Source organism: Tenrec ecaudatus, unplaced genomic scaffold, assembly GCF_050624435.1.
Source record: "Tenrec ecaudatus isolate mTenEca1 unplaced genomic scaffold, mTenEca1.hap1 Scaffold_60, whole genome shotgun sequence".
Classification (NCBI taxonomy): Eukaryota; Metazoa; Chordata; class Mammalia; order Afrosoricida; family Tenrecidae; genus Tenrec; species Tenrec ecaudatus.
In genome coordinates, this window is record NW_027459484.1 from 167,186 (window position 1) to 311,364 (window position 144,179).

The window sequence follows — 144,179 nt, forward strand, 5'->3', positions numbered from 1 at the left end:
TAGGGGAGCCCTAGCCTTAGCCTAGGGGAGCCCTAGCTTGAAGCCTAGGGGTGCCCTAGCCTGAAGGCTAGGGGAGCCCTAGCCTTAGCCTAGGGGAGCCCTAGCCTGAAGCCTAGGTATGCCCTAGCCTGAAGGCTAGGGGAGCCCTAGCCTTAGCCTAGGGGAGCCCTAGCCTGAAGCCAAGGGGTGTCCTAGCCTGAAGGCTAGGGGAGCCCTAGCCTTAGCCTAGGGGAGCCTAAAGCCTAGGGGTGCCCTAGCCTGAAGGCTAGGGAAGCCCTAGCCTTAGCCTAGGGGAGCCTAAAGCCTAGGGGTGCCCTAGCCTGAAGGCTAGGGGAGCCCTAGCCTTAGCCTAGGGGAGCCCTAGCCTAAAGCCTAGGGGTGCCCTAGCCTGAAGTCTAGGGGAGCCCTAGCCTTAGCCTAGGGGAGCCCTAGCCTAAAGCCTAGGGGTGACCTAGCCTGAAGGCTAGGGGAGCCCTAGCCTTAGCCTAGGGGAGCCTAAAGCCTAGGGGTGCCCTAGCCTGAAGGCGAGGGGAGCCCTAGCCTTAGCCTAGGGGAGCCTAAAGCCTAGGGGTGCCCTAGCCTGAAGGCTAGGGGAGCCCTAGCCTTAGCCTAGGGGTGCCTAAAGCCTAGGGGTGCCCTAGCCTGAAGGCTAGGGGAGCCCTAGCCTTAGCCTAGGGGAGCCTAAAGCCTAGGGGTGCCCTAGCCTGAAGGCTAGGGGAGCCCTAGCCTTAGCCGAGGGGAGCCCTAGCCTGAAGCCTAGGGGTGCCCTAGCCTGAAGACTAGGGGAGCCCTAGCCTTAGCCTAGGGGAGCCCTAGCCGGAAGCCTAGGGGTGCCCTAGCCTGAAGGCTAGGGGAGCCCTAGCCTTAGCCTAGGGGAGCCCTAGCCTGAAGCCTAGGGGTGCCCTAGCCTGAAGGCTAGGGTAGCCCTAGCCTTAGCCTAGGGGAGCCCTAGCCTGAAGCCTAGGGGTGCCCTAGCCTGAAGGCTAGGGGAGCCCTAGCCTTAGGCTAGGGGAGCCCTAGCCTGAAGCCTAGGTGTGCCCTAGCCTGAAGGCTAGGGGAGCCCTAGCCTTAGCCTAGGGGAGCCCTAGCCTGAAGCCTAGGGCTGCCCTAGCCTGAAGGCTAGGGGAGCCCTAGCCTTAGCCTAGGGGAGCCCTAGCCTGAAGCCTAGGGGTGCCCTAGCCTGAAGGCTAGGGCTGCCCTAGCCTTAGCCTAGGGGAGCCCTAGCCTGAAGCCTAGGGGTGCCCTAGCCTGAAGGCTAGGGGAGCCCTAGCCTTAGCCTAGGGGAGCCCTAGCCTGAAGCCTAGGGATGCCCTAGCCTGAAGGCTAGGGGAGCCCTAGCCTTAGCCTAGGGGAGCCCTAGCCTGAAGCCAAGGGGTGCCCTAGCCTGAAGGCTAGGGGAGCCCTAGCCTTAGCATAGGGGAGCCTGAAGCCTAGGGGTGCCCTAGCCTGAAGGCTAGGGGAGCCCTAGCCTTAGCCTAGGGGAGCCCTAGCCTGAAGCCTAGGGGTGCCCAAGCCTGAAGGCTAGGGGAGCCCTAGCCTTAGCCTAGGGGAGCCCTAGCCTGAAGCCTAGGGGTGCCCTAGCCTGAAGGCTAGGGGAGCCCTAGCCTTAGCCTAGGGGAGCCCTAGCCTGAAGCCTAGGGGTGCCCTAGCCTGAAGGCTAGGGGAGCCCTAGCCTTAGCCTAGGGGAGCCCTAGCCTGAAGCCTAGGGGTGCCCTAGCCTGAAGGCTAGGGGAGCCCTAGCCTTAGCCTAGGGGAGCCCTAGCCTGAAGCCTAGGGGTGTCCTAGCCTGAAGGCTAGGGGAGCCCTAGCCTTAGCCTAGGGGAGCCCTAGCCTGAAGCCTAGGGCTGCCCTAGCCTGAAAGCTAGGGGAGCCCTAGCCTTAGACTAGGGGAGCCCTAGCCTGAAGGCTAGGGGAGCCCTAGCCTTAGCCTAGGGGAGCCCTAGCCTAAAGCCTAGGGGTGCCCTAGCCTGAAGGCTAGGGGAGCCCTAGCCTTAGCCTAGGGGTGCCCTAGCCTAAAGCCTAGGGGTGCCCTAGCCTGAAGGCTAGGGGAGCCCTAGCCTTAGCCTAGGGTAGCCTAAAGCCTAGGGGTGCCCTAGCCTGAAGGCTAGGGGAGCCCTAGCCTTAACCTAGGGGAGCCTAAAGCCTAGGGGTGCCCTAGCCTGAAGGCTAGGGGAGCCCTAGCCTTAGCCTAGGGGAGCCTAAAGCCTAGGGGTACCCTAGCCTGAAGGCTAGGGGAGCCCTAGCCTTAGCCTAGGGGAGCCTAAAGCCTAGGGGTGCCCCAGCCTGAAGGCTAGGCATGCCCTAGCCTTAGCCTAGGGGAGCCTAAAGCCTAGGGGTGCCCTAGCCTGAAGGCTAGGGGAGCCCTAGCCTTAGCCTAGGGGAGCTCTAGCCTAAAGCCAAGGGGTGCCCTAGCCTGAAGGCTAGGGGAGCCCTAGCCTTAGCCTAGGGGAGCCTAAAGCCTAGGGGTGCCCTAGCCTGAAGGCTAGGGGAGCCCTAGCCTTAGCCTAGGGGAGCCCTAACCTAAAGCCTAGGGGTGCCCTAGCCTGAAGGCTAGGGGAGCCCTAGCCTTAGCCTAGGGGAGACTAAGCTTAGGGGTGCCCTAGCCTGAAGGCTAGGGGAGCCCTAGCCTTAGCCTAGGGGAGCCCTAGCCTAAAGCCTAGGGGTGCCCTAGCCTGAAGGCTAGGGGAGCCCTAGCCTTAGCCTAGGGGAGCCTAAAGCCTAGGGGTGCCCTAGCCTGAAGGCTAAGGGAGCCCTAACCTTAGCCTAGGGGAGCCCTAGCCTAAAGCCCAGGGGTGCCCTAGCCTGAATGCTAGGGGAGCCCTAGCCTTAGCCTAGGGGAGCCTAAAGCCTAGGGTTGCCCTAGCCTGAAGGCTAGGGGAGCCCTAGCCTTAGCCTAGGGGAGCCCTAGCCTAAAGCCTAGGGGTGCCCTAGCCTGAAGGCTAGGGGAGCCCTAGCCTTAGCCTAGGGGAGCCTAAAGCCTAGGGGTGCCCTAGCCTGAAGGCTAGGGGAGCTCTAGCCTTAGCCTAGGGGAGCCTAAAGCCTAGGGGTGCCCTAGCCTGAAGGCTAGGGGAGCCCTAGCCTTAGCCTAGGGGAGCCTAAAGCCTAGGGGTGCCCTAGCCTGAAGGCTCGGGGAGCCCTAGCCTTAGCCTAGGGGAGCCTAAAGCCTAGGGGTGCCCTAGCCTGAAGGCTAGGGGAGCCCTAGCCTTAGCCTAGGGGAGCCTAAAGCCTAGGGGTGCCCTAGCCTGAAGGCTAGGGGAGCCCTAGCCTTAGCCTAGGGGAGCCTAAAGCCTAGGGGTGCCCTAGCCTGAAGGGTAGGGGAGCCCTAGCCTTAGCCTAGGGGAGCCTAAAGCCTAGGGGTGCCCTAGCCTGAAGGCTAGGGGAGCCCTAGCCTTAGCCTAGGGGAGCCTAAAGCCTAGGGGTGCCCTAGCCTGAAGGCTAGGGGAGCCCTAGCCTTAGCCTAGGGGAGCCTAAAGCCTAGGGGTGCCCTAGCATGAAGGCTAGGGGAGCCCTAGCCTTAGCCTAGGGGAGCCTAAAGCCTAGGGGTGCCCTAGCCTGAAGGCTAGGGGAGCCCTAGCCTTAGCCTAGGGGAGCCTAAAGCCTAGGGGTGCCCTAGCCTGAAGGCTAGGGGAGCCCTAGCCTTAGCCTAGGGGAGCCTAAAGCCTAGGGGTGCCCTAGCCTGAAGGCTAGGGGAGCCCTAGCCTTAGCCTAGGGGAGCCTAAAGCCTAGGGGTGCCCTAGCCTGAAGGCTAGGGGAGCCCTAGCCTTAGCCTAGGGGAGCCTAAAGCCTAGGGGTGCCCTAGCCTGAAGGCTAGGGGAGCCCTAGCCTTAGCCTAGGGGAGCCTAAAGCCTAGGGGTGCCCTAGCCTGAAGGCTAGGGGAGCCCTAGCCTTAGCCTAGGGGAGCCTAAAGCCTAGGGGTGCCCTAGCCTGAAGGCTAGGGGAGCCCTAGCCTTAGCCTAGGGGAGCCTAAAGCCTAGGGGTGCCCTAGCCTGAAGGCTAGGGGAGCCCTAGCCTTAGCCTAGGGGAGCCCTAGCCTGAAGCCTAGGGGTGCCATAGCCTGAAGGCTAGGGGAGCCCTAGCCCTAGCCTAGGGGAGCCCTAGCCTGAAGCCTAGGGGTGCCCTAGCCCGAAGGCTAGGGGAGCCCTAGCCTTAGCCTAGGGGAGCCCTAGCCTGAAGCCTAGGGGTGCCCTAGCCCGAAGGCTAGGGGAGCCCTAGCCTTAGCCTAGGGGAGCCCTAGCCTGAAGCCTAGGGGTGCCCTAGCCTGAAGGCTAGGGGAGCCCTAGCCTTAGCCTAGGGGAGCCCTAGCCTGAAGCCTAGGGGTGCCCTAGCCTGAAGGCTAGGGGAGCCCTAACCTTAGCCTAGGGGAGCCCTAGCCTGAAGCCTAGGGGTGCCCTAGCCTGAAGGCTAGGGGAGCCCTAGCCTTAGCCTAGGGGAGCCCTAGCCTAAATCCTAGGGGTGCCCTAGCCTGAAGGCTAGGGGAGCCCTAGCCTTAGCCTAGGGGAGCCTAAAGCCTAGGGGTGCCCTAGCCTGAAGGCTAGGGGAGCCCTAGCCTTAGCCTAGGGGAGCCTAAAGCCTAGGGGTGCCCTAGCCTGTAGGCTAGGGGAGCCCTAGACTTAGCCTAGGGGAGCCTAAAGCCTAGGGGTGCCCTAGCCTGAAGGCTAGGGGAGCCCTAGCCTTAGCCTAGGGGAGCCTAAAGCCTAGGGGTGCCCTAGCCTGAAGGCTAGGTGAGCCCTAGCCTTAGCCTAGGGGAGCCCTAGCCTGAAGCCTAGGGGTGCCCTAGCCTGAAGGCTAGGGGAGCCCTAACCTTAGCCTAGGGGAGCCCTAGCCTGAAGCCTAGGGGTGCCCTAGCCTGAAGGCTAGGGGAGCCCTAGCCTTAGCCTAGGGGAGCCCTAGCCTAAATCCTAGGGGTGCCCTAGCCTGAAGGCTAGGGGAGCCCTAGCCTTAGCCTAGGGGAGCCTAAAGCCTAGGGGTGCCCTAGCCTGAAGGCTAGGGGAGCCCTAGCCTTAGCCTAGGGGAGCCTAAAGCCTAGGGGTGCCCTAGGCTGAGGGCTAGGGGAGCCCTAGCCTTAGCCTAGGGGTGCCTAAAGCCTAGGGGTGCCCTAGCCTGAAGGCTAGGGGAGCCCTAGCCTTAGCCTAGGGGATCCTAAAGCCTATGGGTGGCCTAGCCTGAAGGCTAGGGGAGCCCTAGCCTTAGCCTAGGGGAGCCTAAAGCCTAGGGGTGCCCTAGCCTGAAGGCTAGGGGAGCCCTAGACTTAGCCTAGGGGAGCCTAAAGCCTAGGGGTGCCCTAGCCTGAAGGCTAGGGGAGCCCTAGCCTTAGCCTAGGGGAGCCTAAAGCCTAGGGGTGCCCTAGCCTGAAGGCTAGGGGAGACCTAGCCTTAGCCTAGGGGAGCCTAAAGCCTAGGGGTGCCCTAGCCTGAAGGCTAGGGGAGCCCTAGCCTTAGCCTAGGGGAGCCTAAAGCCTAGGGTTGCCCTAGCCTGAAGGCTAGGGGAGCCCTAGCCTTAGCCTAGGGGAGCCTAAAGCCTAGGGGTGCCCTAGCCTGAAGGCTAGGGGAGCCCTAGCCATAGCCTAGGGGAGCCTAAAGCCTAGGGGTGCCCTAACCTGAAGGCTAGGGGAGCCCTAGCCTTAGCCTAGGGGAGCCTAAAGCCTAGGGGTGCCCTAGCCTGAAGGCTAGGGGAGCCCTAGCCTTAGCCTAGGGAGCCTAAAGCCTAGGGGTGCCCTAGCCTGAAGGCTAGGGGAGCCCTAGCCTTAGCCTAGGGGAGCCTAAAGCCTAGGGGTGCCCTAGCCTGAAGGCTAGGGGAGCCCTAGCCTTAGCCTAGGGGAGCCTAAAGCCTAGGGGTGCACTAGCCTGAAAGCTAGGGGAGCCCTAGCCTTAGCCTAGGGGAGCCTAAAGCCTAGGGGTGCCCTAGCCTGAAGGCTAGGGGAGCCCTAGCCTTAGCCTAGGGGAGCCTAAAGCCTAGGGGTGCCCTAGCCTGAAGGCTAGGGGAGCCCCAGCCTTAGCTTAGGGGAGCCCTAGCCTGAAGCCTAGGGGTGCCCTAGCCTGAAGTCTAGGGGAGCCCTAGCCTTAGCCTAGGGGTGCCCTAGCCTGAAGCCTAGGGGTGCCCTAGCCTGAAGGCTAGGGGAGCCCTAGCCTTAGCCTAGGGGAGCCCTAGCCTGAAGCCTAGGGGTGCCCTAGCCTGAAGGCTAGGGGAGCCCTAGCCCTAGCCTAGGGGAGCCCTAGCCTGAAGCCTAAGGGTGCCCTAGCCTGAAGGCTAGGGGAGACCTAGCCTTAGCCTAGGGGAGCCCTAGCCTGAAGCCTAGGGGTGCCCTAGCCTGAAGGCTAGGGGAGCCCTAGCCTTAGCCTAGGGGAGCCCTAGCCTGGAGAACTAGGGGTGCACTAGCCTGAAGGCTAGGGGAGCCCTAGCCTTAGCCTAGGGGAGCCTAATGCCTAGGAGTGCCCTAGCCTGAAGGCAAGGGGAGCCCTAGCCTTAGCCTAGGGGAGCCTAAAGCCTAGGGGTGCCCTATCCTGAAGGCTAGGGGAGCCCTAGCCTTAGCCTAGGGGAGCCCTAGCCTGAAGCCTAGGGGTGCCCTAGCCTGAAGGCTAGGGGAGCCCTAGCCTTAGCCTAGGGGAGCCCTAGCCTGAAGCCTAGGGGTGCCCTAGCCTGAAGGCTAGGGGAGCCCTAGCCTTAGCCTAGGGGAGCCCTAGCCTGAAGCCTAGGGGTGCCCTAGCCTGAAGGCTAGGGGAGCCCTAGCCTTAGCCTAGGGGAGCCCTAGCCTGAAGCCTAGGGGTGCCCTAGCCTGAAGTCTAGGGGAGCCCTAGCCTTAGCCTAGGGGAGCCCTAGCCTGGAGGCTAGGGGAGCCCTAGCCTTAGCCTAGGGGAGCCCTAGCCTAAAGCCTAGGGGTGCCCTAGCCTGGAGGCTAGGGGAGCCCTAGCCTTAGCCTAGGGGAGCCCTAGCCTAAAGCCTAGGGGTGCCCTAGCCTGGAGGCTAGGGGAGCCCTAGCCTTAGCCTAGGGGAGCCCTAGCCTAAAGCCTAGGGGTGCCCTAGCCTGGAGGCTAGGGGAGCCCTAGCCTTAGCCTAGGGGAGCCCTAGCCTAAAGCCTAGGGGTGCCCTAGCCTGGAGGCTAGGGGAGCCCTAGCCTTAGCCTAGGGGAGCCCTAGCCTAAAGCCTAGGGGTGCCCTAGCCTGGAGGCTAGGGGAGCCCTAGCCTTAGCCTAGGGGAGCCCTAGCCTAAAGCCTAGGGGTGCCCTCGCCTGGAGGCTAGGGGAGCCCTAGCCTTAGCCTAGGGGAGCCCTAGCCTAAAGCCTAGGGGTGCCCTAGCCTGGAGGCTAGGGGAGCCCTAGCCTTAGCCTAGTGGAGCCCTAGCCTAAAGCCTAGGGGTGCCCTAGCCTGGAGGCTAGGGGAGCCCTAGCCTTAGCCTAGGGGAGCCCTAGCCTAAAGCCTAGGGGTGCCCTAGCCTGGAGGCTAGGGGAGCCCTAGCCTTAGCCTAGGGGAGCCCTACCCTAAAGCCTAGGGGTGCCCTAGCCTGGAGGCTAGGGGAGCCCTAGCCTTAGCCTAGGGGAGCCCTACCCTAAAGCCTAGGGGTGCCCTAGCCTGGAGGCTAGGGGAGCCCTAGCCTTAGCCTAGGGGAGCCCTAGCCTAAAGCCTAGGGGTGCCCTAGCCTGGAGGCTAGAGGAGCCCTAGCCTTAGCCTAGGGGAGCCCTAGCCTAAAGCCTAGGGGTGCCCTAGCCTGGAGGCTAGGGGAGCCCTAGCCTTAGCCTAGGGGAGCCCTAGCCTAAAGCCTAGGGGTGCCCTAGCCTGGAGGCTAGGGGAGCCCTAGCCTTAGCCTAGGGGAGCCCTAGCCTAAAGCCTAGGGGTGCCCTAGCCTGGAGACTAGGGGAGCCCTAGCCTTAGCCTAGGGGAGCCCTAGCCTAAAGCCTAGGGGTGCCCTAGCCTGGAGGCTAGGGGAGCCCTAGCCTTAGCCTAGGGGAGCCCTAGCCTAAAGCCTAGGGGTGCCCTAGCCTGGAGGCTAGGGGAGCCCTAGCCTTAGCCTAGGGGAGCCCTAGCCTAAAGCCTAGGGGTGCCCTAGCCTGGAGGCTAGGGGAGCCCTAGCCTTAGCCTAGGGGAGCTCTAGCCTAAAGCCTAGGGGTGCCCTAGCCTGGAGGCTAGGGGAGCCCTAGCCTTAGCCTAGGGAAGCTCTAGCCTAAAGCCTAGGGGTGCCCTAGCCTGGAGGCTAGGGGAGCCCTAGCCTTAGCCTAGGGGAGCCCTAGCCTAAAGCCTAGGGGTGCCCTAGCCTGGAGGCTAGGGGAGCCCTAGCCTTAGCCTAGGGGAGCCCTAGCCTAAAGCCTAGCGGTGCCCTAGCCTGGAGGCTAGGGGAGCCCTAACCTTAGCCTAGGGGAGCCCTAGCCTAAAGCCTAGGGGTGCCCTAGCCTGGAGGCTAGGGGAGCCCTAGCCTTAGCCTAGGGAGCCCTAGCCTAAAGCCTAGGGGTGCCCTAGCCTGGAGGCTAGGGGAGCCCTAGCCTTAGCCTAGGGTAGCCCTAGCCTAAAGCCTAGGGGTGCCCTAGCCTGGAGGCTAGGGGAGCCCTAGCCTTAGCCTAGGGGAGCCCTAGCCTAAAGCCTAGGGGTGCCCTAGCCTGGAGGCTAGGGGAGCCCTAGCCTTAGCCTAGGGGAGCCCTAGCCTAAAGCCTAGGGGTGCCCTAGCCTGGAGGCTAGGGGAGCCCTAGCCTTAGCCTAGGGGAGCCCTAGCCTAAAGCCTAGGGGTGCCCTAGCCTGGAGGCTAGGGGAGCCCTAGCCTTAGCCTAGGGGAGCCCTAGCCTAAAGCCAAGGGTGCCCTAGCCTGAAGGCTAGGGGAGCCCTAGCCTTAGCCTAGGGGAGCCCTAGCCTAAAGCCTAGGGGTGCCCTAGCCTAAAGCCTAGGGGAGCCCTAGCCTAAAGCCTAGGGGTGCCCTAGCCTGGAGGCTAGGGGAGCCCTAGACTTAGCCTACGGGAGCCTAAAGCCTAGGGGTGCCCTAGCCTGGAGGCTAGGGGAGCCCTAGCCTTAGCCTACGGGAGCCTAAAGCCTAGGAGTGCCCTAGCCTGGAGGCTAGGGGAGCCCTAGCCTTAGCCTATGGGAGCCTAAAGCCTAGGGGTGCCCTAGCCTGGCGGCTAGGGGAGCCCTAGCCTTAGCCTAGGGGAGCCTAAAGCCTAGGGGTGCCCTAGCCTGGAGGCTAGGGGAGCCCTAGCCTTAGCCTAGGGGAGCCCAAAGCCTAGGGGTGCCCTAGCCTGGAGGCTAGGGGAGCCCTAGCCGTAGCCTAGGGGAGCCCAAAGCCTAGGGGTGCCCTAGCCTGGAGGCTAGGGGAGCACTAGCCGTAGCCTAGGGGAGCCCAAAGCCTAGGGGTGCCCTAGCCTGGAGGCTCGGGCAGCCCTATCCGTAGCCTAGGGGAGCCCAAAGCCTAGGGGTGCCCTAGCCTGGAGGCTCGGGCAGCCCTAGCCGTAGCCTAGGGGAGCCCAAAGCCTAGGGGTGCCCTAGCCTGGAGGCTCGGGCAGCCCTAGCCTTAGCCTAGGGGAGCCCAAAGCCTAGGGGTGCCCTAGCCTGGAGGCTCGGGCAGCCCTAGCCTTATCCTAGGGGAGCCCAAAGCCTAGGGGTGCCCTAGCCTGGAGGCTCGGGCAGCCCTAGCCTTATCCTAGGGGAGCCCAAAGCCTAGGGGTGCCCTAGCCTGGAGGCTCGGGCAGCCCTAGCCTTAGCCTAGGGGAGCCCAAAGCCTAGGGGTGCCCTAGCCTGGAGGCTAGGGCAGCCCTAGCCTTAGCCTAGGGGAGCCCAAAGCCTAGGGGTGCCCTAGCCTGGAGGCTAGGGCAGCCCTAGCCTTAGCCTAGGGGAGCCCAAAGCCTAGGGGTGCCCTAGCCTGGAGGCTAGGGCAGCCCTAGCCTTAGCCTAGGGGAGCCCAAAGCCTAGGGGTGCCCTAGCCTGGAGGCTAGGCCAGCCCTAGCCTTAGCCTAGGGGAGCCCAAAGCCTAGGGGTGCCCTAGCCTGGAGGCTAGGGGAGCCCTAGCCTTAGCCTAGGGGAGCCCAAAGCCTAGGGGTGCCCTAGCCTGGAGGCTAGGGGAGCCCTAGCCTTAGCCTAGGGGAGCCCAAAGCCTAGGGGTGCCCTAGCCTGGAGGCTAGGGGGGCCCTAGCCTTAGCCTAGGGGAGCCCAAAGCCTAGGGGTGCCCTAGCCTGGAGGCTAGGGGAGCCCTAGCCTTAGCCTAGGGGAGCCCAAAGCCTAGGGGTGCCCTAGCCTGGAGGCTAGGGGAGCCCTAGCCTTAGCCTAGGGGAGCCCAAAGCCTAGGGGTGCCCTAGCCTGGAGGCTAGGGGAGCCCTAGCCTTTGCCTAGGGGAGCCCAAAGCCTAGGGGTGCCCTAGCCTGGAGGCTAGGGGAGCCCTAGCCTTAGCCTAGGGGAGCCCAAAGCCTAGGGGTGCCCTAGCCTGGAGGCTAGGGGAGCCCTAGCCTTAGCCTAGGGGAGCCCAAAGCCTAGGGGTGCCCTAGACTGGAGGCTAGGGGAGCCCTAGCCTTAGCCTAGGGGAGCCCAAAGCCTAGGGGTGCCCTAGCCTGGAGGCTAGGGGAGCCCTAGCGTTAGCCTAGGGGAGCCCAAAGCCTAGGGGTGCCCTAGCCTGGAGGCTAGGGGAGCCCTAGCCTTAGCCTAGGGGAGCCCAAAGCCTAGGGGTGCCCTAGCCTGGAGGCTAGGGGAGCCCTAGCCTTAGCCTAGGGGAGCCCAAAGCCTAGGGGTGCCCTAGCCTGGAGGCTAGGGGAGCCCTAGCCTTAGCCTAGGGGAGCCCAAAGCCTAGGGGTGCCCTAGCCTGGAGGCTAGGGGAGCCCTAGCCTTTGCCTAGGGGAGCCCAAAGCCTAGGGGTGCCCTAGCCTGGAGGCTAGGGGAGCCCTAGCCTTAGCCTAGGGGAGCCCAAAGCCTAGGGGTGCCCTAGCCTGGAGGCTAGGGGAGCCCTAGCCTTAGCCTAGGGGAGCCCAAAGCCTAGGGGTGCCCTAGCCTGGAGGCTAGGGGAGCCCTAGCCTTAGCCTAGGGGAGCCCAAAGCCTAGGGGTGCCCTAGCCTGGAGGCTAGGGGAGCCCTAGCCTTAGCCTAGCGGAGCCCAAAGCCTAGGGGTGCCCTAGCCTGGAGGCTAGGGGAGCCCTAGCCTTAGCCTAGGGGAGCCCAAAGCCTAGGGGTGCCCTAGCCTGGAGGCTAGGGGAGCCCTAGCCTTAGCCTGGATCAAAGTAAGAAACCTGACTTGAAACTCCCTCTCCAAATGCTCCAGAGTCAGAATGCTTCCTTCTTTTCAGGCCCTTACAGCACCCTACAATACACAGCTCCCTCCCTGCATGGGCGGTTCATATCTGTACTCACACTGACTTCCCTCCGTGTGTCTTACCCACCGTAATACATGGAATTGTGATTGACTTTTAGACTGTCCATTCGCTGATACAGTGTGTTCTTGGCAATGTTTCTAGAGATGGTACACCAGCCTTCACGGAATCTACATAATATGCGATAGCAACAGTACTAATATGTGAAACCCACTGTAGGCCTGGAGCATGACTGATACAGGTCACAGCAGTGCTACTGAAAGTGAATCCAGAGATTGCACAAAAGAATCTCAAAGACATCTTAAGCTCCCTCAAGTCTCCTTCAGACCCAGCCGGTTGCACATTAGTGTTGACACTTGCAAACACAGAATATGCTGGTCATGAAAACCATGACATATTTCCAGTCTCCTGCTCCACACACTAGCTCTCAATAAAATGACTTGTTAAAATACCTGAGTGAGACAAGTCTGTGTTCATACAAACTACTGAATGGGCTTACCTGGGGACTCTGGTACTGAGGATCTTTTCCCAGAGCTGTATGGTTGGGAATGGTGTGGATTTTATTAGCAGAAGGGGCGGGGGGCGGTATTTGCATATCTTCCTAATATACAGTGGCAACTATGGCTGAATATTTTCAAAATGCTCACTGTTCCACCTTAAACGTAAATGAGTCTCCCAGAAGGATTCATTGGGATTATTACTTGGAAATGGTTCCTTATTATGTGATTGCGATACACAGAATACAGTCCTGTTCATATTGTTTCATACACAATAAGCGATTTATATATAGCTGATTTAAGACAGTATGTATGCTCATTTGCTTAACATATTTCACTCAATTTATTTCATTTATGTGGCAATAGACCCATAAGTTTATATCTAGTCAGCATGAATTGATTTTAATGCTTAACATCTTAGAGAAGGAACAAGCATATACTACAATTTATCTCTTTTTAGACATTTAGGTTATTTCTCATTTCTGGTTTTATAATGAAAGTTACTATTTGGGTTGAAATAAAAGAGAAGAGAAAAAAGCATTCACATTAATATTACAAGAAATCACAGTAACAGACATGGCCTTACAGTAAACTTTTCTTCAACACAATTGTAATATTAACAATAAATATCATATTTTTAGTGAGAGCGTTCCCATTAGGACAGAAACACACCAAAGTCTTAACTTTGCTAGAGAAGATGTCTTAGATGACATTGGAACTGCATAAAGATTTTTCTAAAATATTTAATAGTTTAAAGCCTCTTGTGTCAAAGTCAATAGGATCTCCCAGAAGCACAGACTTACGACAATACTTGTTTTATTGCAGAACATATCTTAAGATGTAGATAACAAATGTGGCGAAGAAAGCTGATGTTGCCTGGCTATCGAAAGAGATAGTGTCTGGGGTCTTAAAGGCTTGAAGGTGAACAAGCGGTCATGTAGCTCAGAAGCAACAAAGCCCACATGGAAGAAGCACACCAGCCTGGGCGATCACGAGATGCCAAAGGGACCAGGTATAAGGCATCATGCAAAAAAAAAATGTGTATATATATGTGTATGTGTATATATATACATACCAAAGTGAATAAAGGGGGAAGTGCAGAGTGGAGACCCAAGGCCCATTTACCGGCCACTGGAGATCCCCTCACAGAGGGGTTTAGGAGAGGAGATGGGTCAGTCAGGGTGTGATGTAGTACTGATGAAGAACACAGCTTTCCCCAGATCCAGCATGCTTCCTCCCCCAACTACCATGATCCGAATTCTACCTTGCAGGACTGGATTGGGCAGAGGTTGTACACTGGTGCATATGGGAGCTGGAGGCACAGGGAATCCAGGGTGGATGATACCTTCAGGAGCAGGGGTGTGAGAGGTGATACTAGGAGAGTAGAGGGTGAGTGGGTTGGAAAGGGGGAACTGATTATAATGATCCACATGTGACCTCCTCCCTGGGAGCTGGATGGCAGAGAAGGGGGGGTAGGGATACTCCAGATAGGACAAGATATGACAAAATAACAATCTATAAAATATCAAGAGCTCATGAGGGAGGGGAGAGCAGGGAGGGAGGGGAAAAAAAGAGAACCCGTTGCAAAGGGCTTAAGTGGAGAGCAAATGCTTTGAAAATGATTAGGGCAAAGAATGTACGGATGTGCTTTATACAATTGATGTTTGTATATGTATGTACTGTGATAAGAGTTGTATGAGCCCCTAATAAAATATAAAAAAAAAAGAGGTAAGTAACAAACAAAATTGATTTCCTTCTAATCGCTTGATGGTGGCTAGGGTAGCAGGAGAGTAATCACTGACAAAATGCAACCAAACTTACCTCTCCTGAAACTCAACAGAATAAAATCACTGAAAGGCTAGGTGTACATTCATAAAAATCTATATCTGACACAGATAAGAACAAATCTGAAATTATGTCCAGAAGTTACTCTTCAGTTTGTTTGTGTATGAAGTCTTCCATTTCAAGAGGAACATAGACATTTGTAGCTGAAAATATTTTTCAACAAGGGAAAAAGGAAAGGGCAGGCACAGCTTCTCGACCTTTGCAGGAGGAAAGAAACAACGAGAAAGTCGTATCTCAGATGCAGGTTCTAAAAGGAAAGAAATGGGCTTACTTCAGGCAATGGTAGTTACCTGGACTTGAGGTGGGTGATCTTCAGTGGGGCCTTATACCCTGGGTACCATCAATCCTCCAAGGCCAAGCCAAGCAGCTCTTCTACTGAGGCATCTTGAGCAGGTTGCTCCGGAGGTGTAGTGGAATAAACTGTACCACACACTTTGTGTTCAGTGGGGCAGTCATTTCCCCAGCAACCTTTCTGTTCATACTATGGACATTACTTTCTTGGAGGTAACAAATTAGGACATACATTTGCCCATGGCCCCGAGTGGGAGCATCTGAAGCAGGGTGCTCATGGTTCACTCGTGGGCGGCCCAATAACTAGTTTAGATACACCCACTCGGTCCTGGAGGGCACTTGCTAACATTTGAAATTTAACCTTAAGTCTTGATAGCTTATATAACTTTTCCTGATCCTCGCTACTGTTGAAAACTTTGAATGCTGCACTGCGATCTTGCTGTGAAGTCTGGGGTCCACAGTCTAACTTTTTAAGGTTTCTTTTAATGTCTGGAGCTGATTGTGAGATGAAATTTGAGTGACGTACAATGATCCCTTTTGGTGTAGTAGGGTCTACTTTCATATATTTAAACCTTCTGGAAGATGATGTGACAGAAATTTGGCAGAATTTTCATTTGGTTCCTAAATGATTTCCCTAATTTTGTCATAATTGGCTGCTTTATTTGAGGCTTTTGGCAAGCCCTCAATGAGATGAAAATCATATCATTTTGAAGAATTGGGTGCTCATGATCATCTGATAATTCTAATTAGGGTTGTGCTTGGGAACTGCCTTGAAGTCCACGGGCTTAACCCAGTCTGGGCATACCCTTCATCAGCTCTCTTTGTGCAGCTATCCAGATTCTCTCCCGATCTTCAGGGGTCAAGATAGTTGTTAAAATCATATGGATGTCATGACAGGTAAAATCATATGACTGAGTGACATATTTAAATTATTTTATTGTTTATCTTTTATTTCATAATCATAAACTTAACTCTGCTTTCCAGCTGGACACAGGAGAAATAAGGAAAGTAGGAAACCTGAGTAACTGGAGGGAGAGCACAAGATTAAACGATACTGCAAGCACATTGGGAACAGAAGGGTGATTTCTCAAGCTACAAAAGGAATGGTCTGGTGCTTAAGATAAAACATGAAAATTCAGATCAAATTTAATTAGAGTTGTCCACAGTCAGCAATGGTGATCTTCTTGCTGGTTTTGCCATTCGTGGAACCAAAACGCTCCATGGCTTCCACAATATTCATGCCTTCTTTCACCAGACCGAAGACCACGTGCTTGCCATCCAACCACTCAGTCTTTGCAGGACAGATAACTGACTGGGAACCGTTCGTAGTGGGCCCAGTATTTGCATAGACAGGGTGCCAGGACTTGTGTGCTTCAGGATGAAGTTCTCATCTTCAAATTTCTCTCTATAGATGGACTTGCACCAGTGCCATTATGGCATGTGAAATCACCACCCTGGCAAATGAACTCTGGAATGCGCCTGTGAAAGAAGGAGCCTTTATAACCAAAGCCTTTCCCCTCAGTACTCAGAGTGCGGAAGTTTTCTGCTGTCTTTGAAACTTGTCTGCAAACAGCTTGAAAGAGATGCAGCCGAGGGGCTCACCATTGACAGCTATGTCGAAAAACACAGTAGGGGTGACCGTGGCTGGACCAGAAACCCTAAAAATTCAAGCAGCAGCATCTGCAAAGCCGATATTTAAATTCTTTAATGTAAGTGTCTGGGTCCAATGTATAGCATCTAAGATGTTTTCCTAAGCCTGAAAAATAATTTAACAAAAAAGGGATCTGAAATTTTACTAGCCTCTCTGCTCCTGCAACATCACAGAGGGTACTGAGGGGGGATAGGATTGAGCATGGATGCTTTGGATTTGAAGGAGCTGTCTTTGTGCTGGAGAGGGCTGGACATAAAAGAATGAGAGGTGGAGATGGTGCTGGCAGTAGGGGACAGGTGTCAGATGTCTTATAACATGGCAAGGGTGGGAGGGGAACTGGTGACAGAGAGGTGGGAGGACTGGACAATCATGGTATGGACAAGGGAGGAGTTTGGGTAGAAAGTGTATGAGGTAACAGGGTAGGGGATACTGGATTACAGAGTGTGGGCTCAGAGGTGGTGGGAGGGTGTTGAAACAAGGCAGGAGTGGGAGGAGGTGGTGAGGAGGAAGGCTGAAGAAGAATGAGACACTATAGCAAGAGATATAGGGTTACAGTCTGGCAACTGGGAGAATGTAGCAGCATCCTGTGGGTTGGAGAAACCTGAAGGAGGTTGTAAAGGGGAGGGGAGAAAGAAGGCACAGCTGCAGTTTGGTCAGAGACAATAGGCACTGAAATTGGCGGCATATCATGAACAGAAGGATCACAGACTGATTCTTAGTCTGAGAGAGGAACATTTTCCTGAACCAGTAGGACTTGCATAGTGGAACAATTCTGAAATAAATGAGGTTGAGCACAAAGGAGAAAACTTGGATATACGGAATATCAGAATATATTTTGTAGATTAAAAAGAAATTATTGAGATCTTGAAAAAATTTAAAATCAAGTATACCACCTGGTGACCATCTTGAATTGTTGTCCAATTTGTACTGCAGTCATGCATTATTACATGAGAAAATCAATTTTCCCCTATGAATAACTGATTTAAGACCGAGTGAATTGAAGTTTGCCAGTACACAAACTAGAAGTATTTTATGCCATTGCTTAGTGTGGTAGTTATATAAACATTTGACAATTTGATGATTAAGACTGAAGGGGTGGAGTCCAGCCTGCCAATCAAAATATAACCAATGGCCCCTGTGTGGGTACGGCCTTCTCCTGACAATTTTGGAATTCCGGAATTTCCTTCTTGGAGGCAGGAGACAGTCTCTCTCTCTCTCTCTCTCTCTCTCTCTCTCTCTCTCTCTCTCTCTCTCTCTCTCTCTCTCTTTCTCGGCTCACTCTCTTAGAGACGCTCTACTGACCAGACACATGATACTATGCTGATAGACCCCATGCCCTGGGAACTAGAGAAGCCACATGGAGACCCCTGCCAATGCTGAGATGCTTACACCACCACTGAATCCAGACTTTCTACCCACTGGCCTGTGATTATCCTGCATTCAGCATCATTGCATGTGTTTCTTACGTCTGAAGGGGACTTCATGGATTGGTATCGGACATATGGGCTAATATCAGACTTATGGGCTTGAACTGGACTGGGTGGGAATGCTTTGTTAATGTACAATTTCTCTTTATATAAACCTCTTATACACACGACTTTCTATGAATTTCTCTAGCCTACCTGGACTAACACACTGAGCATTCTTACAACCCATTTTAAAATGCTGAGTGAAAATGTGAGCTCTGTTATATGAGGTAGTAAAACAGGAGAGCATCCTTACACTGGGTAATTACCACCTAAGCCCCCAGGGCTGGGAAGACAATCTGACTGAGCAAAGCTTTCTGGTACGTGGACATTTTCAGAAAGGCCAAGAGAAAATGAGCAGATGACCTTGAAGTAGGGAGCTTTGGATTTAACACTCACCAATGTGTTGTCAGAGGGTCTTTAGCTGAAGATGTGGAGATCCCTCTGTTAGGCTCACTGGCTTGAAGGGGGTCCAGGAAGGCTGCTAGGAACTTTAGAGGCTAGGGAAAGGAAAGTGCCACTCCAGTCCTAGCCTCGACAGCCCCCCACCTTCCCCGTGCAGGCCACCATATCTCAGGTTTTACAGAGATAAGAGACAGAGTGAGACCTTTAATTTATAGATTTATTGAGGGAGGTGTGGTTTGTAGGGAACAGGAAATCATAGGGGTTTAGAATAGTTAGGTAAGAAAGGTTAGAGCTGGCCCTTCGTCTAAAGCCAGAGGATTAGCTAAATTAAAATGTGTAAAATCCATGAGACCCACTATTACATAAGAGAACATGAACAAACTACAGTAGAATTGGTGAGGAAGGGGTTAAACAGCTCTAATGTCTGCTGCAGAACGAATCTAAGTGGGAGGGAGAGCCAGCCTTACAGGTAGAGAGAAGAGGTGAGAGCAAAAGAGGCCAGAGCAGCAGGAGGGTAGAAGGAGCCCAATCCAATCCAGGCTCAATTTGAGTGTGTAAGTCTTTGGGATATCTGTACTCTTTTTGATAGGAGGGTTCCCCCACATCTTTGTGGGTGGTCTGGATAACTCCAATGGACTGGCTGCCAGCTTCCACAGACTGACAACACAGCTGGGTGGCAAGATATATGGAGGAAGCTTTGTAAACATAAGAAACCTATGCTTTCCTTAGTAAAGGCTTCCAACGAACCCTAGAAGGGTTCTGGCCCTTCTAGAGACCTATAAGCTTTTCCCCAAAATACTGGGTCTCCCTTTGACTGAGTTCCAGGTCACTGAACCCAATCTTTCTAGGGCAGGGTGTGTCTCTTCTTCTCCTGCCAGCTGCCAAGGTGTTCACTAAGAGCCACCGAACTGGGCCATCTCCTTGAGGCCCCAGTCCTGGAAGGGCTTAGCCCAGCAACCTGGGAATGCCAATCAGTTTCAGTGCATGGTGGCTGCACTGGAATACCACTTCTACACCCACAAGGCTGAGGCTCCCTGCGGCCACACAACAGCTGGCACTAAGAGCCAGGGAGTTTCTAGAACTGGACCTTGGGTTCTCCCCCGGCCCTGCTTCAGAAGAAGGTACCGCACAGGTGACAAGTCTTAGCAAACCTCCGGAGGAAGCCCTAATGTTTTGCGCACCAGCTGCAGCCACTAGCTTCTGGAGACGCGTGCTCTTCTTCGTAGCGAGAGAAACAACAGACCCCAGGGCTCACCGTTGAGCTGATGAGGTGCAAGGAGTCTCTGGGAGAAGGTATCGATGTATGGAAACAATGAAAAGGGGGGTGAGCAGAAACCCACAAGGCAACGAACCTGGGAACCTCGAAGACAATACCCCCAGCCTGGGATTACCTTTCTCCAACAGGGATTTCCACCAAGAACCCCAACCAATCCAAAAGTTGGGGGATGGGACACCAGCTCACCTCTCACCAGGAGAGGAGCGTCCCCTGGGGAAGGTGAGAAGAGAAAGGTCGCTTACACCCCAGCAGGACTTCTGTGTGCACCAGGGTACCCCAAACTGGCTGCTGCCCACACGCACATGCTTGGGAAAGAGCGCCCCTCACCTGGGAGCGCTGGCTACTACGCAGAGCTAAGGTACCAGGAGGTTCTCTCGCACCACATGCAGCGCACAGTAAGTAGGACGCTAGGACGCGCCCAATAAGCCACACTTCCGGCTGGGACATCGCCACTTCCACCCCATCTCTGAGCACCCGGGTTAGGAGGAGCCGGCGGGGTTGGTCTCTGCCTTCACTTCACCTTTGAGGCGGTTCTGGACCGGACCATTGGCTTGGATGCACACACCCAGGTGTCTGGGGAAGGGAAGAACCAGAGTGCTGTTTAGGCTGGGGGCGGGGCCAGAGGCGGGGCCTGGGGCGGCGCAGGGAGGAGCCAGTGATAGTCCTCCCGCAACAATGGGCCCTCAGACTTTGATAATGATGGCCAAGTCACCTGAGGGCAGAAACGGTACTTTCTCCCAGCACCGAGAGTGTGCATGGGAGACATAAAACGATGTACAACGTACGTGGACTGTGTAAGCTTGTGATCAGATTCCCCAGATGGGGCATCCTCCTCACTAACATGAACCATCCAGCCATTCAACCCTGCCACGGTGTTAATGGTGCTGACGCAAGAACCGAAACTAATGACCTTTGAGGTGAAGGGCCATTCTGCTCCCCAAAGCATTGTCATGTATGAAGACTGCCTTTAGGAAAAAAGAAGTAGCTGGCATCAAATGCTCTAGGTAAATTTTATGTCAGAGTAACAAAATTTAAATATAAAACAAGCGGGAGCACTAAAACGTGATGGGAGAAGGGGGAGGGGAGTTGTTAAACTTGACTGTCCTTAGAGTTGGAGTTTGTGCTTTTATCTTGTTTTATTTTGCTTGAATGCTATTGGGGCAGTTAAACATGACAGTTCGATTCAATTATGCATATCATGATTTCCCCACTCTGCTAATTTAATTTATCACTCACCAGAGGTTCTATCAATCCAATGGTTTCAAGTGCATGGGCAGAATATTTGTAGAGACTCTTCCAAATTGCGAGGTCTGGAATTTAAATTTAATTCCTCCAAGTAACTCTTGTCTGTTGGGTCTCTCACAACAAGTGCTTATGGGACAGATCAAAGTGAAGCATGTCCCTATTAATTTGCATCCATAAAGACTATGCTTCTTTTATGGCTGTTATACTAGATAATTTCATTATGAAAGTTCTAGTCAGATTCCAAAGTTGCTGGCTGAAAATGGAGATACAAGAATTTCAATATTGTTACATTTCCCAATTTGGTGAGATCATTCCACAGACGATGGAAAACTGTCGCCTAACTTTATAAGGAATCAAAAAAAAAGTCACTTATCAGCAAATATTTATTGAATTAAACCGATTTATGTTGCCAGTTCTGATGGACTCGCCATATCCTTAAATCTTGGGAAACAGAGACTAGATTTTGCAAAGAAAAGGGGACTTCTCTTGAAATACCTGCCCTGTTCGACTGGGTAGGCTAGAGAAACAAATCCAGGGACACTCATAATGTATACGAAAGAGCTTTATATCAAAGTGTAATTGGATATCAAGAAAACATCTCAGCCCAGTCCAGACCAAGTCCATAAGTCTGATATTAGCCCATTACTCCAATACTAGTCCATATATTCCTCTTCAGACTCATGCACCACATGCAATGATGCTGAATGCAGAAGGATCACAGGTCGGTGGCTGAAAATTCTTGTGTATCCAATGGCGGTAGACTTTCTTAATGCTGGCTCAGGTCTCTATGTGGCTCTTTTGGCTCTCTGAACAGTGTGAAGGTGAAGCAGAGAGAAAGAAGTTGGCCAACTTCCAGGGAGAAAGAGTGGAAGTTCCCAGAATTCTCATGAGAAGGTCAAGCCCACCAGGAAGCATCATGGAGCTGTGACATGAATGACAGGCTAACCTTCACCCCTAGACTAATTTATCAGGTGAATATGAAATTATGTAACTACTACACCTGCTTTCATGTGAGGTTTTCTGCCCCCATGGATAAATCATGAATTGTCAAAAAAATAAAACAAGCAAACAAAAAAATCAATCACTGCGATCGAGTCAATATGGACTCAGAGGGATGCTTATAGGACAGGGTAGAACTGCCCTTGTGAGTTTCCAATTCAGCGTCCAAATTAAGTTCCCATGGTTCAGATGTTTACATATTTTTGCAGTAGTTGATTTCACAGTACATGATTTTACATTTACCCTGTAATTATAATTCATGAAGTGTTGTTTTACTTCCAGTATTGCTGCTTCCAACCCAGTAGCTGCTTTTAACAGACTAGATACTTTCAACACAGCAGCTGCTCTCTACAAAGTAGCTGCTCTCTACACATGTGTTACTGGTAAGCAAAAGCACATTATGGCACTAACCCTGTCACACACACTTGCATTTGTACGGGGTGTATGTGATTGGGTTGGAGTTATGATATCATTACGCCAGTTACTCATATGTGGGTGTTTTTTGCATGTGGGAGGATCTGCCTGGAGACAGATAGAGGATTGGTGTCTTGGTTCCTAAGACCATCAGAAATATGTGTTTTCTGATGGTCTTAGGCGATCCCTGCAAAACGGTGTTTGTCTGGGTATTTTAGAGAAACAAATCCAAAGAAACTCGTGTATCAGAGAGAGTTTTATATAAAGGTTAAGTACACATCGAGAAAATATACCAACCCAGTGGTACCCAAGCCCACAAGTCCAAGATTAACCCTCATGTCTGACACCAATCCATTAAGTCCTCCTCCACCTCACAAAATACACACAATGACTGGAGGAAAGCCAAATCAGAGAACATGTAAACATCTCAGTGCTGGAAGGGGTCTGCCACGGCTGCTCCAGGGCTGTATTGGGGTAGGTCCATGCGACTTCTCCTTGGGGATGTCTTGCAGGAAGTGAACCTTGTCAGCTTAAGCAGAGAACTGGCCAAGGCCGCTGCACCCTGGTCCGACCATCACAACGCAAGAGACCTGGGAACTAGAAAGGCAAGGCTCACCGAGTCATTTATCCCTCGGCCCTTCAAACAATCCCACATGTGTTTATCGGCCAGGTAGGCACAATAAACTAATTACCTTGAGTAGTTCGACCTTCAAAGGGGTATCGACCCTCCAAGTTGAGAACCAGTGCTCTATAGGGTTTATATCAGTCTTAAGTGACTGGACAGATGTGAATTGTATGTTTGGGGTCCAGCCTCTAGCGTTGCACCTGAGATAGACCCAAGGTAACAAGGACAATCACAGTTAGCCATGTGTTCAAGAGGAGCATCTCCCCACTCTCATGTCTGAATTCCTAAGGTACTCTCCTCTGGAAACAGCTCCCAGAATGGACTCACTTGATTTGATTTTTCTAAATATAAATCAACCAGTTTTTAGGGAAGAGGCTGAAAAGAATTTATTTCTACATAAGTCCAATGGTCACAAATCATAATATGCTTCATAAAGGAAAGGCAGATGAACGACTCAAGAGAGATTTGAAAACAGTTTCCCCTTGCAAATTAATGGATTGAAACCTGAGGACACAGGCTTGAATGACCCAGCAAACTATAGTGAAGAGCAGTCATTGTGAACTCCAATGAGGCTAACCCTACTCTCTACCCCTGGTTTTTCCAGCTTTCCACCTGACCACTTTTTAGCACTTATTTCATGGAATATATTTGTTTTCCCTTTCCACAACGTTTTACCTTATGCTACTATTTCCTTTCTAAAGCTTTACAGCAATCCCTTTCTCGTTGTTGTTCTACTAATTCTACTACTTCTGCTTCATCTTCGTTTTCTTTTACATTAAGAGAAAATAGAATGGTTCCTACTGGAATTCCTACTAAATCTGTTGCTAAAATCCAAATTTTGTTTGAACAAAATAAACTAAAAACCACAGCAGACCATCCTATTTGTGCTCTCACTTGCACCTACTCCTGGATCCTGGGCCTGTGCTTTTTGGGCCTGAGCACACCCATTACCCTGAATTCCCTTCAGTTCAACCCCAACCCTGTGCTGCAGGGTGGTTTATATGGGAACTCACATTAACTTTCCCTCACTGTGTCTTCTTGCACAGTCATACGCAGCCGGGTCCTCCACGGCCACAGTGCTCAGGTGCAGGGAGAACTGGTTCTTGGATGTGTCTGGGTTGATGAATAGATGATCTCTGAAGGATGGTGTTTATTCGCTAAACCACTCTTACCTGTAGAAGCTCCTTCCTATCCACCCAGGGCCTCTCCCAGGGCTGCCTGATCTGCTCCCAAATAGCGCTGGTTCTGGAGCCTGAGTCCCCAGTGATGGTGCAAGTGTGCGTGAGGGTCTGTGATGCCCTCACCACCTCATGGTCTGACTCCTGCAGCTTCACTTTGGACGGGACACAAGGAGACTTACAAAACAAGTATTAAATATCCCACCTGTCATTAAAACTGCTGTGACCTACTGTATCTCCCTGCCACTGACACGATGGGAGACACAGTACCATCAAAATGAGAAAAAGAATGCAAGCAGACCTTTCTGTATCAGAGTCTCCCTGGTACAGCAGGCTCTGGAATTCTGCTGGTTCCAGAGGGGAATCTTGAGGGTGGGGTGGGTGTTCATATCATTTAAATAATAAACCACACCAGGCTTTTGCTTATGAGTGTTACTGGCTGTTATCAGGGGGTCAGAGGATGACTATTAAGAGTGTGCTAATTGACAGGGCTCACAGCTCCACATGGAAGCTTCTCCAGAGCTGGTTCTTGAAGCACGTTGTATGGCAGTGATATGTAAGCAATGAGAGTGGGGTGGCCCACAGGCATACACTGAATTTATACCCTCCCAGATCCTAATATTTGCAATCATAAAATTATCCGAGTTCCAGTGTACCTTGTATTGTTTGATTTGAAAAAATGCATCCACTAGTGTGTGCATTAATTTATTCATTTGAGTTCTGAGAGCTATGAACACGCCAGACATTCTTCTGCACTGAGGGAAAATCAGTAAACCACGCAACTGAGCTAGGAAATGAATGATCTCTTCCTCAAAAACTAAACCCACTGCGAGTGCACCTGTCCTGATTCATGGGAACCTTATAAGATTGATTAAAGCTGCTCATAGAAATTCTCTGACTGTAAATAATAACAGGAAAAGACAACCTCATCTTACTTAGGAGGAATGGTTGGCTGGTTTGTGGTGAGCAACCCAATACTTATCCCATTACATCACCACATCTCTGTATATCTTTATACTAAGAAGCCCATATTAAGGGCTTTTTAAATGTCACTTTGAGAAGCCAAGTGGTGATACTTTCAATATTATTATATGAATATGAGCCCTGGACTATGAATAAGGGGGTCCATAACCAAATTTATGGCCATTCACTTACCTTTTGGAAAAGAATGTTGAAAGTACCATGGACTGGGCTATCAATATAACAAGCAGATCTCTTGTGAGGGAAACATAGCCTGGGAGTTCCTTAGAATGAAGGATGGTGAGACTTAGTTCCATGTACTTGAACATGTTATCATGACACCAGTCCATTGAGAAAGACATCATCAATGATAAAGGGGATCAGTAAAGAAGAAGGTGATGGACTGACACAGTGGCTGTAACAATGGGCTCAAACATATTTATTGTGATAATGGTGCTGAACTAGGCATTATTCAGTTCTGTTTTGCGTTGAATCACTGAGATTTGAAATTGATTCTGTGGCACTTAACATCATCAAAATTAAATGAAAAGACACAATATTCTTCCAAAGTTGAATGACAGTGCTGGGGAAAGGATATATGTTTTATTTTCCATAGCAAAAGGAAATATGTAACAGACTACACTCTTTATAATTGTTCTTATGTGGAATTTCATTTTGCCTTGGTTAAATATTGGTTGCAAAAGTCTTGTCTTCGTATTTATAGAACATTAAGCATCCAAGGTTGTTTGGGTGCAGGAACATAAAGACTCTTAGTGACCCTACATGAAAGAGAACTCTCTGAAAGGATTTTCTTTTCTGTAATAATGATGGGATAACCTTATCAGGTCTTTAACCAACTGAGTCACCATGTGGTTTTGAACTGCCAACCTTTTGGCTAGAAGTTGAGCATTTAATCATGCCCACATAGTTTTGTGGTCCAGGTTCTACTACATATAATTTACATGTATCTACTTTTACTTCCTACAGGTGAATATTTATGTGTATGTTGACTGGTCTTAAGACATTATGTAGAGTTCTTCTAGGTCAATACTATTACTATTATTTGTTCCTTGAGTGTTTAATATGGGATTCTGTCCAATGCATTGTGTGATTTTAGTAGTAACCCTGGGCACCGTCTTCAGTGCCAGAAACACCTCCCAGAATTGTGAAAACTAAGAGTGACTCCTGTAATGGCCAAATACCCCATAAGACATATCAAGGAATTGATGCATTTGGGTTATGTTGTGGCAGTTTCATCATCTCTTGTCAACTTGGGAAGGGATGGAGTCTAGCCTGTCAATGAGATCTCAGCTTGATGACTTCATTTGTAGGTGCAAAGGAGATGAATATCTCCCTGGAAGCCAGACCCAGATAGCATCTCTTCTTGTTGAGACATTCCTGTTTACAAAGCCACATGGAGCTACACTGATGCAGCTAGAGCCCTGGAACTGGAGGGGCCATGTGCAGACCCATGACAGTGCTGAGATGCTTCCATCACCATAAGAACCACAAGACTTTCCACCCACCGGCCTGTGATCTACATCATTGCATGTGTTTCATGAATCTGAAGAAGAATTTATAGACTGATATCAGACATAGGGGCTAATATTGGACTTATGGACTTGATCTAAGCTGGGATGTTTTCTTAATATACAAATACTCTTTGATATAAAACTCTTTCTTACACACATGTGAGTTTCTCCCTGGATTTGTTTCTCTAGTATACCCAGAATAGCACATGGTGTTACAGAATAATATTAAATCTGTCATGGGCTGCCTGAAGGACAAGCAGGTCTGTCTTGGAGTAAACACATCTTGTTTAATTCTTGTAATCATTCAAATAAGATTGTAACTCACTTATTTGGGCATGACATTAAGGAGAACCAGAACCCAGAGAATGATCTTGTACTTGATAAAGTAGAATGTCAATGAAAATGTGAGAGACTTTCAATGGGACTGATTGTCCTAAGGCTGCAATGATGAGTCCAAAGAGAGGGATGATTGTAAGGATGGCGCACTTTCGGGCAGTATTTCATCCTGTTTGTATTAGTCTGGGTACTTTAGAGAAACAAATCCAACGAAACTCATATGTATAAGAGAGTTTTATATAAAGGCAAGTGCACATCAAGAAAACATCCCCAACCGGTGCTGCCCAGGCCCACAAGTCCAACATTAGCCCATACGTTCAACACCAATCCACAAAGTCCATTTCCATCTCAAAAATACATGTATTGACACCGACTGCAGGAGGAAAGCTGAGTCAATTAATGTGTAAGCATCTCAGCTCTGGCAGAGGTCTCAACATGGCTGCTCCAGTATCTAGGGTGCATTGGGGTGGGTTCATGTGGCTTCTTCTCAGGGATGTCTTGCAGGAAGTAACCCTTGCCAGCTGAAGCAGGGAACTGGCTAAGGCAGCTGCACCTTGGTCCAACCATCAGAAAACAAGAGACCCGAGAACTAGAAAGATGAGGCTCACCGAGCCATTTAGCACTCTGCCCTTCAATTAACACCACGTGTTTATCCGCTACATTGCACAATAAACTAACCACCTCACTGTTGTTCATGTGATCACTGTGAACTTAAGCCAACTTAAAGATCCCTAACAAAATATTATGCAGGTTATTGTAAGTTAAAATTATTACATAAACATATATTTGTGAGTATTCACTGGAAGGAAAATATTGGACATGCAGCTGATGGATTGGAGAAAATTTGAGGCTCACATAAGAATTTTATACTGCATTAATATTTTTATAAGGAGTTTTGGTGGCATAGTGGTTATGCATTGTGCTAAGATTTGCATTCACCAGTTTGCAACTACTAGCCACTCCATGGAAGAAAGACAGGGGATTCTACATCAGTAAAAATCAGAAACTCACTATAAATTGGCATTGAAATAATGGCAGTGGGTTTGGGTTTGGTTTTCTTTTAATATTTTTAACTTGACAACAAATGGCACTAGTTAGTGTCCTGAATTGTAAACTGAGATCTGAGTACATATTGTTGTGAAGTCTGCCTTTGGGTAGATGGTAAATAAAGGCCATCCCTATAAAAAGAAGTATGGTCAGATGCCTGGAGATTCCCTAGAATCACACTCTGCACAATGGTCCCTAGAGAGGTGCTGACAAGGCGAGGGAACCACAGCGTCTGAGAGGAAAGCATCACTGACCTAAGTCTCTTGCATCTGCTTAAACCATGACCTGATGTACTAAGGTTTGTGTCTGGGCTCACACTGACTTCCCATCACTGTGTCTCTAGCACAGTAATACACGGCTGTGTCCTCAGGATTCACAGAGCTCAGTTTTAAATAAACTTGGCTCTTGGAGGTGCCCAGGTGATGCTGACTTGGGCCTGGAGAGCTGGATTATAGTCTGTGCTCCCATCACCCCGTATATCACCAACTCACTCCAGTCCTTTTCCTGGGGCCTGGCAGATCCAGTACACACCATAGCTGGTTAAAGAGAATCCAGAGACAGTACAGGTGAGAGACAGGGTCTGTGAGGGCTTCACCAGTCCAAGACCTGACTCATAATTGCACCTTGGCCAGGATACCTGGGTATAAAGACAAACACAGTGAGTCGTGTGCTCAAATGCTGTAATCTCAGACTTCATGTACGAATCTCTGAAGCACTCACCTCCCAGAGTTGCCACCAGAAACAAGAAAAGCCATACACAATTCATGTTCATGTGGCTGAGATTCATGATAAAGGAATGCTCTCCAGGGTGAGAAGGCATATGACTTTAAGTACATGTATGCTGTGGTTTCATCTGAATGCATATTAGTTATTTGCATGTGGGAGGTGCGGTTGTATGTAAAAAGGTGGAAAGGGCAGAATGGTGGTGTCCAAGTGTGTAATCTAAAAAGACTTTTCCCCAGCTTTGTCTTCCCTAAAAATATGCCAAACATTAGAGGCTATTTGTCAGCGTATTGTGGGAGGTAATTGTTTCCATGGAGAGCCAGAGAAGTGGTCAAACCTGCTCAGTGACATCCAAAGTTAGGCTGCCATCCTGAATCTGAGATCCGTCCATCTTGGCACAGGTATACCCCAATCCCTCCCCTTCCTATTGCCTGTATACCCCTAGATTTTCATCCTCTCATTACTGTATTACCTATAGTATGACCCCTCCCTGTGATGTGTGTCTTTACCTGAAATTAGGGGGCTTGCACACCCTCAAAGGTATATAAATCTTGGTTAGAAATAAAGAATCTCTCTCCCGTGGTGCTCTCCTCTGCGGTCCTCGCTTCCGTGTCCCCTCTCCCCTTGTTCTCCTTCCCCTCACTCTCCTGCCCTCAGGTCTCCCATCTCTATGGGAATCACCGAGCGGGGCTACGGTGAGCATGCTAACATGAAATTTGTCTGATTCCATCATTTTACTCTTTCTTCTATCGCCTGTAATTCTCTATGAGTTTACTATAATCTTTAATTATTATCACTGTACAATTGTGCCTACCAGACCTGGGATGATTTGTGAGGCGCTGGCTACCCTGACAGCCATGGGAGAATACAGTCTTCTCCCTGAGGTCTTCACTCTAGCAATCATACAAACATCTGTGCAGATTTCATGTTTAATGTAGCTTTATGTCATTTCCATCAAAATACCCAGATGTTCTATTGAAATTAAAGACAATCTCTATCCTCACGATATTTAGGTAACAAGACCAGGCCTACCTGAATCTTTCCATACATCTGAACACATAGGGAAACTAGAGTATGTCATCCATAAAGCTCCTTGGCCCTATGATATTTCAGAATATTTAGAAAGGAGTAAAAATACTTTAACCCTATCTTCTAGATTTAGAGTTGGAATAAAAGGTTTCCTAACAATATGGTTATTGTGTGGTTAAAAGAAACCACAGAAATAAGAAAAAGTGCATTTATCCTCTCATGAGTTATTACCGAGGGTGGGCATTGGGCTCAGTGTATTTTGAGAGGCGCCTGCTAACAGCGAGAGGCGTTTCCTGGACTTACACTGTCTTCCACAACTGTGGGTACCTCAGCAACATTCTTTTCTGGTACTGAGCTTTCAGACTCTTGGTCAGGAGTATTACCTGGAGTTGTCTCTGCAGGTTTCCTGCCATGGGCAGTAGAGCTACCATAGTGGTCAGCACAGCAGTTCTAGCTGACCAGGCACTGCAGTCCTTACCCAGACTCCTGTCTTCACTTCTATCTTCTCTTGGTCCAGAGCTGGTGGATCCTTAGCATCCATGCAAGTCTGCTTTCTCCCTGAGACTGGTTTTCTGTCTGGACTCACACTGACTCTCACTCACCGTGAAAAGCTTGGGCCATAGAGAATGATACAAGTTGCGAACACTCTGAATTGGTTGCAGTGAAATGAAGTGAGATCGATTCATGTAGATATTTATATAGATATTGTTATGAGATATATGCCACAATAAAATATCAATCAAGAAAGACATTTGCCTGAAAGACAATCAAAGTATTAAACAGAGGTTAGGGTTCATTCTGTCCACAGAAATAGGAACCATACTTAAAGCAGATTTCTATTCAAAGTAATTCAAGCAAGAGAGTTATAGAGTTATTTATTCCATGTTAAGGAAGAAATTGTCAAGTGAGAATTCTTTTTATGGGTTTCTGTGATGCGTTTGGGAGGGAATTTTGCAGCTGTTGGTAATTGTTGAACACAATAATAATCTAATGCCATTTGTGTTAGTCTGGGTACATTAGATAAATGATCCACAGAAACTCATATGTATAAGAGAGTTTTATATAAAGGTTAAGTGCACATCAAGAAAACATCCTAACTCAGTGGTACCCAAGCCCACAACTCCAACATTAGCCCATATGCCCAACACCAATCCACAAAGTCTTCTTCCATCTCACAAAACATGCACAATGAGGCCGATGGCAGGAAGAAAGCCAAGTAAGAGAATGTGTAAGCATCTCAGCACAGGCATGGTCACCCCTCAGCTGTTCTAGCACTCAGGGCTTCATGGGGGTAGGTCCATGCAGCTTCTCTTAAGGGATGTTCTTGCAGGAAGTGAGCCTTGCCAGCTGCACCCTTGTCTGACCATCAGAAAACAAGTGACCCTAGAACTAGAAAGGCGAGGCTCACCAAGCCATTTATCCCTCGGCCCTTCAATTGACCCCATAAGAGTTTATCGGCCAGGTTGGCACAATAAACTATGTACCTCTCCATTGAATTATGTATGAGAAGAATGTTGAAAATATTATTTTGTAGCACATATATGATAAAAATAACTTAGAATATGACATAGTTTTCATTTTTTACTCACAATTAGAAACTGATGGAGAGTGTTGCTGGTACAACATTTCAAAAGACTAGCTAAAATATTCAATCAGAAAAGAGATTATGATATAAGCCAGAAATTTGAATTTATAAAAAGTGTTAGCAATGGAATAAATATTCTTTATTTAATATTTTATTTATTGTCTCACTTTTCCTCCAAAACTGTTTTATTGGGAGCAAATGCAGTTGTCATATCCATCCGTAGTTCAAGTGCATCAAGCAGTATTATACAACTGCTACCCCAATTAGCTTGAAAACATCATCTTCCTTTCTCAACTAGTGGCACCATCTCCCTTTATTCCACCACCACCACCACTCCACTGTAGTCCCAGAAACCCTTATTCTACTTGCTGTCTCTTTATGTTAATCAATTCTGGCTTTCATCTACCATCAAAAAGAAAAACATATCGCTGAAATTCAAGAATGCTATCCCCCAATGACAAAATACATGAGATAAACTCCAATAAGAATTTAAATTGAGGAAGCAGGCAGTCCAAGTGCAGTCAGCAGCCCTTCCTCGGAATCCATAACAGACCTAGGTGTGCTTCGGATGTGTCAGTCTGGCTACTGGAATGTGAGGATCTTGTCAGTTGACTGCCTTTCTCAGGATATTCTGGATCCAAAAGCACTCTTTAGTAGCTGGTGTCCTGCAACACGCCCTGTGGCTCATGCTGAACACGCAAACTGCTTGTCATATGCATGATATTGAATACAGCAAGAAACAACAAAAAACACCTACTCCCTGCCTTCAAGGAGATTTCAGCTCACAGCACAGCCTTATTTCTCTATGTTTGCTGTTCTTCAACTGCAGCACAAAGGAGGGATGCTTGCAAACCTCCCTCCCTGCACTGGCCACAGAGTGAAACCACTGGCTGTGAGGACTGCTGCCTACTCTGATGGTGAGCCGGCTCTGTCTCTTCTCTGTGAGCAAACTACTGTTGCACACAGAGCCTGTGTGTGAGCTGAGCTTTTGTCAGTGACTTCCGACACTGGTTTAACAGAAATCAACAGTTATATGTGTGCAGTACACAAGAAGGGGAGTAATTCAACTTGAAGGGAGAATAAGGTTATTTTTATAAAAGAACCTTGTAAATTGAAGCACAATCAGGAAAAATATATTTAAAAGGAAAACCATTAACATGTTAAGAAAGATTTTTAAAATAATATAAAAGATGTCACAGAAAAGGATGATATAATTAAAATGAGAATATGATATATGAAGTTTTGTGGAGACCAGGATGATGGAAAAAATAGAACAATTTTTAAAAATAGAACAATTCCTGATAATAATATGAAGTATGATTAAACACAATGCAGAATACACAGAAAACAAATTAATGGACATAAATAAACAAAACAAGATGCAAATTCAGAAATTCGATAACTATAAGCCATTGGCACCGTTGAATCCCGAATCACAGTGATTCTAGGACAGAGTAGAACTGCTCCGTAGGGTGTCAGACACTGTTAATCTTTTGGAGGAGCAAACAGCCTCATCTTTCTCGCTTGGAGGAGCTGGTGATTTCAAACTACTGACATTGAACTTTGCATCCCAATGTAAAATAGATAAAAAGATGGCAAAATGAAAACCTGTGCCAGGGGAGGCTAAGAGTTAAGTGAGAAAGCCCTAATTCCAACAGGAAATCCTCCCTGTCATCCATCTGTGCCTGTCTAAGGCTGGGTTCTCTGCGCCCCCTGCTGCCCAGTGTCTTCCCTGCAGGGGAGGTTTGTGTCTGGGCTCACACTGACTTCCCCTCACTGTGCTCCTTGCACAGTAATACGTAGCCGTGTCCTCAGCGGTCACGGAGCTCAGCTGCCGGGAGAACTGATTCTTCGATGTGTCTCTGGTGATGGAGAGTCGGCTTTGGAAGGACGGGTTATAACCTGTATTACCACCATAATCTATGCACCCCATCCACTGCAGCCCCTTCCCTGAGGTCTGGCGGATCCAGCTCCAACAGTAAACACTGCTTGTTATGGAGAAACCAGAGACAATGCAGGTGAGGGACAGCTTCTGGGAGGGCTTCACCAGTCCTGGACCCGACTCCTGAAGCTGCACCTGGGACAGGACGCCTGCAAATTAAAAAAAGAAAATTCCATGTCAGTCACAACTATCTCCATAGACCCAGGTCGGATATCTGAATCTCTCACCTTGGGGAACTGTCACAGGCACAGCAGAACACACAGCAATAGCATCTTTAGACCACAGCTCTGTTTCCCAAGAGACCCACAGCCCTGTCTGTAGAGAACTGATAGTTTTCCCACCCCAAGGGTGAAATTGTACCCTAGTGCCTGAAAGATAATTTGCATATGAGGGAGTCCTGTCCTTATAAACAGAAAGTGATAGAGGCCAGGCCCCCCTTTATCTTCTGAGCCCATGGTACGGTAACTGTTTGAACTCATATGTTAAGCAGGGACCCTCAGTTCTTGCTTCAGCCCCATTAACACTTTGGCAGAGTTGGGGGGTTGGGTGTTTCCAGTTTGTTAGGAGGATACACATCCACACCCAACGTACATGGTTCTATCTCAACCATGTCACCCATGCACTCCCTCTGCAAACGGCCAAATTACTGGTGCCTCAGCCATTGTTATCTGAGTCTTTGCCGCTGGAGTTTCAGCCACAGGTGTGGACCCTTTGGCGTGGACCGCCTCTCTCCTCTCTGGCTCCTCCCCGAGCCCCGCCCCAAGCCGGCCAGGCCCCGCCCACCCCCTCACCAGGCGCCTGTGCTGGCATCTCAGCAGAAATGGGCGGGGAAAGAGCTGCCTTGAGAGGAAGTGAAGGCAGACCCCTACCCCTCTCTGACCCCGCCAGCTCCTCCCACCCCGGGTCACGCCCAGACAGGGCCTGAAGTGGCGGTGTCTTATTCTGAACTGCAACTCACTGCAAGGATTCCACTGTCGGTGCTCTGCTTGCGGTGCCAGAGAAGCGTCCACAGCCTGAGCACCCTGTTGCTGGCGCTCCCAGGTGGGAGGCTCTGGGCTCCGGGACATGTATGTGGGCGGAGGCTGTTTTATTCCAGCTGACTAGGGTGCAAGCGCCCTTTCTCTCCCCCAGGAACCCTGCCAGCGCTTCTCTTGGTGAGAGGTGGGCGGGTGTCCCCAAGGCCGGTCCTATTTCCCTGCTTTCAGATTGGTTGTGGTTCATGGTGGGAGTCCCTGTTGGAGAAAGGGGATCCCGGCTGGGGTTTGGGGCTTCGGGGTTCCCTGATTCTCTCTTTGCGGGTCTCCTAACCCCCCTCCCTTGTTTCCTTCCGCACAGCGATGCCTCCTCCCGAGACTCCTTGCGCCTCCTCAGCTCAAAGGTGAGCCCGGGATCTTGTTCTGCTGACCTCTCTCTGGACCCGACCAGAGTCTGTTCTAGGCGCAAGATCTCTTGCTGGTCCGTGACAGAAACGTCTTCCCTGGCTTTAAAATATTGGTGGCCGCCCTTTCTTCTTACTCTTTGTTTTTATTTCTATCTATATATTACTAAGGTTTTTAAAATCATTCCCATTTCATTTCCTTTCTATTCTTTATTGTTTCTGTTGGGTTCAGTTTGTGAAGCACAAAAGGAGTGGATGCCTAGAGATGAAATAACATGCGAGTGTCTGTAAGGATGCCTGGGTGGGGTCGGGGTGGGTCGCTGGCGGAGTTGGGGAGGGTGAGGGGACTTGGGGAGTAAGAATGAAGGATTGAGGGGACTGAACACTACAACTGAAGGTGACTAATAAGTCTGCTTAAAGGCGATTTAATCATAGTGGGAAAATAGACGATGTGAAATCGATTGTGGTAATGATTGTGGAATGCTTAAGATGGCTGAATTGTGGGATTATGTGGGATATGTGGATTAAGTGCCCCAAAACATGTTAAAAAGAAAGAAAGATGCTCTCCATCACAAAAGTAATCTAACTAAACTATGCACAGAAGAATCAAAAACCAAACTGAAACAAAGGAACCAAAAACAAGGTAATGTTAAGGTGTTCAACCTCTATTTGGGGGATGAAACTGGAAGTGACCCTGAAATGGGCCCTTGGCGTTTGAACGTTGTGAGGCTGAAGGACAATTTATTTGGGGCTGGTGTAGTGGGCGTTGGCCCTGGGGCCCTTGGCCAAGGCGCCTCTGCCAGCTGTCCAGGCAGCAGCAGGCTCATGGTCACCAGGATGTCGCAGGCTGTGATGGTGGAGTAGTTTGGAATGTGCCAGTTGAGATGCCTGGTCGGCGATGTGCCCAAAGGTGTCTTTGATCAACGAGTGCACAACGCTCATGGCCCTGAACGAGATACTGGAGTCTGAGTGGACCTACTGGAGCATCTTGTGCACATAACACACAGTAGGTCTCCTTGCCGCTGCATTGGCATTTCTTGCTGTGCTCCCTTTGAGCCTTAGCTGCAGCCTCCTTGGGACTCCTCCCTGGAGCAGGCAGGGACTTAGCAGGGTCAGGTGGGTTGTTTGACTGGGACGGTACACCTGGTAAAGGTAATGTAGGTGTCCTAAGGCGAGCTGAGGGAGGACAGAAACCTCCCCTGGAGCAGAAATTGTTGAAGCTCACTGGATCTTGATTTTTAGTAGGAATTTAGACCATGAAAGAAGGACCTCTAGATCCCTCTGACCTGTTGGGGTTTCAGCAGGAAGTGTTGGAAAAGTTACCACAGGGATAACTGGCTTGTGGTGGCCAAGTGTTCATAGTGATGTCACTTTTTAATCCTTCAATGTCGGATGATTTGATCTAATCTTCCTTGTAAGATGGGGGTGGAGGGGTGAGGGGCAGGAGTAGAGGAGGGAGGACAGGAGAGAGGAAGGAGGTGAGAGGGAATGATTGGAGCTGCCTCCACACTCCCTGATCGCCCCTAGCCTTGAACCCCGGGCAGCCACATGCTGGAAAAGGTGTGTAGGCCAGCCACTGAGTGGGGACTTGTTTTTCTCGACACTACCTAGGTGGTCAATGAGGAGGTCCTGTTAGGAAAATGGGTTGGAGATGCTCACATTGTGCACTTGTGTGTCAGCATGCCGTTTGGATCCCTGGCCCGCTGTCGGCACTCTCCCACCCTGGGGTCCCCAGGCTTTCCCACCTGTCTCACAAACTTGAATAGTTGAGTTGGATCCCATTTTATTTTTGTAGATCTTATCATTGTTTCAAAATGTTTCACACACACAAAAATCTATTTTCAATTTCATTATTTATGTGATTTTGGTGTGTACATAAGTGCATGTGTGTGTACCATACACGTTTTTGTAGTATCCTTTTTGATAACAACTAAGGATGTTTACCAGTAGTTTTGTTAGGGCAAAATGTGTGCTACCTGCTAACTGCATATATAAATCTCCTAGTACTGCTTTTGCCCATTTTAGCCCTGCAGGCAGGCTGGCCGGCTCTCCCTGCTCTCTGGCAAACAGCATCACCTCCTCCTCCTCTTGTGTTTTAGAAGGGTATAGGTGTGTTTGAAAGATGGTCAGCATCTTAATATGTAAGGGTTAATGGTTTGGGAGTTGGAGATTAGCAGTTTATCATTAGGGATTTAAGTACCAAGTATTTTTGTGTGTTGAAATGTTGCCTAGAACATTTTAACATTTACTACCTATATATAGTATTTATGACCTATTTGGCAACTTTTAAAAAATTTAATAAATCTTTTTATTGGGGCTCATACAACCCTTATCACAATGCATAAATATATCAATTGAGTAAAGCACCCTTATACATTAGTTGCCCTCGTTATTCTCAAAATTCTCCTTCCACTTGGGTTCCTGGAATCAGCTCGTTTTCCTTTTTATCCCTTCCCTTCCCTCCCCGCTCTCCCCTCCCCCATGAACCCTTAATAGTTTATAAATTATTATGTTATCTTATACTTCCAGGCCTCTCCCCTCACCCACCTTCCCATTGCCCATCCCCCAGAGATTAGAGGAAGGTGATCACACAATGATGGTTTTTGTTCTTGGTGTCTGCCACCTGGTCCGTTCAACACCTTGTATTCGCTTAGGTTGCGCACTTCTCTGTGGGCTTTGTTGTTTCCGAGCTAGATGGCCGCTTGTTTGCCTTCAATTGGCAACTTTTTTACATGACATCTTCAATTTATGATGAATAAGGAATTTTCTTTTCTTCTTTTTGGAAGTCATTTTCTTCTTTTTATTAATTCTTTTTTTCTGATCAATCTAGCTAGTATCATTTTTAATATGAGTGGTGAAAATGGATATGTATGTTTATCCTGATTCTGCGATGGGGTGAACTTTTTTCTCTTTCTCTTACATGTGACATTTTCAAAGTTTTTTTTACAAGAATGTATATTAGCATATTGAGTTTTACCTATTTCATGTTAGATTTGTAGTTGTTTTTTTTTAACATGAAAAGCTTTTTACTTTGTTTATTATTCATTCTGTGTCAATTTAGATAATTGACTTTTCCCCCATCACTAGGCATATTTGAGTGTTCATTTTCTTGTGTTAAATCAATTCTGGGATGAATTAGAATTAATCTTGATGCATGCTTATTTTAATATATTGTCTGACTCAGTTTCCTATTTTAAAAATAACTTTTTCATTCAGATCCATTATCAACACTCGTCTATAGTTTTCTTAAAATATCGTCATCTGACATGGGTATCAGGTTATTTCTTGTCTCATAGAAAATGTTACTAAGTGCTCTAAAAACTATTGTTATGTTGGAACCCAATAAGTTGAACTTAAGCAACAAAACAGTAAAAAAGTGCTTATTAATCTTATGTGAATACTCTAGCTGCCAGAATTTTTAGTTTTCATCTATCTTACAGTTAGGCTGGAAGTTTCTCAAGAAATTTTATTTTGATTCAATTGATTATAGACCTTCTAAGCATCCTGCAATCCAGTGAGTAATTATTGTCAGTCTCTTGCTCTGCTGGATCCTCTGAACTTCCAGCTGAACCCTCAGTGTACAGGACTGCATGATTTACAGTTTCCTAGACAGACAAATAGCTGCTCACCACTTAGTGAGTGTGTTGTTTTAGACTAGAGCCCATGTTCCTGAAAGTACTCTGCCACCTGGCATGCTGTGAGGCCCTTAGAGAACTGCCTTCAGCTCACCAAAAGAATGGACTAATGAGGGGTGGAAATGCCTCAGTGATTTTGTTGTCACCTTGTTTGTTCCAACTTTTTTTAACTGAAGAAACCTCTTCCCTTTTTTTCATGAGAGAAATAATATCTTTTGTAAACATAACACACTAATGTCTTTGTGTTTGCGCTGGGTGTATATTTGTGGTTTCTGAGGCTGTTGTCATATCAGCTGTCATTGAGTCAGTGCCATCTCACTGGGACCCATTGCACAACAGAACAAAACATTGCACTCTCCTGTGCCATCCTCATAATTGAGGATGAACGCATGTTTTTAAAAAATTTATTTATTTTAACTCATTTTATCAGGGGCTTGTACAGCTTGTATTACAATCCATGCATATATCAATTGTGTTACACACATTTGTACATGTTGCTATCATCACTTTCAAAACATTTTCTTTCTACTTGAGCGCTGTATCAGCTCATTTTATTCTTCCCTCATGAAGCCCTGATAAATTATAATTTTTTATTGCTTTTTCGTGTCTTATACTGTCTGATGTCTCCCTTCACCCACTTTTCTGTTGTCCATCCCCCTGAGAAGGGGTTATATGTAGATCATTGTGTTCATTTCCCCTTTCACCCCTCACCTACCCCTTACTCTCCTGGTATTGCCACTCTGATTATTGGTCCTGATGGGTTTATCTGCCCTTGATTCCCTGTGTTTCTAGCTCTTTTCGGTACCCATGTGCATTCTCTGGTCTAGCCAGTTTCGTACAGTAGATTTGGGGTCATGATTGTGGGGTGGGGGGAGCACTAAACAACTAGAGAAAAGTTGTATGTTTCATAGGTGTTATACTGAACCCTAACTGGCTCATTCTTGTGACCCATTCTGATAGGTTAGTTTATTGTGCCAACCTGGCTCATAGGAACATGGTATAAATAATGTTGCAGTTTGATTGGAGGGCAAAGAGATAAATGGCTAGGCAAACCGTGCCTCTCTCTCTCTTGCACTCTTCTCATCAGATCAGGGTGCGCCTGCTAGTTCTCTGCCACAACTTGTGAGCTACACTAAGTGTTGGCCTAACAACCTGTGGATCATGTCGCTAGAGCTTGAGGTTCCTTTGAGAAGTGCTTCATCATGTTGCTGATGTATGCATCACTTGAGCTTGGGACTGTTGGATCCTATCTTCTTGCTCTTTGTTGATGATCTGCCCTTTGTTTGCTGCCTGTGTCCAGACTGCCTGCATTGCCGTACATAAGACTCACCTGTCTGCTTCCTTGACCTTGGACCCAGTGGCCCTCATGAGTTGAAGGACTTCCAGTATATTAAATGTTTCACGGAAGTGAGTTGAACTGAGCACTCTGGACAGCTGTGTGAACAAATTAGCTGCTATATTCTTTTGTGCTTTATATGTCTATCCATTATATAGAATATATAATAATATATAATGATTATATATAATGGTTTTATATATAATGATTATATATTGTATATGTAATAGATGTATGTATGCACATATCTATATATATTCACAAGTGTCCTGGTTTTGTTTCTGTGTAACACACCCTTCTGTAAGGGGGTGTCCAATTGCCTACAGATAGACTTTGGGTCTCACTCCACACTACCCCTCTTTCAAATTGATAGGATTTTTTGTTCTGTGTCTCTGATGCCAGATACCTGATCCTATTGACACCTCATGATCACACAGGCTTGTGTGCTTCTTCCATGTGGACTTTGTAGCTTCTCAGTTTGATGGCCTTTAGGACCCCAGAAGCTATATCTTTTGATAGCCAGGCAGCATCAACTTTCTTCACCATATTTGCTTCTGCACCATTTTGTCTTAATCGATTGTGTCAGGAAGCTGAGCATCATGGAATGCCAGGTTATTAGAACAAAGTCTTCTTTCATTGAGAGAGTACTGGGGTAGAGGTCCAATGTCTATCTGCTACTTTTATACTTAAAATTTAAATATATTTACATAGATATGTTACCCTTTTGTCATATATATGTGTACATATGTAAATGACTGTATTTAGAACTCTATAAATGCCCTTTGTCTCCTACTTCTTTCCTCTATTTCCTTTTACTTTCCTCTTGTCCCACTATCATGTTTGGCCTTCATCAGTTTTCAGTAATTCCTCTCATTACATTGCCCTTGATCACGCCCTACCAGGCATCCTACACTCTCCTCAACGTCGATTTTAGATCACTTGTTGTGCCCTTGACCCCAGGCTTACAGCCACTTCCTTTCCCCCACTTCCCTGTTTCCTTTATCCCCCCCCCCCAGAACCATCAGCCCCATTGTTGTCTCCTCTGGTGTGTTTATCCTGCCAATCTTATCTAGACAGACATGCAGAGACAATAATAAGCACAGAAACAAGACAGAGCAAAATAACAACAACAAAAAAGGAAGCAACCACCGGAAAAAAAAAGACTTAAGAATCATTCCAGGTTTGTTCGTGGATCATTAGGAGTATTTTACTGTTGGTTGAGTCTGATGTGGTACCATGCCTTGGCCACTCAGTCTGTTTTTTTGTATTTCCCGGGCACTTCATTGCTTTGCTCCTCTTGCTGCTCTGTTGCATGCCCTTAGAGTTTTGCCCCAGTGTGGTGAAGTCAGATCGAGCACATTTCCCACAGTGTGCCACAGTGTTGTCCCTCATAGCGCTGTGGGTCATTAAGGGATGCCGTGTCTTGTGATTGGGATGGCCCTATGGTCCTCTCTGTGCATTAGGCAATTTGAGCAGGAATATAATTCTTCGGGTTTGGTGAACCATTTGTCGCAGTCACTTTGTTAATCCATTTGGTAGTGGGATTCATGTTTTTCACTGCCCGTCATCTTTACCAAACAAAATATCCTTTTCGAGGAATGATCTTTTCTGATATATGTCCAAAGTATATAATATGAACTCTCACCATCCTTGCCTCTAAGTAGCACTCTGACATTACATCTTCCAAAACAGACTTGTTTGTCCTTTGCATGTCCATGGTATGTGGGACATTCTTGTCCAGAACTACAATTCTAATATATTCATTCTTCTTCAGCCTTCCTTTGTTCATCTTTCAAATGCACAAGAGTCAATTGACAATAGCCTGCTTTGGTCAGGTGAAACCAGTCCTCCAGGTAATATCTTTTCCTTTCAATACTCTAAAGAGGCATTGTTCAGCAGATTTATCTAATGCAATGATTGATCTCTTGACTGTTATACTTTCAGTATTCAGGATATTTGTTTGTTTGGTCTTTTTTCTATACACCAACCAATTTTTTTTCTGGAAGGAGTTAAAATTTACTCAAGCTTTAGATTAAGAATTTTGATCAAGGAGGGGCTGTCGGAGCCAGCTCAGGAGTCAAACCGTCCTGAAAGAGGGGGAATGATTATTAGGGTAAAAAGAAGAGATTAAAAGTATTGGGAGGGCAACAGTGAATACTGAAGCTTCGGGTTTGTTTTACATACTCCTTTTATCCATGCAGAAACAACCCGGGGTTTATTATCTCATTGTTAAGCAAGCACATTTGCTACACATAGCAATTTTGTCTTCTGCCAAGGCAGACATCCCTGAGAAAATTAAACAACGTATCTTCCCAGACTTTGCATACTTTCTTGTTCTTTTTTTTTTGTTGTTCTTGTTCTTAACAGTATGTTCAAAACGTAAAGTCACAGAAGAAATCAGCAAACACTGACACATAGTTCATGAGAGTTATCAGCTGTTTCAAAGCTGAGTCTTAATGGCCTTCAACAGCCCCCGCTTTTTTATTTACTGAAGACGTCTTTACTCAAAACGTCAGCAGATCACTGTGTCTGTCTTAGGTTGTGAAGTCCTGAAATCGCCCTTACCCGTCATCAGTCACTGTCTGCAGGAGACTATGACCTGTCTTAGGTTGGAATACTCAGACTCGATTTTACCCGTCTGACTAACCAGCCTCTGCCTTATACTCCTGTTTGGGGAGGGAGTGAAGTATGCAGGTGTACTTCCTGTAATTTTGTTCCTAAAGCCAATAATTCAACCATAACCTTGTGCAGTATCATAGGGAGTATGCATAAGATAAACAATACACACACTCCCGCTGTGACTAGAGAAAAAGCATGTGAGGTAGGCCTCTGAGATTTCCTAACGAAGGGAAAGAATCTTGAAAATGCTGGAGCCAATCCTCAGCAACCTTGTCGACATCAAAATAAAGAGACTTAGCATCTTTTATGGCTAATATTTCTTGATGGAGTTGTAATCAATCTAAAGACTCATTAGCATTGTGCCAAGTACCTTGAAGATGATTCTACACTTTAATCCAGCTATACTGACTGTTAGTGTACTATTTAGGTGTAACACAGATCCATGTATGTACAGCATGGCACTGTAGACTAGACCTGGCCTTAAGCCCCTGCACCTCGTCTCCTAAATACATGACCATGTCATAAAGAGCATTTACTTTTTGTTCTAACTTCCTGTCTATATCTTCTTGAGTACCCAAAACATTAGTCACATCTTTGGATAATTCATTTCCACAGTGGGCAGTTTGTAAGATTTGTGAAAGTACAATTGCTGCAGTAGTAGCAGTAGCAACTAAACTTAATATAGCTAAAATACTTGCTATAAGCAAACCTACAAAACACTTAAATCTGGTTGATGCTTTTTCAGTCTCTTCTAATACCTGTAACCCTCTTTCTGAATACCAAGGCCCAGTAATATTCACTGGCAGCATAACAAAAGAAGGTTGATATAAAATGGCGATGACAATACCTTCAGGGGACCAGGTAATACAATTAGACAAATTGCAGTTATTACAAGACCTGTTAAACTTAGAGTCATCATGATCTATAGTAATATTCCCTGCCAAAAGTACATAAGGCGATGGTACGCAGGCAGTAACATTTCCCTGTGGTCTGGAGGTAGGGCCCATAAGCTTCATGTCCCCCTAAGCAGCCCCTATTTTCCACCACTGAGTTTGTGGAAAACCCAAATCTGACCACCAAAGCCCTGCAGACAGCCCCTTTTCCCATTTGGCAGTGTTTTTTTTTTTAGTATTGTCCTGGTTAACAGACCAATCGATGATATATCTCTCTTTTGTGACGTTATACCTGATGGGCTTGTCTGTGAGACACGATCTCCACAATATGGTTTTATTATTCTTTTGAATCTCTAGTCTACATGAGGAAAAAGACTGTGGAGTGGGTGGAATAACATTTCCTTCACTTTGTACAGGGAGGGCGTGAGTCATTAACCCACATCTTGATTTCCAGACCTTCCCAGACAGCAGGAAGTAAGAGTGGTGGATCAGAAACTTAAGCCTAGTACTTCTCACTGAGCCATGTCCCCAGAAGCACTCTGAGGCAAATTACCATCTGCATGGTTTGCAAACTGCACCAACCATTCAGGCAGCCCCCATGCTCCATCAGCATCCTGTGTAAAAACCCAAACATGCCCTCCTCCCCATATTAATAGCGGGTTGGGGCCATTCCTCCAGGCAAAACAAGCCAATGATATCTCTTCATAGGCTCTTTGAAGTTGGTGGAAGGGACACTAAAGGCAAATCTCTTACAATATTTTGGATCCAAGGGCGTGGTATAAAAACAATCTTTTAAATCTAAAATGATCTTATATGTATTGGCTGGAATAGCAGAGGGGGAAGGGAGCCCAGCCTGCAGGGCTCCCATAAGTTCCATAGTATCATTAACCCTCCTTTACTGTTTTTCCTTACAAAGCAGCTGCTATCGCAAGCCCCTGAGTAAAGAAAGGTTCAATGTCTGAGCATAGTCTGATATAATCGGACAGGTTGCCCTTTTTTCCAAAAGGTCTCAGCGCTGCCTGGCAGGCAGTATTTGCATTTTCAAAAGCCAATTGTTTCCATTCTGCGGCGGGAAGCACCTCGAAGGAAAGTGTATCTAATAAAGATTGAGTAAAAGAGGCAGTTGGGCCATATTGGGCACAAGCAACCTTGAGTTCTTTTAGCTGTTTGAAAGGAATAGGAGTAAGCCCTCTCCAATAGTTTGTGTTATTTTTCATCAGTTAACCTTATTTAGAGAGCTTGAACCCCATTCTCTGGGCAAAGATGATGGAAGATAAGTCATCCTTTTCCTTGATCCATCTCATTTACCTTTAAACTTCTGCATTCACGTTGGCTCTTGGCATCACCCATGTACCTACAACTAGACATCCTTTGAGTGTAGCGTGCATTCTTTTACAAAGGCTTTATCATTGCCATCCATAAACACAAGAGCTTCAGAGAGGAGAAAATAAACATCCCTCTGGGCCTGTTTCCTAGTTAAGGATGTCTCTGCATTGACTAGTTCACCTCTAGGATTTGCTGTTCATGTCCTTCTGTTTCTTATTGTCCACTTTAAAAAGAAGTTTCACGGATTAGCGTACTCTGCTGTGCATATTACTATGGGCCTCTAATGGATTCCCCCATGCTTAGTAATTTCTTAACACTCAATAAAGTATTTTATTCAAGGAGATGTGAGCTCATAAAGTTTGAAGAGCTCACATGGGTTGGACTGAACACACGCAAGCAGGAAACTCACATAATGACATTTGTGTTTTAACAGTCATATTAACATACACATGCCTACTATGAACAAATCAGCACATATACTAGAACTAACAAATCTTCATACAATACCCTCAGATTAATAAATATACATGCATTTACTTAAGAAAAAAACCCACAAAGACACACTAAAATATACTAGAATTATAATAATAGAATCAATGCAGAACAGACTACAAGTTCTGTCACATAGTATAACATATTAAGGCACAGAGTAGTTCATGTGTACTAGCACATACAAAAAAACAGACAAAGTGCATACAAGAATATACACACTGAGCTACAAGAATGTGGAGGTGTGTGGCAGAGACATTTTCTCTGCAGGTAGAGGAAATAGGTACCTAATTTAACTAATCCTTCTTAGGCTCCTCTACATTTCTCCCCTGAGGGTCCCTGTTATCTGTGGGCTTGAGTGACCCCTGAGCCCCGCCCTCTCCCTGTATGGGTGTATGTGTCTGGGTTCCCATAGCCTTTCCCTCTGTGTGTGCCTGACTCAGAAATATGTGATCATAACTACAGCAGTCACAGTACTGATTGACAGAAAATCAGTCCCTGGGCATGTCTCTAGAGAAGGATATTCTGACAGAACTTGAAGGGAACCTGTGGGTGCCCTGTACAGAATAGGATGCTTATAGCCCATGCACAAGGGGACATAGGGCAGGAAGGGAGGTGAGGTCTGTGGAGGCATGTTGAGACTAAGCATAAAATGTGTCTTATCTCCCTTTTCCTACTCTTGTATCAATATGCACAACTGCTAAATTAAACAGCCTTTGGAGAAAAAAACACTGACTCTCAAATTAGCCTGTGGTGGACAAGGACAGACAGGAGCTGTGAATGAATAAAATGAATGAACTCAAAGAAGAAAGTCTCCATTTGGATGAATGGAGAGAGGTGACTTGATCTAGGATTGGGCTACTGGTGGTAAGTTCATGTAGTATGTTGTGTGGAAATATATATATATATATACACACACACACATACAAAGATAATAAAGTGAGATCCTTTGCACAGCAGGGACTGTTATCCCGAGGAAGGAGGGAATACAGGAGGGTTATTGAAAGCAAGGGATAAAGTTTTTGATGAAGCCGATGATTTGAACAGAATTTGTCCTAGATGCAGGAATTACCAATTACATGGGAAATTTGAGACAATTCAAGGGAAAAACGAAACAAGCTAAGTTTGAAATCATCCTATCATCAGAGGGAGATTGGGTGAGTGTTTCAGAAAGACAGGAGGAGATGCACTGATTCCCTGAGGGATGCTGAGAAGGAGAAGAATCCCCAGACACAACAGGAAGCCAGTAGTGAAGCTCCATTTGGACCTGCTCCTGGGTCTGAGTCCTGTGCTCTGCAGATCCTGAGGGGTTCCTGCAGCCTAACCTCTTCCACTAGGGTACATTCATGTCTGGGTTAACTCTGACTTCTCCTCACTGTGTGCGTTGGTCTGGGTAGACTAGAGAAACCAATCCATAGACACACGTATATTGTGTATAAGAGATTTAATATAAAGGGCAATTGTACATTTAGAAAGCATCTTAACCCCAGTTAGGGCCAAGCCCATAAGTCCATTATTAGCCCATGTGTCGGATACCAATGTATAAATTCCTCTTCATACTTATGAAATACATACAATGATCCAGAATGCAAGATGGTCACAGGCCAGTGGGCAGAAAGTCTTTGGATCCAGTGGCATTGTAAGCTTTTCAGCGGAGACGGGTCTCTACATGTCTTCTCCAGAACCCAGGGCTGCATGGGGTAGGTCCATGTGGCTTCTATTCAGGGATGTCTCACAGAGAGTCACCCTTGTCAGTAGGGTGTCTCCCAGGGATTAGAGAATCTCTCTTCCACCTCCAAGATGGAATACGGGATTTCCCAGAATTCTCAGAAGGCCATGCCCACGCAGAGGCTTCATTGGCTATGATCCAATTGACAGACTCCAACCCTTCCCTCTTTATCCTCTGAAGTCCCAAATTCACACCAGATTATGTAACTACCATACTGTGCATCTTTTGCACAGAAATACAAAACTGTGTCCTTGAAGTTCAGGTTGTCCATTTGAAGTTATAGTATGTCCTTACCATTGTCTTTGGAGATGGTGAATTGGCCCTTCGGAGAGTCCTACCAACACTATTCATGTATGAAACCCACTGCCGCCCCTTCTCTGGGGCTAGGCAGATCCAGTGTATATTATAAATACAGGCAATGAATGCAGAGACTGTACGGGAGAATATCAGAGAAGCCTCCGACTGCCTCAAGTCTCCCTCAGATGCCATAGCTCCACCTCACACTGGACACCTGCAAACACACAGACATCCTGATCCTGAAAATCATATTTACTGCCTCTCACTCATGCCCCCTCATGCACACTTTCTCTGCATCAAAGCATCTTTTGAAATTCCAAAAAGGAAAATTGAGCTCAATAGAGATTCCATTGTGACTTGATTTGTTCAGTCTTGAATGGGGGTACCTTGGAATTCCAGAGGTGGAGCAACTGTCCAAGAGCTTCAGAGTTGGGACTTGGATGGTTTTCCTCAGCAGGGGAGGGGTCTATTTGCATACCTTCTGCCTATATAGTCATAAGTAATGTTGAATGACTTCTAAGAGAGTCACTCCAAGAGTAGATAAGAATGTTCTAGATATCTTGGAAAGCCCTGCGTGTGGGGTTCATTATGCAGTGTGCTGCTAAATGCAAGGTCAGTCATTCTAAATCTCCAATGGCTCTGCAGGGGGAAGAATTCTCTACACACCCATGAAGATTTATAGACTCAGAAGCCTACAAGGGCAGCCCTATTCTATAGGGTTGTTAAGAGAAAGAATTGACTTAATGGAAATGTCAACCTACAGTTAGAGACAGTGCCTTGAAATGTGCCCTCCTCCTCTCCACCCCTTAAGTGTGGTGCTTATTCATTTCTTGATGCAGTTAAATAAATATTCCCCTAGAAATATATATTTAATCTGACACAAGCTTCCCTTGTCTAATTCTCTTTTAAATTATCTTTTGGAAAAGAAAATTCATATGCTAAAAGTAAAACCCTCCCCAGCCCCTTCTAGACCTTCCCTTAATTGTCCCCTTGAGCTGAATATGACAGCGGCTCCTGAGTCTCGCTCCTTCCCTGCAGGTTTGTCTTGCCTTGAATCAAGCTTGCCTTCCCTTCACAAATCTTTTGCACACCAAGAATTTTAAGGTACTGAGTTAAACTTAGAAGTTCTGTAGATGCTGAAGGTCTCTACATACCCAGAGAAGCCAATGCTGTCTGTGAATTTGCATAACACATCGGGACGTTTCCAGGGCATCTTCCAAAAACTAGAGGAAGTCTCCCATGCTTGAGGAGTTGATTGTGCTCTCCAAAATCTAGGTATTATGCTTTACAATACTAATGCTTTCTTTTTTATTAAATACTTTTATTGGGGGCTCTTAGGGCTCTTATCACAATTCATGCATTCATCCATTGTCAAGCACATTTGTACATATGCTGCCATCATCATTTTCAAAGCGTTTGCTTTGTACTGGAGCCCTTGATATCAGTTCCTCATTTTCCCCTCCCTCTCCCACTCTCCCTCTTTCATGAACCTTGATAAATTATAAATTATGATTTTCATATTTTGCATTGTCTGCTGTCTCACTTCACCTACTTTTCTGCTGTTTGTCCCACTGGGAGGGAGTTCTATGTCAATCCTTGTGATTGATTTCCTCTTTCTACTCCCACCTTCCCATTACTCTCTTGATATCTCTATTCTCATTGTTGGTTCTGAGCGGTTTATCTGTCCTGGATTCCCTGTGTTGCGAGATCTTATCTGTAGCAGTGTAAATATTCTGGTCTACTAAGATTTATAAGGTAGGATTGAGGCCATGATAGTGGGGGGAGAAGCATTAAAGAACTAGAGGAAAGTTGTTTGTTTCATCGGTGCTGTAGTGCACCCTGACTGGCTCTTCTCTTTCTTGTGACCTTTCTGTAAGGAGATGTCCAATTGTCTATAGATGGGCTTTGGGTCTCCACTGCACACTCTTCTTCATTCACAAAGATATTATTTTGTTCTGGGTCTTTGATATCTGATACATGATCACGTGTACACCTCATGATCATACAGGCTGGTGTGCAAAGAATGTACAGACGTGCTTTATACAATTGATGTATGTATATTTATGGATTGTGATAAGAGTTTTATGAGCTCCTAATAAAATGTAAAAAAAATAATTTGACAAATCCTGGTTAAAGGATATGTTTTTCTCAAGAGAATAATTACCTATTAAAATAATAAATATTGACAAAAATAATATACAACTGTCAATTATTTCAGAAATGGTAAAATCAGGTTTGGTTTGGTTTTCTCTTCACAGGAGATACTTGGGCTGGGATTCACACACATACAATTTCAACCTAAAGTAATTTGGAAAAAATAATTAGGATGGAGAGAAACTGATTGTGTGAGTGAAGCACATGGAGGTCAGAATTTAACGGCATAGAGAGACTACCAGTCCTTCTGGGATTGATTTCAACTTGTCCCAAGTGTGATTTCTTTCTCCCCTGTCTTCTGAGGAAGAATATGGGCTTTTAATTTTTAGGATCTGCCCTCCAGGAAAATAAGAGGCATGCGAACCTAGTTGCTGAAGGTTCCTTGAAGTGGTCTTCCACATGGGTGAATTGGAAAACTCCAGACACAAGAGCAAAGAAACACTTGGCACCCCCTGCACCTGCTCCTGTGGCAAAGATTGTGTCCCATGTACCCTGAGCTCCCTCTGCTGCCAAATTAGGGTTGTGATGCTTGAGATGTTTGACCATTAAGCCTTCATTGTGTCTCCTAGTACGTTTCCTACATTTTACATGTCAGTGTCCTCAGGTTTCAGATTGTTAAAACACATGCAGCTGGTTGAGCTATAGTGGTTGCAATGCATCAATATGTGAAAACTGAGTTGTTGCTAAGACTCATCACAAGGCTTCTGTGCCACCTAACACAGGTCGTGTTTCCCAGAGCCTTTTAGATCTAGAAACATTGATATTTTCAGACCTGGAAGCTAGACATAGCACTTTGAGACATAGCACATAGCTTTCCCAACTCATGACTGGTCTGTAGCAGCTCTACCTGCACGATCACACCTAGGAATACGGGGGGAAATATAATTTAAAACCATTCTAAGATGAAAAGAACTGCTTTTGACATGAAGGTGCTTACAGGGTAGGACATTCATGTCACCAAGAAGAATCCAGAAGGGTGTCACCTCCACAGGCATCTCTGTTTAACATGGTAAGGATGAAGGCCTAAGATACCTGACTTTCATGTGTGACTTGGAGCTCTGTTACCATATTTTACTGTAGGCGATCCACGTGTGCTGTGCTTGTGGAAGCAGAAAGAGGATGGCTCTGAGGAGGAGCAGTAATGGCCTCTAGAGGGGATTTTCCTGACCTGTGTTCTGTGAGGTCAATCTCTACCCTTCATCATTTGCACTGACTGTGGACAAACAATTTCTTCCTGAAAACCATGGGTAGATTTGTAGAAATGCAGACAGTTGGCCTGAGGTGTGAGCCATAATGAAGGGAATTCCTGGGGATACTATTTTCCTAGGAATGTTCCACTTTCTCTCTGGGCAGCCCATTTCTACCCTTAGGACAAGGGTAGCCCATGAGATGTGCAGGCTGTTGAGTTAAAGTGGAAGGTAAAATGATGAACATTTCTGAGCATCCACTTCAAAACAAAACACTTTTATTAGAACTTTCCCCCTTATATAATTCAATACTTCAACCATATCAAGAAGAGTTGTATAATCTTTACCACAGTCAATTATAGAACAATTTCTCCCCCTCTGTAATCATTATTCATGTAATATATTTCACATACTTGCAAAACTGTATGCAACAAAACTTTCACCGATTCAACGCCTTCTACATGTGTAATTCAGTGCCATTGAGTATTCTTTTCAGGTTGTAGAACCATTATTTTTATCCCCCTGCATATTGTTTCACTGCAGTTAAACTTAATTTAATGCCCCCCTAAGCCAAATCTCTTCCCACTTCACACATGGTAACCATAGATCGTTTTCTTTCTTTCTTTCTTTCTTTCTTTCTTTCTTTCTTTCTTTCTTTCTTTTCCTGATATAACATTCACATTTCCATACTTAAAACACTTCTAAAAAAAAGTTGTATGCCCATTTTCAAAATAAGCTTAATGCTCCCTCCTGCTTCACAGATCCACTGATTACTCCTCCCCCTTCCATATAAACCATTGCCTCAGTTATGGTCTCTATTCATCCACTCCTTTACTTCCAAACTTGGAGATAATAACAAAAACAATTAAAAACAAAGATATAATTAAACATAAAGAAAAATTATAATGACATAAAGATACAAATAAGAGTAGAGTACAAAACAAATAGAGAAGGTACCTACTTCGCTTTTCCTGTCCTGCTCTTTATCTGCCTCCATGGTTGCTGTGGTAGTTGTATAATCTGCTGTCAATTTGAGACTTAAGATGAAGGGATGGAGTTTAGTCTGTCAATCTGCGTGCAGTTTGATGACATCATTTGGAGGCACTGAGGAGAAAAATAGCTCGCTGGAGGCAGGACACAGTCTCATGCCCTATGAGACATTCCTGTCAACAATGCACAAGGAGCTACGCTAGAGCCCTGGAGCTGAAGGAGCCACGTGGAGACTCTTAACAGCTTTGAGATGTTTCCACCCATCTCCACTGGATCCACAAGACTTTGCACCCACTGGCATGTGCTCTTCATGCATTCGGCATCATTGCATGTGTTGCATGAGTCTGAAGAATTTATAGTCTGGTGTCAGATATCTGGGCTAATATCAGACTTATGGACTTGAACTGGACTGGGCGGTTATGCCTTCTTAATGTACAATTTCTCTGTGATATAAAGTTCTCTCTTGTACACATATGAATGTCTGTGGATTTTTTTCCCTAGTCCACCCAGACTAACATAGTTGTGGAGTTTCACATGTTCACTTTCCAGGCACTAGTTAGAGGTGCCCATGGTATATGACAGGATTTAGCTAGATCCATCCTCTAGGTGATCATATTCTGGGTACAGGATCTTAACATGGCTCTGCTCAATACTTACCTTCATTGAAAAATCAATGAAGATAGGGGCATTACAGCAAAGTGGGGTGAAGAAAGCAGATGGTACCAGGGTATCAATTATCTGGGATCTAAATGGCTTGTCTTCAAGCAGCCATCTAAGTCAGGTGTCAAGGAAGTCCACAATGAAGAAGCACACCAGCATGTGTGACCCAAAGATAGTGACAATTCAAATGTGATGAAGGAAAAACCTTCAGAGCTCAAATTATGAACATCCAATTTGTCGAAGGGTAGGTGAACAGTGAGAACTCAAAAAAATCCATCTGAAGAATATTTAGTCATATTAAACCTCTGGCAGATCCCCTTGAAAAGCTTTACTCTCAGACAGAGATAACTGCGAACTTGATCACGGTGGATCAGACCATGGCATAATATGACAATTGGTCAGTTGACCTACCTCTCGATCCAACCTGTACTTGCTCTAAGGTAAAGCATTTCTCACTTGTTCCATGACAGGATTTTTTTTTTTTTTGCTGAACTTTAAAATATTGATGGTAGTCTTTCCTTCTTTATTCTTCATTTTCATTTTTATCTTTATATTATTATTATTTTCTTCTTGCTGTTTTATTTTGGTTTTGTTTTTTGTTGTTTCTATTGGGTTTCAAAGTTTGTAAAGCACAGAAGGCGCGGATCCCTAGAGACAATAACTGATGCAATGGTCTATAGGGCCCTAGGGGAGTAGAGGAGTAGGAAGGGTGAGGAACTTTCGGGAGCAAACAATGAATGTGGGAGGGGGAGAGAACCAAAGAATTCATTATTATATATATGCATATATACATATAGTACAACATTTTAAACATCTATGTAAATGAATACTATTTTTAAAAAACATTTTATTAGGGACTCAGACAACTCTTATGACAATCCATACTTACATTAATTGTATAAAGCACATCTGTACATTCTTTGCCCTCATCATTTTCAAAGCTCCCTCCTCCCTCATGTTCCCTTGACAATTTATAAATTATTATTTTGTCATATCTTGCCCAGTTCAGAGTCTCCCTTCACCCCCTTTTCTGTTGTCTGTCCCCCAGGGAGGAGGTCACATGTAGAGCCTTGTAATCGGTTCCCTCTTTCCAACCTACTCACCCTCTACCCTGCCAGTATCACCCCTCACACCCTGGTCCTGAAGGTATCATCCTCCCTGGATTCCCTGTGCCTCCAGCTCCTATCTGCACCAGTGTACATCCTCTGCTCTATCCAGACTTGCAAGGTAGAATTTGGATCATGGTAGTGGGGTGGGGTGGGGTGGAGGGAGGGGTGGAAGCATTTATGAACTGGAGGAAAGCTGTATTCTTCATCAGTGCTATATCACACCCTGACTGACTCAAGTCCTCCCCTAGACCGCTCTGCAAGGGGATCTACAGTGGCCAACAAATGGGCTTAGGGTCACCACTCTGCACTTTCCCCTTCATTCACTCTGGTAAGATTTTTTTTTTCTTATGATGCCTATACCTGATCCCTTCCACACCTCTTGATGACACAGGCTGGTGTGCTTCTTCCATGTGGGCTTTGTTGCTTCTGAGTTAGATAGCCGTTTGTTTACCTTCAAGCCTTTAAGACCCCAGACACTATCTCTTTTGATAGCCGGCACCATCAGCTTTGTTCACCACATTTGCATATGCACCTGTTTGTCCTCGGTGATTGTATCATGGAGGTATGCACCCAATTATAAAGATTTTTTTGTTCTTTGATGCCTGATATGTGAATATTATATACATCTATTTTTAAAACTATATAAAAACAAACAAAGCTTGACCAATGGTTACCATGGGTGAAGGTGAAATGGTTGTTGCTTAGGGGGAATTCAGTTTATATTATTGGTGATGGGATAATTTTGAAAAGGATATCAATAATGGTTGTAAACATGAAAAGTATCATCAAAGATACTCAATTGTACATATAACAGTGGTTGAATTGGAGAATGTTTTCTTGTGTACATTTTGCCAAAAATGTAATGATATGAACAAAAGGAAGAAAAAATTTAATCGATAGTGATGATGATTGTATGCCCCCCACTTTTTTTAAAAAAAAGAAGCATCTTTATTAATACAGTATTTATTTGTCTCTGTCAAACCTTGAGCCAATTATTTTCCCCAGGCTGTCCGGGGAGGTGCAGGGAAGGGAAATTTTGGGCAGAGAGACTTGGGACAGAGAAATGTGGGGGGTAGATATGGCTCCTTCACATGGTAAAAAGGATGAGGAAGGCCACCATCAGGCAGAAAAGCCCGAGGGCCTTCGAGAAGGCAAAGCCCAGGATGGCATAGGAGAAGAGCGGCTGCTTCAGAGAAGGGTTCCTGGCATAAGCAAGGATGAGGCTCCCAAACCCAGTCCCAATGCGGGCTCCAGAGATGCCACTCCAACTGTGGCAGCCCCAATGAGCTTGGCTGCTGTGTCAATGTCCTTTGAGATATGCTGGTTTGGAAGCTGTGACTAGGGATCAATCAAGTCAGGGAATGTAGGGATGCCAAGCTGCTGAAGCGCTCTTCTGTCAGTGTCTAGGATGTTTCTGCGCCACAGATGGGACACCTCATCAGCTGGGAGGCATTCCTGACCAAGGGATGAGTGGAGAAGAATTTGGCACTGGCAAAAATTTTTAGGGGATGAGGGGTAGTGGCAGGCAAGCTGCTCCTACTGCAGAGAAAATCAAGACAGGTATATGCCTCTTCTTGATATGATTGAATTATATCATGTGCATGAAATTCCAATAAAACTGTTTTAGAAAAGAAACAGAAGATCATCTGTTACTTACACAGACCCTCATTGAAGGGCTTTGGTTAACAGGCTCATGGCCCAGTGCCTGTCTTTGTGAATAACATTCTATTAGCACACAGCTATGCCCTTTTCTCTTTCCTGCTGTTGTTTTCACAATCAGTAAGGTTGAATAATTGTCTCCAAGTCTATATGACCAATGGAATAATCAATTATAGTTTTCAGAGGTCTTTTTGAAAAAAGAAATTTACTGACCCCTGATCTAGGGGAAGAATCTGGATGAAAAACAGCAAGGCTTGATGAAAAACATAATTCTAAACTATGAAGATTGTTTGACAGGATATAATATTTTTTAAAAATAACTGATAGATAAGTAAGAACTACCAATCCTAATGGGACAGTCATGACTTGCCTAGCTGTTAAATGAAAATTCAGTCATTCAGACCCACGAACTGCTGTGTGGGAGAATTTGTGGTGGAATAATCTCATAAGGAAATACAGGCTTGGAAATCTTGTAGGAGCAGTTCTAGTCTGTCCTCTAGGATTACTATGACTTGGAACTGATCAATGTCAACAGAATTTTAGTTTGGGTGAAAGCAACTTTTTACAATATATTGTACTTGAATAAATGACACCACGTTTCAAACCACCAACTTTACAGCCATTAATTGAGGCCTTAACGGTTAGCACTCCACTGAGTCTTCCTGAAAGATATTCAGACTGTGGCAGTTACATGATCTCCTGTGAACCTGCGAAGGGGTGCAGTCTAGCCTGTCAATCAGGTCACGCCTTCATGACCTCATTTGGAGGTGCAAAGGAGATGAATAGCTCACTGAAGGCTAGATACACTCTCTCCCTGTGAGGCATTGTTGTTGACAAGCCACATGGAGCTATGCTAATGGCAGCCAGAACCTTGGAGCTGGAGGAGTCACGTGGAGGCCCACGCCAGCAGTAAGATGCTTCTAATGCCACTGGATCCACAAGACTTTCCACCCACTAACCTGTGATTTTCTTGCACCTGGCATTGTATCATGTATTGCATGAGTCTGAAGAGGAATTTACAGAATGGTATCAGACATATGGGCTAATATTGGCCTTATGGGTTTAATCTGCACTGGACTGGTGTGTTTTCTCAATATACCGTTGCTCTTTATATAAAGCTTTTTCCTATACACATAGGAGTGTCTATGAATTTGTTTCTCCAGTCCACCAGGACTAAAACACTGACCTTCTCAAAATACACGCTGATCACCCCTGGAAAATTTCTACTCCCTATGGGACAAGCTCATTTTGGTTGGTTGTTTTTCTCTCTATGAGAATGTTTTATTTTCTTACAATACAACTTTGAATTCACAGATATTAAGGGTAGGAACTGAATCATAAAAAGAAAACAAAACATAAATTCCCGTGTGAAATAGTGAGATGAAGAACCCTGGATCACAATAGAGATCCAGACTAGAAACTCCCTCTCCAAATGCACATGATCCAGAATCATTCCTTCTGTTCATGCCCTTACAGAGCCCTGCAACACAGCTCCCTCCCTGCATAGGAGGTTTGTGTCTGTACTCACTTTGACTTCTCTCTGTGTTTCTTCCCCACCATTATACATGGACGTGTGATTGACTTTTAGACTGTCCTTTCGCTGATACGGTGTGTTCTTGGCAATGTCTCTGGAGATGGTAAACCAGCTTTCATGGAATCTGTACAATATGTGATATCAACAGTACTAATAAGACACCCTGCAGGCCTGGAACTTGGCTCATACAGGTCATGGAAAAGTTACTAAATGTAAATCCAGAGTTTGCACATTAGAATCTCAAAAATGTCTTATGCTCCCTCAAGTTTCCTTCAGACTCAACCAGTTGCACATTGCAATTGCCATTTTCAAACAAAATATATGCCGGTCATGAAAGCGATCACACATGTCAACTGTGTGCAACTCATACCCACTCACACACACTTGCTCTCAATAGCATTACTTATTAAAATAGCTGCCTGAAAAACCCAGCTTAGTACAGACTCCATGATGATTCTGTGTTCATACAAATTTCAGAACAGCGACTCTTGTAGATTATGGTACTGAGGATCTTCTCCAAGAACTGTTTTGTTGGGATTGGGGTGTTTTTTTTATCAGCATAAGGAGGGCCTTTATTTGCATACGCTTCTCCTGAAGAGAATGAGCCTGATTCACAGATAAAGCAGTCACAAAACCCCATGCTTCAATCCCTGAGCGTTTCACCTCTGAGAGTTTCCCCAAGAAGAGGAAGAAACTGACATATTGGCAATGAGGCCTATTTTCCCAGGTGTATTAAATCAGAATAAGAGCTAAATTTGAGTAAATACATCATGAGACTATATCCAATGGACTATGTGCAGATTTGCATGTGAGTGGTAACTTTGTAATAAAGTTTAAAAGGGGTCAATCTGAGATGAGAATGTTGGCTGCTTCCTCATAGAACACATTCCCTTCCGTGACTTCTCCATTCTTCAAGAACAAGGCCTATTCTTTCAGGCCACAGAAAGTGATGAAGAAGATGGTTGAGGAGGGAGACACAAATTAAGTTTGAGAACAGCTTTGGGAATAAAGGCAGTAGTCCTCTCCTCTCAGGGACTTATATCTTTCTAAGATACTCAGAACAAAACCAAGAGCATTTAAATTGTCAGATACACATTTTCTCTCTGCAATAGATTATGTAAAATTAGATATTCAAATATTTGAAGGTCAGCTAAATCTAGAAATCTCATTGAATTCAGCCAAAAATAGCTCCCATTCAATGTGTGCTGTAAATAGGAGTGGCTTTTGTAAGTCACTAAGAAGGAAGAACTTTTCTTTGACAACTACACTCCTACATCTACTCAAGAGTTATTCTAGTGTGGAAAGAGTACATGCAACACTAAAAAAATTACCTTTGACACAGGAAGACATGTAGTATCCACAAAGTCATCATTAATAAAGTTATTCACACCTAATCTTACATTTCATACAGGATCTTATACCAAAATAGCTGAAATTCTTCACTTAAGGTTGTGTGTCAATGGATACTGGGAATGTTACCGGTATCAAACAACAAAATACTAGCAAAGCCACTAGGAGGAGGATGAGCTCATTAATAGGACAAATGTGGACCCTCTGGGTGAAACCAGAAGGAGTGGCCGACATTCTTTGGGGCTGTGAAGGTGAAGATACAACATCCAGCATGAAGAACTGAATGATCCCGTTTGGCCCTAAGCTCTCCCTGAATCCTGAATTTTCACAAAAAGGTAGTGTGTTTCCTGGACTATCATGGGCTACAGGTTCTGAAGGATAGACTGATATAGGATATTAACACCCAGATAATAAAATGCAGTTGGCGAATTTATGTATTTTCAGATGGGATTCCAGAAAAGATACACACACACACACACAGCCACAAAGGTTAGGAAAAACAACCAAAGCTGTCCTGACCCCTGAGATTTCCCCAAATGTTGGAAACTTGACTGAATAATTTGTGGTAGTAGAGCCCTGCGTTTGCACTCTACCCTGGGGTAAAAAAAAGGAAAACAAAAAAAGCAAAAATCAGCAACAACAAAAATTGTGTCATTTGAAGAAACAATTCAATATAAAATAGGCAGACTGCCTATCTTTTATTAAATTATTAGCTAGATGATTGCCAGAATTCCTCAGAGTGTGCTGAAAGAACATACTGTTAGACTTTCAGCCAATACTCAAACACTTAATAGATACCTTTACCCAGGCACCATTTTCCTGAAGTCTGATTGGAAAATATTTTATCTGAGCGTCTTGAGAACTCTGATGCAGGGACCGCTGGCAAAGTCATTTCCTGTCCTTAAAGGTTAAGAAGCGGATTGTTGCTGTGGGACAGAATATAGTTTTGGTTACAATATAACTTTGAATTCACAGATGCCAGGAGTAGGCACAGAAGTATTATTTTTTAAATTAGAGATTTCCCACAAGGAACTGAGATTTCTGAGAATCCACATATAACCACAGGAAACCAGCCTTGAGCTCCAGCTGCTCCTGGGTCTGAGTCCTGTGCTTTGTGGGTCCTGCGCACCCCCTGGAGACCAATATCCTCCCACCAGGGGAAGTTTGTGTCCGGGCTCTCACTGACTTCCCCTCACTGTGTCTCTTGCACAGTAATACATGGCTGTGTCTTCGGCTTTCAGGCTGTTCATCTGCAGATACAGCGTGTTCTTGGCGTTGTCTCTGGAGATGGTTAATTGGCCCTTTACTGAATCTGTATAGTATGTACTAACACCAGTACTAATGCCTGCGACCCACTGCAGGCCCTTCCCTGGATACTGGCGGGCCCAGCTCATCCATGGTCACTGAAGGTGAATCCAGAAGCTGCACAAGAGAGTCTCAAAGACTCTCCAGGCTTTCTCAGATCGCCCACAGACTACACCAGGTGCACCTCACACTGAACACCTGCAAACAGACACTCTGATTAGATGACTTACATACAAACACATGCACTCACAATTATACACACACACAGCAAGCTCTACAATGATTACCATGTAAAATGGCCAAAATGAAAGCCACGTTTGGTACCAAATTCATTATGTGTCCTCTGGACTAGCTCTTGCTTTCAAAATATTAACAGCAGAGACCCCAGAAATGGGTACTGTCCTCTGAGAAGTCCCACATCAGGGCCTGTGGTTGTTTTATCAGCAGGCAGAGAGCTGCATTTGCATGTCCCCTGATATTTAGAAGCAGATGAGTAGAGAATATGGACAAGAGTTCTCCCTCAGACTGAACGAGCACTCCCAACAGAAAACAGCTCTTAAGCAGGTTGTTTATCAAGCATTGCTTTAATTGTTATCAATTATCAATCTTTTTAAGAAATAGTTTTCAATTTGTAAACTTTATATTACATACATAACAAACTTTCTAATTGAGTGGTATGAGCATTCACAATGCATCCTCTCTGATTCCCCTTATGGTGTGGATTCACATGATGATAGTGGACCGTTCTATTACCTGTTTCTTGTGTGGGAACCTTACTGATTTTCTTTCCTTCTAAGCATTTCCATATTTCAGTGATATTTGTACAGTGTGGACAGGAAGTTCTTCATAAAGCATGTCCACAAAACATGCAGAATGGTGTCTCCTCTCCGGTTTCTGATCTGAGAGATTCCAGTCCTCCTGCTTTTGTGATAATCAGGAAACCTGGCTATTTATCACTTTTCTTCATCTTCTAAAAGAGTCAGTTTTCATATAATCAGCTTACTGGTTGTGTTCCTGTTATTTCATTTATCTTGGTTACTTTTTTATTGTCTCTCCCAGGCCCGTGCTACCTATGCCATGGATATTACCTATGCATACTCACCTTTTTCTAGTTCCATTAGTTGGAAACTGAAGTAATCAATCTCAGAGTTTTACTTCTACACTATACAACTGTGTGTTGCTATGAATTCCTCATTAAGTTCTCTTCAGATGAACCCCACGGTTTGTTGTCTTGTGATTTCATTTAATCCAGTACAGCCATCCAGGATGTGAAAATCATTAAACACATGTTCATGACACAAATAATATAGTATATATCCATATATTCATCACTCACACTCACTGCCATGAGCCAGTGCAGACTCATCATGACCCTATAGACAGCGTAGAATTGTCCTTGAGCACTTCTGAAACTGTAACTCTTTAGGGAGAAGAAAGCCCTGTTTTTCTACTGTGGAACAGCTAGTACTTAACAACTCCTGAAATTTCAGGTCGCAGCTTAATGAGTAACCAACACACCACCAGGATTCATTTATGCATACATATATTTAAATGTGTTTATGCATACAACATATAAATGAATGAATATTGAAATTGATGTGGTGTTTTGTAATATTTAGGAAGACAAGATTCTCAGAGAAAATGTTTTGGAGGGAAAGGAAACCCTAGATACTAAGAGGAAGCTCCTTGCTCCCATGCCTCCCCCATTGCCCTTGCCCAGAAGTCTGGCTCCTGTGCTCTGTGCAGCTCATGTGATCCCTATAGACTAAGGTCATTATTACAGGGAAGGTTGTGCCTGGATGGCACTGAGTCCTCTCACTGTTCCTCTCACACAGTAATGGACAGCTGTGCCCTCAGTGGTCATTGCGCTCAGCTGCGGGGAGAACTGCTTGGTGGATATGCTTTTGGCGCTTGAGAGTCAGCTGCATTAAGGCAGGTAATTGTTTCCTGATGCTCAAACATATTGATAACAAGTGCTGCAAACTTTTCTGCTGGTTGTGGTAGATTCAGGTCCAGAAATATGGAGCCACAAGAGACAGCAAATCTTAGGGAGAGGATTTGTGAGGGATTCATCACTCCTGGGCTCAAATCCTGATGCTGTACCTGTCACGGGGCACCCAGGACAGGGAGGAAAAAAATCCATGCTGACAACTAATGTAAGTCTCTTTTATGTTAACCCATTTTTGGAGTCTCTTGCTATTACCAGAGACATAACTTCCAGGCCAAAGAATATATGAAAGAAAATAAAAACTTGCGGACAAGTTATACAGTTTCTGGAGAATTGTGACCAGTGTGGTGCCTTTCACCATGTTTTGAACTTTAACCTGGAAATTGAAGGAGTGATCTGCATGTTAGAGCCCAAGGAGAACAAAGTAGAGATACTTTCAATCTTTTCTCAAAAAACCGAAAAGAGAGTCTAATGTCTTCATCTTCTCTGGAATTGGCTTCCATTTATTGAGAACTCAAGTTCCTTACACCAAAGAGTGGAGAAAATGTCTGGACACAGAAAGCTTAGAGAGTGTTAAGAAATTCTGATTTCATTAACCCCCAGCTGACAGTGGATATTACTTCTACTGTGTTCTCTCATTTCTCTGAATAGTCTCTTGAAAATTCAGTCCTCTTTCTTTAGCCTAACATGTAAATTAGCACGAGTTGTGATGGTGGACATGTACAGAGTTTTGAGATGCAAATGGGCAAAGGACATGAATAGATACTTGACTAAAGGGGACATTCAGTTTGCAAAGATACACATACAAATATGTTAATTCCCATTACTCATTGGTGGTGTTATTGTTTATTTGGTTGACTTTGTTTTTGAGATCTTTTCTTGGAATGGTTACAGAATACCTGGCCATATTTTCTGGAAAACATTTTAAGCACTTTCACGGAATATTTTTTCTAAAACATATATGTTTAATACAACCTGTAGTGTGGTTTGTTTGTTTTTTCCATGAATTTTCATTGTGCATCACAGTAATACAGAATCATTGAAAGCTGTAGTAGTTTCTCTGTGCAACACGCTGTTCTGAGGAAATAACCTGAGAAGCTGTACTAACTGAAAACTATGACATCAAGATTGAAGGAAGCCAGGTTCATAATCCGGCACATGCAAATGACATAAAACTACATGTTGTAAGACAATATGACTTGTATAACTTACTGATAAAGAGCAGGGATTACTGCCTTCACTTTAGATTAAAATTCAATGTAAAGAAAATTAAACTCCCTAATATGGGACCAATGGAAAGTATCAGGATAAATGGGGATAATATTGAAATTTGGAAGAAGTTCATCTCTCTTGGATCTACAATCAATATTCATGGAAGCTTGACTCAATCAACTGCTGCATTTAGTTGAGGAAACCTGCTGCACAGACCTCGTCAAAGGTGAAGAGCAAGGAAGTCTCTTTGAAGACTCAGATGTACCTGGCCCAAATTATGAGGTTTCCAATTGTCTCATGTGCATGTCAAAGTCGGACAATGAATGAAAAGGATGAAAGATCAAACGATGTACCTGAATTATGGTACTGGAGAATAATTTGATGGTAGGATGGACCACCAGAAGAACAAACAATTGTATATTGAATGATGTGCAATGCTTAATAGAAAGAAGGGAGGAGGTGATTACTTCATCTCAAGTACTTCGGACATTTGTTAGGAAAATCAGAACTTGGATAAGGACCTAATGCTTTATGAAACATAAGGTTATTAAAAAAGGTAACCTTTAACAAGCTAGATTGGCACAGTAACTGCAAAAAAGGCCTCATACATCACAACTGTGAGAATGAAGCAAGACCTACGCTTCATTCTGTTTTCTCTAGTGTTGCTGTGGGTCCAAATTTATTTGATAGGACTTAAAACAGCAAAATGCAAGGTCAATGACAAACAGTGAACTCAATGCAGAGTAAGTGAAGGCATTCACCTTTCAAATTGGAATCAGATAAGGCTATCATTAAATACCAATCTTAATTCGTATTGTGCTGAAACTGTGGTAGTTAAATAATCTGGTGTCAGCTTGAGAATATTGAAAGTGAAGGGGTGGAATTTAGCCTGTCAATCGGGTCACAGCTTGATGACCTCATTTGGTAATGCTATGGAAATAAATAGCTTGCTGGAGGAGGGATACACACTCACTCTAGTTGTGGGATACAAAATGCCCCCCAGCTTTGTCTCACACAAATTTCTGACAAACAGAGGTTATTTGAAAGCTCATGGTGGGAGGTCAGATGCTTAGACATATTCCTCCTGCAGGCATCTGTTCCACTCTAGGTGGGGTACCCACCCAACTGTTAATGGTTTCCATGGAGAGCCAGGAAACAGGTCAAACCTGCTTGGTGACATACAAAGTTAGGCTGCCATCCTGAATCTAGGATCCACCCATCTTATCACATGTAAACCCTTAATCCCTCCTCTTCCTATAGTGTATGTACCCCTATATCACCCCCCCTACCACTACTGTATTACCTATTCCACAACCCTTTTCTCTGATGTATGTCTTTACCTGTAATTCGGGGGCTTACATGCCCCACCCAAAAGAAGATATATAAGCCTGGGTTAACAATATAAAGCCCTCTCCCCTCACTCTCCCTGGCTCTCAGCTCTCCCTTCATCTCCCTCCATCCTTGCTCCCCTGTTCCCTTTCCCATTGTCCTCCTTCCTCTCCCCCTCTCTCCTGCCCTCCTGTCTCCCATCTCCACGTGGACCACCAAGTGGGGCTGAGGTGAGCATGCTACCAGGAAATGTGTCTGACTCCATTATTTCAATCTCTCTTCTAATCTCTCCGTATTCTCTAGGACTTTATTATAATCTTTATATATCTCAACTGTACTATTGTGCCTATCAAACCTGCAATTAGTTGTGGGAGGCTGACCTTTACCTCACACTCCCTGTGACACGTTCCTGCTGTTAAGACACATGGAGCTACACTAGATTCCTGCAGCTGGAGGATCCTGTAGAGACCCCTGCCAGCATTGAGAGTTTCCATTGCCTCTGGATCCACAAGTCTTTCCACCTACTGGCCTGCGATCTTCCTGTATCCAGGGTCATTGCATGTGTTGCATGAGTCTGAAGCGGTATTTTTAGATTGGTATTGGACATATGGGTTAATATAGGACGTATGGACTTGGATAGGATGTTTTCTCAATATACAATTGCTCTTTTATGTAAAGGTCTTTCTTAAACAGATTTGAGTGTCTATGAGTTTGTTTCTCTAGTCCACCCTGACTAACACAAACTTTGAACAATAGCTATCAGTCAACAAATGAAAACCAAATGCATCCTAAATGGCAACAAAGAGGTAAAACTCTCTATAATTGCTGATGACAACTCTCTGTAATTGCTGATGATTTTCTAAACATAAAAAATCCAAAAGCCCTAGAAGAAAATTGTTGAAAGCTCTGAAAAGGAAATCAGAAAATAATATCATTTACAATAGCTACCTAAAAGATAAAATAAATGGAATAAACCTAAGAGAACCAAAGTCTTGTAGAAAGAAGTCTATAAGAAAAACACTACTCCAAGTTACCAAAAGAAATGCAAATAATGAGACTAATGGACCATGTTCATGAAGCAGAAGGCTCAGCTTTGTGAAAATAACACACTCTAAGCAATCTATAATTATAATGCAATTACCATTATAATTAACTTCTGACCAAGATCCCAGTGTCTATCTTCAAGGACATGGAAATTACTGACCATATTTTAAAAGAAATGGGAGGAGATGAGTCACTCAGGGTTCAGTGTAGCAACAATGAAAATCAAAACCTTCCTCTAGTGCTTGAACGCTTCCTCCCCTCAATTCTCATGATCCCAATTCTGCCTTGGGGACCTGGTTAGACCAGAGGATGCACAGCGGTGCAGTAAGGATCTGGAAACAGGGAATCTAGGACGGATGAACCCCTTAGGACCAGCGGTGAGAGTGGCGACACCTGGAGGGAAGGGGGTATAGAAAGGGAGAACCGATCTAGGGGATCTACATGTAACCTCCTCTCTGGGTGATGGGAAACGGGAAGGAAGGTGAGGGGAGAGACCGGACAGTGTAAGATAAGATAAAATAATAATTTATAAACTATTAAGGGTTCATGGGGGAGGGGGGAGAAAAGAGGGAGGGGTAGGGGAAAAAGGAAAATGAGATGATTCCAGGAACCCAAGTGGAAGGCGAATTTTGAGAATGATGAGGGCAATGAATGTATAAGGATGCTTTACTCAATTGATGTATGTATGGATTGTGATAAGAGTTGTATGAGCCCCAATAAAATGGTTTATTAAAAATTACTCTTCAACTTAAAAAAATGAAACAAGTCCATCATAAAAAGGCCAAAACTACACAGACACTCCATACCTAGGAGATCCAGTGGTGTTGTAGATTACAAAATAGACTACTATTTGCAAGTTCTGCAGTTCAAGACCATCATCTAATCCTCAGGAGAAAGACAAAGCTTTCTGATCATGGAAGGTTTTACAGTCTCAGAAATCCAAAGGGGCAATGATGGTTTGTCCTGTACAGTTTCTATGAATCTTAATTGATTCAACAGCAGTTAAGTTGGGTGTTTGGGGGTGGGGGGACAATCCCTATAACTGCACCTGAGATTGACCTATGGGAAAACGGACAATCACAGTTTAAGTGGATCATCGCTAGACTTGTCTCTGAGTCCCTAAGACAGTCTTCTCTGGAAATGTCCACCTGGAAAAAAAATCACTCACTTGTGTCTCAGGTATTCTGGATGTGAATGAGCTAGTTTCTAGAGAATATACTAGAACAGATTGATCCATATATAAAGCCAAGGGTCACACAGCAGAATATGTTTCACAAATCCAGGCAGATGAACTACCTCAAGAAATGATTTCAAAATACTTTCCCTATGCAAATGAATGGATTGAAATTGAGGACACAACCTTGTATGAGTGTGCAAGATAAAAACAAATTTTAAAAAAATGTCCCCAAACAAAGCAACACACTCAGGGAATTAAAATAGAGATAAATGACTCCAGGTGGGAATACACAGTTAAAATGGAGTCGGCATAAGTCTAAACATAGGACAAGCTACTAGAAACTTCTTCAGAGGAAACAGAAATTTACCTTTGGGCAATAAATAAGCAGGAGCAGCTCCCACACTCCCCCGGCTTTGTAAAAATTAAAGAAACAACGCAAAATTCTTGAAGAGTGTATGTGGGAAGGGAGATCTTCCGTACTTGGCTCTTGCCCTTCTATCGAGACCAATACGCTTTCCCAAAGAAAGACTGGCCTTCACTTTGGCTGAGTTCCTGCTCACTGAACCCCATCTTTGTACAGCTGGGCCTGTCTCTTTCTCCTTTTACTTGCCACCTGCCAGACTGTTGACTGATAGCCACCAACCTGGGTCACCTCGCTTGAGGCCTCCAGTCCTGGAAGGACTTAGCCCAGCTACCTGGGAATGCCAATCATGTCTCAGTGCGCCGTGCGTGCGCTGGAATATCACTTCAACAACCTCAAGGGTGGGTGTACTCCCCGCAGACACCCTACTGGCTGGCAAGGAGCCAGGGCATTTCCAGACCTGGGTTCTCCCCCCGCCCCGCTCCCCGGGGAAAGTTACTGCACAGGTCACAACATTGGGCAAACTCAGGAGGAAGCCCTAACGTTCTGTGCACCAGCTGCAACCACTCGCTTCCTGAATAGCGTTCACTTCTTCATAGCGAGAGAAGAAAGGGACCCGGGGCTCATCTTTGAGCTGAAGATGTTCCAGGAGTCTCGGGGAGGTGGCACACTGTATGGAGACAATGCAGGGGGCTTAGGAGAGACCTGCAAAGCGACTAATCGGGAACACAGACGCCCAAAGCCAGTCTGGGATCCCCCTTTCTCCAACAGGTTTCTCGCAAGGAATTCCAACCAATCCCCAAACAGGGGGATGGGACCAGTCTCTGGGACACCCTCCCACATCTCACCGTACAAGGGGAGAGGTACTGGATAAGAGGAGGTGAGGGGAGAAGGGTGCTTGCACCCGAGCCAGGCTGCTGTGTGCGGCAAGGTCACCCCAACTGGTCACCAACACGACCCCAACGTGGGCGCGCCGACTACACAGAGCTCAGGCTGCAACACTTCTCTGGCTCCACACCGTGCACAGCAAGTAGGAACCTAGCTATGACCCTCACTTCCGGCTAGGACACTGCCACTTCTGTCCTGTCTCAGCGTGACCCGGAATAGGAGAAGCATAGTCATGGGTGTGATTGGGAAACACATAAGTGAAAATTCAGTCAGGACAGACTTCATTAAGCACAGATATTCAGGAAAATATGGATGTGGTAGAGGTTAATATGGATGTGGCAGAGACATCAAAAACAGTAGTTCCTGGTGCTTAAATTCCCACCAACGTATCTGAAAGTTTGTTCTTCATAACACTGACCATACAGGAAATAATTCAGATGAGTTGGAAATAATGCAATGTGTAGGTCTTAGTGGGGAAAACCCCCCCACCAGATTCTTATCCTGAAAAACGGTTAGATTAGTATTACATGTATGATCAAAGTCACATATCCCATACAGCACTGAGCTAAAAGCACCAACCTGTGACATTCAGTATCCACATCGGAAAAGGTGACGCCTGAGTCACTGTGATAGTGGGTCAGGATGTCATTCTCTTACAACCAGAATCTCACAGCTGTGCTCAGGGCCTCATAAAACAATTAACAATACACTTCTACCATATCGACACAGTTGTATACAAAATAAACTGAATATGTTCTTCAGCTCTTGGATAGTCGAGTACATTTTAACTTCCAGGTGGTGCTTATACATGTCTGAGACTGAGAAAATCAACCACTGCATCACCTGTCTAGTTTTGGACTATTGTCTATAAGGACACTACTTGCTGTGGTAAAGATGAAACATGTTCTATAAAATGTAAAACACAAAAGCCTAAGGAGCTGTTTCTCTGCTCTCTGTGGTTCTATGAGTCAGAATTCACACAACAGCTCTGACTTTATTGTTCTTTTAAATGTGTTTTCTTATTCCATATATGTAAAACCTTTAGAGTTTTGTGTATTTGCAAACCGGAGGCAAAAACAAGAGGTATATCACTTCAACCATGGAGCTTGGTAAACAAGAGGAAAACTTTTTAGATTGAAAGAGGCTGAGACAATGGGCTCAAATATAAGAACAATTATGAGGACGGTTTAGGGCAAGCCAGTGTTTCTCCCTGTGGTGATATGGTCACTATGATTTGGAACTAACTTAGTGACACCTAACAACAACCTCTCTTGTACAGGGACTGTATGTACAATAAGTACTGAAATGTTAGAGTGTTTCTTTTTAAAATAAGCAATAAAGTAATAATCATTCCAGAATCTTGTTGAAAAAAATATAATCATGGTTTTAATATGTATACCTGCAATATGAATCAATAGTAAAGGACAAAATTGAATAAATATAGATTTGTACAAGAAACCTTTTTATTAATGCATGAGAAACTTTAAAAGAAAATTTTATGACTACAGAGAATATGGGGTAAAATTATTTATAAAATACATTCTACAACAGAATATATTATACTAATATTTTAACAATAAAGGAACATATTTGATGATTACATAACTATTGGTTTAGGTGAGTGAGTAGATCATACATCAGACCAGTTTATCTTTACATTTGTGGAAATGGGATGGATTGAGTTAGAGAGCGCCTATCCCTGACTTTGAGTTCATATTTCAACTTGATTAAGTGGGATTATTACCAGGGATACAAGAATGTTTCGATATTAGAAAAAATTAATGTAACCAACCACATAAATAGGACAAATAATAAGAACCATATCATATTAGTAGATGCGTAAAAGGCATTTGACAATATCTACTACCTATTCCTGATAAAAACCCTCAATAACATAGAAATAGAAAGGAGAGACCTCAACACATGAAATATATTAAAGGAAACATTCTGTGTAGGACAATTAGTTGACTGTAACTTGGTCGAAATAGACACTTGTTCACATAGAAAGGTTTCATAAAAACCTATGTAAACATAAGAACCCACAGATTGGGGGGAAATAAATCTTAAGCAGTGCGGGGAGAGAGAGAGAGCAAGGGAGGAGAAGAAGACAACAGGATAACTGGCATTTTCAGGGATTCCCCATCTTGATGCTCACCTGATCATACACAGGGAGCAGAGCCTGAAGCACAGGGAGCAGAGCCTGAAATCAGTGTCTGAGTTTCAGAGGCGTCCAGGTGAAAAGCAGGAGAGATGTGGTCAGGTGGAGCAGATGGCAGCAGATGCTGTCAAGTGTGTGTCTCTGTGGCCCTAGCTGCTGGAGTGTCTCTTGGGGAAATTCCCACTTGGGAAGCATGCCTTCCACCCATCACTTTTCTTTCAGTTTGTCTTTGTGCCTGGACTTGTGTGGTGTTGGGATTCAAATGCAAACGCTTTTCAAATGCAAGCTGGGCCACCCAAAGTGCTCAGATTTCAGCAGGGCTTCCAGACTAAGAAGAAACTACTAAGAATGAATCCTTTGCCTTGCCAGGCCCTGAGCCTCACCTCCAGGAACCTCCCTCCACGACACCCTCATTACCTCCAGGCCCCGCCCCTTCCCACAGAGACCACCCCACCCCCTCCCCAGGTGATAGTTTCCTGCTGAACCCATTTCCTCTGAGTGAGAAGGATCCAAGAGTGCGGCCCAAGAGCTTCTGTGGGTGAGTTTCTGTGTTTCTGTGCTGATCCCTGGCGCGGAATCCCCTGCAGGCCTGGAGTCCCAGCTGTGTCCGGGTTCCCGTGGACGTTACACTTCCCGCACCCCATACAACAGTGTTCCAGGTCGCCGCGACCCCCTGGGACATTTCCAGTTAAATCCTTATTGAATTGGTTGCAGGCCTTTGCCTTCGGGCGCGGGAATACTCTGGCCGCTTTTTCTGCTCAGAGCTCCTCCGTCCAGAAAGGCGCGATTGCGTGTTTTTTTTTTTTGGGGGGGGGTTGCCTGGGGCCTGTCCCTTCGTGTCAGGTCGCGGGCATGAGAGCATGGGGACCCCAGAGTGGCCTTTACTGAAAGGAGAGGCAGCCTTGCAGTCATCAGGCCACCCCACTGATGACCGAGGTCTGTATTAGAGCTTAACTTCTCAGCACCCTGCTTTGCAAAGGGGTACCAGAGCAGTGACAGCCCCAAATCCCCGCACAGATCTGGTCCTTGCATAGATTGCAGAGCCCCACATGGAGTGAGCCTCTATTGAGTGGTTTCTGCCCAGGAACCAAGGTAGTAGGTAATCTGGCCCTCAGGCTTTGCAGGGTGGCTTTGCTTCACCTCTGCAGGCAGCCCATGGAGAAGCAGTTTCTCTTGGAGGTTTGCCTGAGTGTGTGTCCTTGATGGAGGTCACCAAACTGGAGACAGTCCAGGGGACTCCTAGTCAGGAGCCACTTGCTTTTAGCCTTTCCCTGACTGCATTGGTCAGGAGGCCCTGGACCCATTTTGTAAGCCTGCTATCTAAGGATGGAATGTCTGCCATTGAGATGCATGCTTTTGTGAGTTTCCTTTGCCCCGCCCCTCCCCCACACCCTCTTTGGCTCACATCTCAGTTGTGAACCTTGGAAGCCATTTCCACCTCCTGTTGGTGGCTTCCTTCATTCAGATGATGTGTTTGTGCCCTTGTGCTGTCTTTGTCTCATAAGATTTAATAGATGTTCTCTTTAAACTATATTTAAAACGCGGTCTCCTTTTTACTCTACTGCATGTTCTTAACCATTTCTGCCCATCAAAAACTAGCTTGTGCTCTGATTTGGACTACAAAAGGAACTCCAATCTCAAATATAATTTACGGAGAACATTTATTAATTATTAAAAGAGACAAAGAGAATACAAAGACACGGACCCATCACCGGATGGAGATCATAGTGCAGTTCAGGGAAACAGTCAAGTCGGGAATCGAATGAAATAAGATTGCAACAGAGGAAACGGTCACACGTTTCTGATTGGTGGAGCATCAGTACAGCATGTTATAAATGGGACTACAGAAGCAGGGACAGGACTGTAACTGAGCCACCTTCATTGCCAGATAGAGCATTTTACAAGATTGTTCCAAGTCCTTCTGACCCAGGCAGTCAGGGCTCAACTGCTAAGGCATTTTGGGCTCCTGACTATAGGACCCTCTGCATTACCTGGAGATCAGTGAATGGTGTTCACCTTCCCAGTTCCTCTGTCCCTGGGCCAATTTAATCTATTTCCTTGCTTGATGATCAGAAAGAATTCAATGGAGGCTTAATCTACAGCCATCTATCCTATAGCGCTTTACTCACTGGAGTGCTAAGACTTTAATCTCTAATACAGCTCCTGAGATTTGTGTCTGCGGATGCTGGACTTTTCCACTTGGAGTGTGAAGAGCCCCAGGGGGGGATGTTTCCCCTATAAGCCTCATCTCAGAGATTGGTTGCATTGATGGCTCATCTCTCTTCAAACTGCCACTTTCCCCCCTGCCGCCACCCTCTTATGATCCTTCTTGGCTCTTAGAGCTTGCTGGCCCAGATTTAATATCCACTCATATTTTTAATAGGGAGTTTTGGTTTCCTTTTACATCCTTTTGAATTGCAGGACCCAGCAATTATTTTACTTACTTATTTTCAAGTCATTTTATATATTAATGTGGAGAAATAATAGGTCTTCCCCTGTAGTGTTTCAGTTTTGAAAATCCACAGGGCAGTTCTACTCTGTCCTCGGGGGTCACTGTGAGTCAGAATTGATGTAAGTTAGTGGCACATGTGGTCAAGGTCAGCACTTTTTGGTAATTTCAGTTATTTTATTTTCACAGTGACATAGATTGAAATCCATCATTTATCCTACTGGATACAGAAAGCGTTTGAAATATCCTGATGTTTATTAATTAACCAGATGAATTTAGCTTCTATATTTTCCAGCTTATGCTTGAGTTGGTCCCCATCCTCCCCAACCCCCTCTCCCCACATGATTTATTTTGAAATCATTAATAGTGGACATACATCCACATCCTAATGGCTGCATACTGTGACTGAACGACCCTAAGTCTCATTTGCTAACCTGCTGACACTCGCCTCTATATTTCCATTGCTTAAGCTTGCTATTTCTGCATTGGTCCCCGGACCCACCAGATTCAAAATGTTAGTGGGCTGCTGCCCATGCCCATGTTGGATATCAGCAGGAAGTTCCCTAGCTGCTCCACCCCCCTTAGTCAGCGTGTACAGTTGTGATCGGAGGAGAAAAGTATTCCCGACCGTTCGTGGTTTCTTGCTGTATAAACCAGAGTTCAAGTAGTGCGCTTGGGGCCCGATGGATTGAGCGCCAGCTGTTTCCTGGCGGCCAGCTCCAGTGAAGCTTTGCATTTGATCCTTTTCCCTGTGGCCCTGATTAATCTTTTGATTTACTTTTTTTTCATATGTTAGCTCTTCAATTTGTTTGCATTTGCTGTTCAAGAACAGAGTCCTACTACTAGCTCCTCCTTTTAAAATTTGTGTCATGATTATTTCTAATAGAAGGCAACCTCCAGATATATAACTGTTATATATAGTAAGATAGCATGTTATTTTCTCTGTGCCCCACTGCATGGTAATGCTTGAATGTTCTAGCCTTTTATCCACGCGTTCTTGATAAGAGGCTTGTTTTGTCCACTGCGCTACAGTGGATTCTGTGAGTGATGTCACAGCACCTTCCACTCCTCGTTGGGGTTTCTAGGCTATAATCATGCGTTACCAGATGGCCACTTCATGGAGCTGCCAGTCCTTTAACCACTGGAGCAGTGGGGCTTCTTCACGGACTAATTTAGATGGGCCACACTGACATGTTATTCATTGCAGACATGGTGATTCTTAATGGGAATTATATTTGTTTTTGATTTAGTCATAATTTCAATGTAATATCCATGTGTATACATAGACAAGAATATGTGATCATGTTCAATTTCCCCTTTGGTTAGGTGTCATGGAGTTAGTTCCATCTCATGGCTATGTCATGTGTTATAGAGCAGAACTGTTCCATAGTTTTTCTGGAGCATCATGTTTGTGGAAGCAGATCTCCTGTTCTTCCACAGTAATGCGGGCTGTTTACCCCCATCAAGCCTCAGGGGAACAGTCTAGTGCAAGCTGTTTGTGCCACCTAGAAACTTTGTCCCACCCCCCAAAACAAACTCACTGCCACACAGTCAATTCTGACTCATAGTGTTCCTCCATAGGTATCTGATAACAAAATCTATACAGAAGCAACCAGCCTCATTTTCCTTTTGCAGATGTGCTGGTGAGGTTGAACTGCCAGCCTGCAGAGTAGCAAATGATACCAGAATTCATTTTTCCCCCAAAGGAATGAACCAAATCAAGCATCTGCCATCAAACCCACACCAACTCCTGGGGACTCCATGTGAGTCAGAGTGCAGGGATGTTGCCGAGGGGTTTCAGTGACTGGTTTCTCAAGTGCATCACCCAGGCTTTCTTCCCTGGAGACTGAGTAGACACAAACTTCCAGCCTTTCCATGAACACCTATCCATGGTAACCATTATCATGCTCAGGGACATAAAAAACTAAGCAAGACACACATGTGTGTATGTACACACATGCCAGAACCTATGAAACCTGGCAATCTATCAAAGAAGGAAAATTCAAAACTACAAGGAGATTGAGTTTCTAACTATAACATGAAAAACCACACAGTTGAATTTGTAAAATTTGCAGGACCCAGAAAAATAAAGTCATTCTGTAAATTTTCAGCTCTCAAGTTTTTATGTGTATCGTACATATATACGGTAACCTAACTGGTCTCTTTACCATAGATAGAGAATAAAATTAATATCAGCTTTAATAGATCTTTAAGAGAGATGCTATATGTAAATAGCTTAGTATTCTTTCTGAATTATCATGGAAGATGAACAGGGATCCTAAATACTTTAAAGATGTACAATATTTGAGGAATTTAAAAAGATTTATGACATTATTCTATTTAGCATAATTTTGCACTGTTTAGCATAATCTATTAGGAAAAGATATGCAGTAGCTTCCAAATGGAAAAATTCCATTATTTTTATTCCATTTTCCCATGGCCTTTTTCAAAAACCCCTTGTGCATTCATGGCATGAAGGATTGGCTACCAATGAGCTCCTTGTATCTCAATTAAGTAATACTTGTTAAATATCAATCATTTTGCCTACCATTGGGTTCCATATGGTGACCGTATGTGGTTTCGGAGTAAAACTATGCTCCGTAAGATTTTCATTGGCTAACTTCAGAAGTTGTTGATTTCTTCTAAGGTTGCCTTCAGTCTCTAATCATTTGTTTGGTAGCTGAGCACTCTGTTGCTCACACTACTCAGGGACTCCATTTAGGGACCTGCATCTTGAAGTGTGAGTGCTTGCAGGCAGAGCCCTGTGTAGCCTGATGTGTCAGGAATTAGCTTCCCTTACAAATTGGTGGGCCTTTCTGGAGCTGCTTTTCTTTTTCTGTAGGTCTTTCATGAGTTCCTGTAATGATACTTTATTGTATGTGGGACACGTGAACAAAGGAGTCCTTTTGTCCAGTGGGTTAAATATTGGGCTGCTGACTGCAAGGGCAGCTGTGCACACTCACCAGAAATGTGCAGAGAAGATGAGTCTGCCTGCTCCACTAAAGATGTGCAGGCGTGGGAGTCCTACAGGGAGTTCTGCTCTGTGATAGCTCTGCTGTGAGTTGGACCAGATGTGGTGGCAGGGAGTTATGTGCGGACAATGCCAACCCTTGTTCTTGACCCCTTATTAGCTATTTGAGGCTAAATGCAATTTGATTCACATTTTTTGTGGACTCTTGTGAAGTGCAAAAAATAGAATATTTTTTGTTGACAGTTTTGGGAACTGATATATTAGTGGAGGAGAGTTTTTTGGAACATGCTATTTTTTTTAATCATTTACGTTGGGCTCAGACAACTCTTATCACTATCCATACATCCATCCACTGTGTCCGATGTCTCCCTTCACCCACTTTTCTGTTGTTCATCCCCCATTTGTCTTTAGTGATCTTATAGGGAAAGTGAGCACACAATGGTATGAAATTTTGGAACATGCTACTTTTTTATTGATTTCAATCTTTTTGCATTTCTTCATTGAAATCCCAACGACACACCTTTCTGACTTCCTTTATCCTTATAAAAATGTATTTGTTCAACCTGGGCTTTGACTATCCTTAAAACATAGCAAGTACATTTCTTCCTAATACCCTGTGGTCTGGTATTTTCTCCTCTAGGAACAAACTCTTTTGGACTACCCATTAGTTAATCCCATCACATCCTTCAAATCACTGTTTTCAATGAATGCAATTGATTAGACTACTAAGGGCAGATAAGGAAAACCACTTGTAAACAAAAGGGCCCCATAGGCAGGTACACAGAATGATTTCACAATGAAATCAGCTGAGAGAGTACCTGTTTTCACCGCCCCTCTGTATTGAGGACAGATGTTTGCTCTGGGTCCTAACTAGAGTAATTAATTAGAGGCATTTAAAAGGATGCTTTTCTTGTTGTTAGTTACCATCTAGTTTTCTCCAATTTATTACAACACTGTGCACCCATGGTGATGTAGTGTGCTATGCGTTGGGTTGGTACCCACATGTTCAGCCATTCAAAACTGCTCACTGGTCCACAGTAGAAGATGAGGCTTTCTACTCCCTTAAAGAGTTGCAGTTTCAGAAACGCGCAGGCCCTGTTCTACTCTGCTCTGTGGGGATGCTTTGAGTCAGAATTGACTCAATGACAGTAATTTTTTAAAAAAATGTACACCAGAAAGAAAAACATGCCCTGTGACCTCCGTACTCTGACTTCAACATGGTCAGCTTTTATCTCTGAGACTGGAATGGTGACTTTGAGCTCTTCACATATTGGTCATAAACCTGAACGTCCTCATTTGCATTTCTTTTAACTATTGCCTCTTTTGTTTTACTTTCTTGCTGGTGCTTCTTCATGCTCCACTTATTTTCCAGTGTGGGAAGTTCCATGAATGCTTATTGCTAACGAGCTTTTCATTTAGTGGCTGACCATGGAGCTTCCCTCTCCGGCCCCTGAAGACCTGGGTGCTCTTTGACTCCTTAGCCTGTATGTTTGAGAAACGGAAATCGAACTGAGCATTTGCAAATTCATCACAGAACCTTCCCATGTTGTTAGAATTTCCTTATCATGCCAGGGTTCTCTGGCTAGTGTTTCCTAAAGTGATCATTTTATTTCTCCCTACACTAGCTCACGAAATGTAAATATGTATGTGTTAATGCTTAGACTCCACCTCTGTTGCATTTCTCATAAGAGTTATTATCATTTGGCCTTGTGCTTTTGTTCTTGTTATTTACTGTGGAGTGTTTTCAACTCATAGCCACCTCATGTGTCCAGGGTTGAACTGTTGGTTTTGGAATGGTGTGCCCTCTCAGAACACATTGGTCTGGTTTTGTTCTGATTTGCTCAATGGTTTTTTATTTGCTCAATCAATCTAATAATTTCTTATATGCAAGAGCCAGTTGTACGGCCCTGAGGTAAGCAGTATTGTCTGAGGGTCCTGGCTTTTCCAGGACAATGCGTTCCAGTTATCTGAATTGAATAGATTGTTTTCTTCGTCTCCTCTTTGTACTACACAGAAGATCCAGATCATCTCTGTAACTGATGACTGACAGAATAAAAAGCTCTGGGCATATGAACAGAAATGTAATTGCCAGGCATTTAGTTGTACACACATGGACCTGCATGCTGACCTGGTTCAACAAGTTTTCATTTGAGCAATACTGAAATTGTGAGTAATGTTGGTGACTTCAGCTCTATCCCATTGGGAGCAACATCTGCTTAAAAGTGAGTGACAAGAGGACTAAATGAGCCAATGTGGCCAAATCTTTTTGGAAATTGCCTCAGAATCGTGGTTGCTGAATAAATGCAGTGTTTTATCATGAACATGTTGTGTGAAAGAGGCCCTAGTGGTTCACTGGTTTAATCGATGCCGCTGGCCAGACCCTTTGTGGCTCCAGCATTCCAGGCCCATCAAGGGAGGCCAAGGAGGCTGCGTGGGCCCGTGAAGATTTACAGACTTGGAAACACTAGCGAGCAGTTCCACTCCCTGTTTTATGGTCAAAATGAGTTAAAATGTACTTGACCGCAGTCCATTTGGTTTTGGTTCATCATGAAGGAAAGGGAAGGCTTTAAAACCCGGCACCCGATGCACTGCTGTGGATGAGATTTTGAAAGGCTTATTGGGTCGACACTAGGTTACACTGTTGTAGCAGAATTGTGGAGTGACCGTGACAGCTCATGCGACTTTATGCCATAGCTAGTTGGCCATGCTGTGAAATCTTAGCATAAAGTGCAACCTTTTCTATGTTGTTGTTAGGTGGCTTCGTGTCCATTCCAGCCCCTAAAGCCCTCTATGTAACAGCGCGACACACTGCCCTGTCCTGCACCATCCTCACATGTTCCCACGTTGGAGCCATTGCGACAGCCCCTGTGTCGATCCATGTTGGCGAAGGCCTTTCTCTTCTTTGCCTCTCTCTCCCTCACCAAGCACCATGTCCTTCTCCAGGGACTGGTCTCTCCTGAAAAGATGCGGGAACAAAAGTATGACAAGTCATGGAGGCCAGTCCCACAGCTGAGAGAATGCTAGTGGTCATCATGTTCAGCTAGTCGTCCTTCCATGATCTGCAAATGTGAAAAAATCTTTAAAAATCTAAAATGTGAAAAACATCTCAAAGCCTGGTATGTAAGTCCTAGTATCCTAACAGTTTAACATTGAAATGCACTGAAGTTCAGTCAACTTATAAGAAAATTGGAACCTAAGTACATTTTCCCAATCAGCAAAAAGGACATGCTATTATGATACTGAATATATTGTGCTCTTTTGTCAGTATATCCTATGAGCTTAGTGTGTATTGATGTGCGTATCCAGTATTTTTTGAGGGGAGCAGTCCATAATAATTACATGACAGTAGCTTTGTCTCAGTGGGAAAATTTTCAAGATATCTGCATATATTCTTTTTTTTAATCATTATATTACAACTCATCACAATCCATACATCAATTGTGTAAAGCACATTTGCACATTCATTTCCATTATCAATCTCAAAGCATTTGCACTTTACCTAAGCCCCTGGCATCAGCTCCTCATTTTTGCCCCTCCCTCCCCACTACCCCCTCCCTTATGAACCCTTGATAACTTATAAATTATTATTTTGTCATATCTTATACTGTCCAAAATGTCCCTTCACCCACTTTTCTGTTGTCAATCCCCCAGGGAGGAGGTTATATGTAGATCCTTGTAATCAGTTCGCTCTTTCCACCCCACCCTCCCTCCATCCTCCTGGTATCGCCACTCTCACCACTGGACCTGAATGGATCATCCACCTTGGATTCCTTGTTTCCATGTTCCTATCTGTACCAGTGTACAGAGGGTATCTATATTCTGTTGTTACCTTTCACTCTTGCCCGGTTTCCCTTTTCAATAGCTTGTCCTATCTCATTGAAAATACAAAATACACAAGCGTGCAACTGCAGAGTGACTGGAAAGTAGGCGAGTAACATAGACACTCTATAGAAAATTTCATAATTCCCCAAATAATCATCTCTATCACCAGGTAACACGTCAGCTCTTGATCACGTAGAATTCTCCAAGAGGATACCATGACTCCAGGGCTTTGGGTCCCTACTTTGTTAGTTCATACCAGCAGCTCTCCAATGGCTAAGGAGGGGCGACAGGGAGAAGCACAAATTCTGCAGTGTTTCCTAGTTGTCATCTTCCTTTCACCCTGTGCTTCCTGTTCTGATAAATATTCTAATTTCAATCCTCCCTCCAATGGAAGAGAGGATATGAATTTGGAATCGAGGCTTTTATTTTTGATCATTCATCTGATTTATGTGTTCTGACTGTTCTCTATTCTGAAACAGCTAGATAGAAATAAGGCTGCAGTTGGTCACAGACAAACTGTACAGAGATAAACTCATTATGCTAGAAGCATGCAGTCCTTGGGATAACATGTAATTAGTGAGGGAGTGTGTCTAGTGCAGTGGTTCTCAACCTTCCTAATGCTGCAACCCTTTAATACAGTTCCTCATGTGTGCTCACCCCCCAACCAAAAAATTATTTTCATTACTGTAATTTTGCTACTGTTATGAACGGGAGAACCCTTTGAGAGGGTTGTTCAACCCCCAAAGGAGTTGCAACCCACAGGTTCAGAACAGCTGATCTAGTGGGTGAAGTGGGTTAGCTAAACCCTGATGGAAATCCTTAGAGCAAGACCCCTGTGTCTAATGCCCATGTGAAGTCTCTGTTTCCCCAGGACTGTCTTCTTCATCCTTTCACATAGTGGAATGCATGGTACCTTGCCAAGCCAGAATATACGGGATGTTTTAGGACACTGTGGCTGTTGAGGAGGTGGCTCTGAATTTCTCCGAGGAAGAATGGGCATTGCTGGACCTTTCTGAGAGGAAACTATAGAGACACGGGATGATGGAAACTTTTAGAAACCTGGCCTCAGTAGGTATGAATATTTTCATTAAAAACGGAAAGATGTGTGCGTGCGTGTGTATATGTATATTTGTGTATGTTTCATACTCAGTGATGCTATTGCAGTATGTGAGCTGAGTAATGGGAATACTTTGTTATATAAACAAGTGTAGTACTTTCCTCTCAGGAGCATGATGTCATGTTTCCCCATGAATATAAGGCTCTTAGTGTTATACTGATTTCTTATATCAAGTGTGACTATGAGTCTACTAAGTTTCCTTACGTGTTATAAATGTGAGTGTTGACCTTTGGTGCAGAGAGGCTATGTGTGCATTGTGCCTTGTAAGAGCTCTGTGTTTTTTCAAGGTTAACATGATAGCTTTATCTATTTATTATCTATTTATCCATTGTGTGTCAAGCACAGTTGTACATGTGTTACCTTATCATCCTCAAAACATTTGCTTTCTACTTGAGCCCTTGGTATCAGCTCCTCAATTTCCCCCCTCCCTGCTCACTGCCTCTCCATCATGAACCCTTGATAATTTATAAATTATTATTTTTTCATCCTTACACTGTCCGATGTCTCCCTTCACCCACTTTTCTGTTGTCCATCCCCCAGGGAGGGGGTTTTATGTAGATCCTTGTAATGGGTCCCCCCTTTCTGCCCCACCTTCCTTTCACCCTCATGATAGCACCACTCTCACCACTGGTCCTGAAGGCATCTTCTGTCCCAGATTCCCTATGTTTCAGGTTCCTATCTATACCAGTGTGCATCCTCTGGTCTAGCTGGATTTGTAAGAGAATTAGGTTCATGATAGTGGAGGGGAGGAGGAGCATTTAGGAAGTAGAGGAAAGTTGTATTTTCATTGTGTCTACACTGTACCCTGACTGGCTCGTCTCTTCCCTATGATCCTTCTGTAAGGGGCTGTCCAGTTGCTGACAGACGGGCTTTGGATCCCCAATCTTCACTCCCCTTCATTCACAATATGCCCGATACTGATCCCATCGACACCTTGTAATCAATCCATAGGTTGTGTGCTTTTTCCATGTGGGCTTTCTTGCTTCTAAGCTAGATGGCCACTTGTTTACCTTCAACCCTTTAAGATCCCATATGCTATATCTTTTGGTAGCTGGGCTCCATCAGTTTTCTTCACATTTTCTTTGCACACAGTTGTCTTCAGCTATCATCTTAGGAAGGTGAGCATCGTGGAATGCCAGGTAATAGAACAAAGTGTTCTTGCATTGAGGGAGCACTTGCATGGAGGCCCAATGTCCATCTGATACCGTAATACTAAACCTATTAATATATGCACCTAGATCTATTTCCCCACCCTAATATAAATATATTTACATATGCACATGCTTGTATTTAGACTTCTGTAAATGCTCTTTGTCTCCTAGTTCTTTCCTCTATTTCCTTTTACTTTCCTCTTGTCCCACTATCATGCTCTGTCTGTAGTTCAGTAATTTCAGGGTTTCAGTAATTCTTCTCAGTTACATTGCCTTGATCAATCCCTACCAGGCATCTTACACCCTCCTTGCCACTTATTTTGTGTCAGGGGAAAGGCCAGACCCTAACACATCACAGCGGGTCGGTTGGTGCAATTGTACAGTGATAATAAATAAAGATTATAGTAAAGTCATAGGGAGCATGAGAGATAGAAGAGGGATTGAAATAATGGAGTCAGACACATTTCATAGTTGCATGTTCACCTCAGCCTCACTTGGTGGTCCACATGGGGAGAGAAATATTTATTGCTAACCAAGGCTTTTATATCATCTGGGGATGTGCAGGCCCCCTAATTACAGGTGAAGAAATCCATCACAGGAAAGTGTTGTGCTATAGGTAATATAGTAATGGGAGTGGGATGCTGTAGGGGTTCATATGCTGTTGGAAGAGGAGGGAGTAAGGGTGTGCATGTGACAAGATGGGCGGACCCGAGATTCAGCATGGCAGCCTAACTTTGGATGTCACTGAGCAGGTTTGACCTGTTCTCTGGTTCACTGTAGAAATCATTATCAGTAAGGTGTACTGTAAACCCACCTTGCAGGGTCTAAATTGAAGCCTTTAGGGGGAAGTATCCCATTGTCCTTAACAGCAGGGATGGGCCCTATATGTGGTGGGACTAGACAGTCCTCTGACAGCTGATTGCCTTCAGGGAGGTAACTTGACAATTATTTACCATTAATTGTGAGCAGTGTCCTAAGTCTAACATATATTTGGGGGAGATGACTTGGAGAAATCTTTCTGTTTCCCACTATTTTGGATCACTTATTGATTGTTCCCTTTTCCCTGGGTTGGTTAACACCACTTTCTTTCCCCCACCTCCCCTTCTCCCATGTCATGCTCCCCGCCCCAACCATGGGTCCTGTTGCTTTCTCCTCCAGATTGTTTATCTGGCCTATATTATCTAGTTAGAAGTGCAGATATAATATGCACACACACACACACACACACACACACACATACACACACACAAGCACACATACACACAAAAGAGCAAAACAAAATGACAAAAGAAAACAAAACAACAGCAACAAGAAAAAAAGGGAAAAAAGAGAAAAGCCTGTAAAAAGTTAGAGGTCTCTATGTTGACCTTTAGGAGTGCTTTTCTGTGGAGTCTGATGGGGTGCCACGCTTTGGCCCCCGAGTCTAATTTTGGTACTCTTGGGACTTCCTTGCTCTACTTCCCTTGCTGTTCTGTTGCACAACACCCTTAGTGTTTTGCCTGGGTGTGGTGGGGTCAGATCGGATGCAATTCCCAAACTGTCTCCAGTGTTGTCCCCTATAGGGCTATAGGTCAGTGAGGGATGTCATGACTCATAGTCGGGGCAGCCATAGTGCTTCTTTTTGCATGGGCTGCTCAGAGCAGGCATATTGTCCTCAAAGCTTGGTGGGCCAGGATGTGTGCTCCACTCTCTCTTCCTCCCCCTTCATTTTCTCCCGTGTGCTCTGATCAGACATGTCCCTTTCCCTGAGCTGTAGCTTCAGTGTTGTCCTCTGAAGTAAATTCTTCTGGGGGAAGGGGCAGCTGTCCTCTTAGTTGGGATTGGGGCTGGCCCCTCTGATATTTTTGTTATAAATAGATTTTCTTCCACCAAAATTCCACAGACCTAGAGGAGCATAGGACTGGCTCAGTGTCAGGGAATTGTTGATTATCTTTTCACACTTTCCTTGTGATGTGTTTTTCTCCAAGAGCAGCATGTCAGGTACACCTTTTCGCCCTCATATGACACTAATGTGATGGGGATCTGCCTTAGGCTGGGTTCTCTAGAAAAATAAAACTATAGACACTGACATATGCATAAGAGAGAGCTTTTCATCAAGAGAACATCCCAGCCCAGTCCAACTGAAGCCCATGGGTCCAATGCTACCTAGAGCATCCATGGCTCAGTGTGTTCAAGTCCCCAAACTTCAGTTTTTGGGTGAGCATCAATCCTATCTGTTGTCCAGCTTGATATATGTGTGTGTATCACATACATATATGTGTGTGTATCACATACATATATGTGTGTCTATATAGTCACTCTAATATTATATGTGCACACGAATGCCTTGGTTTAGTTTATTAATTCATCAGTATATGAGGACCTTCAACACTACAGAAAACTACAGGACTCTAAATTCATGCTTTCATCACAGAATGGGTGGAAACAAATTCCCTGTTTCAGGGTTTTAATCTGAATACATTTGTACTTCCTTTTCTGTAAGATAAATGCTATAATTTTGATCATGCTGTATTTCTTTTTTTATTAAATCACTTTATTGGGTCTTGTAGAACTCTTATCATAATCCACACCTCCATCCATTGTGTCAAGCACATTAGTACATTTGTTGGCATACTCATTCTCAAAGCATTTTCTTTCTACTTGAGCCCTTGCTGTCAGCTTCTCATTTTTATTCCCCCCTCCTCATGAACCCTTGATAATTTGTAAAGTATTATTTGTTCATCTCTTACACTGCCCTATGTCTTCCTTCACCCACTTTTCTGTTGTCTATCCCCCTGGGGAGGGAGTTATACGTAGATCATTGTGATAGGTTCCCTCTTTCTCCCCCCACCTTCCCCTTCCACTTCTGATTAACAATTAATAGTTAGGGAGTTAAGTACCAAGAGTTATTTCAGCGTGTTTAAATGTAGCCTACAATGTTTTAGCATTTATTAGCTATTCATGGCATATCGTGAATATTTTATGGATGTGATAATTAAATTATGATTAAAGGAATTTTTATGTCTTTTTGGAAGCCTCTTCCTTAAAAAAAAGTGAACCTGGTAGCTCTAGTTAGAACATACAGTCAATTTTTAATATCACTGGTAAAAGTGGACATTTATGGTTGTCCTTTTTCTGACGTGGGGTGATGTTTTTTCAAGTATGACTTTTTCTTTTTAGGAATGTATATTAGCATATTAACATTTTGAACTATATTTGTTTTATGTTAGATTTGTAGAGTTATTTTTCCTTAGCATGAAAAGTCTTTGACTTTGTTTAGTAAGTTTTGTGTCTATTTAGATTATTAATTCTTTTTTACATTAATTGGTATATATTACAGTGCTCATTTTCTTATATTAAATCAACTCTAGGATAGATTCTACTTAATTATCATGTGTAATTATTTTCATGTGTTTTCTGACTCTATTCCCAATGTTTTCAAGAACTTTTTCATGTAGATCCATTATCAATATTGCTCTACAGTTTTCTTGAAGTATCATTATCTGACCTTGTTTACAGGTTATTACTGGTCTCATAGAAAATATTAATAAGGTTACTCTGACAATTATTGTTATGTTTCACCCAATAACGTGAACTTAGACAAAAAGAATAAAGCGTCTATTCATATTGCGTGAATACTCTCCTGTCTAGCTGCCAGAATCTTCAACTTTAATCTGTCTTACAGTTAGCCTTGAAGTTTCTCATGGAATTGAATTGTGATTCAGTTGATTGTAAACTTTCTGAACATCCTGAAACCCACTCGACTCTCATAGATCACTTGCTCTGGCTGGATCCTCTAGAGTGATAAATGATTTACACCCCTCTTGACGGGACAAATCGTCACTCACACCTGAGACTATGGATGGGACATCCTTGAACCCAAGCCAATAAGCCCACTACTACAGTGTGTGTTGTTTGCCATCAGTCAGCATTACCTAGAAAGCTTGGAATCCAGAATTTAGGTCAAGATGACAAAATGGTTTGATCAGTCATCTCTTTTCTGGATACATCTTGCATTTTTAAGCATCTTCCCTCACCTTGGCTCTTACCATGACCCCTTGCCATTCCATGACTGTAAGCTGCAGTCTTTCCCAAAGGCTTTAAAATCGGACATCTGTAAACACAAGAGCTTAAGAGAGTAGCAAATAAGGATTCCCCTGGCTTGTTTTCTTGTTTAGAATATCTCTATCTTGGCCAAGGTACCTCTAGGATGTGCTATTGGTGTCGCTCTGTCTCTTGTTGTCCACCTGTACAAAAACTTTCTCTAGTTACTACACTATTGTGCATAAATGGGCTACCCAACCATAGGGATTTCTTCACACAATAGATATTGTAAAGAATACCCAGGATGCAAGGGGATTGGAGTAGGTTTTACTTAATGAGAAGCTCAGCCTGAGTTGGAGTGGCAGATATGAGCGTGATTCAGCTTGATCACTTTCACCAGATATGTCAAGGGTTTTGGTCTGAGGTTCCGTTATGGGCTTTTAAAGAACATTCTTCATAAAATATTCCGTTCTTCAGTTAGATTGCTGGTGAAAAGAAGATATTTACCTTCAATGGAGCTTGAGAAATTTGAGGCCTTAAGTACTTCCACTTTGTGGATCCAAAGTTGATCATGATATTTGGGAAATTAGTAAAATTGCTCTGCAAAGATAGAGTGGACCCTTGTTTAATGCAAACCCTCAGCTTTGAGCAGGATTTTGATCCCAGGTGGTGGGGGTGGTCACTATTTAGCGCAAGAAGTACAGGCCAAGAAAGTGATATGCCTTTTTCAACATTGCCTCCTCTTCTGTTTCAGAACAAAGATTTGCCACAGAGAAATACAGTCCAGTCTAGGGAGCTAGAAATCTGGTACTAGTGTCTTGCACATTGAAGCATGACAAGGAAGGACTTCAACTTCTGACTGGGTCGTGAACCAAATCCATTCACCTGACTCCAAGCAGGGTGAGCATCCCTGGGGTTCCTGGGGTCAGCACTGGGCAGAGGAGTTTGAGGGGAAGCAGGAGGGATCTGAGCTTTCTGGGGTCTGAACCCAGGAAACACCAGTGTACAAGAACCCAGGCTGCCCCATTGGTCGGGGTCCGAGCAATTTGCGCATCTCCCGGAATGATAGAATTTGCTGATAATGTAACCATGTATAATTGTATTAGAACTTAAATTGTGAGCACTCCAATTTGCAAAAGGCGGGTGGCATAGTGGTTACAGATTGGACTGCTAACTGCAAGGTCAGCAGTTCAGAATTACAAGTCACCCCTGAGGAGAAAAACAAGGTTTCCAATCTTGGTAAGAGTTATAGTCACCGAAATCCACAAGGGGCCATTCCACCTCCCTTTAAAGGGTCACTGTAACCAGAATCCACTCTGTGGCACTGAGTTGGGTTTAAGGTTTGCATTGCTGATGACAGTGACAACTCTGTCCATTTGCTGCCTCCCCAGTTTGATTAAGCCTCCATTGAATTCCTTTTGATAATTAGCCAAGAATGTAGATCATCTTACCCTTGCGGAAAATGCCTTACAAAATAGATTGCCTGCACTCCTCTCCATCCATCCCCCTCCAAGGGCCTGCCTAGATGTATCCTTGATGGAGCTCACCTAAGCGAGGACAGCACAGGGGCCATTGTTATGAGTCTGGCCTTGATTGCCTCAGTTTGAAGGCCCTGGACCAATCTTTTAAGTCTTTCTATCTAATAATGTGCATGTCCCAATTATGGTCCCATTCCTGCTGCTGCAGTCCCACCTGTATCTGATGTATTGCTTTGCCACCAATCATGATCTGTGACATGGCCTTTTGTTCTGTGTCCTATTTATCTAGGGTCCCGACTCTGAATCCTCAGTTGCATTTGAACTGCTAATGGCCTCCCTTATCCATATGATGTGTGTGCGTATCTTTTGTTGTCTCTTAAAGTTCAATAAATGCTCTCCTCAAATTATGTTTGACAAAGAAGTCACTTTTCCACCCTAACACACAATTTAGCATCATCAGTGCCTCAAGGTACAGTTCTCTGGGACAGCATCTTGACAGCCGTACCTGCAGGTGAGGTCAGGCCCTGCAACCCCCTGGCTTCTGTCCTAAATGTACAAAAATTACAAAGTTCTCTTAGTTCTGTGGATAAATTCTCTCTCTGCACCTTAGCCTTATACCAGACACACTTAGCTCTATGTGGGTTGGCAAATCTAGTTCCCCAGATAAGAACTCAAATGTACCCCTATTTCACCTCTAACCTCCTGCCCAAAGGCACTTAGCTCTCTTGTTCTGTGGTCTGGGAATGCCACTGCTCTGTCTCAGGCTCTTGGTTCTGCTGCCACCATGTCTCTGTTGCTGCTTCTTCCCTTCATGTCCACTCTTGTGTCACAGCTGCCTGTCTGCTGGATTGAAGAATTTCTGTGAAAGAATCTGGGATCTAAAGGCCCCTACTCCTGGTTCTTTTTTTTTTTTAAGTCATTTTATTAGGGACTCATACAACTCCTAATACAATCCATACATATATCAATTGTGTAAAGCACATTTTTACATTTGTTGCCCTCATCATTCTCAAAACATTTGCTCTCCACCCAAGCCCCTGGCTTCAGGTCCTCAATTTTTCTTCTCCCTCCTCACTCCCTCCTCCCTCATGAACCCTTGATAATTTATAAATTGTTATTTTGTCATATATTTCTGTGTCCCATTTTTCTGTTGTATGTCCCCCAGGGAGGAGGTCACATGTAGATTCTTGAAATAGGTTCCACTTTTCCAACCCAACCTCACTGTGCCCTTCAAATATCACCACTCACACCACCAGTCCTGAGGGGATTATCTGCCATGGCTTCCCTGCATTTTCAGTTCCCATCTGCACCAGTGTACATCCCCTGGTCTAGTCAGACCTGCAAGTCAGGATTCAGACCATGACAGTTGGAGGGGGGGAGGAAGCACCCAGAAACTTGATCAAAGTTGTAATTTTCATCGTTGCTACATCACACCCTGACTGTTTCATCGCCTCCCCAAGACCCTTCTGTAAGGGAATGTCCAGTGGCCTACAAATGGGCTTTGGGTCTCCACTCCACACTCCCCCGCTGATTCACTATGGTAAGATTTTTTGTTCTGATGATGCCTGATACCTGATCCCTTGATACCTTGTGATTGCACAGGCTGGTATGCTTCTTCCATGTGGGCTTTGTTGCTTCTGAGCTAGATGGCCGCTTTTTTACCTTCAAGCCATTAAGATCCCAGATGCTATATCTTTTGATAGCTGAGCACCATCAACTTTCTTCACCACATTTGCTTATGCACAAATCTGTCTTCAGTGATCATATTATCGAGATGAGCGTGCAATGTAATGACTCTTCTCCATCTATCTTGATTGATAATTTGGCTTGGTAGCGTATTCTTGGGTTTGCATTGTTTTCCTTCAATTTTTTGAAAATGTTACTCCACTCTCTCTTCTTCATAGTTTCTGCTGATAGGTCTGATCATATTCTTATTTGGGAACCTTTATATATGATTGCTTGTTTTCCCCTAGCTGCTCTCATGATTTTCTCCTTTTCCTCAAAGTTGGATAATTTTACTATTATGTGCCTTGATGACTTCTTCTTGGGATCCAGTCTTGCTGGGATTCTTTCAGCTTCCTGAATGGTTGCCTTGTTTTAATTCACTAAGCTGGGGAAGCTTTCCTCCAAGAATTCTCTCACTACTGTTGCAGATGACTTCTTTGTTTTGTCTTCCTCCAGTAAGCCAATAATTCTAATGATGTACCGCTTCATAGCATCAGACTTAGTTCTTAAGTTTTCTTCAGCTTCTCTGATGATCTTATTAGATTTTTGTTCTCGTTTGTTGAAGTCTGCTTGGCTGTCCTCCAAGTCACTGATGCGGGCCTCTGATTCTTCCAGTTGCTTGTCGAGGTCCATGAGTGTGCTACTGGTTTTTATTATCTCCTCCCTAAGCTCCTGTATTTTTCTTTGATTTATGGTTTTTACCTTTTCTATCATTTCATCATTTTTCTGTATTGTTTCCCTCATATCCCCTGACTCCAAGTAACATTCTGAAAATTTCTTTCTGTGGCAGCTCAATGTCTGCTTCCTCTATGCATGCATTATGTTCAGGACATCTTCTGGCTTTGCCTTTTGTTCCTCTCCTTTTTTTGTTGAGGTTTTTGGGGATGATGGCTGCTTGTGTTGCGTTGTTTTAGATGAGCCAGGTGCCATTTTCCAGGGAGTCGAAGAGCACTGGCTCTCTCTGGGAGACTTTGAACTGCCTATAGCTTATTTCACTATGGAATTAACCTACCACTTTGTCCTCCTGTGGCTTCCCTCTCGGGGGAGTGACCCAGAAGGGTTGCCTGCTTTGGTGTTGCAGAGGTTGGGCAGAGGCTCCTGCAGTAACTTTTGTTGAGGAGTGTTGGCCGAGCTGCCTTATGCCCCACAGGCACAAAGGCTGGAAGGAGTTCCCCAGTCAGAAGTTGAGCAGAGTATCCCCTGTTGGGGGCCAGCAGGGATTTTTCCAGCCTGCTAACTACACAGGGTGGAGCTCACCTAGCTGCGTGTGGCTCAGGTGTAAATGCCCTAAGCTAAGGGAGTGTTCTGGAGGTTAGCAGTAGAGTGTGAGAGACCAAGAAAGAGGAAAAGAGGAGAAAAAAAAGTTAAAAAGCAAGCCAAATGTGCCCATGAGGGGCGGGGGAGGGGGAATATAGTGAAGAGATGGATAGAAAGCAACAATGTAGCTGAGCCCTTATCCAGGCCAGAGGAGCTGCAAGGGTTTAATCCTTGTTCGGAGGTGGTAGCAGCAAGCTGTGGCTGTGTTGAGAAAAGGCTGCTGCACAGCCCTCCAAGACTGATAGGGTGACAGAGAGGAGATGCAAAGGTCTAGTGCCTGCCCCAAGGCAGGTGGTGGCAAACTGTGGCTGTGTTGAGACCAAGCAGCCCTACAGGCTCCAAATGGTCCTGGCTCTGGCAGAGACAGTGGCGGGGCAAAGGTCAAGCCCCAGCCGGCCTCCACTGAAGTAAACCAAAAGCCCCCAGCCCCTCAAAACCCCATGGGTCTGTGCCTACTTGTCTTTATGATGCTCCTCCTGCATTCCAGCAGTGTTCAGTTATCTCTAAGTAACTCTCCTAGCTTGAATTCTGTGGAGTTCCTCTGGTGTTTGTTACTCCTTCGCCATCTTGCCGGAAGTCCCCCTGGTTCTTCTTTTTTGTTGGTAGTGAGATCCCAATTTCTGTCTCTGAAATAACTCAATTAGTTGTAACATGAATTCCAAAGTAACTAATCTGTAGGTTAGGTTTCAGACAGTTTATTTACATAACCACAAGGCACAACGGTACCAATGTATTGTTGGCCAAGCTGCCCGATTGTCTTATATGACAGCCCCAGTGGGTTTCCAAGACTGTAACTTTATAACGGAGTAAAAAGCCATGTCACTCATGCTTTCGAGGAGAAATTGGTGGTTTCCAATTGCTGACCTTGCAATTAGCAGCCTGACAGTAACCACTATGAGGGACAACTTTTCCTCGTTCACATTGGCAGGCGACAAACCCAGGTAAATAATTTGGAGGAAGTTAAGGGGGCATAGCTAGACTGTGTACTTGTATAGACCACCTGTCTGACTCAGTGATTCTCAACCTTCCTAATGCTGCGACCCTTTAATGCAGTTCCTCATGTTGTGGTGAAGCTCCAACCATAAAACTACTTTTGTTGCTACTTCATGACAGTAAGTTTACTACTGTTATGAATCAGGCAACCCCTGTGAAAGGGTCCTTCAACCCCCAAAAGGGTCTCAACCCATAGGTGGAGAACCACTGATCTAACTGCATTAGGTACTACAAATAATGGTATATTAAAAACATTATCTATATTGGGATTCAAAAGTGCACTCATTATTGGGGGATATATACTTCTTCATTTACATTTATATGTAATTTATATATGTATAGATATAAATTTCAATCTAATAAATGTTTATTATGGAGCCTTGTTTTTGACATGTGTTAAGTGTTGGACTTCTATCCTCAAGGTCAGAGGTACACACCCATTAGCATCCTGTCATGGCTTTAGAATCTTGGAAGCTCTGTACAGCAGTTCTCCTGTGTCCTATCTGCAGCTTATATGTCTAACTCTACTTGATGGTGAGTTTAAAAGTGTTTCTAAAGTTATTTTACAATTTATAGTTCTCCTATAAAATAATCTTTAGTTTATAATAGCTCTTTATATATCCCATGTAAAATGTTTCCAGATGCTTTAATTAACATAATCATCTTAAAGGTTCATTGATTTGTCATTCTGTTTGAGAGTCACACAGTAAGGAATTGGTAGTTTGTATGCTGTGGGGTAGGGATCCAACTCTTTGTTTTTTTTTTTATATTTATATTTGATTGCCCAATCTCTATTTGTTATAAAATAATCTTTTATTCACATGTGTGAACATTATGAGTTTTAGATTTTATTGCTCATGGTATAAGCATGTTTCCCATTACTCAGTAAGGGCACCGTTAACAGTATTGGGGACTTTGGGTGTTTAGAAGAAGGAAAGAACAGTAACAGCACCTGGACCTATTGGTTATGTGTTACACTGTATTCTCCCATCAGCCTGCCGATGGTGCATCACCAGCAGCTTAGAGGAAGGAGGAAGAGTGCCTTATATTATTACTTTTGGGATTTCCTCACGAGAGATTGAAATTTGTGAGCATCATTAGAGCTGATCCAGATAAGACAGAGCATCCCAGTTGCCTGTAGTGTCCTAAGGACTAAAGAAAATGGCCAAGGCTCAGGTGCTTCTGATGTGTTTTATCCTTTTCTGTATTTTCTACTGGAATTGTAGGAGCCTGTATAATACTGATTCAGTTCATTGGAAAAGCAGAAATTTGAAATAGTAGAACTTAGAGCTAAACTTTTACTCTGATTTCAACATTTGGCTGGAGAAGATTAGGAATATATTGATCATAGGATTAACAATAAACTATTGACATTGAACATAATATAGCACTGAGGATTCTTTGGATAACATTATCTTCCAGCTCATAATTTATTATTCTATGGCCAGCATATCTTTCAAATTATATGCTATACATGGTTTTTAAGGAGAAATAAAATCACTTCTTTAGGAGAGTTCAGTAGTCCATGGGATTTTTGTTTGAGTAACTTTCTTTAATGCTTATTTCTGAAGGTGATATGTTAAATACTCTCCCACACAGCAGCATTCTCATCAATGCATCTAAAATGGGTCTTGTTGCATTAGTGGTTTAAAAATGAGACAGCATCTCACCTCCTCTAACTAGAGATGCAGGAGAGAGAATTAACTGTCAACATCAGCTCTGATTCATATGAGGCAGAGCTTAGACAGACCTGTACCCTCCAATGGTTTTCCAGTCTGACACCAGTATCTTTGCCACACTCCTCTCCTACTCAGCTTATTCTTTTTTTTTTTTTTTTTGCAGTGGCCATGGACTAATTACAGTCCAGAGTCACAGGTACAAGTTTTACTCAGTAACAGAGTATAATTTGGTATCAGAATTAGTAGGCTACACATTGACTTTCATATTAAAGAACCATGTAGGCACATTTGCTCTTCTTCAGGGAAGGCCTGTTTTCCCTGTCCCCTATCAGACATTTTTCCTTCTAAAGATAGGCTCATTTCTTAGTTCCATCTTTATATGGTCCTCTCAACTACTTTTGGATATCCTCTTCTTGATCTTGCCTGCCTGTCCCACTTTCTTGGCTGAAAAGCCCTTTCTGGACCTGACACCATTGGCTCTGTCACTCTGTCCCTTCTGCCCTGGTCATTGTCTCCATTGGTGCAGCTCTTGACCCATGAATAGTACAGTTCATTTTGCAGGAGCAGCAGTAGACCCATCCCTATGTGGTAGAGGTTCAAGATGGTCCATGATTTGCTCAGCAACATCTCACAAAACTCAAAAGTCATCAAGTAAATAAATCGCTCTTCAAGATGTGGAAGCTGGTGAGTTCCAGATCTATATAAAGGTCAGGAATCAGTCTGTAGGTTTTTCCTCATTGATTTGTTTATAAACGCTGATGAACCAGATCATCAGGTCAGACCACAGTCCACTGCCTCACAAAGAGAAGTTGTTGAATCTCGTCAGCTAATAGGTTGCAGGGGCTGAGGAACCCAAATTGGAAGGTCAGACAGCAAGCTAATGGCTCATAGAGTGGAGGAAGCTCTCAAGTCAGGTCACACAGGCAGCTCATAGTTGCCATTCAAGGAAATGCCACATTAATTTTTTGGAAGCTGCAAATCCCTAATCCATGGGTTCATTCTGAACTGTGTGGCTGCAGGGGCTAATAAACCCAAATCAACAGCTCAGATGACAGGATAATGCCTCACTGTCTCCTCTCAAACCATGCCTGCAGGCAGTTCTCTCTCTCCCTCTTAATATGTTGGCTTCTTGGGCCAACCCAGCATCTTCCCTGCCTAGGCAAGATTAGGAAGGCTCCAGAGATCCACCCAGCAGAATTAGGCTGGGGGCGCCTTGGAGAGCATGTGGTGAAAGATGGCAAGTTCAAGAGGACCTTGCAATTAAAGTTAAGATAATTCACTCCAAAGGTGGCTGAGGAGAATTTGTCCTAAGGTTGTCAAGAGGAGCTTGTCCTAAGGTGGCCTTTAAGAGCTTAGAAAGTTGTTCTGCACTCAGTAAGGGAGATAATGTCTATGAACATTCTGATCTTGGTTCTGACTTATAGCTTCTTGTTCCTGATCCCGAGTTGTACCTTGTTCATTAATAGACCACTTTGATCTATTGAGTGTTGTGTGACCACAGCAACAGATTATCAAACCCAGAAGTGAGACAGAGTGGTGTGGAAGGATTGACTTGTTTTAGAGTTGACAAAAAGTGTTGGAGAGTTGAGGTATGTTTGACCTCCCCCATCTGCACTGTTCCCAGTACTTATTGCCACTGAAGGTACCGAGCCTCTAATAATGGTGATGCTGGTAGAAACCCTAATGCCATTTAATAACAAATAGGTCTTTATATACCTTGTGTGATTATAAAGCTGAGCTATTTCTAGAACATTCAGATAATGTCACTGGAACTCAAAATTCTAATGTTAAGAGTGGGTGCATTATTTTCAGGCACTGGGGTCCCCAACACTCCAAAAGTGATCCTCAGGAGTGACATTGCAATTGTGAAAATATTAAAAGACAGAGAGCAGACAGCTGGACACAGGGGCTCTCTTCCCATGTCAGGCCTGAGAGAGTGAATATATTTTCCAGTGGGTATATATAATGGAGCTTACATGTCTTTCCATAAGGCGTTCGTGTCATGCAGTTAGCATGTACATAGTTAATGGGTCATATCATAAGCGGGTAAAATTCTAAACAAGCAAGATGCTGAGTTACCATCTTGACCTAGTGTTAGTTGACTTCAAACCGGCCCTGTGCCCTCCCCAGGTGTTTGCTACATTTATGTTGGGCTGGCTCTAGAACCTGATTGCTCAGATATACAGATAACCTTCAGGCATAGTGAAGTAGCCAGGTACAGAAATGATTCCTCTACTATGGGAGCTCCTTTAAGCCTGCTCCTTAATGTGGAGCTAGCTATTGTGGGGGCACAGTATTTGACCTGGAGAATGTATTTGAAAACATTTATTTCTCAGAACACTGGAGATCTTTCTAAAATTAGGGCTAGTTTTCTCGGCTGATGGTCGTGAATGTAGAAATAAGGTAAAATATTTTGTACCAAGTCCTCAGTTAATGACGCATTATGGAATGAACTACCACAATAGTTTTTATTATTGTTTTGCTTTTTTTACTGTAAGATATATTTTTTTTAAATCTTCAAATGGAAAATACTTCATTAAGTAGACCCCTCTTACTACAGGAACCACTGACATTCAACGATGTGGCTGTAAAGTTCACCCGGAAGGAATTGTAGCTCCTGAACTCTGCTCAGAAAACCCTATATCAGGATGTGATGTTGGAGAACTATCACAACCTGGTTTCCATTGGTGAGGAGAATTCTCAAGTCATTGACCTCGTCACTGGCTTTTCCTGTCTTATATGTTAAAAACTTTGCGGTGTTTGTGGTATTCTCAAAGAGGTAGATTCTCATTGCATTTTCTCATCCTAGGTTAGTGGGTTAGGTCTTCTACCCTTGAAAGAATGCTATTTACTTTGTTCCTTTGAACATTATTTTTCTAGAAATACAAAACTGCAGTCTTTACAAACTTTACGTTAATTTTGGTGTGTCCAAGATTCTGTAATTTCCCTTAAACAGGTTATCTAATTGTCACCCCAGAAGCTTTCTCTCAATTGGAACAAGAGAACTGTGTTTGGTATTAGAAGCAAGCTATAGTGGAATTTTCTCAGATGCATGGTCAAAACACCTTAAGGGGAATTGGCTGGGGTAGTTGATTGAACAGGGAGAAGGCCTCATATCTATGAAAGGTGTCAGAAAATGCATAAAAGTGTGTGCTACTTTGTATGTGAGAGTTCACTTGTCCAAGATGTTTAGGGAAGTACACCTGTAGCTCTTATGAGATTAGATTTCCATTTTCTTGTTTTACACTAAGTGTGTTTGCTTCCATAATTTTCTTTAACATTCTGAAATTTTCCCTTCTTTTATGTTTCCACTTTACTATGAAAATCTGTCTTGCACGCTTCTCTCCAAACAGAGAACTCTGAATTAGTAACTGTCCTCTGAATACAGCACATTCCTCCCCTACTGAGTAAGAATGGATATCCATTTGCAGTATGCAGCACCATCTTGCATCTTGAGCTCCCACCATAAACGGGTCTCCTTTGTGCTTCCTTAGCTTCCCCCCTTGGAGTTTCTCTAAAGATTTGGTGTCCATATTCTCATTTGGTGTCCTGTTCCTTTAAAGTTTTCTTCATGCAGGTGATGTCAGTTCTTTCTGTTTTCTTAGAGAGATGGTCAATTTGCCTTCTCTGTTGGAATTCTTTAACAGACATATTTCCCCATATTTTACTCCTTTTGGTGAAATATATTTATGACTTCTGTTGTTTCCAGGTATCTAAAATCATCTTCCTAGCAAGAAAATTATCAGCTTAAAGTATACTTTAGCACTGTACCTTACATTTTTTTCTACCTGTAAGATTTTTTTAAGTTGTCTGTTCCTCCAATAATTTTTGTAAGTGGAAAGGGCATGTTTTTTTTTAATTAAGCAATGTCTGCTATATATTTCTTACTATGTAGTGTCCCTTCCTTAGGCCCACCCCTTCTTAACAGGTCCAATACACGAAAGATGACTGTTGCTGCTTCTAAAGAACATTTTTGCAGTATATTCCAATAGGTTTTATTGCTGTTATTCAAACAATGGATAGTACATTCAATATTGCTCTCTTTTCTTTTCTGTCTCTTGAGTAGCCTTTTGGTTTCCATGTGTAAGTTGCCTTTCATGTCATCCCACATCTCATCTGGTCTCTGTCATTAGTCTTCAGTCAGACTTTTATTCCTCATGTTTATTCTTTACATAGTCTCTAAGCTGTGCTCTAGCTACTTTGGCTAGCTTCTACTTGGATTTGAGCAATTTATGATCTATTCCACAGTTAACCCCTGGGCGTGTTTTGACTTATAAGCTTCTCCACCATTTCTTTCTGTAGATGTGGTTGATTTGATTTTCATTTGTTCCATTCCGGAAAATCCATATGTGTAGTTTCCATTTCTGGTGTTTAATAAGGAATTTGCTATGAATTCATCATTAGTCTCAAAATGTTATCAGTGAACCTGTGTGTCATTTCTGTTACTAAGGTCACATTTTCCAACTACTGCTACTTTCCCCAAATTTTACACTTATCAGTGTGTATGATTGTTTGGTTGATCAATGTCAGGCTGAAAAATTCATGTGAAAATTTCAATATATATTTTTAAATATTTTATTGGGAGCTCTTATAGATATCATAACTTCCCATAGTTCAATTACATGGAGCAGTCCTGTACAATAGCTACCACAGTTTGAAAACTTTTTCTTCTTTAATTCCTTGATATCAGCTCTCCTTTATCCCTTCTCCCCTCAATTTCATTATTGTGGTGGTAAACAGAACCTGGATGAAAGTGTGAGCAGCAGCCTTATATCTGTACTCCTGACCACAGGGCTTGGAAGACCAGTTCTAGTGTTGGAAGAAAACCCCCACAAGTCCCAAAGCTAGAACTGCTAATGAGCAATCTCCAGACAGAGATTTCCCCCCAACTGCCCTCCAGGAAGATGTTAGTATACAGCTGCTACAGGTGCCTGACTTCTTGCTTCTCAGCTGAAAGATGCCTAGCTTTGAAAGCAATCAGGTTCCCTTTGTTGCTGTCACTTAAGGAATCAATTATCTCTTTCTCTCTTAAATGCCCACTGGATGGGTCCTAAAGGACTGGTGTGTAATTGAAGGGCAGAAATAAAAAGGCTTTGCATTCTTTCACCAATTTATATAATCTCAGGGCATGCAGCTCCCCCGCCTCCCACACAAACACAGGCAGACACCTAGCTACCTAACAAGGTAGGCAGGATCTTTAGCCTCGGGATCCCTGAAATAATTGGATGAGCAACTTAAGACCAGTGCTGAGGGTAGGTGGAGTGGAGTAATTGTCTCCTGAGCGGGGAGAACAATAACAACAACATGTCTGCTCTTGTCGTTAAAGCAGCTGGCAGATAGTAATTAGCCATGCGCTTGTATGAGGTATCATTAAGGTGGCACTACAATGAAAGGATAGTGTGGCGATGATATTTAACTAAGAGTATGTGACTGGGACTCTTCTCCAACTTTGTGAATGCTTCTATGTTTGCTTTAATTGGTGCACAAAACTGAATAACACTTGTACTAACTGGTCTTGCTTGCAGGCATATGAATATTAGCCTACCACTGACAAAATTATACATCAGGGAAGATATTGCAGTGTGCTTTTGGATAATGAATATGATGCCAGTCTTCTTGAATTTGTCGATCTCAGCCTTATAAACCACTTGATTATCTAATTAAAAATAGCCAGTACCAGTCTATTAAAGTTGAATAATGCATACACTATCAATTTTTACCATTCCATTTTGTTTTGACAACTTGCAATTTTTCATGACAATATTGCATGTATGCCATTTTCCATTTACTAGAGGATATTAGCAGCTATTTTTTCTCATTTTCAGTCATGCCATGTCAAGCACTGAAGGTCCCCAAAGCTTTTCCTCCATCTACATCATTATGGTTGACTGTACTTTGAGGATTTAGTACTTGTTCAGTGTTATTTCATTGCCATTAAACCTGAGGGGTTCATGTTCCAGAAGTCGATCACCAGATCTTCCTCCCAGTCCCTATTTCTGGAGAATCCACTAAGACCTGTGCACCATGGGTGGTCCTGCTTGTATTTGAAACACTGGGTGGCAGTGCTTCTGGCATCACAGCAACCTGCACGCCACCACAGGACAGCACTGTAAGAGGAGTGCTGTGAGCTAAAATACAGGCTCCACAAACATAAGGAATGTGTTTCTGTACCATAATCCCTTTCATATATACCTGTAAAAATGGTTTTCTCCCAAGTAGAATATTCGCCATGTTTCGCATTCCCAACTTTATCTAGCACTTAGTTGTCTTTCAGTAAAGATTGATTAAATGAATACATTTAACCTCTACCAAATGGAATTAGCAAGTCATATCACTCCTGTGGTCTATTGGTCTCATGTCTTCCTTCTGTTATGTTTGTTGTATGTATTCATGTACCTCTTTAAGCAAATATCAAACCTGTGTCCATTTATCACTTTCATATCCAACCTGATTTCTATAGTAACTATTTTTACCATTTGAATTGTTTACATGATTGTATTTCGTCCAATGGGCAATAAACATTAAGCATAGTGTTTTATTTATAGTCATAAAAGAGGGTTGTCACTAAAGATCTACTTTATATCAATGTGTATTTTATGGGGTCCATTGAAAACCAAGATATTTAAAAGAGTCAATGTTGTGTTCTTTTATAGAAATCCAGAAAGATGATGATCATTTGCTTGAGCACTTGCAATGTGAAAGATGCATTGACAGAATGGAATGGTGCTACAAATGTAATACATATTCTCAGCATAAAAATAATTTTCCTCCAAAGGAAACTTATGAGATGTTTGGATTACATGAAAAAAATGTAAAATCAGATTTAATCATTCTGGAATTAAATCAGAACAGAAGCAACAAAATACAGAAGATGAGAAAACTTTTCTCCACAGTGAACAAGAGCAATTTAATACTGAAATGAAATTCCCTGAGTGTGAACCACCCAGGTTCATGAAGTCACAGTGCATTCAGCATCAGGAGTCTGATGAAATTGAGAAACTACACATAGGCGATAAATGTGGAACAACCTTCATTGAAGACTCTGTGTTCTATGAACACCAGATTATTGGTATACTAGATAAGACCTACGAATGCAGTCAGTGTGGGCAAATATTCAAGAAAATGTTCAAACTCAATGAACATTATCAAAAAAGTCATGAAGGACAAAAGCTAGGAAAATGCTTGCAATGTGGGAAAAATTTTCACAGTGTATCATACCTCAAGGGACATCAGGAACCTCATGTGGCAGGAATGTCCTATGTATGCAGTGAATGTGGGAAAGGCTTCACTAGGAAGAGTGATCTCACTGCTCATCAGCAAACTCATACTGGAGAGAAACCCCACATATGTGGTGAATATGGAAAAGCCTTTATCAGGAAGACTCTTCTCACTGTTCATCAGCGAACTCATACTGGAGAGAAACCCCATGTATGTGGTGAATATGGCAAAGGCTTTAGCCAGAAGAGTAAATTTACTGTTTATCAGCGAACTCATACTGGTGAGAAATCCTATGTATGTGGTCAATGTGGAAAAACCTTTCTCACGAAGAATGTTCTCACCGTTCATCAGTGAACCCATACTGGAGAGAAACCCCATGTATGTGGTGAATGTGGAAAAGCCTTTATTCGGAAGCATGCTCTCACTGTTCATCAGCGAACTCATACTGGAGAGAAACCCCATGTGTGTAGTCAATGTGGAAAAGCTTTTATCAGAAAGAGTAAAGTTACTGTTCATCAGCGAACTCATACTGGAGAAAACCCCCATGTATGTGGTGAATGTGGAAAAGGCTTTATCCAGAAGACTGCTCTCACTATTAATCAGCAAACTCATAGTGGAGAGAAACCACATAAATGTAGTGAATGTGGCAAAAGCTTCATTCGTAAAGGAAATCTCAAAACTCATATAAAAATTCACAGGAGTAAAACCCTATATATGTGGCAAAGGCTTTATCCAGAAGATTTCTCTCACTGTTCATCAGCTAATTCACACTCGGGAGAAACCCCATGTATGTCATGAATGTGGAAAAGCCTTTATCTGGATGGCTTCTCTTACTGTTCATCAGTGAACTCATACTGGAGAGAAACCCCATATATGTGATGAATGTGGAAAAGCTTTCAGCCAGACACAATGCCTTACAGCACATCAGAGATTTGACAAAAGGAAAAAAGCCCTTTGCATGAATTAAATGTGGAACATCTTATATGTGGACATCAGATCTCGTTAATCATGAGAAATTTTCAACAAGAAAAACTTTCATTGGAGTTAGTGTAACAAAGCTTTCAAAACAAAGGAAGAGGTGCTGGAGTTTGGCCTGGGCCAAGTGTGTGAACGGACAGTTGTGACTTACCATATGGGTACCCGTGTTCTGTGTTGCTGTCCCTCTACTGACATGGCCCACCATCTTGGCGACAGATGACCTTCCAGACTTCCACAGAGTGCATGTTCTTCCTCAGATGCATGAAGGTTCCCTAGACTATACACGGTAGTCCCTGGAGAAGTGCTGACAAGGTGGGGAAACCACAGCTTCTGAGAGGAAAGCCTCACTGCCTTCATTCCCTTGTCTCTGCTGAAACTGAGTTTGTGTCTGGGCTCACACTGAGTTCCCATCACTGTGTAACTTGCACAGTAATACATGGCCGTGACGTCAGGATTCACAGAGCTCAGTTTTAAATTAACCTGCTTCTGGGATGTATCCCTGGTGATGCTGACTCAGTACTGGAGAGCTAGATTATAGTTTGTGCCCCCCATTCTCCCATATTATCCCAATCCACTCCAGATCCTTTCCTGGAGCCCGGTGGACCCAGGTCACATGATAGCTGGTTAAAGACAATCTAGAGACCGCACAAGTGAGAGATAGGGTCTGTGAGGGCCTCACTAGTCCAGGGCCTGACTCTTGTACCTGCACCTGGGCATATACAGCTGGGGATAGAGAGAAACCCAGTGAGTCATGTGCCCCGATTCTTCACTCCCAGACTTCATGTCTGACTCCCTGAACCACTCACCACCCTGAGTTGCCAGAAAGAGGAAAACCCACACATGCTTCATGTTCATGTGGATAAGATTCGTGACACCCAGAAAATGCTCTCCAGGTGAGAAGGATTATGAATTTAAGTCCTTGCATGTTGTGGTTTTATTTGGGTTCTTGTCAGGCATTTGCGTGTGGGAGGTGCATGGTATGTAAAGGTGGAAAGGGCTGAATGGGGCCCCTGCCTCTGGGACTCACACTAGAAAAGTGATGCTGGTGGAGTCTTTGAGAGAACACAGCCCTCTCTTTGAGGTCTTCACTCTACCAATCATGCGGACATCTGTGCAGATTTTAAGTTTAATGTAGCTTTACATCTATTACCATCAGAAGTACACAGATGATCTGGTGAAATTAAAGACAATCTCTATGCTTACCATGCAATGGAATCAAGACTAGGCCTACCTGAATCTTTTCATTCCTTTGACCACGTAGGGAAACAAGTATATGTCTCCCTAAAACTCCTTTCCCCTATAACATTTCAGAATATTTGGGAAAGGATAAAATATACTGCGTTATAGTCCATGTTTAATATTGGAAAAAAAGTGTTTCCTACCAACAAGGTTATTTGTGGGGAAACAGGAACCCACAGAAGTCTTAAGAAGGTCATATTTCTTCCCATGGATTAGTACCCTCTGTGGGTGATGGGTATTCTGAGCCCCCTGCTGACAGCAACCCATCACATACAGGAGAGGTGTTTCCTGGGCTTACACAGTCTTCCAACTTCTGTGGGGCACACAGTAACATTTTCTCTGGTCATAAGCATTCAGATTGTTGGTCAGGAGTGTTACCTGGAGTTGTCTCTGCAGATTTCCAAACACGGGCACTGGAGCTACCATAGTGGTCAGCACAGCAGCTCTAACTGCAGTCTGTATCCAGGCTCCTGTGGGGCCTAAGCACCCCTGCAAGTCAACTTTCTCCCTGAGGTTATTTTTACCTCTGGTCCCTCAGTGGGAAAAGCTTTAGAGGTAGAGAGTGCTACAAGTTGCAAACACTGTGAGCTGGATACAGTGAAAGGAAGTATGATCTACAGACATAGCTCTTTATACAGATTTTGATATTGAGATGTACGCCACAAAAAATACTGGTAAAGAAAATCTGGCTCAAAGACAAAGATATTCTACAGGATTTAGGCTGCCTTCTTTACAGAGGAACGGGGAAGTATTTAAATCAGGCTTCTATTCAAAATAATTGAAACTGGAACGTTTTAGTTAATTATTTGATGTTAAGGGGAAAGTTTCTAGTCAGAATTATTTTGGGGGTGGTTTTCTGTTATGTTTGATGGGAAATTTTGCAGATGTTTTTAATTGTTGAAAACAATACTCTAATGCCACTGAACTACACCTGAGAAGAATGTTGCAAATAGTATTTTGTTGCATGTTTCATGAGAAAAATATGTTCCAATACATGACAGAAAGTTTTGCACACATAGCTGCAAACGGACAGAAATTCTTGCCAGTACAATATTTCAAAAACTTTAAAATATTGAACAGGAAAGGGATTGTGATATAAACCAATAACTGAATTTACAATAAAAAATTTCATAATGAAATAGTCTATGTTTATTATTTTATTTGATTATTTGTTTTTTGCCCAAACCATCTTATAGTTAGCTGTGGTCGTCATATAATCATTTGTCAATTTCACAGGATTAAGAGTGAAGGGGTGGAGTCTAGCCAGTTAATCAGATCATAGCCAATGTGGCCTCTGTGTTGGAGTGGCCTCCTGAGGATTCTGGGAACTCCTTCATTCCTCCTTGAATGTAGGAGTCTGTCTCTCTCTGTCTCTTTCTGTTGACTTCCTGGGAGACATTGCAGCTGACAAGACATGTGGAACTATGTGAGTGCTCTCAGCTGGAGAAATCACGTGGACCCATGCGAGCGCTGAGATGCTTACAATGCCACCAGATCCAGAAGACTTCCCACCCACTGGCCTGTGCTCTTGCTGCATTTGGCATCATTGCATGTGTTTTGTGAGTCTGAAGAAGACTTTAAAAATACGTATCGGACATATGGTCTAAGATTGGACTTAAGGAATTGATCTGGACTGGGCTGGGATGTTTTCTTGATATTTGAGTTCTCTTGTACATAAAGCTATTTCTCAAGGACGTGAGTGTCTATGAATTTGTTTCTCTAGTCTACCCATAGTAACATAGATATCATATCATCCCACTGTTCCATCACATCAAGCAGGAGGAAAACATCTTTCTTGAACTTTTTAATATCGGCTCCCTTTTACCCCACCCATTGCCCCACTGTATCTCCAAGAAATCCTTGTTTGTCTTGCTGCCTCTATACATTTATCAATTCTGGGTTCGTATACTGTTAAACAGAAAGACACATAACAAAACTCAAGAGAATTACCCCCAATTGCAAAATACATCTGAGGTGAACCCAAAAGGAATTGCAAGTTGAGGAAGAAGGCAGTCCAAGTGTACTCTTCTGTCCTTCCCTGGAGTCCAGGACTGAACCAGTTGTGTTTAGGATCAATTATGTCAGTCTGGCTCCTGGGATGTGGTGACCTTGCTGGATCACTGCCTTTCCAGGGCTTCTGTGTTCAAACATACTCTTTAGGTCTGGTGTCCTACAGCCTGCCCCTTCTACCTTTGGTTGAACACATGCTAACATTCCCCAAACTGATTGTTAAATATATTACAAGGAATACAAACGACGACGACAAAACTAACTCCCTGCCTTCCAGTAGATTCTCCCTCATAGCACAGCCCTATTTTGTCATCTTTGCTGGTGAGGAGGGAACACTGTTCTTTTAGCAGCTCAAACGAAGGATGCTTACAAAACAACATCCCTGCACTGGCCGCAAAGTGAGACTGCTGGCTGGGGGTAGTGAGACCCGTTACTGATGAGCCAGCTCCATCTCTTCTCTGTGTGTGCAAAGTACTGTTGCATGCAGTATTTGTTGGTAAACTGTGCTTTTGCTGGGGACCGCAGACAATGGTTTAACAGATTCATGCTGTTAAGTTGACCTTACATTACAATAGAGGGGGATACTATTGGAAGGAAGAATAAGGCTATTTTTGTACATCTACCTTTAAATTGAAGCAAAGCAAGTGAAAAAATATATTTAAAAGGAAAGCTAAGTGTTGGATCGGCCCTGTGAACAGCTCACTGCTGTGGGATTGCCAAATTTGCAGGTAGGTAGCTGGGTTGGGGCCTGGGATATAATACCAGGTGTCCTTTAAATTGGTTTATCCACAGAGAGCACAGCTGTGCTCTCAATCATGCCGTCGGAGTTCACAGCACCTTCCTGTGCTTTGCTTCCCTTGCAGGTGCTGTGGCAACTCCCGGCCGAACTGTTGGTACTTCAGGATCATCCCACAGAAGCCTGCAGAGACAACTGGAGGCTTGATGGTGAACCACAAGGTCTGCAGAGGGAGGAGAGCTCCCACTGGTGATAATCCCTAGCTATGCCCAGCTCCTTCCTGCAGATGATTAGATCAGGCCACGTGGAGAGAGTCTCAGCACTGGGGAAACAGGAGTGCTTGGAATCTGCCAGGTGCAGGGCTAGGTGTCGGTGGAGGTGTTTCTATATTGCTTTGAGAAAGGAATCACAAAATGCCTCACCGTGCTAGTAGAAATAGGACCTGGTATTTCCAGCTTTCCGGCACTTGTCCTGCACAGGCCAGGTACCTTTCAGAACTGGTGCCCAGACTGTAGCCTGATCCACTTCTGAATGTACACTCCTCCCTGGGCCATTCATTGTAATAGAAAATTGACACCCCAGGACCACGCATAAACAGCGGATAATTCTGAGCTGTTTAGGAAACCACTGTTATAAGCACAATAAAAGTGCACTCTTCTAAAAATAATTCACAGGGTACATAAGGGACTGTAGTGGATTGGTTATACTCCTCCCTTGCCCCAAACCACAATAACCTCTGGAAATACAGACTGGTATCTCTCATGAATATAGATGCCCAAATCCTCAACAAAGCCCTGGTCAATAGAATCCAACAGCATATAAATTTATTTTAAAAGACCAATATTCTCAGGTCAATGAATCAGGACAGAAAACCCAACAATAAAAACATCCACATACAATTGATTTTTACATTGGCCCAAAAGACATTAAATGGGAAGCAGGTGCCCTCCTCAATAAATGGTGCTGGAAAATCTGGATAACCACCTGCAGAAGAATGAAATGAAATATCTCATTCTATGTACTAAAATAACTCCAGGTGGATTAAACACCTACATGTAAAATCCAGAGCTAGCAGGATCATTAGTCCAGGGAATACATGGGTTGGCAGAATTAACAAAAGAAACATACTCCATAGAAGGTAACATAGATGAATGGGACCTATGAAAAAGAAAACACTTGTGTAAATCAATAGAGTTTATTTAATAAAAGAGTAAAAAGAGAGCCCACAGACTGGAAAAGGATATTTAGTAATGACACATCATATAAAAGACTAATGATTAAGATCCACAGAATTTTACAAGGTTATAGCAAGAAAAAAACTTTTGATAAGATGGGCTAAAGACCTGAACAAACAATTCATACAAGATGATAGATAAATGGCTAATAAACACATGTGGAAATGTTCTAGGTCTGTAGTCATTCAGGAATTGGAAATCAAAACAACAATGTGATACCAACTAAAGCCCAGTAATGTATCCCAATTTAAAAACAAAACATAACAGAACAATAAAGGGTGGACAGGGTCTGGTGGGATAAGGACTTTTGTACAACTGCTAGTAGTCATGTAAATATGTACAGCCACTATAGAAGGAGATATGGCGATACCTAAAACATATGGAAATTGAACTACCATCTGACTCACCAATACCATTACTGGGCATATACCCCAAAGAAATAAGAAAGAGATGACGAACAGACATGTGTTCCCCCATGATCATTGCAGCACAGTTCACAATAGCACGAAGCTGGAAACAGCCTAAATTCCCATCAAGAGAAAAGTGGATACATTAAAAAAACAAAAAAAACAACTGATGTAAACACACAAATAATATGAATCCCTAAAAAGCAGCATTGAAACACTTCAAGTCGTGGAAGGATCTGGAAGACATGCTTAGTGAAGTTAGTCAAGCACAAAAGGACAAATGCTATTTAAGTTCACTCCACTTGGAAAAAGTCGCAGAAAGGGCACAAGCTCAAGTTTGCACGTCATCAGGCCCTCTGGCTAGGAGCTAGATCGCCTGGGAAAGAGCTGGACCAGTGCCATGAACCACAAATCCTCTGGTCAAGGTAAGTATAGTGGAGGTCATTTGGCCAGAGGACACTTCCTGATCTCCTGATAGCTGGGATCCATTGGTGGGGGAAAGGGGGCAGGATGCTGAGTAGTAGCAATATGGATCTGGGGTGAGGTCCCCTGGAGAGGGTGGTGGCCCTCTCAAAGGGGTGAGGCTTAGTGATGGTAGGGCGTGGGCAGGACTGAAGAGGGGAGATGGAACAGTCAATTTTGGGTGAACGTAAGTGCGTGTCTGCTCGGGTGTGGGAAAGGAGAGCTGACAGCCAAGTGGAGTAAGGAGAGACTGCAGGTGCTCTTCGGATCAACAGGTAGGGAGGGTATTTCATGACTTGCACTCGGAGAGCAGAGCTGACTTAGGACTCTGGGGTTACCTGCGAAGCCAGGTCAGATGTCACAGAACAGTGGGAAACTGAATCCTGACTCTCAGAGTACAAGTCATGCTGCAGAGCTGCTTCTGTGGGATCCCCAAATGGGAACTCCACTGGGGGAACTGGATTCTACCCCAGACTCACTGTAACCTGAGGAATTAAGCTGGAAAACACATGGTGTCTGGGGTTGAAGAAAATAGCTGTACCAAGAGCTGTCTACTATTGGTTGTCTAACAAACAAGTCTTGGTACAGCAAGTGTGCTGTGTTAAGACGTATTATCCTGGCAACTGTGTGGCTGTTCTGTTGCAGTCTGCTTATACTCATCTACATTAGGCTGTTTCTCACAGGTGTGCCGCCATTGGAGCTCACCATCTTGAAGCAGTGTTATTTGTTTGGTTATTTTTCATAAAATGAAACCTAGGGATGTTGTGCCCACAGGGAAAGAAAGCATAACAAGGTTTTAGGGTGCTTGTAGGGTGGAGGAGAAAAAAGGGAGATGATTTCAAGAAGTCTAGGAAGGAACCCTATCATTTGGAAAACATGTATGAGTATGCAAGAAATTGCACAATTCGTTTGGACAGAATTGAACTATGGAACAATATGACCTATACAGTGGTTGCCAAGTTAAATAATTTTAATTTTATCAAATAAAAGGTAATAAAGTAATAGATCAAGGAATGGGTTTGGGGCTTGCACTAAATCCTATCCCCAATTTAAGGACTATCAGTTCGAGCCCACAGGACGATGGCAACGTAGTGACACATGCCAGGGGGACTCTGCAGAATCCAGCCCAGGAGAGTTGCTTAGAGGGAAATTCAACGCTGCTGGATCTCAGGAGGTGCATCATAAAGATAAGTAGGCGCATATCCACTGGGTTTTGAAGGGCTGTGGGTTTTGGCTTACATCACTGGAAGCCGCCGGGGGCTTGACCTTAGCCCAGCCGCTGTAACTGCTGGAGCCGGGACCATTTGGAGCCCAGCCAATGTATCTGCGGGAGCCGGGGCCATTTGGAGCCTGTAGCAGGGCTTGGTCTAAACACAGCCACAGTTTTCCCCTGCCTGCCTCAGGGCAGGGACAGGACCCTGGCAGCTTTGGGGGCTGCTCAGCAGCTTTCTTGTGACTCTTGGGGCTCAGCTGTGGATAGCAGCTGGGGCTTGGGGCAGGGAGTAAGCCCTTGTAGCTCCACAGGCAGGGAGTGGGACTCAGCTACATAGTTGCTTTTGCTTCCCTCACTTCCCTATACCCCTGCAGAGTCTAGTCTAACATTTTAATTTTTCTCCCCCTGCTCTTTATTCCTACCCTGCTCTCTCATGCTCCATTGCAGACATATGGGGCACTCCCATTGCCCTAGGGCATTTGCGCCTTGGCCACACCCAGCTAGGTGAGCTCCACCCTGCTTAGATAGCCAAAGGCTAGGGAAAGGCCTGCTTGCTCTCTAGGGGATACTCCTCAGACTTCTCACCAGGGAGTTCCTGCCTGAGTACCTGGGGACATAAGGCAGCTCAGCCAACACTTTTCAACATTCAAACCAATAACAGGAACATCAGCCCAGCCTGTGCAACACTGGGGCAGGCAGCCGACCTGCCATCTGGGGTACTCCCCTGATAGGGAAGCCACAGGAAGATAAAGTGGTAGGTTAATACCATAGCAAAATCAGCTGTAGGCAGTTCGAAGAAGCATTCCTGTAAGTCTTCCAGAGAGAGACTAGAAAATGGCACCTGGTCCCTCTAAAATAACTCAACGCAAAAAGCCATCACCCCTAACGACTTCAACGAAAAAAACAGGAGAAAAAAAGACAAAGGCAGAAGATGACCTGAACATAACAACATACATAGAAGAAGCAGACATTGAGATGCCACTCAAAGAAACTCAGAATGCTGCTTGGAGCCATGCAGGATATGAGGGAAACAATACAGAAAAAGGATGAAACGATACAGGAGCTTAGCGAGGAGATAATGAAAAACAATAGCACAATCATGTTCCTTGAAAATTGATTGGAGGAATCAGAGAACCCTATCATGTCTTGGAGGACAGCCAAGCAGACTTTAATAAACGTGAACAAAAATCTAACAAGAGCATCAGAGAAGCTGAAGAAAACCTAAGAGCTATGTCTGATGCTATGAAGCAGAACATTAGAATTATTGGCCTACCGGAGGAAGACACAACAAAGAATCATCTGCTACAATAGCGAGAGAATTCTTGGAGGAAAACTTGCCCAGCCTAATGAATGAAAACCAGGCAACCATCCAGGAGGCTGAAAGAACACCAGCATGACAGGACCCCAAGATGAAATCACCAAGGCACATAATAGTTAAACTATCCAACTTTGAGGAAAAGGAGAAAATCATGACAGCAGCCAGGGAAAAACAAGCAGTCACATATAAAGGTTCCCACATAAGGATATGCTCAGACCTATCAGCAGAAACTATGAAAAAAAGGAGAGAGTGGAGTAACATTACTCCAAAAATTGAAGGAAAACAACGCAAATCCAAGAATATCTACCCAGCCAAATTATCGATCAAGATCGATGGAGAAGTAAAAGTCTTCCCAGACAAGGAAAAACTCAAAAATTACATTACAACAAACCCAGCCTTACAAAAGATCCTCGCCGACTCAGTATGGGCAGATGAACAACACTCACCAAGCACAAATAAGAGACCAATACATAGAACAACTTCACCCAGAGCACAACAAGGAGAAAAGAGACCCCAAGATAGCATTGGTTTAAGGATGGAAAGAAGTCAAGAATGATACACACAAAAAACACACACTAATGAGAAAGGAAAGTAGGAAAACTCCCAACACAAAAGGTATAAAATGGCATCACAGAGTCCACAGATGGAGATAATAACCCTGAAATCAGTGGCCTGAACTCAGGCATTAAAAGACTGAGACTAGCAGAATGGCTTAGAAAACACAACCCATCCATTTGCTGCCTACAGGAGACACATCTCAAGGCTACAGACAAAAATAGGCTGAGAATCAAAGGCTGGAGAAGGACCTACCAAGTACACAGCAATACAAAAAAAGCAGGGGTTGCAATCCTAATCTCGGAATAAATTGACCTCAAAGTACAAACCATAAAAAGAGATAAGGAAGGATACTATCTAATGCTCAAGGGAATCATAGACAATGAACCACTAAGCATTGTAAACATATATTCCCTGAATGAGAGACCAGCTGAATATGTCAACCAAACACTCCAAAAGATTAAGAAAAAATCACAGACCCGACAATTATAGTAGGTGACTTCAACACACCACTCTGAGAAAGATAGATCACAGGGAAAGAAACTCAACTATGATGCACATACCGGCTTGGGAGGAACTGGAGGAAATCATGCTAAGTGAAGTAAGTCAGGTACAAAAGGAAAAGTAAAACATGATCCTGCTGAGGCAAATATTAAAAAAAAATGCTAATGTGGCATAGGGGAAAAAGTTACTATATACTAACATTTTTGGGTTGAAGACTGTGTAGTATGGCAGAGACCAGATCAAAACCAGGGATGCACATAGTAGACAACTGGGGAGGAGGTGGGGAAAGAAAAATAAAAGGATGAATATAAGGAAGAAAAGGTGAGCTGGGGCATGGGGCACTAACCCACCCAAGGGGAGGGTATTGTTTATATCTCCACAGGGAAAGTGGGACCAGACTTCCACCCAGTGCCGCGAGGTGTGAATGCAGCATTCCGGAGTGGAGTAGGGAACCAGTGAAGAGGTCTGGGAGGCTGGCCCCAACACCAAAAATTAAGTGGATTCCTGCCCCTCCCCCAAGAAGAATTTGTTTCAAAGGACGACATTGATTCTACAGCTCGGGCAGAAGGATATATCGGATCAGAGCACACGGGCGCAGATGAAGGGGAGGAGGAGAGAGTGGAGCACAGACTTGCCCACCAGGCCGTGAGGATGATGTTCCTGATTAGAGCAGCCAGTCCACAGAGAGGACAACATGCCCCCCACTATAAGACATGAAACCCCTCAGTGACCAATTGCGCTACCGGAGAAAGCATCAGAGACACAGTGTGCAGATTGCACCTGACCTGATCCAACCACACTGAGGCAAATCACTGGGAGAGTTCAGCAGAACAGCAAGGGAATGGAGTGGCAAGGTCCCCAGGGAATGCTGAAAGTGGATTTGGGGCCAGGGCGTGGTGCCCATACAGACTGGACTGGAAAACACTCCTAAAGGCCAACAAATGAACCTTGAACTAACTACAAGCTTTTCTATCTTGATGTGTTTTGTTTTGTTCTTTGTCAGTGGTTTTTTGTTGTTTTGTTGTCTGGCTGTATACTGTTGCTTTGTTTTCCTCTGTCTTATTTTTGTGCATGTTATTATCTCCACAGGTTTGTCTACATAAGACAGGCTGGATGAACTATCTGGAGGAAAAACAAAGGGACCGACAGTTCTGGGGGTACCTGGGATAGGGGGAGATTGGGCGTAAAGAAGTGGTGTTAACAAACCCAGGGACAAGGGAGCAACATGGGATCCAAATTGGTGGCGAGGTGGGGAGTGGCTGGCCTGGTAGGGAATGATAAGGGCAAGGTTACTTAAAGAAGAGGTATAGCTGTAAGCCAGGTGGGGATGGAGCATGATAGTGGGGCAGGAGGAAAGTCAAGGGAAATAGAGAAAAGAACTAGGAGGCAAAGTGCATTTATAGAGGTCTAGACAAAGACATGTACATGCAAATATATATATATGAGGATGGGAAAATAGATCTATGTGTCTATATTTATAGGTTTAGTATTAAGGTGGCAGAAGGACCTTGGGCCTCTACTGAAGCACTCCCTCAATACATGAATAGTTTCTTCTATTAAATTGTCATTCTATGATCCTCACCCTCCCGACACAATTGCTGAAGCCAAAGCATTTGAACAAGTAAATATGAAGAAAGTTGATGGTGCCCGGCTATCAAAAGAGATAGCGTCTGGGGTCTTAAAGCCTTGAAGGTGCACAAGTGGCCATCTAGCTCAGAAGCAACAAAGCCCACATGGAAGAGCACATCAGCTTGTGTGATCACGTGGTCCCGATGGGATCAGTTTTCAGGTATCAAAGAGCAAAAAATCATATCATTGGCTGCACAGCTCCATGATACGATTGTCGAGGACAAACGGGTGCATAAGCAAACGTGGCAAAGGAATCTGATGATGCCCGGCTATCAAAAGAGATAGTGTCTGGGGTCTTAATGCCTTGAAGGTGAGCAAGCGGCCATCTAGCTCAGAAGCAATAAAGCCCACACGGAAGAAGCACACCAGCTTGTGTGATCACGAGGTGCCAAAGGTATCAGGAATAAGGCATCATCATAAAAAAAAAAACCCAAAAACTTAACATCGTGAATGAAGGAGGAAGTGTAGAGTGGAGACCCAAAGCCCATTTGTCGGCCACTGGAGATCCCCTCACAGAGGAGTCTAGGGGAGGAGATGAGTCAGTCAGGGTGCGATGTAGCACCAATGAAGTATACAACTTTCCTCCAGTTCCTAAATGCTTCCTCCACCCCACCCCCCAACTATCATGATCTGAAATCTACCTTGATAGAGCAGAGGTTGTACACTGGTGCATATAGGAGCTGGAGGCACAGGGAATCCAGGGTGGATGATACCTTCAGGACCAGGAGTGTGAGGTGCGATACTGGGAGGGTAGAGGGTGAGTGGGCTGGAAAGGGGAAACCGATTACAAGGATCTACATATGACCTCCTCCCTGAGGGACAGACAACAGAAAAGGGGTGAAGGGAGACGCTGGATAGGGCAAGATATGACAAAATAATAATTTAAAAATTATTAAGGGCTCATGAGGTAGGGGTAGCAGGGAGGGAGGGGAAAAAAGAGGATCTGATGCAAAGGGCTTAAATGGAGAGCAAATGCTTTGAAAATGATGAGGACAAAGAATGTACAGATGTGCTTTATACAATTGATGTATGTATATGTATGAATTGTGATAAGAGTTGTATGAGTAATAAAATGTTAAAAAAAGAAAATAATCTAAGAAGTCCTAAATATAGAAGAGCACGGAAATAATATTTGTGAAAGCCTTATTAATTCCCTGTAGTGTGAAGATGCCTTAATACTGCATGCCATAAGGTAGTCTGACTTGAAAAATGTACTGATGAAGATCAGAGACTGGTGCCTTAACTACAGCATACAGCTCGATGAAAGAAAACCAAAATCCTCACTATAGGACCAATACAAATTACCATGAAAAATGGAGATATCATTGAAGTTGTCAAGGATTTCATTTCACTTGGACCTCAATCAATATACACAGAAGCCATAGACAAGTGATGTGTTTCCCTGGGCATATTTGTTTCCCAGGACCTCTTTAAACATTTAAAAAGCAGTGTCTATTTGAGAACTAATATTTACCAGATCCAAGCTATTTTATTTTTAATTGTCTCATATGCCACTGAAAGTTGAAAAATGAATGAGGCTGTTTAAAAGTAAAATGATGCATTTTAATTATAGTGCTAGTGAAGAACTTGATAGTTTGATGCACTGTCAATTGTAGCTTAGAAGTTGTACAATTATAATGCTTGTCATAAATGGATACTATGAAAATTTCATTTTAAGTATATTAGAAATTTGTTGAGAGATCTGTCCATTAAAGGACATCATGCTTGATAAAGCAAAATATCATTGAAAAAAGGATGAACTTCAACAACATAGAACATCACAGTAACTGCAACTAAGCTCAAACTTGACAACTGTGAGAAGGAAGCAGGACCCATATGTGTTTCATTCTTTTTTTTCTCTAACATTTCTATGAGAGTGACATGATTTAATTTGACTTAAACAGCAAAATGCAATGCCAATGACAAACATTTTGCTTGATGCATAGTTAATTAAATTTTTCCCTTTACATATTGGCACCTGATAAGGATACCATTTAATACCACTTTTATTTAATAATATGCTGCAAGTCTTTATGGCAGTTATTGATCAACAAGTGTCTAATAAAAGCTGACAATGGTAGCAAAGATGTAAAACTGTAATTGGAGATGGTATCACTCTAAACATGGACAATCCAAGGCCCTACAAGAAAATCATTGCATCCAAATGAAATGTTCAGCAATTTCACAGGCCATAGGTCAATATAGAAAAGTCCATTTGGATTCCGTGTACCAACAGAGAACGCTCTGGAAAGGAATTCAAGAAAATAATACCATTTACAAGAGCCACCTATAAGATAAAATGGAAAAAACCTGGGCAGAAAAACAAACATCTGTACAAAGAAAACCTTAAAAACAGTACTACAGGATACCATAAGACATAAAGTGAAAAATTAGCCATACTCTTTAATAGGGAATTTTACTTTGTGAAAATATCAAACACACCACAAGTGATCTATAATTATAATGCAATTCTGATTCAGATCCCAGCATCTTTCTGAAAAGTTGAAAAAGAAAGGGAAGAGATTCTATACCTAGAAGCTCTGATGGTGTAGTGGATTATACAATGGGCTACTAGCTGCATGGTCCTCAGTTAAAAACTGCCAGCTACTCTTTCGGAGTAAGATGATCCTGAAAAGTTTTATGATCTCAGAAATCCAAAACGGCCAGTTAGCCCTTGTCCAATAGTAGTGGTTCTCAGCCTTTCAAATGCCATGACCCTTTCATACAGTTCCTCATGTTATGTTGTGGAGAACCCACACCATAAAATTATTTTCTTTGCTACTTCATGAATGTAATTTTGCTACTGTTAAGAATTGTAATATAAATATCTGATATGCAGGATGCATTTTCTTTGTTACAAATTGAACATAATGAAAGCATGGTGATTAATCACAAAAACAATATGTAATTATGTATTGTGAAATATTTATTTCTGATTACAAATAAATGAAATTTTGTCTTGAAGCATGGTGTAGCATGGTTAACAGTCTTTAATATAATGATAATAAACTGCATTGCTACATTTTGCGACTGTATGCATAAAAAGCCAGCGTGCGTGCAAATGCTGAGAAACCTTCCTTCTCACCAGATCAGAAGTTCTCAGTCTTTGCAAGAGCACAACGAAGTCTACTTTGGTATTTAGACTTGATAACCAAAAAGCTGGAAAGCCCTGTTTCACAGATATGTTGTTGGAAATGGAAGAAGATGGTCTCAGATAGGTATATGACTGCCAACACTTGATCCAGAATTTTGTAACTGGCATTGTAGCGAAATCAGTTTGTGCTGACTCACTGTTAATGAGTTCAATGAACACTTCTTGAACTGTCTCCGGAGCATCTTCATCTTTGACTGTGAATGGGTGTCTAGCAAGTGCAAATGGAATGTCAGGTAGATTTGGAAAGTACAATGAAATTTTATCTGCAAGCATGTGCAAGTGTTCTTTCATAGGAATGACCATCGTCATTCTTTTGTATGGTTCAATGTCATGTTCCTCAAAAAAAGCAGATACAACATATAAATTTTATTTTCATCCTTTTTTTTGTGCCAAAGCTAAAGTTTCATTTGGAATGATCAGATCTTTTCAGAAAATCAAGTCATGTTGCATTTGTTCCTCACAGTGATCAATTTAACTCATTCAAGATGGAAAATGTGTCAACCAAGTAAGCTATTTTCTGTAGTTTACTTTGATCGCTGAAAAGTGCTTTGAACTGCGTTGTTGCCTTCTGATTTTAAAATGCTTTGAGTTCATCACAAAGCTCAAAAACACGTTTTAAAACGTTTACTCTTAACAACCATCTTACTTCCGTGTTAAATAGCAGAGCATTATTGTGCTCATCCATCTCGTTCTGCAGTTGCAGTCAACTGTTTAAAGTGCTCGCCTTTACAAAATTGACAGAACTTATGACACTATTCATTATTTCTTGTAACTCTTGTGGAAGCATCTCATTGCTAATATTTGCCGATGAATCATACAGTGAAGTCCGTTGACTTTTAGTGACTCATTCAGTACCAAACGTTGAAATGCAGGTAGGCATCCTAGCATAGCTGGAGCACCATCTGAGTAAACTCCATAAACTTTTCCCAAGAGATCTTATGCTCTTTCAGAAATGAACCTACTGTGTCAAATACATCATCTGCAGTAGTTGTTGTTTCAAGAGGTTTGCAAAAAAGAAACTCTTCTTTAAAGTTGCCATCATTAATATACCTCAGGTAAACCAGTAACTGGGACCAGGTTGCAATGTCTGTAGATTCATCAAACTGGATGCTAAATATTGGAAGTGACTGGATGCTAAATATTGGAAGTGGAGCAGATTTAATTTCCGGGATGACCTGATAAAGGATATCAGCAAACTTGTCACCTATTCTTCTGCGGACAGTATCATTAGATAAGGAAATTGACTCAATTTCATAACAAGTTTGTGTCCAATCATAACTCAAACAATGACTTTGGTCACTTGCAACAATAAATCCTCAGCAATGGTGTGAGGTTTCATAGCTCTGGCAACTCTGAGTGCCACCAAGTATGAAGCTTCATTGGCTGTTAACGTTTGGTTTGTGGTTTTGCCACCAGTGTCAAGTCTGGCTTTCTTGAGTCCATGAGCTTTGCTTCTAAAATAGTTGGTATAATTGTTGGCAAACACAGATGCTTGCTAACAAAATGGCGTTATAGTTTCTTTGGCTTCATATATTCAGCTGATAGAACTTCACAACAAATAACACATTGTGATTCCTCAATTCCTGCTGTAAATATTGAGATAAATACATACTGTAAAAAATCCTCGCTATATTTTATTTTGTTAACATTCTTCTCTACATGATTCATTGTCATGGCATGGTTTTCTAATGAAAATAATATAAAACAATCGCTTTAATAATACAAAAGGTGATACATGGCACAGTTCAGTCAATAGAGTTCGTTAAAGTTTCCTGTGATTTACCATTCTGTGGTTTTGGTTTGTTTGTGTTTTTTTACATACCTGTTACTCTCACAAGGGAGTAGTATTCATATCAACCATAGCTGAATTTAACAAGACCAATCAGCATCAGGATTAAGTTGCCATGGTACAGATATCCCATATTTTTGCAGTAGTTGATGATTTCACGGTACAGGATTTTACATTTACCCAATAATTATAATTCATGAAGTGTCGTTTTACCTCCAATACTACTGCTTTCAACACAGTAGCTGCTTTTAGCAGAGTAGCTAACTGCTTTCAACAAAGCAACTGATCTCTACAGAGTAGCTGCTCTCTGCACATGTGTTACTTGTCCGCTTAAGCACATTATGGTGCCAACCCTTTCACATACACTTGTATTTGTATGGGGTAGGCGCGATGATGTCATCACACCAGTTACCCATATGTGGGTGTATCTGCACGAGTGCATACCCATCTGGAGATGGATGGAGGAGTGGTGTCTTGATTTCTAAGACCATTGGAAAATGTGTTTACTGATGATCTTAGGTGATCACTGTGAAAGGGTTGTGCTAGTCTGGGCACTTTAGAGAAACAAATCTACAGAAATTCATGTATAAGAGAGAGTTTTATATAAAGGTTAAGTGCACAGCAAGAAAACATCCCAATCCAGTGCTACCCAAGCTCACAAGTCCAAGATTAACCCATATGTCTGACACCAATCCATAAAGTCCTCCTATATCTCACAAAAGACAGGCAATAACACTGACTGAAGGAGGAAAGCCAAATCAGTGAACCTGTAAGCATCTCAGAGCTGGCGGGGGTCTCCACACGGCTGCTCCAGCACCCAGGGCTGCACTGCAGTAGGTCTATGTGGCTTCTCCTTGGGGATGTCTTGCAGGAAGTGAGCCTTGACAGCTGAAACAGGGAACTGGCCAAGGCAGCTGCACCCTAGTCCGACTATCGCAAAGCAAGAGACCCAAGAACTAGAAAGGTGAGGATCATCGAGCCATTTATCCTTCAGGCCCTCATTTAACCCCACATGTGTTTACCAGCCATGTTGGCACGAGTAAATACCTCAAATGTTGTTTGCTCATCCCCCTGCCCCCCCCCCCAGCAAGTGGTCTCGAACCATAGGTTGAGAACCAGAGCCTTATAGGGTTTCTAATATTCTTAAGTGACTGGACAGCAGTGAGTTGGGTGTTTGGGGTCCAGCCTCTATACCTGCAACTGAGATAGACCCAAGGAAACAAGGACAATCACAATGAGCCATGTGATCAAGAGAAGCATCTACACACTATCATGTCTGAATCACTCAGGCGCTCTCCTCTGGAAACGTCTCAGAATAGACTCACTGTGTTTTGATTTTTCTAAATGTAAATCAACCAGATATTAGGGAAGAGGCTGGAAAGGATGTATTTCTATATAAGCCAATGGTCACACAACATAAAATGCTTCATAAAGCAAAGGCAGGTGAACCACTCAAGAGAGATTTGAAAACAGTTTCCCTTTGAAATTAATGGATTGAAACCTGAGGGCACAGACATGAATGACCCAGCAAACTGTAGTGAAGAGAAATCATTGTCCACTCCAATGAGGCCATCCCTACACTCTACCCCTGGTCTTTCCAGTTTTCCACCTCACCACTTTTTAGCACTTATTTCATGGAATATAATTGTTTTCCTCTTTTCACAACTTTTTACCTTACTCTACTATTTCCTTTCTAAAGCTTTACAGCAATCCTCTTCTTTTTCTTCTTCTTCTTCTTCTTCTTCTTCTTCTTCTTCTTCTTCTTCTTCTTCTTCTTCTTCTTCTTGTTGTTCTACTACTACTACTACGACTACGACTACGACTACTACTACTACTACTACTACTACTACTACTACTACTACTACTACTACTACTACTACCACTACTACTACTGCTGCTGCGTCATCTTTTTTTTTTTAATTAAGAGAAAATAGAATGATTCCTACTGAAATTCCTGCTAAATCTGTTGCTAAAATCCAAATTTTGTTTTAACAAAATAAACTAAAGAACACAGCAGACCATCCTATTTGTGCTCTCACTTGTACCTGCTCCTGGAACCTGGGCCTGTGCTATTTGGGCCTGAGCACACCCATTGCCCCAAATTCCCTTCAGTCCAACCCCACCCCTGTGCTGCAGAGTGGTTTGTGTGGGAATTCACATTGACTTCTCTCTCTGTGTCTTCTTGCACAGCCATACACAGCTGGATCCTCAGTGGTCACAGAACTCAGGTGCAGGGAGAACTGGTTCTTGGATGTGTCTGGGTTGCTGACTAGATCTCTGAGATTTGGTGTGTATTCGCTAAACCACTCTGACCTGTAGAAGCTCCTTCCCATCCACTCACAGCCTCTCTCAGGGCTGCCTGATCTGCTCCCATGTGGCACTGGTGCTGGAGACTGAGTCCCCAGTAATGGTGCAGATGAGAGTGAGGTACTGTGATGGTCTCACCACCTCAGGGCCTGACTACTAAAGCTGCACTTGGGACAGGACACCAGGAGTCTTAGGAAACAAGCTTTGAATATCCCATCTGTCCTTAAATCTGCTGTGACCTAGTGCATCTCCCTGCCATTGACCCGATGGGAGACCTAGGACCATCAAAACGAGGAAGCGGATGGAGACAGACATTTCTGTATCAAAGTCTCCCTGGCTCAGCAGGCTCTGGAATTCTGGTTCCAGAGGAGAATCTTGAGGGGAGTGAAGGTGGGTGTTCATATCATTTGAGAAAATAAACCACACCAGTCTTCTGCTTGTGCTAATGGACAGGGGTCACAGCTCCACAAGGAAGCTTCTCCAGAGCTGGGCCTTGAAGCAAGTTGGATGGCAAAAATATGTCAGAAATGTGAGTGAGGTGGCCCACAGGCATACACTGAATTTTTACCCTGCCCAGATCCCAATATTTGCAATCACAAAATTATCAGGGTTCCATTGTATATGAATTGTTTGATTTGAACACATGCATCCACTAATGTATGCATTACTGTATTCATTGTGAGTTCTGAGAGCTATGAAGACACCAGACAGTCTTCTGCACGGAGGGAAAATCAGTAAACCAAGCAAGAAACGAATGAGCTAAGAAACGAATGATTTCGTCCTCAAACTAAGCCCACTGCAAGTGCACCTATCCTGTCTCATGGGAACCTTATAAGACTGATTATAAATGTTCCTGAGAACTTCTTTGACCATAAATACTTACAGGAAAAGACAACCTCATCTTACTCGGGAGGCACAGTGGGCTGGTTTGCAGTGAGCAATCCAATACTTATCCCACTGTGTCACCATATCTTCATATATCTCTACACCAAGAAGCCCGTATAAAGGGCTGTATAAATGTCACATTGAGAAGCCAAGTGGTGATTTTTAAATACTATTATGTGACTATGAGCTCTGGGCTATGAATAAGGGGGGCCATATCCAAAATTATGGCCATTCACTTACCTTTTGGAAAAGAATGTTGAAAGCACCACAAACTGGGCTATCAATATAACAAACATCTGTTTTGAGGGAAATACAGCCAAGGAATACCTTAGAAGGAAGGATGATGAGACTTTGTTTCATGTAATTTGGACAGGCTATCATGACACCAGTCTGTTGAGAAAGACATCATCCACGATAAAGCATGGGATCAGTGAAGGAGGAGGTGATGGATTGACACAGTGACTCTAACAATAAGCTTAAAAATATTCGTTATGGTTATGGTACTGAACTAGGCATGATTTAGTTCAGTTTTACATTGAATCACTTAGCGTTGCAATTGTCTCTGTGGCACGTAACATCATCAAAACAAATGAAAAGACACAATGTTCTTCCCAGATTGAATGACAGTGCTGGGGGAATGGGTATATGTTTTCTTTTCCTTAGAAAAGGAAATATGTAACAGAATACACTCTTTATAACTGTTTTTATGTTGAAGTTCCCCGTGCCTTCGTTAGTTATTGGTTGCAAAAGTCTTGTCTACATATTTATAGAACATTAAGCATCCAAGGTTGTTTGGGTGCAAAAACAGTTAAAGACTCGTATTGACCCTACATGAAAGAGAACTGTCTGAAAGGATTTTCTTTTCTGTAATAATAATTGGATAACCATATCAGGTCTTTAACCAACTGAATTGCCAAGGTTTTGAACTGTCTACCTTTTGGCTAGAAGTTGAGCATTTAATTATGCTCACATAGTTCTGTGTTTCAGGTTCACCTATGTACAATTCATATGCATCTATTTTTACTTTCTACAGGTGAACATTTCTGTGCATGATGGCTGGTCTTAAGACATTATGTAGAGTTCTTCAATGCAAGTACTGTTACTATTATGTGTTCCTTGAGTATTTACTATGGGATTCTGTCCTAGGCATTGTGTGATTTTAATAGTAACCCTGGGCACCATCTTCAGTGCCAGAAACACCTCCCAGAGTTGTGCAAACTAAGAGTGACTACTATAATAGCCAAAGACCCCATAAAACATATCAAGGAATTGGCGCATTTGGGATATGGTGTGGCAGTTTCATAATCTCTTGACAACTTGGGAAGGGATGGAGTCTAGCCTATCAATGAGGTCACAGCTTGATGAATTCATTTGGAGGTGCAAAGGAGATAAATAGCTCACTGGAAGCCAGACCCAGATAGAATCTCTACCTGTTGAAATATTCCTGTTTACAAAGCAACATGGTGCTACACTGATAATAGCCAGAGCCCTGGCACTGGAGCCCTGGCAATGTGAAGACCCATGCCAGTGCTGAGATGCTTCCAGCACCACCAGATCCACAAGACTTTCCACCCACTAGCCTGTGATCTTTGTCACTACATGTGTTGTGTGAGTCTGAAGAAGAATTTATAGATTGGTGTCAGACATATGGGCTAATATTGGACTTATAGATGTGATCAGAGCTGGGATGTTTTCTTAATATACAGTTACTCTTTGATATAAAGCTCTTTCCTATACACATGTGAGTGTCTCCCTGGATTTGCTTCTCTAGTCTGCCTGGACTAACACATGGTGTTAGAGAATAATGTTAAATTTGTCATGGGCTGCCTGAAGTTCTGTCTTAGAGTAAGCACATCTTGTTTAATTCTTGTAAGTTTTCAAGTAAGATTTTATCTCACTTATTTGGGCATTACATTAGTAGGAACAAGAACCCAGAGAATGGTCTTGTGCTTGGTAAAGTAGAATGTCAATTAAAATGGGAGAGACTCTCAATGAGATGGATTGTCACAAAGGCTGCAACGATGAGTCCACATAGAGCTACCATAGTGGTCAGCACAGCAGTTCTAGCTGACCGGGCACTGCAGTCCTTATCCAGGCTCCCGTGCTCACCTCTTTCTTCACTTGGTCCAGAGTGGGTGGGTTCTTAGCATCCTTGCAAGTCAGCCCACCCCCTGAGGTTAGTTTTATGTCTGGACTCCCACTGACTCTCCCTCACTATAAAATACTTTGGACATAGAGTGTGATACAAGTTGCAAACACTCTGAATTGGTTGCAGTGAAAGGAAGTATGATATATACATGTAGATATTTATCTAGATTTTGAGATTGAGATATATACCACAATAAAATACTGATCAAGAAAGAAATTTGCCTGAAAAACAATCAAATATTGAACACCGGTTAGGCTTCATTCTTTCCACAGGAAGAGGAAACGTACTTAAAGAAGATTTCTATTCAAATTAATTAAAGCAAGAAAGTTATAGAGTTATTTATTCCACGTTAAGGAGGAAATTGACAAGTCAGAATTCTTTTTTATGGGTTTCAGTGACGTGTGATAGGAAAATTTTCAGCTGTTGATAATTGTTGAACACAGTGATAATCTAATTCCATTTGTGTTAGTGTGGGTATATTAGAGAAACGAGTCCACAGAAACTCATTTGAATAAGAGAAAGTTTTATATAAATGGTAAGTTTACATCAGGAAAATATCACAACCAAGTACTACCCAAGTCCACAAGTCCAACATTAGCCCATATGTCTGACACTAATGCACAAAGTCCTCCTCCATGTCACAAAACACATGCAATGAGACCGATTGCAGGAGGAAAACTGGATCAGTGAGCAGTGTATGCATCTCAGCGCTGGCAGGGGTATCCACAGAGCTATTCCAGCACCCAGGGCTGCATTGGGGTAGGTACATGCGGTGTGTCCTTGGGGATGTTCTTGCAGGAAGTGAGCCTTGCCAGATCAAGCATGGCACTGGGTAAGGGATCTGCAATCTGCTCCAACCATCAGAAAGCAAGAGACCCCAAAACTAGAAAGGCAAGGCTCACGGAGTCATTTATCCCTCCGCCCCTCAATTGACCCCACATGTGTTTATCTACCAGGTTGGTACAATAAACCACCTCCCTCTCCATTGAATTATGCATGAGAAGAGTGATGAAAATATTAGTTTGTTGCACGTGTATGAGAAAAATAACTTTTAAAATATGACATAGTTTTTCAACCACAATCAGAAACTGACGGAAAGTATTGCTGGTACAGCAACACTTCAAAAAGCCAGCTAAAACATTGAACCCGAAAAGAGATTATGATATAAGCCCAAAATTTGAATTTGTAAAAATTGTTAGCAATGGAATAGTCTTTATTTAATATTTTAATTATTTTCTCACTTTTTTCCCCCTCCAAAACCATTTTTTGGGGAGCAAATACAGGTGTCATGTTCATCAGTAGTTCAAGTGCATCAAGCAGTATTGTATGACTGCTACCACAATTAGCTTCAAAACATCATCTTCCTTCTTCAACTAATGGCATCATCTTCCTTTATTCCACTCCCCTACCCCCCACTGTAGCCCCAGAAGCCCTTATTCTACTTGCTGTCTCTTTATGTACATCAATTCTGGCTTTCATCTACAGTCAAACAGAAAAACATATCACAGAAATTCAATAATGCTATCCCCCAATGACAAAACACATGAGATAAACTCTAATAGGAATTTAAAATTGAGGAAGTAGGCAGTCCAAGTATAGTCTGCGGCCCTTGCCCGGAATCCATAACAGACCTAGGTGTGTTTCAGATGTGTCAGTCTGGCTACTGGAATGTGAGGATCTTGCCAGTTGACCGCCTTTCTCAGGATTTTCTGGAACCAAAAGCACTCTTTAGTAGCTGGTATCCTGCAACACACCCTGTGGCTCATGCTGAACAAGCAAACGGCTTGTCCTTCACATGACATTAAATACACCAAGCAACAACAACAAAAACAACACAACCAACTCCCTGCCTTCCAGGAGGTTTCAGCTCACAGCACAACCCTATTTCTCTATGTTTGCTGTTGAGGAAGGAACACTATTCTACAACTGCAGCACAAACAAGACATGCTTGCAAACCTCCATTCCTGCACTTGCCACAGGTGAAGCCACTGGCTGTGAGGACTGCTGCCTACTTTGATGATGAGCCGGCCCTGTCTCTTCTCTGTGCGAGCAAACTACTGTTGCACACAGAGCCTGTGTGTGAGCTGAGCTTTTGTCAGTGACCTCACACACTGGTTTTACCGAAATCAACAGTTATATTTTGTGCAGTACACAAGAAGGGGAGTAATTCAACTTGAAGGGAGACTAAGGTTATTTTTATAAAAGTACCTTGTAAATTGAAGCACAACCAGCAAAATATATGTAAAAGGGAACCATTAACATGTTAATAATAATTTTATAAATAATATCATAAAAGGTGTCACAGAAAAGGATGATATAATTAAAATGAAAACACGATGTATGAAGTTCTATGGAGACCAGGATGATGGAAAAAATAGAACAATTCCTGATAATATCAAATACGATTAAACAAAATACAGAATACACAGAAAGCAATTAATGGACATAAACAAACAAAACAAGATACAAATTCAGAAATTTGATAACTGTAAGACATTGGCACCAAGTGAATCCCAAATCACAGTGACTCTCGGACAGAGTAGAACTGCTCCGTAGGGTTTCAGACACTGTTAATCTTTTGGAGGAGCAAACAGCCTCATCTTTCTCCCTTGGAGGAACTGGTGGTTTCAAACTACTGACCTTGCACTTTGCATCCCAATATAAAATAAACAAAAAAGATGGCAAAATTAAAAAAAAAAAGCTGTCCCAGGGGAGGCTAAGAGTTAAGTGAGAAAGCCCTAATTCCAACAGGAAATCCTCCCTGTCATCTATCTGTGCCTGTCTAGGACTGGGTGTCTGTGCTCATGAATCCTGCGTGCCCCCTGCTGCCCAGTGTCTCCCCTGCAGGGGAGATTTGTGTCTGGGTTCACACTGACTTCCCCTCACTGTGTGTTTCCCTTGCACAGTAATACATGGCCGTGTCCTCAGCAGTCACGGGGTTCAGCTGCAGGGAGAACTGATTCTTCGATGTGTTTCTGGTGATGGAGAGTCGGCTTTGAAAAGACGGGTTATAATATGTATTACCAATAGAGCATAGCTCTCCCATCCACTGCAGCCCCTTTCCAGAAGTCTGGCAAATCCAATGCCAGCAGTAACCACTGCTTGTGATGGAGAAACCAGAGACAATGCAGGTGAGGGACAGCTTCTGGGACGGCTTCACCAGTCCTGGACCTGACTCCTGAAGCTGCACCTGGGACAGGACCCCTGAAAACAAAAACAAATGTTCCATGTCAGTCACTTGAAGTCATAACTATCCCCATAGACCCAGGTCAGATATCTGTATCTCTCACCTTGGGGAACTGTCACCAAGCATAGGAGAACACATAACAATAGCATCTTAACACCACACCTCTGCTTTCCCAAGAGACCTACAGCCCCGTCTGAAGAGAACTGATAGCTTTCCCACCCCAAGGGTGAAATTGTACCCTAGTGCCTGAAATATAATTTGCATATGAGGATGTCCTGTCCTTATAAACAGAAAGTGATAGAGACCAGACCCCCTCTATCTTCTGAGCTCATGGTAGGGTAAATGTTTGAACTCATATGCATATTAGTCTATAACAGAAGAAGTTTTTACCAAGAGGTGTGTGGGAGAGGTCAAAGAGTGCCCAGAATTTCTGAGCCCAGTGTTCTTTCCTTCCCGGTCCTCATTGCTCCTGCCCTGCCTTGGGCTCCTGTATATCCTGTGCTCCAGAGAGTGGGCAGAATATAGTTTGTTAAAACCATCAATTGGACCCCAAGTCATCTTCAGACCTCACAATTTCCAAGGTCCTTTTTTTCCTGTATACCCTGAAACTTCTTAATTAACCTCCTCAGAGCCTTAATAGTTTTCCTTGTGTGGGAGTGACATCTTTGAGAAGCATGAATATCAGGTTAGTCCCAAGGAGTTGTGGTTGATAAGATCCCAAAGGTCCAACTCTTCTATGAAGCCATTCAGTTCCAATTTCCACCTACTCCACTCTTGAGGAGATTCCCTTATGTTTCTGGATTCTGTGAATCAATGAAAAATCCAAAAGAAATTAATGAAATTTTGAGGAAAGGAATCACGTGACGGTGGGTTCTGTTCAGTCCAAATTCTGACACTCAGGAAAGGGTAAACCAGATGCTGTGCCCAAAGGACAAGCTCCACTCCCAGCTTTGCAGTTTATTTGCACACATCTGACCTGAAGCCTCAGGCAGAATGTTTCCAGTCAACATTGTCCCTCTGCTAATCTGTTGCAGCCAGGATTTCCCAAACTTGGGCCATGGTCATCACCAACCCCACTACTCTTACCTGTAATACCCACACTACATCCCAGAGCCCAATGATCGAGGTCAACCTCAGTGTAAGTAAAGTGATTCAAGTGTTACTGGGTCTCAGGGAAGAACGTGACACCTGGAAAAGTTGGGCCCCAGGCAAGACAATATTTTAATTCAGTAGCCTCTAAGAAATGCAAGATTCTGAATAGAAAACCACTCCCTTGTTTGCTAGAATATCCGGAATAGTGAAAAATCAGTCGAGTCATGATTTCAAGTACAAAGATGGAGAAAACCAGTAAATGAAAACTAATCATTTAAGAAAAGGCTCAGAGTAAGAGTCAAGTACAATATTGTCGACTTTGAAACCAAAGACCTTTTCCTGAAACCCACGAGGCACTCGTCATTATAATTAGGTCTATCCATCCAACTGATCCTCGACATTTAGAGATTAAACAGACACTCTTGTAAATGTCCCTTGCCCTGGGACTCTGGTTCCATTGAAATGTGAGCATCTCCAACCACAGACAGCCTCTCCATTTGTGCTCTGGGCACAGCCACATCACAACTGCTCATGGGTCTCAACTGACATTTATTCCCTAAACTCAAAGATTGTCTAATTTTGGAAAATGGTACATATTATTGGCTATAGAAGCTGTGACATCTATAAACATGTAGTTTATAGATTCTTTCCTCATAAAGTTTAAATATTTTCCTCAGACTGAGGGTTGACAACACTCATTTGCTGATTAATTAGAATCTGTACACCTCCAAATTAATGTTTCTTTTTACGGTGGGGAAATCCAAGCACTACGTGTTGGTCACCTGGACTTCTTTGTGCCAGAATTTGCTGAAGGGCATAATCAATTACTTTAAAGTGAAGACACATTGTACTCACTACAATCCAGGGGTGAAAGCACAGGACACTCTAGCATTTTTCATTTGGAGATCATTGAGTTGGTTCACTTTTCATATGCACACTGGCAGAGCATCACTTGATCCTGTTCATTTCATCAAACCCCCATCTCACTCTTTGCTCTTGGTGCTTGTCTAACCGATTCAAGCTTGAGACCGTGATGTAGCTTGTGTTAATCTGGGTAGACTAGAGAAAGAAATCCATGGACACACATATGTGTATAAAAAACATATTTATATACAAGAGCAATTGAACATTGAAAAACATCTCAGCAAAGTCCAGATCAAGTCCATACATCCGATATTAGCCCATATTTCTGATATCAATCTGCAAAGTCCTCTTGAGATTCACACAACACATGCAATGATGCCAAATGCAGAAGATCACAGGCCAGTGGGTAGGAAGTCTTTGGATCCAGTATCATTAGGAATATCTTAGCCCTGGCAGAAGTCTCTGTGGCTTCTCTGGCTTCTGTGGTCTGGTTCTGTCCATGTGGCTTGTCTTCTGGAATGTCTCCCAGGGAGTAGCAGAGAGAGAGAGGTGTCTTCTTCCTCCAAAGAGGAAGTATCGGAATTCTCAGAAGGTCATGCCAACAGAGGTCTCTTTGGCTATCTTCAGATTGACAACCTAGACTCCACACTTACACTCTCAGTCCTTAAATTGACACCAGATTAGGTGACTACCACATAGCTGCACACTAGTTCAGGTCACTGCCATGATCATATCATAATTTCATAGCAGTGATTAGTAGGGGTCTTCTTAAGTGTCAACCACATGACATTATTCATGTACACATCACTATCCTAACAGGTTTGGTACACATGTTCTCAATGATCTCCTATCTCCCTGTACTCTGAAGGAGCAACACATCGAACTCTTCTAGACTCAGATGTCTGGGTTTCTTTTGCAGTCCCCTATCTCATGAGGTTGGGCTTGGTCAGTCACTTAATCAAGGTGCACTGCATCTCTCAAAATTCTGAAAGATGGAAATAATAGAAAATATGGCTTAAGGAAAATGCAATAATATTTGCTCCAGTTGTCTATTGTTGTACAAGGAATAGATATACATTGCAGCTTAAAATTGAAAGAGCTTTTTATTTGTTGCTTGATTTCCCTTTTAACTCTTTTGATGCACATAAATGTCTGATTTTTAGATCACTCTCATCTATGTTGCCTTCTTTGTGTGTACTTCCTTTGCTGTGTTTGACAGCGTATGAACGCCCTGAAATGGGGCACTAACATGTGTCCCTGCTTCCTTATAAATGGTCTTCATAGCGCTGGGATTCATATTAGGTCCTTGATCATTACACTTAAAACAACAAACATCGATCGTATTTTGAGAGAGAGAGCTGCTATCAGGAAGGAAAAGGAGCAAGTTCTTACCTTCTCTGGAGAAGATGTCTTGGATGATATTTAAACTCAATAAGATTAGGCTGAAACATTTAAGAAACAGTTAAATGTTCCTTGGGTTAAAGTAAATAGCATCTCCCTGGAACACAGACTTAAAAAAATACTGTTTTCTTGCAGAAAAATCCCTTACGCTGCAGATAATAAACAAAACCTTATTTCCTTATATCTCTTGATCATGGCTACAGTAACAGATGAAGAGTCACTGCCCCATGCACCAGATCCACCACTCCTGACTCTGCGAAGAACAAAATGACTTTAAGGCTCAATACCAATTGGTAAAAATCTATCTTTTAAACAAGCGGCCATCTAGCTCAGAAGAAACAAAGCCCACCTGGAAGAACATACCAGCCTGTGTGATTGAGTGGTCCCGAAAGGATCAGTTATCAGGCATCAAAGAACAAAAAAATCATATCATTGGCTGAACACCTCCATGATAGGATCGCTGAAGACAAATGGGTGCATAAGCAAATGTGGCGAAGAAAGCTGATGGTGCCCGGCTATCAAAAGAGATAGTGTCTGGGGTCTTAAAGGCTTGAAGATGAACAAGCGGCCATCTAGCTCAGAAGCAAAAAAGCCCACATGGAAGAAGCACACGAGCCAGTGCGATCATGAGGTGCCAAAGGGACCAGGTATAAGGCATCATGAAAAAAAAAGATATATATGTATATGTATATATATGTGTGTGTATGTATATGTATATATATATATATATATATATATATATATATATATATATATATATATATATATATATATATATATATATATATATATATATATATATATACCATATTGAATGAAGGGGGATGAGCAGAATGGAGACCCAAGGCTCAAGTGTCGGCCACTGGAGATCCCCTCATAGAGGGGTTTAGGAGAGGAGATGGGTCAGTCAGGGTTTGAGGTAGTACCGATGAAGAACACAGCTTTCCCCCAGATCCTGGATGCTTCCTCCCCCAACTACCATGATCCGAATTCTACCTTGCAGGCCTGGATAGGGCAGAGGTTGTACACTGGCGCATATGGGGGCTGGAGGCACAGGGAATCCAGGGTGGATGATACCTTCAGGACCAAGGGTGTGAGGGGCGATGCTGGGAGAGTGTAGGGTGAGTGGGTTGGAAATGGGGAACTGATTACAAGGATCCACAAGTGACCTCCTCCCTGGGAGATGGACGGCAGAGAAGGGGGGGAAGGGAGACTCCAGATAGGGCAAGATATGACAAAATAACAATGTATATATTACCAAGGACACATGAGGGAGGGGGGAGCGGGGAGGGAGGGAAAAAAAAGAGGACCTGATGCAAAGGGCTTAAGTGGAGAGCAAATGCTTTGAGAATGATTGGGGCAGGGAATGTGCGATGTGCTTTATACAATTGATGTTTTTATATGTATGTATTGTGATAAGAGTTGTATGAGCCCCGAATAAAATGTAAAAAAAGAAAAGGAAAAAAAAAAAGGAAATGATTAGGGCAAAGAATGTACAGATGTGCTTTATACAATTGATGTATGTTTATGTATGGATTGTGATAAGTGTTGTATGAGCCCCTAATAAATTGTTAAAATTAAAAAACAGTGTCAAAAAAATAATAATAAAAGCCACCGTAAGACAAAAAAAAATAATCTATCTTTAAAAGGGCAAGTCTAAAGTCATGCCCCAGACCACCTCTCTATTTAGGCATGAAGTCTTCCATCTGAAGAGGAAGAGCTTAATGATTAGTAGCTGAAGGCACTGGGGAAAACCTTTGCACCAACGGAATGAACAACTTGGAAGAAAAGTTCTCTGCCCAATGGGAAAGGGTAGGCAGAATGTGCAGATCCGTAGAACCTTCGCAGACTAAAAGGAACAGGTAGAAACCACATCTCAGAGCCCGGTCCAGGAGGACCCCCTTGGAATGAGGCTCAGTCAAAAGACCAGAGAAATGCTCATGGCCCACACCCTGCCACAACAGTGACCCGCACTCAGTAAAAATAACAGCAGGGTGCATCAGGGAAGTTAATATCGAGATTCTCTCTAGTGATAGAGCAAGTGAACACAAAGCAAACACATTTTAAAAAGAGTTTTATAGAGGAATTTGAGTCCTTTAATATTTTAAATAAAAACCAAGGTTAGCAGTGATGTACATTGTTTGTAGTTAACTACAAATGGATCCATGACTATATTTTAACAAACTCTGACAACTAAAGCCTAGCAGAACTTTGGTCATAATCAGTCCTCAATAGAAAACATCATACAGAACATAATATGCTGATATATATGGACATATTGAACATGCCCATCTATCCACAAATATTATGGGTAATACAAAATAGTAAGAAACGGTTGTAAGTGATACACATCAATTTGGGATACATGATTGACACAGAGATGGGTATTATAAAATTAAATATGAAACTCTAAAATTATGGTAAAAAATCTACAGGAAAATGTCAATAAATGTGGTATAAATATTATCGTTAACAAGGTCACAAAAATGACCTGATACAAAGAAAAACATAAAGTGGGTATTTATTTTTGGAGACTATTACTATAGAAAATAAAGAACATTCTATCCAATAATGTACATTACGTGTAAGAAAAAACAAGAATACACAGAAACGGAGATCATGTAGCATTATGCAGCTCATACGCCTTTCTTCTCCTGGACTTCAGGAGTCACATTGCCTTCTCCCCCACCTCCTTTCACAGGGATGCACGGCAATGGCCTGCGCAGCAATGGAGCTCAGTGTTCAATGAATGTGACTATGAACAGGGTCACTGGGGATGTGTACTTGATATATGGGAGGAGGAGTATAGTCTGCACACACCACTCCATAATACGCTGACTCGTAGCTGATGTAAGAGAATCAGGAGACAGAATAGTGAGACAAAATGTATACACTTTATACATTGGTCCAACCCCAGCACATTGGCCTGGAGACAGAGATCCAGGTGCTCAGATGAAGTATTGCCAAACCTTCTCGTTTCAGTCTCTGACCTACTCACCTCTGAGAGCTGCCCCAATATGACGAAACCGACATATTCTTGGGAATGAGGTCCATGGTTCTGAGATATATTATAAAGAGTGAATGAGACCTAAATTTAAATAAATACATCATGAAACTATATCTGGTTGGAGATTTGCATATCATTGGTAGCTTTCTAATATATTTTAAAATGGGTTCATCTGGGTTGAGATTGTTGACTGTATCCTCAGAGAACACAATCCTGTCCATGACTTTTCCATTCACCAAGACGAAGGTCCCATTCTTCCAGAACACAGAAAGTGATGGGGAAGATGGCTGAGGAGGTAGACTTGGCTTAGCATTGAGGATGACTTTAGGAATAAAGTCAGTAGTCCTCTACTATCGGGAACTTATATATTTATCAGACACACATAACAAAACCAAGAACATTTAAACTGTCAGATATACATTTTCTCTTCTCCATTAGATTATGGTAGAATTATTCAAAAGTTAGAAGATCAGCTAAATCTAGCAATCTTAGTGAATTCTTCCCAAAGTGGCTCCAATTCAATGATTGCTGTAAATAGGAATGGCTTTTGTAAGTCACTAAAGAGAAAGAGCTTTTCTTCAACAACTACACTGCTATGTCTACTTAAGAGTCATTCTACTGTGGAAAGAGTACATATCACTGTAAAGCAATTTACCTTTGTCACAGGAAGATATTTCTCATACAAAATGTCATCGTTAATAATGTCATTCACACCTAATTTTACATTTAATACAGATTCTTATACTGAAATATCCGAAAATCCTCACGTAAAGTTGCATGTCACTTGATACTGGGAATGTTACTGGTATCCCAATACAAAATAGTAGCAAAGCCACCAGAAGGAGAGTGACAGGTATGGACTCTCTGGGTGAAACAAGAAAGAGTGGCCAACATTCTGTGGGGCTGTGAAGGTGAAGATACAGCATCCAGCATGAAGAACTGAATGATCCCTTTTGGCCCTAGAGATCTCCCTGAATACTGAATTTGCACAGATAAGTTCGTGTCTCTCTGGATTATCACGGGTTGAAGGTTCTGAAGGATAGATCAACACAAGATATTAGCACACAGATAATAAAATGCAATGGATGAGCTTGTGTGTTTTCATATGGGGCTCCAGAAAAGACACACACACACGTAGGCTACCATCCAGATTAGGAAAACAACCAAACCAAACAACAGCAGCAACAAAACCTGTGTCATGTGAAGAATAATTTCAACATAAAACATGCTGACTGCCTAGATTTTAACTACATCATTAGCTAGATGATTGTCAGAATGCCTCACAAATTGTGTTGGAAGAACATGCTGTGAAATTTTCAGCAAATAGTCAAACACTTAAGACTCAACTTTGCCAGCTACAATGTTTCTAGAGTCTGATTGGAAAGTATTTATCTGAAAGTCATGAGAACTCTGATGCAGGGACCCCTGGCAGAGTCATTTCTTGTCCTTAAAGGTTAACAAGTTGATTGTTGCTGTAGGACAGAATATCTTTTCCTGTTACAATATAATTTTTTAATATAGATAACAGGAGTAGGCACAGAATTATTATTTTTAAATTAGACGGAGATTCCCCGAGGGAACTCTAAAATTTAGAGAATCCACACATGACAACAGGAAACTAGCGTTGAAGCTCGCGCTGCACCTACTCCTGGGCCTGAGTCCTGTGCTCTGAGGGTCCTGAGTGCCTCCTGGGGACCAGTCTCCTCCCTGCAAGTGGGGTTTGTGTCTGGGCACACACTGACTTCCCCTCACTGTGTCACTTGCACAGTAATACATGGCTGTGTCCTCAGCTTTCAGGTTGTTCATTTGAAGATACAGCGTGTTCTTGGAGTTGTCTCTGGAGATGGTGAATCGTCCTTTTACAGAGTCTGTGTAGTATGTACTACCACCATCATAGCTTATGGTTGCCCCCCACTGCAGGCCTTTCCCTGAAACCTGGCGTACCCAGTTCATGCCATAGTCACTGAAGGTGAATCCAGAGGCTGCACAGGAGAGTCTCAGTGAACCCCCAGGCTTTCTTAGGTCACCCCCAGACTCCACCAGTTGCACCTCACACTGGACACCTCTAAACATAGAGTCACTGTGATTAGACGACACACATAAAATCACAGACAATCGCAATTATACACACATACAGCAAGCTCTCAGTAATTGCCATGTAAAATTGTCAAAATGAAAGCCAACTTTGGTATAAAATTCATTATGTGTCCTCTGTACTAGTTCCTGTGTTCAAAATAGTAACTAAGACCCCGGAGACAGACTGTCTTCTGAGAAGGCCCACATCAGGGACTGTGGCTGGTTTATCAGCAGACAGTTGCATTTGCATATCCCCTGATATTTAGAAGTAGATGAGTAGAAAATTTAGGCAATAATTCTCCCTCGGACCCAGAGAAATACAAACACTATCAAAGAAAAACTGCACTTTAACAAACTGTTTATCAAGCATTGCTTTAATTGTTCTATATTATCAACATTTTATAAAGTAGTTTTCTATTTGTAAACTTTATATTACATACAAAACAAACTTTTTAACTTTGTGGTATGAACGCTCACAATGCATCCTCTCTCATTCCCCTTAAGATGTGGATACACATGATCATAGTGGCCATTCAATTATATGTTTCTTGTGTGGGAATCTTACTGATTTTCTTGCCTTCCAAGGCATTCCCACATTTCAGTGACATTTGTACCCCGTGGACAGGAAGCTGTTCATAAGGCATGTCCACAAAACATGCAGAATGGTGTCTCTCTGGTTTCTGATCTGGGAGATTCAAGTCCCCCTTCTTTTGTCATGATCAGGAAACCTGGCTAATTTTCACTTTTCTTTATTTTCTAAAAGAGTCAGTTTTCATATCATTGGCTTACTGATGGTGTTCCTATAATTTCATTTATCTTGGTTCCTTTTATATTGCCTCCTCCCCTCTGCTACCTATTCTATGGATACTACCTATGCATACTCATCTTTTTCTAGGTCCATTAATTGGAAATGGAGGTAATCAATTTCAGAGTTTTGCTTCCACACTATTCAAATGTGTGTGGTTATGAACTGCCTTCTAAGTTCTCTTCAGATAAACCCCACAGTTTGTTGTATTGTGATTTCATTTTCATGTAACCCAGTACAACCATTCATGTTAATGATACAAATAATATAGTATACATCCATGTATTCGTCACTCACACTCACTCACTGCCATGAGTCAGTGCAGACTCACAGTGACTCACGGGGACAGGATAGAACTGCCCGTGAGCATTTCTGAAGCTGTAACTCTTTATGGGAACAGCAAGACCCATTTCTCTACTGTGGAACAGCTGGTGGTTCAGATCTCCTGAAATTTGAAGTCTCAGCTTAATGAGCAACCACTATACCCTCACGATTCATGTGTGCATGCGTACATATATTTAATTGTGTTTATGCATACAACTTATAAATGAATTAACATTGAAATTGATGTGTGATTTTGTAATAAATATTAAGGAAGCAAAGATTATTGGAGAAACTATTTTGGAGGGAAAGGAAACCCTAGATACTAACAGGAAGCTCCTTGCTCCTCTGCCTCCCCCATTGCCCTTGCCCAGAAGTCTGGCTCCTATGCTCTGTGCAGCCCATGTGATCCCTATAGACTGAGGTCATTATTGCAGGGAAGGTTGCGCCTGGGATGGCACTGAGTCCTCTCACTGTTCCTCTCACACAGTAATGGACAGCTGTGTCCCTCAGTGGTCATTGAGCTCAGTATTGCGGGGTGAACGACTTGGTGGATGTTCTTCTGGAGCTTGATAGTCAACTCCTTTGAGGTGGGTAATTGTTTTCTGCTGATCAACATATTGCTTACAACCACTGCAAACTTTTCTGCAGGTTGTGGTAGATTTAGCTCCAGAAATATGGAACCACAAGAGACAGAAAATCTTAGGGGGAGAATTTGTGAGGGATTCATCACTCCTTGGCTCAAATCCTGATGGTGTACCTGTCACAGGGCACCCAGGACAGGGAGAAAAATCCATGATGACTACTAATATGAGCCTCTTTTATATCAACCATTTTAAAATATCTTGATATTGTGAGAAATACATAAACACCAGGCCAAAGAATATCCGAAAGAAAATAAAAACTTATGGACAAGTTAGGTAGTTCGTAGAGATCTCTGACCAAAGTGTCATGTCTTTCATCATGTTTTGAAATTTAACCCAAAAATTGAAGGTGTGATCTGCGTGTTAGAGTCTCAGGAGGAAAAAGTAGAGAAGCTTTCAGTCTTTTCTCAAAAACCGAAAAGAGAAAGTGTAATGTCTTCATCTTCTCTGGGATTGGCCTCCATTTATTGAGAACTCAAGGTCCTTAAGCTGAAGAGCAGAGAAAATGTCTGGACACAGAAAGCATAGAGAGTGTTAAGAAATTCTGATTTCATTAAAACCCCCAATTGACAGTGGATATTAATTCTACTGTGTTTCCTCGTTTCTCTGAATATTCTCTTGAGAATTTAATCCTCTTTATTTTTTCTAACATCTAAATCAGCCCAGTTGAGACAATGTACATGTACAGTTTCGAGACACAAAATGGGCAAAAGAAATGAATAGATACATGACTAAAGGAGGCATTCACGTTGCAAAGATACACATACAAATATGTTAACTTCCATTACTCATTGGTGTTGTTATTATTTGGTTGATTTTGTTTTTCAGATCTTTTTGTGGAATAGTTAGAGAGGACCTGGCCATATTTCCCAGATAACATTTTTAGTACTTTCATGGAATCTTTTTTCTTCTTCTTTTAAACACATACCTTCAATGCAATCTGTGGTGTATTTTTTTGTTTCCATGGATTTTCAGTGTACATCACAGTAATATAGAATCATTGAAAACTTCAGTAGTTTCTCTGAGAAACATGCTATACTCAGCAAATAACCTGAGAAGCTGTACTAACTGAAAACTACGACATCAAGATTGTAGGAAGTCATGTTAATGATCTGTCATTTACAAATGACACAAAACTACATATTGTAAGGCAGCATGGCTTGTAAAACTTACTGATAAAGAGCGGGACTGCTGCTTTCCCTTTAGTTTAAAATTCAATGTAAAGAAATTAAACTCTCCACTATGTGACCAATGGAAAATATCAGATAAATGGAGATAATATTGAAGCCGTGAAGGAGTTCATCTCGCTTGGATCTGCAATCAATACTCATGGAAGCCACAGTCAATTAAATGATGCAGTTCGTTGAGCAAACCTGCTGCACAGACCTCCTTACAGGTTGAAGAGCAAGGATGACACTTTGAGGACTGAGATGTACCTGGCCCAAACTATGCGGTTTCCAATTGTCTCATATACACGTGCAAGTCAGACAATTAATGAAAAAGATAGAAAATCAAACGATGTACTTGAATTGTGGTACTGGTGAATAATTTGATGGTAGGGTGGACCACCAGAACAACAAACAATTGTATATTGGATGATGTTTAATGCTTAATAGAAATAAGTGAGGTGATTACTTCATCTCAAGTACTTTGGACATATGTCAGGAAAATCAGAGCTTGAATAAGGACCTAATGCTTAATAAAGCATAAAGTAATTTTTAAAAAGCTGACCTTTAACACAATACATTGGCACAGTAACTGCAACAAAGGCCTCATGAATCACAGCTGTGAGGATGAAGCAAGACCCGTGCTTCATTCTGTTTTCTCTCATGTTGCTGTGAGTCCAAACTGATTTGATAGGCCCTAAAATGCAAAGTCAATGACAAACATTGAACTCAATGGAGAGTAAGTGAAGGCATTCTCCTTTCAAATTGGAACTAGATAAGGCTACCATTAAATACCAATCTTAGTTCATATTGTGCTGAAACTCTGTGGTAGTTACATAATCTGGTGTCAACTTGAGAATTTTGATAGCGAATGGGGTGGAATTTAGCCTGTCAATCAGGTGATAGCTTGATGACCTCATTTGGTAACACTATGGAAATAAATAGCTTGCTGGAGATGGGATCCACACTCACTCCCTTGTAGGATACAAATGCCTTCCCAGCTTTGTCTCCCCCAAAGATATGCCAAACATTAGAGGCTATATTCCAGCACATGGTGGGAGGTCATATGTTTAGAGATATTCTCCGTGAGGAAATCTGGTCCACTGTAGGTGGGGTTCACATCCTACTGATAATGTTTCCATGGAGAGCCAGAGAACAGGTCAAATCCGCTTGGTGACATGCAAAGTTAGGCTGCCATCCTGAACCTAGGATCTGCCCATCTTGTCACATATATACCCTTAATCCCTCCTATTCCTTTAGGTATGTACCCTTAGATCACTGCCCTCCCATTACTGTATAACCTATAGCACAACCTTTTCCTCTATGTATTAATCTGTAATTAGGGGCTTGCACGCCGCCCCCCCCCCCCAAAAAAAGATATATACGCCTGGGTTAGCAGTAAAAAGCTCTCTCTCTTCGCTCTCTGGCTCTCTCCCCATCCCACCATCCTTGCTCCCCTGTTTCCTTTCCCCTTGTCCCCCTTCCCCTCCCCCTCCGTCCTGCCCTCATGTCTACCATCTCCACGTGGACCATCAATCTGGACTGAGGTGAGCATGCTATCATGAAACGTGTCTGATTCCATTATTTAAATCTCTCTTCTATCTCTCCTTATTCTCTATGACATTATTATAATCATTATATACTTCAACTGTACGATTGTGCCTATCAAACCCGTGATTCATTGTGGGGGAATGGCTTTTCCTCCACACTCCCCGCGAGACATTCCTACTGATAAGACACATGGAGCTACACTAGAGTCCTGCAGCTGGAGGAGCCTGTAGAGACCCCTGCCAGTGTTGAGATGCTTCCATTGCCACTGGATCCACGTCTTTCTACCTACTGACCTGTGGTCATTGCATGTGTTGCATGAGTCTGAAGAAGAATTTGTAGATTGATATCGGACATATGGGTTAATATAGGACTTATGGACTTGATCTGGATTTGGTTGGGATGTTTTCTCAATATACAACTGCTCTTTTATATAAAGGTCTTTCTTAAACAGATTTGAGTGTCTATGAATTTGTTTCTCTAGTTAATCCTGACTAACACAAACTCTGAACAATAGCTATCAATCAACAAATGTAAAACAAATGCATCCAAAATGGCATCAAAGAAATAAAACACTCTATAATTGCTGATAACTCTCTATAATTGCTGATGATTTTCTAAACATAGAAAATGCAAAAGCCCTAGAAGAATAATATTGAAATCTCTAAAAATTAAATCAGAAAATAATACAATTTATAATAGCTACCTAAAAGATAAAATAAATGGAATAAACCTAAGCAGAGAAACAAAATTCTTGTATAAAGAAAACTATAAGAAAAACACTACTCCAAGATACCAAAAGAAATGCAAATAATTAGAATAATAGACCATGTTTATGAAGAGGAAGGCTCAACTTTGTGAAAATAACACACTCTAACTAATCTATAATTATAATTTTATTATCATTATAATTAACTTCTGAACAAGATCCAAGCATCTATTACTGATCAAATTTTAAAGAAATTACTCATTAATTTAAAAAAATGAAATATATCTGTCATAACAAAGGCCAAAGCTACACACACACAAACCAAACTTAGGAAATCCAGTGGTGGTGTGAATTACACAATAGACTATTAATTACAAGTTCTGCAGTTCAAGACCACCATCTAATCCTCAGGAGAAAGATAAAACTTTCTGATCATAGAAGGTTTCAGAGTCTCAGAAGTTCAAAAGAGCAATGATGTTTTGTCCTTTACAGTTTCTATGAGTCTTAATTGATTCAACAGCAGTAAATTTGGTGTTGTTGTTTTTTCTTGGGGGGGGGCAATCCCTACAACTGCACCTGAGATTGGCCTGAGGGAAAAAGGACAATCACAGTTCAAGTGGACTACTGCTAGACTTGTCTCCGAATCCCTAGGACACTCTTCTCTGGAAATGTCCACCAGTAAAAAAAAAAACAAAAAACACACACACTCGTGTTTCAGGTTTTCTGGATGTGAATTAGGTAGAATCTAGAGAAGATACTCGAACAAATTGGTGCATATATAAAGCCCAAGGTCACACAGCAGAATGTTTCACTAATCCAGGCAGATTAATTACCTGAAGAAATTATTTCAATTACTTGAGAGGACGGCATTGAAGCTGCACCTAGGGGAGAGGGGCATTTTTGATGAGAGCAAATGGGAGCAAAGAATGGGGAGGAAGAGACAATGGAGCACATCCTGGCCCATCATGCCTGGAGGACGATATCCCCACTCTGAGCAGCCAATGGACTGAGTGGACAATATGGCTGATCCCACTAAGAGACACACCATCCCTTGATGGCCCCGGGTCCTAAGGGGTCAACACTGCAGACTCAGGGCCAGGACTGGCTAAGACTGACTCTGTGACAAACCACTAAAAGTGTGCTGCAGAGCAACTGTAGAAGCAGAGCAGGGAGCCCCCGAGGGAGTACAAAGGACAGACTCGGGTCCAAAGCATGGTACCCCATTGGACCTGACTGGGGGACATACCTAGAGATCAAAATTCAGACCTTGATCTATTTACAGGTTTTTCTCTCCTTTAAAATTTTTTTTCTTTTAATTAATTTACTCTTGCATGGGTAATTGGATTCCTTTTTTTGTTGTCCTAGCTGTCTTCTCACTCATCGCCTATCTTGCTATGACTTGATTTTGGTGCATATTATTATCTCTACAGATCTATCTAAATATGATAGACTGGATAAACAGTCTGGAAGAGAAAACTACGGGACCAATGGTTCTGGAGGGACATTGGAGAGAAGTAGGAGGGGGAAAGGAGGTGGTGCTAACCAACCCAGGGACAGGGGAGCAATAAGTGATCCAAACTCAGTAGCAAGGAGAGTGTGAGTGACCTGGTAGGGATTCAGCAAGGGCAAGGTAACCGAAATTACTGAAACCCAAATGAAGGCTGAGCATGATAGTGGGACAGAGGAAAGTAAAAGAAAATAGAGGAAAGAACTAGGTGACAAAGGGTATTTATAGAGGTCTAAAGACTGGAATGTACATATGTAAATATTTTATATGAGTAGAGGGAAACAGATGTATGTGCATATATTTATAGGTTTAGTATTAAGGCAGCAGATGGACGTTGGGCCTCCACTCAAGCACTTACTCAATGGAAAAACACTTTGTTCTATTAAATTGGCATTCCAGGATGCACACCTTCCCAACACGATTGCTGAAGAACAACATGTGCATAAGCAAATGTGGTGAAGAAAGCTGATGGTGCCTGGCTATCAAAAGATATAGCATCTGCAGTGTTAAAAGTTTGAAGATAAACAAGCGGCCATCTAGCTGAGAAGCATCAAAGCCCACATGGAAGATGCACACCAGCTTGGCTGACCACGAAGTACAGAAGGTACCAGTTATCAGACATCAAAGAACTAAAAATCATATCAGTGGGTGCCCACTTCCCTGATACAATCAATGAAGACAAATGTGTGCATAAGCAAATGTGGCGAAGAAAGCTGATGGTGCCCAGCTATCAAAAGATATAGCATGTGGTGTCTTAAGGACTCTAAGATAAATAAGTGGCCATCTAGTTCAGAAGCAACAAAGCCCACATGGAAGAAACACACCAGCCTGTGTGACCACGAGCTGTCAAAAGGATCAGGTATCAAGCATCAAGGAACAAAAAATCATATCATTGAAAATGTGGGTGAGTGCAGAGTGGATACTCAAAGTCCATTGGTAGCCAACCGGACACCCCTTACTGAAGGGTGGTGGGGAGGAGATGAGCCAGTCAGGGTGCACAGTAGCAACAATGAAACATATAACTTTCCTCTACTTCTTGAATGCTTCCTCCCACCACTATCATGATCCCAATCCTACCTTACAAATCTGGCAAGACCAGAGGATGTACATAGGTACAGATAGCAACTGGAAACACAGGGAATCTTAGACAGATGACTCCTTCAGGACCAGTGGTGAGAATTGCAATACCTGAAGGTTGGAGAGAATGTGGGGTAGAGAGAGGGAACTGATTACAAGAATCTACCTATAGCCTCCTCCCTGGGGGATGGACAGCAGAGAAGAAGGCGGGGGAAGATGTCGGACAGTGTAATATATGACAAAATAAAAATTTATGAATGATGAAGAGTTCATGAGGTAGGGGGGAGTGGCGAGGGAGGAGGAAAATGAGCAGCAGATACTAAGGACTCAAGTAGAAGACAAATGTTTTGAGGATGATGGCAACAAATGTACATATGTTTTTTGACACAATGGATGTATGTATGGATTGTGATAAGAAGTATATGAGCCCACAATGAAATGATTTTTTTAAAGAAATTATTTCAAAAATATTTTTCCTGTGAAAATTAATGGATTGAAATTGAGGACACAACTTTGTATGAGTGTGCAAGATAAACAGTAAAGAAGAGTCAGTGTGAACCCCAATGCTGTCTTCCCAACCCAACCTGTGTTTCGTACAGGACCACTGGAGTCTTCGGAACAAGCATTAAAGGACCAATGGGTCTTTGAATCTGCTGTGACCCTCTGCATCTCCCAGCCACTGACCTGATGGGAGAACTAGTACTATCAGGCGGAAGAGAAAGGAGACTGACGTTTCTATATCAAAAGCTCCCTTACTCAGAAGGCTCTGGAATCCTCTTATCACAGGGCGGTGATGGTGGTGGTCTCGTTATGAAAGAAACCACAACAGGCATTTCCCTAGGAGTATTCCTGGCTGTTATAAGAGGTGGGGACTATGATCAGAGTGATAATTCACAGGCACCACAGCTCCACAACAAAGTGTCTCCAGAGCTGGTTGCTGAAACAAGTTGGATGACAGAGATGGGAGTGATGTGACCCACAGGCATGCCTTAAACCAGTAGGCTCCTTAGATTCCAATATTTGCAACTATAAAATTATCAGAGTTCCAGTGTACAGTATTGTTTGATGTGAACATATACTTCTACTATTTCATTAATTAATTTATTTTTTGTTAGGTCTGAGAGCTAGAAACATACCAGATCTTCTTCTACACTGAAGGAAAACCAAGAAAGCAAGCAGCTGCTTTAGGAAATGAACAAGCTCTTCCTCCAAAACCAAACCCCCTGTGAGTGCATCTGTTCTAATAGGAACGCTATAAGACTTGTTAGAACTGCTCCTTAGGCTTTTCTGTGACTGTAATTACTTACAGGAATAGACAACTTCTTACTCAGGAGGATTCCTTATCTGGTTTGAATCCCTGACCTTGTGGTGAGCAACCATATCCTATCCCTCAGCACCACCATATCCCTTCATATCTCTGCACCAACAGGCACATGTTACAGGGTTTCTTAAAGGTCCCTTTTAGAAACCAAGTCATGACATTTTCAATATTATTATATAAATATTAACCCTGGACTATAAATAAGGAAGGTCGTAGAAAAAATGATGGCCTTCAACTTGTGATGTTGAAAAAGAATGATGAAAGTACTGTGGGGCGGACTGGCAACATAACAAATGGATCTGTTTTGAAGGGAGTACAGTGAGAGAGTTCCTCAGAATCAAGGATGGGGCGACTTTGTTTCATGTAAAGTTATGATTCCTGTCCCTTGAGAAAGACATCATCCATGATAAAGTAGGAGATCAATGAAGAACAAGGTACATGATGAGATAGATTGACACAGTGGCTGTAACAATGAGCTAAAAATATTCATTGTGATTATGGTGTTGAGGGAGACGTTTTTTAGTTCTATTGTATTTTCAATCACTGTGAATTGGAACTGACTCTTTGGTACTTAACATAATAAAAAAGAAATCAAAATACACAACATTCTTCCCGGGTTGAATAACAGTGCTAGGGAAATGGTATATGATTTATGCAGAAAAGCACATCTAGCAAAGGGAAATATGTAACAGAATACATTGTCTTTATAAGTGCTCTTATGTTGACGTTCACTGTGTCTTGGATAATTATTGGCAGCACATGTCTTGTCTGCATATCAATCGAACTTTATGCATCCAAGGTTATATGAGCGCAGGATTGTTGTTAGAGACTCCTAATGAAGTCTCCAACATGAAAGAGAACCGTCTGAATAGATTTTCTTTTCTGAAATACTGATTGGAGAAAGTTATCAGTTCTTTAACCAACGGAATCACTGAGTGGTTTTGAACTGCCAATCTTTTTGCTAAAATTGAGCATTTAATCATTGTGCCACATACCTTTGTGGTCCAAGTTCTCCTGAGTATAACTTGCATGAATCTACCTTTACATTCTGAAGATTAACATTTCTCTTCATGGTGACCAGTGTTAAGACGTCATATAGATTTCTTCAACGTCAGTGCTACTGCTATTTTTTGTTCCGTGAGTATTCACTGTAGTATATGTAGAATATGCTGTCCTATATATTGTGTGTTTTCCGTAGCAACCCTGGACACTATCTGTAGTGTCAGAAACAGCTGCCACAGTTGTGATAACTAAGAGCGACTCTAGTAAAGGTCAAATACCCTATGAGAAATATCCAAGATGAATTGATGTACTTGGGTTATGGTGTTAGAGAATAATATTAAATATATCACGGGCTGCCTGAAGGACAAGCAGGTCTGTCTTGGAATAAGCACATCTTGGCTGCTTTTAAAAAAAAAAATTTTATTAGGGACTCATACAACTGTTATCACAATCCATACATACATCAATTGTATAAAGCACATCTGTACATTCTTTGCCCTCATTGTTTTCAAAGCATTTGCTCTCCACTTAAGCCCTTTGCATCAAGTCCTCCCCCCCTCTCCGCTCCCCCCTCCCTAATGAGCCCTTGATAATTTATAAATTATTATTTTGTCATATCTTTCCCTGTGTGGCATCTCCCTTCACCCCCTTTTCTGTTGTCCGTCCCACAGGGAGGAGGTCACATGTAGATCCTTGTAATCGGTTCCCCCTTTCCGACCCACTCACCCTCTACCCTCCCAGTATTGCCCCTCACACCCCTGCTCCTAAAGGTATCATCCACCCTGGATTCACTGTGCCTCCAGCTCCTATCTGCATCAGTGTACATCCTCTGTTCTATCCAGACTTTCAAGGTAGAATTCGGATCATGATAGTTGGGGGGGGGGAGGGGCGGGGGAGGGAGGAAACATTTAGGAACTGGAGGAAAGCTATATTCTTCATCGGTGCTACATTTCCTCCCCTAGACCCCTCTGCGAGGGGATCTCCAGCAGCCGACAAATGGGCTTTGAGTTTCCACTCTGCACTTCCCCTTTCATTCACTATGGTAAGACATTTTTTTTTCTGATGATGCCTTATACCTGATCCCTTTGACACCCCGTGATCGCACAGGCTGGTGGTGCTTCTTCCATGTGGGCTTTGGTGCTTCTGAGCTAGATGGCCGCTTGTTCACCTTCAAGCCTTTAAGACCCCAGACACTATCTCTTGTGATAGCCGGGCACCATCAGCTTTCTTCACCACATTTGCTTGTTCACCCACTTTGGCTTCAGCAGTTGTGTCTGGAGGGTGAGCATCATAGAATGCCAATTTAATAGAAGAAAGTATTCATGCATTGAGGGAGTGCTTGAGTAGAGGCCCAAGGTCCTTCCGATTGGCTGCTTCTTGGAAGCATTCAAGTAAGCCTTTATTTCCTTTATTTGAGCATGTCATTAGGAGCACCACAACCCCGAGATTGGTCCTGTGCTTGGTAAAGTAGACTGTCAATGAAAAATAGAGAGTCTTTCAAGGAGGTGGATTGTCACAAAGGTTGCAATGATGAGTCCAAATGGAGGAATGATTGTAAGCAGAGTGCAGTTCCGAGCAGTATTTCATCCTGTTCTACATGGGATCTCTGGGAGTTGAAGCCAATTCCAGGGTAACAACAATTCAACATATTCAATATTATTTAGGTCATTCTGAGTTAAAATTACTACATAAATGTAGACTTGTGAGTGTTCACTGGAATGAAAACATTGAACATCCACCTGATGGCTTGGAGAAAATTTGAAGCTCACATGAGAATTTTTCCTGCACTAATATTTTTATAACAAGGCTGGTGGCATAGTGGTCATGTGTTGGTCTGAGATCTGTATGCAAGTGCCCACTGCAA

At 43.5% G+C, this 144,179-nt stretch overlaps 1 long non-coding RNA gene across 2 annotated transcripts; it reads left to right on the forward strand.

Annotated features, from left to right (window-relative positions):
• Nucleotides 1–33,175: 33,175 nt before the first annotated feature.
• LOC142436753 (uncharacterized) lies at nucleotides 33,176–98,543 on the forward strand. 2 transcript variants are annotated; one of them, XR_012782097.1, is made up of 7 exons: nucleotides 33,176–33,349; nucleotides 33,644–33,686; nucleotides 78,189–78,389; nucleotides 84,363–84,508; nucleotides 89,544–89,655; nucleotides 93,361–93,487; nucleotides 97,454–98,543. It is a non-coding gene; the product is annotated as an uncharacterized LOC142436753 (long non-coding RNA). The 2 variants fall into 2 exon arrangements; XR_012782096.1 differs by lacking the exon at nucleotides 78,189–78,389 and having other exon boundaries at nucleotides 33,185–33,349.
• The last annotated feature ends 45,636 nt before the right edge of the window (nucleotides 98,544–144,179 follow it).